This window comes from Gopherus evgoodei, unplaced genomic scaffold (assembly GCF_007399415.2).
Source record: "Gopherus evgoodei ecotype Sinaloan lineage unplaced genomic scaffold, rGopEvg1_v1.p scaffold_34_arrow_ctg1, whole genome shotgun sequence".
Taxonomy (NCBI): domain Eukaryota; kingdom Metazoa; phylum Chordata; order Testudines; family Testudinidae; genus Gopherus; species Gopherus evgoodei.
Window position 1 is genome coordinate 4,764,060 of NW_022060016.1, and position 138,133 is coordinate 4,902,192.

Here is a 138,133-nt window from a genome sequence, read left to right on the forward strand (position 1 = left end):
ACAGTCCCCCTCCACCCAGCCCCTTTCCAATCCCACCTCCCACCTGGCCACCACAGTGCCCCTCCCCCTCCCACCCAGCCCCCGCAGTTCCCCTCCCACTCAGCCCCTTCCCAATCCCCCCCATCCCCCACAGTCCCCCTGCCACCCAGCCTGTTCCCAGTCCCCTGTCCCACCCATCCCCCAATGTTCCCCCTTCCCCTGCTGCCCTTCCCCATCCCACCTCCCATCCCCCATAGTTCCCACCGCCCTACCCTGGGATAAGGAAGTCCGGGGCTGGGCTGGGGCAGGCATCGGCTGGACTATCCTGCGATTTCAGGGGGCAACTGGGGGGTTGGAACAACAGCCCAACCTGTGCTCCCTAACTCAGAGCCCACTCTGTGCCCATGGCAGCTCTCTGCCCCATCCCCCAAGGGCCACATCAGGATGCTGGGGGAGTCCGTGGTACACCAGTAGATGCATTTCTAGCTGGTTGGATTACAGAAGACACATGGGCTGCATCTGTGACATCTTAGGTGGGTTAAATGCTTGGTCAGTGGGATCCCCAACAGAAGGCTGCTTGTGCATTTGATGGAGCTACAAACTTCTCTGGAAGACATGGTGGAGGACAAGCTTTGCACAGAGCAAGGTTAACCCTCGTCTCTCCTCCACACACTGCAGAGGCCATCGACTCCAGCTGGCACTAGTACGAGCTGCAGACGCTTCAAAAGACATTAAAACGCCATACGTGCGATGGCTTTGTTAGACTCTTTTTCCAACAAGAGTCCAGAAGGACTGAACGTCTTGCGGGGGGGAGAACATACAGCAGAAATGAAGTTCAAATGAATCCAACCTGGGCAATGCCGCTGGCTTTCTCATGAGTGATCCTTGGCTGGTGTCTTAAAATTACTGCAGCCATTACTACATGCAGGGGCTGAGGGATGGACCCACGGGCCCCTAACTGCGGGGTGCTGCCTGCAGGTTTGTGCGCGGGCTCGAGGGCCTGATCCTGCCCGTGTAGCATGTGAGGGCTCAATCCTGCCTATGCAGTGTGCTGGGCTGGAGGGGCCAATCCTGCCTGTGCAGTGCCTGGGTGGGGGGGTCCGATCCTGTCTGGGCGGTGGCGGGGTGGGGGATCCTGCCTGTGCAGTGTCTGGGTGGGGAGCCCGATCCTGTCTGGGCGGTGGCAGGATCATGTCTGTGCAGTGTCTGGGCGGTGGGGGAAGGCAAGACTTTCTGTGCAGTGTCTGTGCAGGGGGCCCAATCCTGCCTGTGCAGTGTCTGGGTGGGGGGGCCGATCCTGCCTGTGCAGTGTCTGGGGGGTGGGGGCGAGCCTGTCTGTGTGGTGTCTGGGCGGGGAGCCCAATCCTGCCTGTGCAGTGTCTGGGGGGGGGGGGGCTGATCCTGCCCGTGCAGCATGTTGATGGTGGAATGTGTGAGGCTGGATGGGTCTGTGCCTACGGCACAGGCTGAGCTGGCACCGTTGGGTGGATGGTCAGGGCATACAGTAGCACCTCGTGAGGCAGCTCGTGGTCCAGCACCCCCCTCGTCCCCAGCTGTTTCTTTTTATACCCCTGGCAAGGCCAGTGCCCGTCATATGAGCATAACAGGAGACTGTGGGGACGGATGGACGGACACGTATGCTATGGGGCAGCCCAGACCCCACCGAGCTCTGGCTCTGAGACCTACTGCTTCAAGGCTGCCACCAAGCTCTAGCTGGGTGTGGGGCTAGGAGCAGTGCCCATTCTGGGGCTCTCACCTCATGCAATTTTGCAGTTGGGCCAGGTGACTGTCGCACGGGCCCTGCAGGACCCCAGCCCATTGGGCCCAGCTGATCATGTCTCAGGCTGGAGTTGGGCAGGTGTCTCATTCTGGCCACAGTTATACCACAGCACTGTGTCTACATGCTGGGCACAACCTCCTGGAGGCTGGCTGGGTTCAGGGCACTGGGTTTCCTAACATAGGCATTGCACCGCCTGAGAAGAGTGTGCAGTGTGCTGAGCAATATATAGCATGCAGAGTGTGGCATGCAGTATGCCATGTGCAGTGTGCTGTGCAATATGTGGCATGTAGTGTGTCATGTGCAGTGTGTGCAGTGCAGTATGAAGTGCAATATGTGGCACAGAGTGTGCCATGTGGTGCGCAACATATGGCATGCAGTGTGTGGCATGTAGTGTGCCGTGTGCAGTGTGCGCAGTGCAGTATGCTGTGCAATATGTGGCATGCAGTGTGCCATGTGGTGTTCAACATCTGGCATGCATGGTGCCATGTGCAGTGTGTGCAGTGACGTATGCCTTGTGCAGCATCCTGTTTGTAGTATGTGGCATTAAGTGTGCAGTGTGCCATGCAGTGTGTGCCATGCTGATTACATGAAGCATACCATCTGCAGTGTGTTGCATGCAGTGTGCAGCATGCCATGTGCAAAGTGCAGCATCCATGTGCTGAACTCCATTTCCCATGTAGAAGGTAACAACTTCGGCCCCATGATCCTGGCTGCTCCAAGTGGCACTGGTCCCCTGTCCTCATTCCCCCCTCCAGCCCTGAGCACTGGGATGTGGTGTGCTGGCTGTGCCTCCTGCCCTGCCCCACCCCAGAAGTGGCTGTATTCTGGTGAAGCAACACCGAGCATCCAGTGCTGGTCTGTGTGGTGCCCGCTCAGCCCCAGACTCTAGAGATCTTAGGGCACAGCTGGAAAGTGGCTTCTTCTCAAGCCAGGGAAATAGAAGATCCCAGGTCCAATTCTGAGTCACACTCAGCCCCCTCTGTGCTGCCCCAGGCTGCTGTGGTGTGCACGGGGGGCCGGGCATGGCATGGCTTCAGCAAAGGGGGGCTAAAGCTATTTGGGCACCCCTCCCCCTGCCCCAGTGCCAGGAGCAAGGGGGAGATGCCCAGCTCTTCAGTCAGCTCGCACTAGCTCTCATCTGAGCAAGCAGAGTGCAAAGAGCAGCGTAGCTCGGGCAGCGGCCAGAGGCCGAGGTACCCGCCTGAACCCTGTGGGTAGGTACCTGGGCAGCTAACCTGGGCACTCTCCATAGTGCAAACTCACCTGAGCGCCAGCATGGGCATCACACCCCAGCTCCAAGGCAGACATATTCCCCAAGCTGCTAGGGCTGGGGATTAACCCCTGTGACTCAGGCAAAGAAAGAGAGAACAGTTAATCAACCAGCTGCCCCATGGCAGGGAGACAACTGAGGCAAAGCACCTCCAACCCAGCCCACACCCCGCTCCCTGCAGCACAGCACCCCCTGCAGAGACCCCACCCCACTCCCTGCAGCCAAGCGCCCCCTGCTGAGCCCCAACCCAGCTCCCTGCAGCCCAGAGTCCCCTGCTGAGCCCCCACCCTACTCCCTGCAGCCCCGCCCCTGCTGAGCCTCTGCCCTGCTCCATGCAGCCCAGCACCCCCTGCAGAGACCCCACCCAGCTCCCTGCAGCCCAGCGCCCCCTGCTGAGCCCCCACCCAGCTCCCTGCAGCCCAGCGCCCCCTGCTGAGCCCCCACCCAGCTCCCTGCAGCCCAGTGCCCCCTGCTGAGCCCCTGCCCCACTCCCTGCAGCCCAGCGCCCCCTGCTGAGCCCCAACCCAGCTCCATGCAGCACAGCGCCCTCTACTGAGCCCCAACCCAGCTCCCTGCAGCACAGTGCCCCCTGCTGAGCCTCCGTCCCGCTCCCTGCAGCCCAGAACCCCCACTGAGCCCCCGCTCTGCTCCCTGCAGCCCAGAGCCCCCTGCTGAGCGCCCACCCTGCTCTCTGCAGCCCAACCCTCCCACTGAGCCTCTGCCCTGCTCCATGCAGCCCAGCACCGCTGCTGAGCCCCTGCCCCACTCCCTGCAGCCCAGCGCCCCCTGCTGAGCCCCAACCCAGCTCCATGCAGCACAGCGCCCTCTACTGAGCCCCAACCCAGCTCCCTGCAGCACAGTGCCCCCTGCTGAGCCTCCGTCCCGCTCCCTGCAGCCCAGAACCCCCACTGAGCCCCCGCTCTGCTCCCTGCAGCCCAGAGCCCCCTGCTGAGCGCCCACCCTGCTCTCTGCAGCCCAACCCTCCCACTGAGCCTCTGCCCTGCTCCATGCAGCCCAACACCCCTGCTGAGCCCCCACCCCGCTCCATGCAGCCCAGCGCCCCCTGCTGAGCCCCTGCCCTGCTCCCTGCAGCCCAGAGCCCCCTGCAGAGACCCCAACCAGCTCCATGCAGCCCCCTGCTGAGCGCCCCGCCCTGCAACCCAGTGCCCCCTGCTGAGCCCCAACCCAGCTCCCTGCGGCCCAGCACCCCCTGCTGAGCCCCCCCAACTCCCTGCAGCCCAGGGACCTGTCGAGCGAAGTGGTGGGGGTACAGGGATTGCACTACAGATATTAGGGGGCATGTACCAGACCCTCCTGCTGGGTGATGGGGAGATTCACAGGGTGTCACCTCTATGCGGATCTGCTGGCTCACGGAAATTAGATCCCGGAACGCCAGGCGCCCGGGCACAAGGGCTATTTATAGAGTCCTAGTGAGGCAGAGCTGCTTAGATGTCCCATCCGGCTGGGAAGTTTGACTTATCAACCTGCAACGGGGAGACCCCAGGGCTAGGCAATGAGCAAATGACCCCTGCCCTCCCATACCCAACCCCTGGCTGCCTCCTCGCCCCCTAGCATGCTCACCCAGCCCACCCCCCACATGGGACCCTCCCCACACTCCTGCAACCCATCCCCCACCTGGGATGCTCCCCACACTCACACAGCCCATCCCCCACCTGGGACCCTCCCCACACTCACACAGCCCATCCCCCACCTAGGGCCCTTCCCCCCACTCACATAGCCCATCCCTCTGGCTGCCCCCTTCCCTAGGGTGACCAGACAGCAAGTGTGAAAAATCAGGACAGGATGGTGAGTTGGGGTGGGGTAGGGGGGTAGGTAATAAGAGCCTATATAAGAAAAAGCCCCAAATATCGAGACTGTCCCTATAAAATCGGGACTTCTGGTCACCCTACCCCTCCCTGCCCTTGCAGATCCCATACCTCAGCTGGGAGCCCCGCAGCCTCCCCCCTCACGCTCACACAGCCCATCTCCCAGCCAGAACCACCTCCTGCCACCCTCCTCCATGTTCCTGGGCAGCAGACCCCATTTGTAAATCATAAGAGTTAACATGCCTTCCCGAAGCACCCCCTACTGCCAGCACCCCTGCTCAGACCCTGTGGGGAGCACCCCTCTGCCAGTGCCCTGCCCCACTCCCCACAGCGCCCCCTGCTGGGAGAGGCCAGGACTGGCGTAGCAGGGGTGCCCCCTGGCCAGTGCCCTGCCCCACTCCCCACAGTGCCCCCTGCTGGGAGAGGCAGCCAGCAGTTTCTGGTTTCGTGTCTCCAAACCGGGTCCCAGGACAGGAGCTCTTTGCTGTGAGCCCTGACCGGGTCACCCCTGCTGCCAGCACCTGTCGCTTTGCTCTGATTCACTCTGGAGTGCTGGCCACCTGGACACTGACAGGACGGCTTGGCTGCCAGTCAATGGCCCTGCTGAGACACCGCTGGCATTCCCGGGCCATCCGGGGGCTCCAGCCAGGACCAGCCAGGCTGAAGCCAGCAAATGAGCCCACGAGGGTGGCACAGGGCTAACTAATGTCACCAGCATGACCCTGATGTCACCTTCTCCTACAGTGCTCGGGATGCCTGGCTGTGACTCGGTGCTGTGAGCCTGTGCCCAAGCGCAGATGCCAGGCAAGGCAGGGCAGGGACACAGCATCTTACCAGGGTATGGGGGGCAGTCCCTGAATGGCCAGTAAGTTCCCTGCCGGGGTGAATGTCTCACAAGCCAGTGGGTACACTCCTGGGCCATGCAGCTGGCATAGGACAGCCCTGGCTGAGTGTCCCTGAGCAGCCTCCGGACGCCACCCCAAGGTCAGGCACTCACAGCCATCCACAGCAGTCTACTGGAGTGTCCTGCGGATAGCAGATGGGGCAGGGAGCCAGGACTCCTGGGTTCTCTTCCCAGCTCTGAGAGGGGAGTGGGGCTGGGAGCCAGGACTCCTGGGTTCTGTCCCAGCTAGGGGAGAGGAGTGGGGCTGGAAGCCAGGACTCCTGGGTTCTGTCTCAGATCAGGTAAGGGAGTGGGGCGAGTGATTAGAATGGGGAGGGGGGGCTGGGAGCCAGGACTCTTGGGTTCTGTCCTAGCTAGGGGAAGGGAGTGGGGCTGGAAGCCAGGATTCCTGGGTTCTGTTTCAGCTCAGGGAGGGGAATGGGGCTAGTGATTAGAATGGGGGGGCTGGGAGCCAGGACTCCTGGGTTCTGTCCCAGCTCTGTGTGTAACGCTGACCTGGTCCCTTCCCCTCTCTGTGCCTCAGGTCCTCTGCCTGTATCAAGTTGGGGCAAATGCCAGTGAGCAGCTCTCAGGCCTAGAGGTGTCATGCCAAGGACCCGCTCTCAGGGATCCTCCAGCATGCGGCATTCCTGGGATCCCCAACCCCACTCAAGCTGTGGGTGCTGAGCCCTCCTGGAGAGTCAGGCCCTGGAGCCTCCCACAGGGCACAGGGTGACTCCCTCTCTGCCGCACAGACCCCACATCCCGCCAGTGCAGGAGCCGCAGGGCCCAGCACCGCCCCCCAAGCCGCGGGCAGCTCAGCTGCTGGTAGGGTTACCCACACACCAGGCTTCACAGGCTAAGCATCTCCAGGAATGAGAGATTGTTTCATGTGATGAACACGTCCAACCAAAACTGGCAACCCTGAGCCTGCTGGCTGGACCCCTCCCCCCTACCTCTGCCCCCTGCCTCCAAACTCTGCCAGCCCACACACTGCCCCTGCCCCTGCCCCAACTCTGTCAGTCCAAGCACAACCCCTGACCCCCCCCCCGGCTCCAAACTCTGCCAGCCCAAGCACTGCCCCCTGACACTGGCCCTGCCCCCCACTCCCCCCCAAGTATGTGGGCACCAAAGCATGGGGTGGGGTGAGTGAAATGCTGCCCAGCAGCAGGGCCCAGCTGTGCCCCCTGCAGAGAGGAGCAGGAGCTGAGCACTAATTACCTCGGTGCCTGTTATTGACACCACAGGCTGTAATCACCACTGGGTCCCTTCCTTCCCCAGCACCAGCCCTGACGCACTTTCCGCTTCGTTAGCCTAGACCCCCGAAGAGCCGTGCCCGCTGCCTGCTGCTCCAAAGCGTGAGGGGGCTGCAGGCTCTCAGCTCTGCTGCTCCAGCACGCAGCTCTGAGCCACCATCCCGACGCCCCAGACCTGCCCATGGTGAGCAGCGGGCAAGGCCCGGTGCTCAGGGCAGGACTCCCCCAGCCCCACTTCAGAGAGGCCCCGGGTGTGTCTCCAGCTAAGGCCAGAAAGGGCAGAATGAGCTGCAAGCCGCCGAGATACGGCCAGGTGTGTGTGTGGTGCTGGCACCAGCCTGGGGCACGGTGTCGGGAAAGGACACTGAGGGCAGCACCCCACACACCCACCATCTGCCCCATCCTCAGCTGCTTGGATCTGATCTGTGGTCATGGCCCTGGCAAGGATCCAGCACTGGGGTCGGGGGTGGGACTGAGGTTGTCTCACTCCTGGGGTCATTCTGCCTTTCCTGGTGGGATCTCCACCATCCCTGCCTCACGTGGCTCCTTAGCAGCCAGGAGTGCATTGAGGCAGCCCCAGCCCACCTAATGCCCCCCCATATCCCTCCCTCAGGGCCCAATCCACATCCCCCTCCATACAGCTTCTGCCCGCACCCACCCAGATCCTGTGCTGGCCCGATGTCCCCATGAGGGAAGGGGCATCCCTGGGGCCCTGGGCCTAGGCGAGGCGGGATTTTAGGGACTAACTCATTGTAAAGACCGTTTGTCTGTGGAAAGCAGCCCTGGCTTGCCCATGGCCTGCACCTGCAGCTGGGCACCCAACCCCGCCTGACCCAGGAAGTTCCCTGTCCTGTGATGCCAGCAGAGACACCTGGGCTTGGCCCTTACCAGCCCTCAGAGGGCCCGGCTGAGAGCTGCAGCACCTCATAAATCAGCTGGTGCTCAGAGGCCAGGCGGGCTGCGCTCAGACAGGTGACTTCTCCAGGAGACCTGGGACCTGCCCTCCCTGCCAGCTCCACACTGCTACCCCGTGCCCCCAAGGAGCTGCTTCCTGGATGGGGGGAAGGGGGGTGACAGGCTGGGCTCCTCCCAGCTCCCTGAGCTCTGTAGAAGCACTCCCTACTTTTCGGCCCCCCCCCCAGCACACCCAGGCTCAGCTCCGGGCCCCTTGAATCCCCAGGGGCTTGGAGGGCGCCACCCGCCAGCCTGGGACCCCACAGAGGTAGCCTGCAGAGTATGGGGTGTGGCCCGGGGACAGCGTGGGCAGAACACCAATGTGCTCACGCCATTCCCAGCTGCTGAGTGGCTCTCTGGGGTCACAGGCAGCCAGGCTCAACTTCCAGCTCGCATCAGGGGCCAAACAGCCCCGGCCAGCACCAGGACTGGGGAAGCACTGAGGCTCAAGGCACAAGTTCTGTGCCCCAGCTGGGCTCAACACCGGGGCTGTGAACTGAGGTTTCCCAAAACATGTTCCTGCAGCTAGGGAGCTGTGAGCCAGACGCCCCCACCTGCCCGTCCGACTGGGACCCAAGAGCCCACAGGGCTGGCAACTGGGCAGCAGCCCTCTAGGGTCCATCGTGGCATTTGACGGTTCTGAAGCCACCAGAACCAGGCAGAGCAGCCATGCGTGGAGCTGGGCCTGGCCCGCCGGGTGTTGTGAGTCCCCACGGTTATTCAGAGCCCGCTGCGCCCCAAGGGTCCTTGATCCAACACAAAACCACTGGTCGATGGCCTGAGCTTGTGAACTCACAATGGAGGACGGCACTAGGACCTCTGCCAGACATTTCCCTAAGCAGTTCATCTCCCCCTGGGGAGAGCAGCCTGAGCTGTAGCTAATACTGTCACCTATCCTTGTTCTGTCCTTTTTTTACAAAACTTCTGCTTGGTCCACCTAAGGGCTTTTGCAGCAGCATCTGCCCTCAACCTATTCAGTTTCCCCCTAATATTAGTTAAATTGTTGTTGCTTTTTGAGCCCGTGTTTTTATGAACATCTTGTAACTTTTTCATCTCTTGTTCTCGTTGTTTTTTTCTTGTGCTCTTTCTTTTTCCAGTGGCGAGGCTCTGCTCATCAAAAACCAGCAGGGAACATCCTTCCACACAGACTCTGTGTCTCCTAGGTCTCAGCTGGAAATGATTTTCAAGAGGGGGATTGGAACTATAAAAAGGAGAGGCAAACACCCCTTCCTGCCTGGCACATTCACTGCACTGCAGAGACAAAGGAAGCAGCCCTTGGACTCTGAGGGAAGGGTCCTAACCCGAGGGTTTGGTCCATCAGACTGCTGGAAGATTGCAGTGAGAAAACCCTGCTTTGCCTCGAAAGCAGTTGGTTCACTTAGGCACCAGGAAGTGTTTTATCTTTATTTTTCTTGTAACCATTTCTGGCTTTTACACCTCATTTCTTGGACTCACGTCAAATCTCTCTTTTTGCTGGGAACAAACCCATTTTATTGTTTTCTCTAATCCAGTGCCATCAGGTTGAAGTGTCTGGGAAACTCCATTAGGGGTCACAAGTCCTGTGCATATTATTCTCTTAACGGAGTAAGAGACTCGATGTAGTTGCACTGGCCAGCACAGGGCCGGGCAGAACAGGACCTACGTTTCTGAGGGAAAACCCAGGGCTGGGAGTGTGTTGGGGTCACCTCACAGTATAATAAAGGCTAGTAGGAGCCAGGGTGTGGCTGGCCAGCTGCAGTGCACACACTTAGAGGTGCGTGACTTCAATGCTGGAAGCTTTTTGGGAGCAGTCCTGGTGGAGGCTACAGCAGCTAGGCATTGCAAAGGGCTCCCCAGGTTAGAGAGCAGAGGTGACAGCTGCACGTTCATGTGGCTTGTGCCTGGGTAGGTCACAGGGTATCATTTATTGGAAGGTGTCGAACACCCTGTTTAATTGCTGTGACCCAGTCTTTGTCATGGAGAAGCAAGCGGGTCATTTTCTAAAGACGTGATCTTTGGGGCCCACCCCAGCTACATTACTTCCACAGTGCATGCTGACCTGCCTTCTAAATCCAACCTACCCTCACCCTTTGGCAATCCACTCTGACCTCACACCAACCTCTCTGGTCCCCTCTTCACCCCTGTCATGGATTCACAGGACTCATGCTCTCTCTTGGTGCTGTATGATCCCTGGGAGGAACCCCCTTCAGTGTGACAGCCCTTCTTGGGGGTCCACTGTCTCTCGTGGGTTAAGCTCCTTCACCTCCTGGAACTGCACCTCTCTGAGCCTTCAGCATACCTGTCTCTTGCTGTGGACCCCCTCAGGGAGTCATTCGCTCTGGATCCCTGGGTCCTTCTTCCTGTTAGGAATAATGCAACCCTGATCTCTAGACCGAAGTGAGACTCAGCCAGTGTAAAACAGAAAGAATATTGAGCGACTGAACCCAGCACAGGAAGCTCTCAGGGCCTCAGGCCTGGCCTCCCTCAGAACAACAACTCTAGGTCTCTCCAGGGTTCAGGTGGGTTCTGGTTGCTCTCCCCTGCCCAGCCCAGAATCCCCCTCCTTCCAGCTGGGCATCTGATATCACCGGCCCCCAAGTCCTGCCTCTGTCTTTTGTCTTCTGTCCCAGGTAAACAGGCTGCCTGGGCCTCCGCTCCTCCCAGCCTCTCCTCTCATCCATCCTTTGTTTCCCCTCTGGCTGGAAACAGCTGGTCAGGTCATCGGGGTCCTTTGTCCACAGCCCATTGCCCTCCCACTGGGCAGAACCGGCTGTGACTCCCAAGCTGGGCCTGCTGGTCACCAATCACTGGGGTATCCATTCTCTAGGCCTTTTGCTGGCCCTCTGTAACAACAAATTCCCTCTCCCACCACCTCATTAAACCAATAACATTCAGGGAAACTGAGTCCCACCCCCTCTGCATGAAAACCACTGAAAACAACAAGAAACCCCCCTGCTTCGTCACAACCCCCCGATCCTCCCCTGTCCTCCCTGATCCCCCTCAGTCGCATGTGGGGAAATGGTGGGGGGGTTCTCCCTCTCTCAGTCTCTCCATGTCCTTCACACTGCCCCCACCCGGACCATGTGCAGTGGGGAGGGAAGACCCCACAGCTGCATTGAGCTGGATGTGGCATTCATTGTCTGCACCTGGCACCACAGCCTCTGGGATGGGGGTGAGCTGGGATCTGCTTGCCCTGTGCATTGGGGTGCTGCACTGTCAGACACCCTCTGGTGGCACTGGGGTCCCCAAACCAGACCTCCCAGACCTGGAGCAGCGCTGTGCCCCGTGCAGGGTGCCCCGGCCCTGCAGGCTAAGTCCTGGCTCTCCTATGGGCAGATTGGCTGAGCCGGGCTGGTAGGGCAGCGCGTGATGTGCTGGCATGGGGCATTGCCCGCCACTCCCCCGCCTTTTCGTCAGCACAAAACCCCACACTGGGGCTTTGAAAAAACAAAGCTGATGGTTATATGCAAATATGCAAATCATCCTATTAAATAATTTGCATGGCATGTTCACGCAGCAGCGACGACGTGCCCTAATTAGTGTGACACACACACACACACACACACACACACACACACACGGAATTTTACATCATTGCCTGGCAGGTGCTGGTCCTCTGATAAACAGCGCCGCCTTCTGGCTTGTTGGGGAACTACACACGTCTCAAGCACCCAGCTCTATGTCCTGACCTGCGCGTGTGCGTGAGAGTCCGGGGGACAGGGGAGGTGCGGGACAGTGGACAAGGATCTTCCAAAAGGCTGGGAGGGCACAATAGCAGGATGAGCAGCTTCAATGGGTGGGGGATGCAGGTGGCACTGGGAGTGCAGGGAGGGGCTCTGAGCTAAGACACCCGCCCCACTCCCACGGTATCACCCAGATGTGGGGAGCTGATGTTGCTAGAGCTGACTGGTGCCAGCCCACAGCACAGGATCCCAGAGCCATTCCAGAACCAGCAGCCTGATGGGCCCTGAGCCTCAGCTGAGTTGAGCAGCTGGCCAGCAGCATGGGCACAGCAGGGCCTGGCACAGGGGCAGGCTGGGGCATGGCACCCGCCAGGCCAGAAGAGGGGGAATTCCCCACTGGCTTATGATCCAATGGTGTCTGGATTTTCCATGCTGCACCCCACTTGCCCCGCAGAGCTCACAGCCCCGGGTTCGCTGGGGCCGAGCATGGGTGGCATTCAGAAATGGGTCAGACGATTGCATTGAACCCAGACAAAGCTCCCCGGAGCTGCTATCCTGACACTGGTGATGGAGGGAACACTAGGCATCCTGGGGGAGAACGGTCTCCCTACAGCCTGCCCCTGGGGTTCAGCACAGAGAGGCCTCCAAACTACCTGGGGGGCAGGGAATGCCAAAGCCAGAACCATGACCAGAGAAAGCAGCCCCCAGTCAGAATCATCCAGCCAGGCCCCAGTGCCTGGATTACCTTTAAACAGGGTCCTGGAAAACCCCTTGTAGGTGCCAGGCCCAAGGGCCAGCAACCTCTGTGCCAAACAATTCCAAGTTTGCCCCACTACCCCCACCCCAGACCCTCAGGGGGCCCAATCTGAGTCAACAGAAGGATTTTAGGGCATTTGGGAAAAAAATACCTTTTAAATGTCAAGCTTATCTTAACCTTAACTCTGGAGGCGCCATCACCATGGCCACTGGGCACCTCACAATCATCAGTGGCTGTTATGTTCACAGCGGAAAGTAAAGCGCGCCCTTCATTTGGGATGATGGGGAAACTGAGGCAGGGGAGAGCTAAAGAGTGTTACCCAGAGGTCTCTGGGTGAGCTAGGAAGTGAACCCAGCTCCCTGGAAGTGGTGGTCAGTGCCAGCCCCACTGGCCCATTCCTCTGTGCTCAGCTCTGGGGCAGTTTATTTCTAATGTTAACATGAGAGCCCTTTTCCATCATGAAGCTCCATTTTAGCAGCCAACAGCTTTGGCCTAAGGCAGAGTGTAGAGGAGCAGACTCACCCCTCCAGCTGGTCTGTTCTGGGAATTAGCTTGTTCCAGCTCCACAGCACCCTCTGCAGGCTGGTGATCCACCTGTCCTCTGGCCCCCATGACCCTCCCTGGATCCCAGTGTCCCTTTAACTGGGTACTGCCCTCTGGCAGTACTCCTACAGTTCTGGGTCTCCCCCTCCTAGGGGAACCCCCAACCCACTATCCCTGCCTCACCTCGGTATCAGGCTACTACCAGTCATCATCTAGCCTCTGCGCCCTGGGGCAGACTGCAGTATCAGCCTACTCAGCACTGGCAAGGAGGGTTTGGACCTGCTGCCTTGGCCTACCCCTGGGCTGCCCTCTGCAACCCCAATACCTGTTAGCCCAATGCTAGGCCACAGCCTAGGGCTTTCCAGGCTGGAGCTCCCCAGCTCCTCAGCCTTTCCCCAGCCCTGCTCCACTCCAGTCCTCTGTCTCTAGCTCCCTGCAGCCAGGCCCTTCTCCCTCTACAAACAGAGAGAGACTGCGGTTTCTGGCTTCCCTGGCCTTCTTATAAGGCTCAGTTTGGGGCATGGCCACGGCTGCAGCCACTTCCCTCAATCAGCTAGGGTTTTACCTTGCCCTCTGCAGGGTTTTTCCAACCCCTTCCAGGCTGGAGCAGGTGGTCACCCTGCTACACAGGGGTTAGGGCTGGAAACGGGCAGCTTTCCCCTGAGGGTGACAGAGAATATTTCTGCCAAGTCTGAAGAAATTCCATCCCCTAGTTTCTGAGTTACAGGTTGCTGGAGAATGAGCCTGTCAGGCGGGGAAGGGGTGCTGCTGCCTAGTGCTGCCCCCCAGCCCTTAAACAGTGTCCCTCTCTGACTGCCCAGGGACCTGCATCTCTGCAGAAGCTCCGGAAGTGGTGGCAGTGAAGGAAAAGGGGCTGTAATTAAGCAACAGAAGCAAAGCGCAATGAGCTGTGCTGGGCCCCGGTCCCACTCCCACAGATTTCAGGGGGCAGGGCTGGATTAAGACCTTTAGAGGCCCCGAGCACTGAAAAGATTATGGTCCCCCCCCCACCATATAAGTCAAAATAAAAACAATACTATACTGTAAAATAACATTTTATTTTTCGAAATGACACCAAACTTACATGTGTGCTGAAATTAAAATAGCTTCTTTCTAGATTTTCTGATTGCAAAATTCTGGATAAGTTCATCGAAGCTGACTCGACGAAGCACGTCCGCTTCCATACACAATAGGGAAAGTGAATCGAGTCTGTCCTGACACATTGTTATTCTCTGAGGGTTTTTTATTCTTTTCAGCTGAGAAAAAGAGCGTTCTGCGCAGCAGTTAGTAATCATCAATGTTAGAAAAATACGTAGTGCGATCTCTACATTTGGAAATACGCATTGTATTCCGTCTTCCAGTACTGTGTCGTGAAGATCAATGTGACTGAATTTCATTTTTCCTGTTTCATTAAACTTTGCGCGCATATCACAGTGGAACTGCTGTACTTCTCCACAGAGATTCATGGTCAAGTCAACAGGGTATGGGTCAACTAGCTTTTGGGAACCTTGTGAATATTGTTCATCAGATAAGTCCATATCATTTCGAAAAGAAAATCTACTTGATACTTCTTTGTACACTTCACCTCTCCTCTTCATATGAGCTTCAAGTGTATCAATTATAGCGTAGTAAGTAGATATGTGAAATTTGTCTCTAGGATTCAATGCTGTTTCTGTGGCAAATTTGCTTGTTTTTTCCTGATTTGCTTGCGGGGCTGGGCTTCTTTGTGGTTAGTATCAGGCGAGATATCTTTGGATATGTCTTCAAAACTTTCGAAATCATTCCTCAAAGTGGGTAAGGGGTCTGCTAATGATTGACAGAGGTCTGCACATGTTTTCAAATCCAATTCCTTTTCTTGGAGAGCTTGACTTGTGTGGTAAAAGTGTTGTAAAATTTCATTCCACATGGTCAGCATGAATACAAACTCTAGTTCTCGCATCTTGTTTGCAATGTTTTCTGCCTCGCGCATAGTTTCTCCCTTTTGTGACTGGTCTTCAGCTATACTTTCTAATGCATCCACAATCTTTGAGTAGGACTCCAGAATTGCACTTGCTGCCACTGCATGCGCCTCCCAGCGAGTATTAGAAAGAGATTTCAACACACGATCATTACCCAAATATGTTTTAAGAACTGCCCATCGGTGTGTTGAGGCAGAGAAAAATGTATAAAGTAACTGGATTGTTGAGAAAACCCTTACTGCCACCGGACAACAATCAACAGTTGTTGAAGGTTTAGATGCAAAAAGTTTGCAAACAAAACAGTACAGAGACCCTGTTGATGGTGAATAGAGTAGCCATTCGCGAGTGTATTTTTCACCATTCGCTTTCATGCCGAAAAATATTTTTGGTGGACAATATCTTGTTTGTTTGCCATTGGTAAAAGTCCGGCATGACTTCTCACCAGTGTGGTGTTGACAGTCATTTGGTCCCCGATCTATTCAGTAAGCTACATCGTCGGTACTGAAATCAACCCACATACCAGGATCTTTTCTCCTATTATTTACAGCATGAGCAGGTTCAGTCTCTGACACATCCACACCTTCTAGAACAGAGGTTGGCAATCTTTCAGAAGTGCTGTGCCGAGTCTTCATTTATTCACTCTGATTTAAAGTTTTGCGTGCCAGTAATATATTTTAACATTTTTAATAGGTCTCTTTCTATAAGTCTATAATATATAACTAAACTATTGTTGTATGTAAAGTAAATAAGGTTTTTAAAATGTTTAAGAAGCTTCATTTAAAATTAAATTAAAAATGCAGAGCCCCCCGCTCCCCCCTGCCTGCTGGCCAGGACCCAGCAGTGTGAGTGCCCCTGAAAATCAGCTTGTATGCCACCTTCAGCATGCATGCCATAGGTGGCCTACCCCTGTTCTAGAACAATGTCTGTTTTACCGCCAGGAGTAGGATGATCAGTTACAGTCTCTGACATATCCACATGTTCTGGGATGGTGTTTGTTTCACTACTCTCCTTGGAACCAGCCCTGTTTATGTCAGTGGCAAAACTCCCGGTGACTCCAGTAGGGAAAGGATTCACCCTGACGTGAAAACTGGGCATCCAGCCGCCCCATTGCTGGCAAAGTGCCTGGGAAGATCCGACCCTGGGTGTGCAGGAGGGAGGGGCACCTCGTCGCCCTCTCGATAACAGCCAATAGGGCCCTTCAGCCACTAGCTGGGTGGGTTACCTGAGCTCAGCCAAGGAGGGCTGCAGAAGAAGGGGCCCAGCCCAGGTGTGCCTGGCTGGCCCCTTGGGGAGAGGCTACCAACCCCCATAGCTCAGGCTAAAGGCAGGTCATACCATCCCACACTGGGCCCAGACAGGGATGGAACAAGGGAAACGCGTCCTTGTGCAGGATAGTTCAGGGTTGCACCACGGCCCTTGGTACCTCATGTCTTCTTCTCGCCCATGCACGAGTCTGCTGTGCTCAGCTACATCAGCCAATGAGCCCACGCTTTAGCTGAATGCTTAAAATGGTATGTAACAGTCATAATACATCTCTCTGCATCTTCAACGGGGGGGGGGTTGTGGTCACCCCAAGGGACAGTCCCTTTGTGATGGGTTCCCAGGGTGCTACCTGGAACTGGGGTACCGCTCAGCCCTCTGTCTTATCAACCTGGGCTCCCTCTCGCACTGTGCTGCTGTTGCTAAGCCTCTGTCAGGTCCTGCACTCACACAGGCAGGGACACGCCCAGTTGAGTTACAGGGAGTTTTTCCCAGTTTTCTCACGAACTGACAATAGGGAGGGGGTCCAGCCACTTCCCACCCAGCCCCCCAGCCTAGGACCCCAGAACTGCACCCTCCTGCCCTGGTGCGACGTTATTGACATGAACTGCGACCGTATAGATCATTGTTGCAATCAAGGTCCTGTAGTGACACCAAATCTTGTATAAAGAGGGGTCAAATAAGGTGTCTATGACAAGGATATGGTTTGCTGGTTATGCTTATGCTGTCTGTATGCAAGTATCATTTTTGTATTTAAAGTTATAAGTACTGGCTCTATACTGTCTGGATTTCAAACTTGTGCTATGCTTCTGGGTGACACCCCAGACAATCTGGCGTCAGCAGTACCTAGCCTGCTTGGTGGCCCATTAAGGACCATCAGCTGTACAACTGACCCACTGAGAGAAGGCAGATACACCTTGTGACTCAGCAAGACATGCACGGACATGCCTAGGGACAGAACTCGAAGGCTTTTCCATGCCATGTGCTGGGCAGCTTGTCTTTGAAACAAAGAAAGCAGAGGCCACATGACAAGAGACTATAAAAGGCTGCTGCATCTCCTCCATCTTGTCTTTAATCCTGCTTCTTGCTTCTAAGTGTGTCCGCGAACTGGCCAGCAGACGAGAATCAGCCAAAACGTCACCGACAAGCTGCGTCATCCAGAGGCATGACCGCCCAAATGCTGCCGATTTTTGGTGGTATATTGGCGGTGATGCCTATTGATGTTGCTGCTTGTCGGCGGAATTTCGGCGGATGCTTGTCCGCCGCCACGGTCCTCCGTGGCTCGTTGTCTGGCGGACGCCAGATGAAAAAAGTTGGGGACCACTAGTTTAGACTGTGTGCTTATAATTTTATTTTATTTTGGTAATCACTCTGACTTGTTATGCTTTGACTTATAATCACTTAAAATCTATCTTTATAGTTAATAAATCTGTTTATTCTACCTGAAGCAGCGCATTTGATTTGAAGCGTGTCAGAGACTCCCCTGGGGATAATAAGCCTGGCACATATGAATTTATTTGTTAAATTGATGAACTTCTATAAGCTTTCAGCATCCAGTGGGCATAACTGGACACTGCAAGATGGAGGTTCCTAGGGTTGTGTCTGGGACTGGCGATATTGGCTAGTGTCATTCGGTTGCACAATCCAAGGAGCAGCTGCCATGCCAGACGCTGTGCGTGAACAGCGCAGGAGTGGGGGTTCTCACAGCAGAGCAGGGTAAGGCTGGCTCCTAGAGTCGAGGACTGGAGTGACGTACCACATCACCGGTCCAGATAACACCAGGGGTACGTCACAACCTCCCCCCCAACACCCAACCCTGCAGCTGGGCTCCCCAACCCAACCTAGGGTGACCAGATGTCCCGATTTTAGGGTCTTTCTCTTATATAGGTGCCTATTACCCCCCAACCCCAGTCCTGATTTTTCACACTTGCTGTCTGGTCACCCTAAGCTAATCACACCAGGTCCCATCAACGCCCCCCCAGCTGGGGCTCCCCACCACGCTCTCTCAGGCACTGTAGAAGGTGCCTGCTGAGCAGATTTGCCCCAGTGCCAGCTCCACCCTGTGTGGGCCAGAGGGGGTGGTGGTTTTGAGCCAGTGAAGAAGGGGACCCTGACGCCTGTGGCAGACTAAGCCAGCCTGACCCAGGGAGCAGGGGCTGCAGCCAATATCCCCGATCCACCTCAGCCTGCAGGGCGTGAGCACAGCCTCTGGGAGGGCCCTGCTGATGTCAGGCCAGGGTGGAAGCCCGGCTGGTTTATGGGGCAGCTCTCCGGGGAGCGGGGTGGAGCTGCTGCCCCGGGACTGGGAGAGCCTGGCACAGGGCATGGTGTGATGTCAGCACGGCAAGCCATGGCAGAGGCAACTCCCCCTGAACAGCCTGTGGGCCCCTCCCGCAGAAGAAGCTCATGCCATGGCCTGCACTCTATGCCCTGCTCCCGCCCCAGGCATCAGGCCAAGTCCTCTGTCTCTCCACCTCTGCAGCTTGGCACTTCTGTCTCGTTCTGCTCTTCACCACCCAGCTGCCCAGCTCCTGCCTTGTGAGGCAGGCAAGTCACACAGTCACACACAAGGGGTTCGCTTGCAGCCCTGCCACATACCCCCAAGCTGCTCCGGAGCCGTGGGGGAGAAGCTCTGTCCTAAAGGGGGCAGTTTAAAGGATGCACGGCTGACACCGCAGGCCCATGGGCCTCAGGCCCTGGGCACTGCAATGCAGCTTGGATTGGCCTAAGCCAGGGGACCTGGTCTGATCGACATGGGACCCCCAACCCTCACTGCTGGGACCCCATGTACTTGTGGGGAGCAAGGAGCTCTGGGCAAGGCAGAGCCTTGCGCCCAGCCAGGGGGCTGTGTGACTCCCCCATCCCAGCACAGGGCCTTTCTCCTGCAGACAAGCCCTGGCCCTTAGCCCATGATGAAGTCCACGGTGCCTGGACCCAGGCAGGGCACTAGGCAGGAGGGGACGGGACAGGCAGGAGTTCTGGGGTACAGCAGAGACAGCAGCTCTGGGGACGACGGGGCCCTTCTGCTACCAGAGCTCCTTGTTCCGTGTCAGAAGAAAGCGACTCTTGGTGGGTCAGTCTCACTGTCACATCCACACTCCTCCCTCCTGGCCAAACCACGCTGGGACCCCAGGCGAGCTTAGGTGTGACCAGGCCAGGGTGCAGGAGCTCAAGGCCAGAGCAGGAGCCCCCAGGACCTGGAGTCCTGCAGGTGACATGGAGGCTTTGTTGGTTCTCCATTCAACATGAACACGACTCAGGGCTGGAGTGGTGTAACGATGCTGGCTTTGGTGGGACCCAACTGTGAGTACCAATTCAGGAAAAACTGCTTAGAGCAGGGCAGTCACGGCCCAAAGCGGGGTGTCCTTTATTATGAAGGCACCAAACCAGCCAGAGAGAGAGGACTTTGGTCTCACCCCACTGGCTAAACAGAAGTCACACAAGCAATTCCCTCAGACATTCCAGTTTCCCAGTATCACCACCAGTGCCACTCGTTATGGGGATGAAGGGTTATGAAAACCAATACCCCAGTAAAAGGAAAACGGTTCTCCCGATCACAAAGGACCAAGCCCCAGACCCAGGTCAATATACAAGTCAGATCTTACCCAAAAATCATGCTGTAGCCAGTCCTTTAGAATCTAAAATCTAAAGGCTTATTCATAAAAAGAAAGAAATATGGATGAGAGCTAGAATTGGTTAAATGGAACCAATTACATACAGTAATGGCAAAGTTCTTCAGGCTTGTAGCAGTGATGGAATAAACTGCAGGTTCAAATCAAGTCTCTGGAGTACATCCCCAGCTGGGATGGGTCATTCAGTCCTTTGTTCAGAGCTTCAGTTTGTAGCAAGGTTCCTCCAGAGGTTAGAAGCAGGACTGAAGACAAGATGGAGGAGATGCAGCAGCCTTTTATAGTCTCTTGCCATGTGGCCTCTGCTTTCTTTGTTCCAAACAGGGCCGGCTCCAGGCACCAGCTGAGCAAGCTGGTGCTTGGGGTGGCATATTCCATGGGGCGGCATTCTGCTCAATCCTAGGGCAGCACGGCTGGTTTTTTGTTTTTGTTTTGTTTTACCACTCCGGCTGCCCTGTAGGGGGTGGCAGTGCAGAGGAGGGGAGCGCCCTGCGGCAAACTGGGCAGGGCAGCCCCTGTTCTTCCCACTCCACCGACTGGAGCGGCACGGAGCCCTCCCGTCAGGTGGCACAGTGGTCGGGACCTTGCTGAAGCCCTGGCCGCCCCCCTGCTCTCTCTCTCTCCTGCTCCCTCCCCTTCCTCCCCGCTAGACAGGGCGCGCACTCCGCTGCACGTCTGCAGCACAGGGAGTCCCCCCGCACCCTGGCTCCGGCTGCCCGGCAGGGGTTTGATTGTTGTTTTTTTCCCCTGCTTTGCCGCTCCGGCCATGCCCCAGGTTTTTTGTTTTGTTTTGGTTTTTTCCCCTCCTGCTTTGCCGCTCCACTCCCTCCGCCTTTTTTTTTTTTTTTTTTTTTTTTTTTGCTTGGGACGGCAAAAAAGCCAGAGCCGGCCCTGGTTCCAAAGACAAGCTATCCAGCACATGACATGGAAAAACCTCAGAGTTCTGCCCATAGGCATGTCCCCATCCGCCTTGGACAGCCACAAGGTGTATCCGCCTTCTCTCAATGAGGCAGTTGCACAGCTGATGGTCCTTAATGGGCCACCAAGCAGGCTAGGCAGAGCTAACACCAACTTGTCTGGGGTGTCACCCAGAAGCATAGCATAAGTTTGAAATACAGACATTATAGAGCCAACATGTATAACTTTAAATACATTGATACTTGCATACAGACAGCATAATCATAACCAGCAAACCATAAGCTTGTCATAGACACCTTATTTGACCTCCTTTGTACCAGATTTGGTGCCACTATATGATCTTAGTTGCAACAAAGATCTATATGGTCGCAGTTCATGTCAATAACATCACAAGAGGACAGGGAGGAACTAGCCTGAGTCCCTGGGTCACGAGACAAACGGCTTGTGGCTGGGTCCCAGTGGGGTTTGGGGGCTAAGAGCCTGTGTGCCCTGGAACAACTTCCAGCCCCTGGGAGGGGGAGACGCACTCATGGCCAAGTCCCATCAGGGTTTGGGGACACAGAGCCTGTGTGCCCTGGAACAACCCCCTGACCCTGAGAGAGGGAGACACATTTGCTGTCTTGGTAGGACTCGGTCTCTCTCATCGTTAAGGGCAAGGCGACTTGGTGCCCTTCTCTGCCCACAGGAAGTGCCCAACCTGGGAGGGCGGGAGAGGCTTTTCTGTCTGGCTATGCAATAGCTCTGCAGCACGCTGTGTCTCATATAATCATAGAATATCAGGGTTGGAAGGACCTCAGGATGTCATCTAGTCCAACCCTCTGCTCAAAGCAGGACCAAAACCCAACTAAATCATCCCAGCCAGGGCTTTGTCAAGCCTGACCTTGAAAACTTCTAAGGAAGGAGATTCCACCACCTCCCTAGGGAACCCATTCCAGTGCGTCACCACCCTCCTAGTGAAATAGTGTTTCCTAATATCCAACCTAAATCTCCCCCACTGCAACTTGAGACCATTGCTTCTTGTTCTGTCATCGGCTGTCAAGAGGGCTGGCAGCTCTCTGGGACTGGCACTGCCATGCAATTCAATCCCAGCCCTGGGAGCAGAGCCTCTCTCTCCAAGCCTAATGTCCAACCTAAACTGCCCTTGCTGCAGTTAAACCCAGTGCTTCTTGTCCTAGCCTCAGAAGTTAAGAACAACAATTTTTCTCCCTCCTTCTTGTAACAACATTTTATGTATTTGAAAACTGTGATGTCCCCACTCAGTCTTTTTTCCACACTAAACAAACCCAATTTTTTCAGTCTTCCCTTACAGGTCATGTTTTCTAGACCTTTAATCATTTTTGTTGCTCTTCTCTGGACTTTCTCCAATTTGCCCACATCTTTCCTGAAATATGGTGCCCAGAACTGGACACAATACTCCAGCTGAGGCCTGATCAGTGCGGAGTAGAGTGTAAGAATTACTTCTTGTGTCTTGCTTACAATATTACTAATACAGCCCAGAATGACGTTTGCTTTTTTTGCAAGTGTTACATTGTTGACTCATATTTAGCTTGTGATCCACTATGACCCCCAGATCCCTTTTCCGCAGTGCTCCTACCTAGGCAGCCATTTCCCGTTTTGTACGTGTGCAACTGACTGTTCCTTCCCAAGTGGAGCACTTTGCATTTGTCCTTATTGAATTTCATCCTATTTCCTTCAGACCACTTCCCTAGTTTGTCCAGATCATTTTGAATTTTAATCCTCTCCTCCAAAGCCCTTGCAACCCCTCCCAGCTTGGTATCGGCTGCAAACTTTATAAGTGGACTCTCTATGCCATGATCTAAATTGTCAATGAAGATATTGAACAAAACCGGACCCAGAACCAAGCCCTGTGAGACCCCACTCGTTATGCCCTTCCAGCCAGACTGTGAACCACTCATAACTACGCTCTGGGAACGATTTTCCAACCAGTTATTCACCCACCTTATAGTAGCTCCATCTAGGCTGTATTTCCCTTGTTTGTTTATGAGATGGTCATGTAAGACAGTACTGTAGCAGAGTGGATCTCTGCTCCTGCCCTGAAAGGGGTTTAAAACAGCCCCAGGGAAAGGGCTGGGGCTGGAGAAAGCAGCCTTTAATCTGTGCTGATTGGGAAAGTGGCTGAAGCTGGGGCCACGCCCCAAACTGAGCCCCAGGGCCTAATAAGGCGGCCAGGGAGCCAGAAGCAGAACGTGGAGTCTCTCTCTGACAGGGAGAGAGAGACAGGCCTGGGAACCTAAAGGAAGGCAGGGCTGGGGGAAAAAGCCTTAGGAGCTGGGAAGCCCTAGGCCAGCAACTCCCCAGGCTGCAGGGCCTAATTCTAGGCCTGCAAGTTACTGGGCTTGCAGAGGGGCAGCCAGAGGGTGGGCAAAGGCAGCCAGGCCAAAACCCCTTTGCCTATGATGAGTGGCTGATACTGCAGTCTGCCCCAGGGCGTGGGGCTAGACAATGACTGGGCAGTAACCAATACTGAGGCAAAGTGGGGATAGAGGGGTGGGGTCCCCTGGGAGAGGGGGGAGACCCAGTTAAAGGGGCACCGAGGTCCAGGGAGGGGCCCGGGGCCAGCAGAAGACAGGTGGATCACCGGCCTGCAGAGGGCGCTCCATGGCTGGAAGTGAGCTAATTCCCCGAAGCAACCAGCAGGAGGCGCCGCGGGGGTGAGTCCACACGTTTACAAGTACCAAAAGCCTTACTAAAGTAAAGATATGCCACATCTACTGCTTCCCCCTGTGGCAGAGCTCTGACCTTGCTCCCATGGGTCCTGCGCTTCTAGGCGGTTTTTGCTGGTCTCAGTGGCTCACTGTGACCCTCCACGTAGCCCTTCTCTCTCTAGGGCCAGGGTTACAGTCCACTGAGCCCTTTTCATCATAGGCCAGCAAGGAGGTTGATGAAAGCACTACCACAGTCTCTGTTGTCCCTGGGGCTTGTTTCAGAACAGTTTAGCCTCCTGTCCTGACAGGGGCCTGACTTCCCCTCCCAGAAGATTTCCTATAGTGGTAGATTGGGGGGAACCCGGGCCCGCCCTCTACTCCGGGTTCCAGCTCAGGGACCCTAATGGTAGCAGCTGTTGGCAGCCAACCTTTCACTGCCAGAGTTGTTATATTTCCCTGGGCCACTTCCCCACAGCTCTCCTGCTTCTCCCTTCTTCACCCTTACCTTAGGGCTCCTTTACCGATGGTTTGAGGGTGTCTTCATTAGCCAGCCCTTCAGCCACACTTCCTCTCCTCTGGCTCCCTGGTTCTCCTCTGTCTGACTGGAGTGAGCCCTTTTTATAGTATCAGCGGGGCCTTAATTAGAGTCAGGTGGTCACATTAGCTTAATGGCCTCACCTGACTCTTTGCAGGTTAATTAGAGTCAGGTGTTCTCATTAGCCTCGAGCAGCCCCTGCTCTGGTCACTCAGGGAGCAGAAAACTGTTAATCCAGTGGCCAGTATATCTGCTTTCTGCTGTACCCAACTGGCCTGGGTCTATCACACACCCCATCCACAAGGCTTGATACCCTGTCAAAGAAAGCTATCAGGTTGTTTTGACACAATTTGTTCTTGACAAATCCATGCTGACTGTTACTTATCACATTATTAGCTTCTAGGTGTTTGCACAGAGAATGCTTAATTATTTGCTCCATTATCTTTCTGGGTACAGAAGTTAAGCTGACTGGTCTGTAATTCCCCAGGTTGTCCATATTTCCCTTTTTATAGATGGGCACTAGATTTTCCCTTTTCCAGTCTTCTGGAATCTCTCCCGTGTTCCATGACTTCTCAAAGATAATTGCTAATGGCTCAGATATCTCCTCAGTCAGCTCCTTGAGTATTCTGGGATTCATTTCATCAGGCCCTGGTGATTTGAAGACATGTAACTTGTCTAAGTAATTTTTGACTTGTTCTGTCCCTATTTTAGACTCTGATCACTGGCATTCACTAGGGTTAGACGTCCAATCGCCACTGACCTTCTTGGTGAAAACCGAAACAAAGACGTCATTAAGCACCCTCTGCCATTTCCACATTGTCTGCTATCGTCTTACCCCCTCATTGAGTAACGGGCCTACTCTGTCCTTGGCCTTTCTCTTACTTCTAGTGCATTTGTAGGGTGTTTTCTTGTTTCCTTTTATGTCCCTAGCTAGTTTGATCTCATTTTGTGCCTTGGCTTTTCTAACCTGTGTTATTTGTTTATATTCATCACATGGTGGGAAGTATTAAAAAAATCATTATTTTCCAAAAAGTAGATGTTTATTGTGTACCAAATCCACTGCAAAAACCCAGCGTGTGACACAAGAGAAATATAATCAAAACTTCTGAAATGAATTAACAGAACAGAAGTTCCCTGTCCGGTTTGGCTACACACCCAGTACCGTGGCTCTCACAGCCAGTGGTTCTCCTTCCTCTCCCCGCTGTGGTATGGATGCAGCCACTGATACCACATGGGGTGGGATGTAGGGAGCTGTTTTCCCATGGCCCTGCCCATGCTCTGCCCTCACTCCTTCTCTCCCCTGAAGCCAGGGGCTCAGCTCAGGCTGGCAACCTGGAGCTCAGGGCTTGGCCAGCAGGCAGCCCGGGGCAGCTAAGGTGGGTGGGCAGGTGCTCAAAGCATTCCAGCCAGGGGTCCTTTGGCTGTGGAGGGGGTCTCAGGGCTCTGGTGGGCTGGGGGGCAGAAGGGGTGGGCTAGGGGCAGAGCCTGGGGTGGAAGAGACGGGGCCAGGGGCTAACCTCCCCGAAGGAAGGATTCATGTTCCACCCATGAGTTCTCCTTTGGCAGCAAAAGCAGGTGAGCCCAGAATTGTTGAACATCGAGGTCAATAAGAGCCTGCAGCATTTGCGTTCGCTGCCGGAGAAGCCCCATTATGTCCTGGTACATTACCCGCTCCTTTTCCTGCTGGGACTCCTGGCCGCTCCTTCCCTCACCTGAAATATTCATCCTCTGGGCCCTCTGCGCATGGGTCAGTGCAGTGCTGGCTTGCAGGATCTCGCTGAACATTTCCTCCACGTCCTCTTCTTTCTCCTCCTCCTCAGGTCCAGGCGCACCTTCCACAGGTGCAGAGGGGGCAGCCCCAGGCCATAATGGCAGCAGCTACAGATCAAATGCCCAGACGTACCATTGGATGGACAACAAACTCCCTTCCCTGCTCCCTAGTGTTGTAAACAAGACATGCTTATTGGCACTTCTGCCTTGTAGCTCCTGGGCCCAGGCGAGGACAGGCCAGCGGGGGGAATGAGGAGGGAACTGGTCAGTTGCATGAACCAGTAACGGCCCTCAGGCCTACAGCTACCTCCTTCTTGGTTTCTTTTTGTCATTTTGCACAGCTCTGTTAATGAACTTCTCGAATGCCGTGAGTTCATCTTTGGTGGCTTCTCGTGTGTCTGGTACTTCCAGTGCTTCATGAAATGCTCATGCTCAGGGAAGAAGGCAACTTGTTTGAGAACACAAATTTCTCTTCAATGAGGAAAAAGAACGCTCAACTGTAACTGTTGTGACTGGGAGTATGATGAATTCCTACTTCTTTCATCCCGGGAAACGTAGCACAAAGATTGGTTCGAACCATTAGTGATGATAAAGAAGAAGTTGAAATCAAATCATAGAATCATAGGACTGGAAGGGACCTTGAGAGGTCATCTAGTCCTGTCCCCTGCACTCATAGCAGGACTAATCTAGACCAGTGGTTCCCAAACTTTAACAACCTGTGAATCCCTTTCACTAAAATGTCAAGTCTCACGACCCCCCTCGTAAAAATGAATATTTCCAGGGATTTTCTCCTTCACCGGAGTATAAATAGAAAATTTGTTTTTATGACATGCTTATTACATACTATTTATTATTATTATGTATCATGACAGTATTTGTATTACATTATGAAAATGGCAACACTCTTTTGTAGCTTGTATCACTTTGAATAAGCCTGTTCTAACACAAGGCTCCTATGTTTCATCAAGGGGTATCAGATGTGAAACAGCAGGACGGGATTTAAGAAGCCAACCTAGAGTTCCTCCTACACAAGCATTCAGGTTTTGAGCAGTCCAGGCTAACAACGCATGTTACAACAAAGCTTCAACCTGTTCTTGATAATAATTTTAAAAACAATCCTAGCTATTTAATTTTAAAAATAACAAAAAATATCCCCCTCCCTTTTCATTTCTTATGAGTCTTGAAGTTTCAATCTCCTCAGTGTGATAGAGATGCTTGCTTTGATCTGCTTTGCTCTTGGAAGTCCAGGGGCTCCGTGCTGCTGGCCCCGTGCTGCCCAGGGTCCTGAGGGACAACTCTGTTTGCCATTAGGAATTTTTTTCCTGAGAACTCCTTGTAACATTTTGTGAACCTCCAGGAGTTCACAAACCCCAGTTTGGGAACCACTGATCTAGACCATTCCTGACAGGTGTTTGTCTAACCTGCTCTTAAAATGATGGAGATACCACAATCTCCCTAGGCAATTTATTCCAGTGCTTAACCACCCTGACAGGAAGTTTTTTCTAATGACCAGCCTAAATCCCGTTGCTGCAATTGAAGCCCATTGCTTCTTGTCCTATCCTCAGAGGTTAATACAACGTCGTTCATTGTATGATATTCCACTCTCTGTTCAAATTCTCTATTCTGTCCTGATCACATGGCAGTCCCATTGCTGGCAGCACCTCACTCCAGTCAAGTGTTGATATTTTATAAGACGGGGATCTGTAAAAGCTAGTTGGAGGTTGAGTAGAATCCAGAAGTTGCTGTTGTAGATTTGTAAGAATCAAGTCTACGTACTTTTTCAGCTGGCTTAACAAACACTTCTTGTCTTCTTCACTTAAGGATTCAATATAAATGCCGTCACTAGTCAACTTCTGGAGTGAAGTCTGTGCTTCTTCCAGTACTTTTTCAATGGATAATGCTCTGATTGATCCAAACGTAGCTTCTATTGCTGGACAATGACCTACTAGTGTTAGAGGAGATGCCTCGATGGCATTGTTTAATGACCCAAGTGGTTTTAACAGTAGATCTACAAGAGAGAGAGAATGGCGATAGTCTTCTCTGAATGTAGTAGCAAAAGTAGCCCACCAGCCTCACTACTTAGAACCGTCCCACCTCGGTAGATGCTTTCCAAAGCCAGTAATAACAGTTGCCGTAATTTTAAGACACCAGCCAAGGATCACTCATGAGAAAGCCAGTGGCATTTCCCAGGTTGGATTCATCTGAACTTCAGTCCCAACGTATGTTCTTTTTTTCCCAAGACGTTCAGTCCTTTTGGACTCTTGCTGAAAAAAAGAATATAACGAGGACATTAAATTTAGGGCTTTTTAAATGTCTTTTGAAGATTCTGCAGCTCATACTAGTACTAGTTGGAATCGATGACCTCTGCAGTGTGTATAGGAGAGATTGGAGTTACACTTTTCTCTGCGCAAAGCTTATCCTCCACCATGTCTTCCGGAGAAGTTTTCAGCTTCATCAGATGCACAAGCAGCCATACGTTTGGGGTTTAATTTACAAGCATTTAACTCTCCTAAGATGTGGATTGTCACAGATGGAGCTGATGTGTCTTCTATAACCCGAACAGCTAGAAATGCATCTGTTGGCCTACCACTGACATCAAGATAACACACGCAATGACTTAATCCTTGAGTGGCCAGTGTCAGGCGTTGGGGGACAGTGGCTGTGAGGGTCAATATAGGTCGCGTGGTGTCTACAGTCGCACTGTGTTGACCTCCGTAGACAGCCCACGGTTCACCACCGCTCGGGGCACTGGTGTGACTCTGGCACCATGGCAGGCGCTTATGGCAGTGGGAAACGAATTTGAACGTAGACAGGTGAGAACCAGGGCGCAAGGGCAGACCAGGCCTCAGCGTGTTCAACTCACAGGCCTGAGGCAGCAGCTCACAGGAAACGCTTCGTGGGCTGAGAGCTCCCATGCAGCGCCAGGGGGCACCCGGAAGGGCAAGGGTTAAAAACCCAACCGCAGACACTGGCTTTTTAGTTGTGTGGAAAAATCCTTCTGAGCCCATTCTCCATCTGACAACCCAAGAGGCACAAGTGCTTGGTCTCCCCCATTGCCCAGGGCAAGCGGAGAGAGGCAGCAGGTCTGGGGACTAGTCACCCAGCCGGGAACCTTGCACTGTAATCCCAGCTCTGTCCCTGTCCTGCCGGGGGACCCTGCGCAGCCACGGCCCCACCCTGAGCTCAGGCTTTGTTCTTGCCTTTGTCTTGTCACCCTACACTGGAAGCTATTCAGGGCAGGACTGTCCTCACTAGGTGTCCTGTGGCGCCCACAAGATGGGGGCCTGGTCTCGACTAGGGTCTGTGCAGCGCCTGGCACAATGGGGCCCTGATCTCGACTGGGGTCTGTGCAGAGCCTGGCACAATGGGGCCCTGATCTCGACTGGGGTCTGTGCAGCACCTGGCACAATGGGGCCCTGATCTCAGCCAGGGTATGTGCAGCGCCTGGCACAATGGGGCCCTGCTCTCAGTCTGGGTCTGGGCAGCGCCTGGCACAATGGGGCCCTGATCTTGGCCAGGGTCTGTGTGGCACCTAGCACAATGGGGACCTGATCTCGGCCTGGGTCTGGGCAGTGCCTGCTACAATGGGGGCCCTGATCTCAGCGTGGGTCTGGGCAGTGCCTGGCACAATGGGGCCCTGATCTTGGCCAGGGTCTGTGTGGCGCCTGGCACAATGGGGCCCTGATCTCATGGGGTTAGCATGAAAACCTCCAAGCTTAGTTACCAGCTTGGAGTTGGTACTGCTGCCACCACCCAAAAAATTAGAGTGTTTTGGGGCACTCTGGTCCCCCTGAAAAACCTTCCCTGGGGACCCCAAGACCCAAATCCCTTGAGTCTCACAACAAAGGGAAATAATCCTTTTCCCCTTCCCCCCTCCAGGTGTTCCTGGAGAGATGCACCGACACAAGCTCTGTGAATCTAAACAGAGGGAGTCCACCCTCTGTAATTCCAATCCTGGAAACAAAAGCACTTTCCTCTTCACCCAGAGGGAATGCAAAATCAGACTAGTAAATCTAACACACACAGATCTCCCTCTGACTTCTTCCTCCCACCAATTCCTTGGTGAGTACAGACTCAATTTCCCTGAAGTTTTCCAGTAAAGAAAAAACTCCAACAGGTCTCAAAAAGAAAGCTTTATATAAAAAAAAAGAAAAATACATACAAATGGTCTCTCTGTATTAAGGTGACAAATACAGGGTCAATTGCTTAAAAGAATATTGAATAAACAGCCTTATTCAAAAAGAATACAAATCAAAGCACTCCAGCAACTATAGATATGTAAATACATGATCTCTGTACTCACAACTTGAAAACAGAAGATTAGAGAGCAGGAAATAGAAATCACTCCTCATAGCTGAGAGAAAAGCAGGCAGACAGACAAAGACTCAGCCACAAACTTCCCTCCACCCAGAGTTGAAAAAAAAAATCCTGTTTCCTGATTGGTCCTCTGGTCAGGTGCTTCAGGTGAAAGAGACATTAACCCTTAGCTATCTGTTTATGACAGGCCCTGATCTCGGCCAGGGTCTGTGTGGCGCCTGGCACAATGGGGCCCTGATCTCGGCCTGGGTCTGGGCAGTGCCTGCTACAATGAGGGCCCTGATCTCGGCCAGGGTCTGGGCGGCACCTGGCACAATGGGGACCTGATCTTGGCCTGGGTCTGGGCAGCGCCTGGCACAATGGGGCCCTGATCTCAACCTGGGTCTGGGTGGCGCCTGGCACAATGGGGCCCTGATCTCGGCCAGGGTCTGGGCAGCACCTGGCACAATGGGGCCCTGATCTCAGCTAGGGTCTGGGCAGCACCTGACATAATGGGGCCCTGATTTTGACTGGGGTCTGTGCAGTGTCGGGCACAATGGAGCCCTGATCTCGACTGGGTCTGGGCAGTGCCGGGCACAATGGGGCCCTGATCTCAGCCAGGGCATGTGCAGCACAGGGCACAATGGGGCCCTGATCTTGACTGGGGTCTGTGCAGCGCCTGACACAATGGGGCCCTGATCTCGGCCTGGGTCTGGGCAGTGCCTGCTACAATGAGGGCCCTGATCTTGGCCTGGGTCTGGGCAGCGCCTGGCACAATGGGGCCCTGATCTTGGCCTGGGTCTGGGCAGTGCCTGGCACAATGGGGCCCTGATCTTGGCCTGGGTCTGGGCAGTGCCTGGCACAATGGGGCCCTGATCTTGGCCTGGGTCTGGGCAGCGCCTGACACAATGGGGCCCTGATCTCAGCCAGGGTCTGGGTTGTACCCAGCACAATGGGGCCCTGATCTCAGCTGGGGCGTGTGCAGCACCCAGCACAATGGGGCCCTGATCTTTTCTGGGACTCCTGGGTGGTGCCCGGCTACAAGCAGCAACAACAACAGGACCCAGAAACCTAGTCCTTGTCTATGGGCCCTTCTGCTTTCGGTATCTATGACTCCTCCAGCTGCATGACGCTAGCATAGTGGAATGCAGCCCCAGCAGAGGTGAGGGCAGGCTGTCGAGGTAGCAGCAGCTGGTCTGGATCCTCCCACTTGCGGCCCCAGAGGGGTTTCCTTGGATCCTGCTCCTATCATGATCCCCGGCCTGCAGTCTGTTTGGCTTGAGGTATCTTCAGCACGTGAGTTTGCCCGAAGTCTCACGGCTGCTTGGGGCCAGGCGCGTTCAGCTCAGGATCCTGCTGCTCTGAGCTGGCCAGGGATCTGCCCCCGGTTTCCACGCATGTCCAAGGGCAGCAGATTTGCCTGACGTCATCTTCCCAGGTGCAGCCAGCACTCCTGCCCCTCGAGCGAGGGCGTGCTGCTGGCTGGCGCTGGCCGAGGCTTCGCTCCCGTCTCCTCCTCCCAGACCAGGGAGGCCAGTGGATTCTCCTGGGTTTGCCTGTGCCCTGGGACAGGGGACACGTGACATCAGGCAGTGGCACTGACTCTGAGCGAACGAGGCAGGTCCCCTTCTCAGTCAGGCCACCAAGCAGCCTCTGCTCTTCAGGGGAGTCCTGGAACAGCAGGTCCCGTGGCCGGAGGCCCCAGTGATGGGCACAGTCTGAACGTGCAGAGTGAGCTGCCTCACCAGGAGGTGATTGGCCAGAGAGTGATTAGGGTATGTGGGTCCAGGTCTGTTACACTCGAGCCCCTCTAGGTCCCTCTGCAAGTGTAAAGCGGCCTTAAATGGAGCAGAAGACAGAGACCCGTCAGCCAGGGTGGAGCTGGCACATGGGCCCTGCTCCCAGGCCCGACCACAAGGGGCAGATGGTCGTGTGGCCGGACTGCACTGCAGCTATTCTCTGCCCCAGGGCCTATGGGGGAGGTGGATTGGGGGTGTGGCCGGAGCACACTGCGCTGTGGCTATACACTGCCTCCCAGGGCCCATGGGGGGAAGATCGGGCATGTGGCTGGAGCGCACTGCGCTGTGGCTATTCCCTGCCCCACAGGGCCCGTGGGGGGCGGATAAGGGGTGTGACTGGAGCACACTGCCCCGTGGCTATTCCCTGCCCCACAGGGGGCGGATAGAGGGTGTAGCCGGAGCACACTGCCTTGTGCTATTCTCTGCCCCAGGGCCTGTGGGGGGCAGATCAGGGGCATGGCTGGAGCACACCGCACTGTAGCTATTCCCTGCCCCACAGGGCCCACGGGGGGCAGATCGGGGGCATGGCCGGAGCACACTATGCTGTGGCTATTCTCTGCCCCAGGGCCCTAGGGGGCTGATCGGGGGAGTGGCCAGAGCGCACTGCCCTGTGGCTATTCCCTGCCCCACAGGGCCCGTGGGGGGCGGATAAGGGGTGTGGCTGGAGCACACTGCCCCGTGGCTATTCCCTGCCCCACAGGGCCCGTGGGGGGCGGATAAGGGGTGTGGCTGGAGCGCACTGCCCTGTGGCTATTCTCTGCCCCCAGAGCCTGCGAGGTGCAGAAGGCAGCGCCACCCTGGGGCTGCTCTAACTTACAGCAGCTCCTGGCAGACCCCAGATCACCGCAGGGAGTGCAAAGGGCTCTGGGCTGGGGACGCCGCTGGGGTCAGGCCCGGCCCCGGGAAAGCGGGACACGCGCTGCAACCCACCCGGTGCCCCGCTCCCCTCTGCCGTGATGGGGGGGGCCGCCCCGCCCAAGATGGCCCAGGGAGGGGGGTGGAGCCCGATGCATTGTGGGTGCCGCCCATGGCAGCAGCAGGTGAGCGAGGAGCCGGGGGAGGGCAGCGGCTCCGGGCGCGGCGCAGGCGGCGGATGCTCCGGCCCGGCTGCCAGGTGGGTCCCGGCGGGGCTGGGGGCTCTGCGGCGCTGGGCGCCAGACAGGTCGTGGCCGGCCGGGGCGGGACGCGGTGCGGAGGCAGCCCCGGGAACCGGCCGCGCAGGTCGGAGCCCCCGCGGCTGCCCGAGCGCAGGAGGGGAGGGGGCCGTGTGCGCCACGCGTGTCCGTGCTTCCAGCGTGCAGCCGTGCGGGGCGGGCATGCAGCCAACGCGTGTCTGTGCCCTGCTGGGACTGGTGCGTGAGTGTGCGCAGGAACCTCCCCTGTGGGTGTGTCTGTGCACGGCCCGTGTGTGTGCGTGCACGGCCCCCGTGCATCTGTGCAAGCACCCTGTGTGTGCACGGAGTCTGTGTGTGCGGGCGTGCCCTGTGGCTGGGGCATGTGGTGCTTCTTGTACTTCTATACGTGTGTGTACAACACCCAGCAGGGGGACGCAGTGCGTGTCACCTTGGCACTCACCTGTGCCAGGGCTGAACCGGGGGTGTGTGTGACACGGGCACGTGCCAGGCTGTGGCTGGGCATGCGTGTGCCGTGCTTGTGTGCACAGTGGCTGGCGTGTGGGGTGCCTCTTGTGTTTGTGCTTGTGGGGTGTTGCTGCTCACCCGTGTGCCCTGCCTGTGCATGTTGCTTGGTGACTGTGCCGCGCCCGCTGTGCTGCAGGCCAGGCCGGTTAGTGCAGGCTGGCGGGACCAGTTCTTGGGGCGGGGAGCAATGCGGCACCTAAGGTGCACCCCTCCCTCCCCAAGCTGTGAGCAAGTTGGGGCCCTTCCACCCCTTTACAGCTCTGGGCCCCGCCCCTGTTTGGGTTCGCCCCACGTCACCCCAAGCCTTTGGGCATCGGTGGTGGCGAGTCGTGGTCCCTATGGCCACAAGCCAAGGCTGAGAGTCAGGAACGGGTCTGCTCCTCTGTAGCTTGGACTCCTCCCTCGTGCTCCCCTGTCTGGCCTTCCGTGCTGCCCCCAGTGCCACTGTGTCAACCCCCCCGGGTAGCCTTCTTGGAGACATGGGTCACCCTGGAGGTGCCTGTCCCTGCACAGCCAGGTCAGCCCCAGGTCCACTCTTGGAAGGACAAGGGCTCACTCCCTGTCCCAGCCATGGGTGCCCCCCTTTGGGCAGGTCGCCCACCCGCAGCGGGGCTGCCAGCTCCAGGGCTGAGGGGTGTGTGAGAGATGGGCTCAGGAGCCAACTGGGCTGGGGGCAGAGGATGCCAGCGCTCAGGGTGCCCTCTCCCTGCAGGCTCAGCTGTGCCATGTCCCTGATGGTGGAGGTCGGCGAGAACCAGCCAGGGAGGATGACGGCAGATGACATCATTGCTGGCACGCGGCAGGTGGTGAAGGGGCTGGAGGCTCTGCGGAGCGAAAACAGGGGCATCTCACAGCGGCTGCAGGAGGCCCTGATCCAGGGCCACGGGCAGGAGGAGCCCCTGGGGAGCCAGGCCCTGCAGCTGCTGGAGGAGAAGTACGACCTCGTCCGCAAGTCCCTGGAGGGGATTGAGCTGGGGCTTGGCGAGGCAAAGGTACCGGCTGTGCTGTGCCAGCGCCCCAGTGCGGCAGAGGGGCTGCGAACAAGGGAAGGGCATCTGGCAACAGGAGCGCTGACTCTGGGGGGCTGCTTCAGCCCCACCTTTCCCAGCAGAGGGTGCTGGAGGGGGCAGGGTAGTGGGTGCTAGCTGTGGTGGGAGCTCCCAGCTACTCCAGTCCCAGCTTCTCCCAGCAGGGGGTGCTGTGGGGGGGTGGAGCAGGGCGGTGGCTATATGGGCTTCTCCCAGCAGGGGGCGCTGGGGGGGGGCTGGAGCAGGGCTGGAGCAGGGTGGTGGCTATATAGACCTCTCCCAGCAGGGGGCGCTGTGGGGGTGGAGCAGGGCGGTGGCTATATGGGCCTCTCCCAGCAGGGGGCGCTGTGGGGGGTGGGGGTGGGGGTGGAGCAGGGCGGTGGCTATATGGGCTTCTCCCAGCAGGGGGCGCTGGGGGGGGGTGGAGCAGGGCGGTGGCTATATGGGCTTCTCCCAGCAGGGGGCGCTGGGGGGGGGTGGAGCAGGGCGGTGGCTATATAGACCTCTTCCAGCAGGGGGTGCTGTGGGAGGCAGGGCAGAGGCGCTGGCTGTGTCGGGAGCTCCCAGCCATCCCAGTCTCTCCCAGCAGTGGGCGCTCTGGGCTGTGGGGCAGGAGGGTGGCTGTGGGGAGCTCCTGGCCATCCCAGCCTCTCCTGGGGGGTGGGGCTGCGCTGTGCGGTGGCCAGCACGGCAGGCAGGGGGGTTCGCTGCTGAGCTGTGCCGTGCCGTGCCCTGCCCAGATGATGATCGCGCTGTCGTCCCACATCGGGGCGCTGGAGGCTGAGAAGCAGAAGCTGCGGGCGCAGGTGAAGAGGCTTTGCCAGGAGAACCTGTGGCTGCGGGAGGAGCTGGCGGGGACCCAGCTGCGGCTGCAGCAGAGTGAGGAGATGGTGGCACAGCTGGAGGAGGAGAAGAAACACCTGGAGTTCATGAACCAGCTGAAGCAGTATGACACCAAGGAGGAGCAGGTGCGGCCCAGACTCCCCTGGTTGTGGGGGGGGGGAGGGAGAGGAGCAGGTGGGCCCAGACCCCCTCCCTGGCTGCACAGTATCTAAGTTCCCACCTTTGCTGGCTGAAGCCTCGGGAAGGGAGGAGCCTGGGCCTGGCCAAGCGGCAGTGGGGGGCTGAGATCTCAGGGGCATGTGGGTGTAATTTGGGGAGCCCAGGCATGGGGGGTGCTGGGCTGTGAGGTGGGAGTGCTCAGCCCCAGCTGCCTTCCCCCTGTACCCTCAGCCGGAAAAGGACGACGCCCAGAGGCGGAAGGATAGCCTGGCCTCCCTGTTTGCCAGCGACGAGGATGAGCAGCGGCAGGGTATGTGCCGGGGGGAGCCCCAGGCAGGGGGGCTGTGGGGTGTGGGCTGTAGGCTGTTGGTTCGGGCCTGGCTCCCTGCCCCTCAGCTCTGTGAGTGCACCCCAGGATCCCTGCTGTCCGCCCGGGCGCTGACCCACTGGGTCCAATGAGCTCAGCCCCGCGGTTCTGCCAGCGCGAGGGCAGCGACCCGGTGCCTGCTCCCACCAGCGAGGTTTAATGGTAACAGTGGTAACAAAGTGCTGAGAGAAGGTTTGAACCTGCCTATCCTGCACTGCCTGTCTGCCCACTCTCCTGTGCACCCACCCTGCCTGTCCTGCTGCCCCATGCTGCCCTCCTGTGCACCAGCCCTGCCTGCCCTCCTGTCTGCCCCCCCTCGTGTGCACCCGCCCTGCATGTCCTTCTGCTCCATGCTGCCCTCCTGTGCACCCGCCCTGCCTGCCCTCCTGTCTGGCCCCCCTCCTGTGCATCCGCCCTGCATGTCCTTCTGCCCCATGCTGCCCTCCTGTGCACCCGCCCCACCTGTCCTTCTGCCCTGCGCTGCCTGTCTGCCTGCCCTCCTGTCTGCTCACCCTCCTGTGCACCCGCCCCACCTGTCCTGCTGTCCTGTGCTGCCTGTCTGCCTGCCCGTCCACCCTCCTGTGCACCCGCCCTGCCTGTCCTCCTGCCCCATACTGCCCGCCCACCTGTCTGCCCACCCTGCATGTCCTCCTGCCTCGTACTGCCTGCCCACCTGTCTACCTGCCCTCCTGTGCACCCGCCCTGCATGTCCTCCTGCCCCATGCTGCCCTCCTGTGCATCCGCCCTGCCTGTCCTCCTGCCCCATACAGCCCGCCCACCTGTCTGCCCACCCTGCATGTCCTCCTGCCCTGTACTGCCTGCTCACCTGTCTACCTGCCCTCCTGTGCACCCGCCCTGCATGTCCTCCTGCCCCATGCTGCCCTCCTGTGCACCTGCCCCACCTGTCCTCCTGCCCTGTGCTACCCTCCTGTCTGCCCGCTGTCCTATGCGCCCGCCCCACCTGTCCTCCTGCCCCATACTGTGCACCTGCCTGGCCTAGCCATCCACCTGCCTGCCTGCTCGCCGTCCTATGCACCCACCACACCTGTCCTCCTGCCCCGCAGGTGCGCAGTGCAGGGCAGGACAGGTGTGTACCCACACCTGTCCTCCTGCCTGCACTGCGCACCTGCATGGCCTAGCCATCAACTTGTCTGCGCACCCTCCTGTGCACCTGCCCCACCTGTCCTGCTGCCCCACGCTGCCTGCCCATCTGTGTACCCGCCACACCTGTCTTCCTGCCCTGCGCTGCCCACCCTCCTGTGCACCCGCCTCAGCCCATCCTGCACTCCTGTGCTCTGGCCCACTCTGCCCATGCTGTCCCCCTGCTCCGCCTTGCCCCGCCTCCTGTGCACCCTCCCACCCCATCCCAGCCTGGGCAGGCCCAGCTTCTCTGCACAGCCAACGGATGCCTGCTCCAGCAGCCCTGGAGAGTCCCCTCTACCCAGCCATTCCCAGGCCGTCCCCAGCCACCCGCCGGCTCTTAGCAGCCCCCCAGCGTTTGCAGTGGGGTGACTCCCACCCCCAGGCCACCTTCCGGACGGTTTTCTTACAGCCCCCTATGATCTGAGCCAACCCATCTGTGCAGTGATGACCCGCAGCTGTCCCTGCCACCTGTCACCGAACAGCCCCACGTCTGCCTCAAACTCTGGGGGCTCCCAGCCAGCCGGACTCCTAGGCAGGGGCGGATGGGCTCCAGATGGGCTCCTCTGCATGTTCCCCGTGGCACCCCTCGCCTGCCCACACCCCTAGAGACAGCTGCTTCCTGGCACCAAGGGGGTTAACACTTTTACTGCCTCCCCCTGTGGGGTTTTACAGAGCCCCTGCCCCCGGAGCCCAGCCTAGCCCGAGACTGGAGCATCCACCCAGCTCCTGGTTTCAGAGTGGGAGCCGTGTTAGTCTATATCACCAAAAACAGCGAGGAGTCCTTGTGGCAACTTAGAGACTAATAAATGTACCTCAGCATAAGCTTTCGTGGGCTAAAACCACTTCGTCGGATGCATGGAGAGAAAAATACAGAAAAGCTTGTGCCCAAATACATTTGTTAGTCTCCAAGGTGCCACAAGACTCCTCGTTGTTTCAGCCAGCTCCAGCTGCTGAGTCCAGGACCCTGGGGCAGTGAGCCAGGGATGAGAGGAGGGCTGGAGGGAGGAGGCGGCCCGGGGGCAAGAGGAGTGTGGGGATAGGTGTGTGGGAGGGGAAGGGGACCCGAGGGGAGAGGAGAAGGGAGAGGAGGGTCAGTGAGGGTGGGAGAAGTTGGGTCGGTGCGGGGGTGTAGGAGGGGAAGGGGGCCTGGGGTGAGAGGAGTGTCGGGATAGTGGGGAGAGGTGGATCTGGGGGGGTGGCCCTGTGGGGAGAGGAGGGAGCCCTGAGGCGTGGAGGCTTCTGCCGACTTAGCCCCATCAGTTGGGGAGCTGGGTGAGGGGCACCCTGCCGGGGGGTCTTTGCCCCGACTCCCCCAGCTGTGCTAGGCCCTGGGGGTTGGGGGGCGCTGACCCTGGCTCTGTCCTGGTGGGTCGTCCCTGAACTGGGCGCAGGACGGCTGCCGGGGCCTGGGGCTCGCGGGCGCCTCCCTTCACTGCTGCTCTCCGCAGGGAGCCAGCCGACCAGCACAGCCATGGCAGCAGCACAGCAGGGTGGCTACGAGATCCCGGCGCGGCTGCGAACGCTGCACAACCTGGTGATCCAATACGCCTCACAGGGGCGCTACGAGGTGGCCGTGCCACTCTGCAAGCAGGCGCTGGAGGACCTGGAGAAGAGCTCTGGGCACAGCCACCCTGACGTGGCCACCATGCTCAACATCCTGGCGCTAGTGTACAGGTGAGGGCCGCAGCCAGTGGGGCAGGGCCAGCCCTCGCATCTCCTCCCCCATGGGCTCCTGGCTGATGCACGGTGCAGCCCCCCGGGGCTCAGAGACACCCCCAGCCAGGCATGTGGCAGAGCTGCCTCCAGCACTGAAGGACACTGGCAACGCCATGTGCAGAGAGAGGCTGGCAGAGGCCTTGGGGCTTGTCCCGTGTGGCTAGCGGCACGTGGCCTGGGCGGGGAGGGGTCCCAGGCCTGGCTGGTATCTGGGCAGGGACCGGGGATCCAGGTGAAGTGAGGGTGGGGCAAGCTCCTGGGTGACACCGCTGCTTTCTGCCCTGCTGCAGGGACCAAAACAAGTACAAGGAGGCCACGGACCTGCTGAACGATGCCCTGGACATCCGGGAGCAGGCTCTGGGCGTGGAGCACCCAGCGGTGAGTGCCAAGGGGGCGGGGGGGGTCTCCCTGGATCAGATATCCTGGGACAGTGGGTCCCCCAAATGCAGCTGGAAAAGGGGAGGGGCCTCCCCATCCCAGTGACTCTTGGGTCCAGCACGGTTTCCAGGCACGGGCCCTGAATCCTTCTCTGGAGAGATGGGTCCATCGCCAGCCACTGCCCACAGAGTGCAGCAGGAGAGCCCCTCGTCAGCCTGCTCCGCTCCCCACAACGCCACTGCTGGGGGGGGCTAGAATAGCCAGGAGCTCCGCCCGCCTAGCGCCCCCTGCTGGGAGAGGTGGAGCTAGAGTCCTCTGGAGCTTCCCCCAATAGCACCCTTGCCCCCCTCCCCACAGCGCCCCCTGCCGGAGTAGCCAGGAGCTCCCCACACAGCCAGCGCCTTGCCCCCTCCAGCACCCCCTGCTGGGAGAGGTGGGGCTGGAGTAGCCGGAAGCTCCTCCCACAGCCAGTGCCCTGCCCCACCCCCTAGCGCCCCCTGCTGGGAGAGGTGGGGCTGGAGTAGCTGGGAGCTCCTCCCATCAGCCAGTGCCTTGCCCCCCCCCCAGCGCCCCCTGCTGGGAGAGGTGGGGCTAGAGTAGCTGGAAGCTCCTCCCATCAGCCAGTGCCCTGCCCCCCCCCAGCGCCCCCTGCTGGGAGAGGTGGGGCTGGAGTAGCTGGAAGCTCCTCACACAGCCAGTGCCTTGCCCCACCCCCTAGCGCCCCTGCTGGGAGAGGTGGGGCTGGAGTAGCTGGAAGCTCCTCACACAGCCAGTGCCTTGCCCCCCCCCCCGCGCCCCCTGCTGGGAGAGGTGGGGCTGGAGTAGCCGGAAGCTCCTCACACAGCCAGTGCCCTGCCCCCCCCAGCGCCCCCTGCTGGGAGAGGTGGGGCTGGAGTAGCCGGAAGCTCCTCACACAGCCAGTGCCTTGCCCCCCCCCCCAGCGCCCCCTGCTGGGAGAGGTGGGGCTGGAGCTGCCTGGAGCTTCCCCCATCAGCCAGCTCCTGCCCCCTGCCCACAGCGCCCCCTCCCAGGAGTGGAAGGGTGTCTGTGGCATGTCTGTGGTTGGGGTGCTCCCTGCGGGAAGGAGACGCGTGTCCGTGCTGGTGCATCTGGGCCCTAATGCTGCCCCCTCCCCTGGCAGGTGGCCGCCACCCTGAACAACCTGGCCGTGCTGTATGGCAAGCGGGGCAAGTACAAGGAAGCGGAGCCGCTGTGCAAGCGGGCGCTGGAGATCCGCGAGAAGGTAAGGCCGCCCTGGCGGGTGCAGCCAACCACAGCCCCTTGGCCTGGCCCCATCCCTGACGCTCTCCCTCCCCTCCCGGGCAGGTCCTGGGCCCCACGCACCCCGACGTGGCCAAGCAGCTCAACAATCTGGCGCTGCTGTGCCAGAACCAGGGCAAGTTTGAGGAAGTGGAGCGGTACTACGAGCGGGCGCTGCGCATCTACCAGAGCCAGCTGGGCCCCCACGACCCCAACGTGGCCAAGACCAAGAACAACCTGGTGAGGGGGGGGATCTACAGGTGGGGGAGGAAGGGCCCATGACTGCCCCGGGGGGAGGGTCTGGGAGAGGAAGGGCCCATGACTGCCCCTGGGGGAAGGGGAGGGTCTGGGGTGGGTGAGGGGTTGGAGTACTGGGGGAAGAAGGCCCATTGCTGCCCCTGGGGGGAGGGGGAGGGTCTGGGGGGCTCCTTGGTGGCTGGCTGCAGGGTTTCTGCAATTGTAGCATGCGTGGGTGGTGCTGCACAGGAAGGACTAAACTGCCCCTGCTCCCTGGTCTGGCCTTTGAGGGGGGAAATCCGGCCCCGGGGGTGGGGGGCGGCGGCACGCTGGCAGCGCCACCTGCAGCGGCGCTGGGTGAATGAGGGCTCCTCTTCCCGCCAGGCCTCCTCCTACCTGAAGCAGGGCAAGTACCAGCAGGCCGAGGAGCTGTACAAGGAGATCCTCACCTCACATGACCAGGAGCGGGCAGCTGCCCACCACGGTGAGGCCACCCAGCAACGGGGCTGAGCTATGCACCGGAATGGGGTTCGGGGGCAGGTTTATTGCCGGGGGAGGGGGGCAGGGTCTCGGTGTGGGTTCTCTTAATCTCCTCTCTCGTCCAGGTGACCCCGCAGCAGGCCAGAGCAGTGCAGACCCCCTGAGCCAGGTAAGCACCAGGGCCTGTGCAGGGGCCAGGCCCAGTCAGCAAAGGAGGGGCACTATAACCGGCCTGGGGGGCTGCAGCTCCTCCCTGCTGGGAGCTTTGCACACCCCAGCTCGCCCCTGTCTCCCCCAGGATGCCATGGGCAGTGTGCGCCGGAGCAGCTCCTTCTGCAAACTGCGGGAGTCCATCCGGCGTGGCAGCGAGAAGCTCGTCTCCCGGCTGAAAGGCGAGAGCGTCCAGACCATTGACCCCAACCCTGGGTAAGGGGCTCCTGCACCCAGCGCTCTAACAGGCTCGGATGTCCTTGCCAGGGTCACTGGTGCCCACTGGCACCGCTGTCTTTGGCCACTGAAGTGCTCCTTGGCCCAAGGCAGCTGCCCCTGCCAGCCCATGGCTCTGTAGAGCTGCCCCGACCCGTCGCTTGTTACTGCACTTGTGTGCCACCCAGGGAGGGGCCAAGAGCAGAGCCCCACAGGACCCCCATGCCTGAGGGGGTGACCACTCCCCCTTCCCAGCTATGATCTAGTGTCTAATCCAGTCCACGGGGTGACCCTGGGTTGGCAGAGTGCAAATGCTTTCCTGGGAGGGTGGGGGGCACCTGTCAAACCCTGGGTCTGTTCTGCCTGGGGTTACCCTCAGCAGCCAGCTCCACTGCTTTAACACCTGGCACCGCCAGTGCCCCGCTGCGAAGGCTCTAGCCCTTGTGCTGGGTTGGCCTGTCCCAGGGTGGAGGGCAGGCTGACTACCCGCATGCAGCGATGCCAGCTGCTCACCTCACGCTCTCCCCTGCAGGATGAAACGCGCCAGCTCCCTGAACGTCCTGCATGTGGGTGAGAGGCCACCGGTGCCAGCGGCTTCCCCCGCGGTGAGAACTGGGCCCAGGGCCCCAGCAGCTGCCAGGCCAGCAGCAGGGTTCCTGGCCCAGGACCCCATAACTCCCTGCTCCCCTTTATTCCCTCTCCACAGGTGCCCAGCAGGAACCTGAGCGCCAGCAGCAGCTCCCTCTCCAGTGCAGGCTGAGGCACTGGCATGACCAGGCCAGCTGGAGTCTCAGCTCTGCTTGCTACCGGCCCCCCTGCAGCCTGCCCATTAAGCCTCCAGGGAGCAGAGTGCACAGAGCAAGGGGCACTGCTGGCTGCACCCCAGCCAGCCCCCACACTGGCTGCAGTGAATGTGCCCCCCTCAGCTAGGAGAGACCAAGCCGGTGCCTGCCCCCTACTGGGCTGCTCTGGCTCCATAGCACAAGCTGCTCCTTCTCAGGTTGCCCAGGGGCTCGGCCTGGCCCTGCTCCAGCTGCCTTAACTCCCCCCCGATTGCAGGGGCCAGGCTCGCTATTTATTCTATTTATAGGACATGGCAGGTGAGAGCAGAACAAGCACAACGTGAATAAAGGTGTTTAGCGACTGCTGGCTCTGGGTCTGTGTCAGGCCTCAACCCCGGGAAGAGGAAAAGCTCCCTGGCCCCTCTGGGAGGCAGCAGGCCGGTACTGTTGCCACCCAGGCCAGGGACCCCCTCACCAGAGGTGTAGCGCAGGGCCCTAGCCCCCCCCGTTAAAATCCTGCAGGTTGGGGGAATAGCACCCCCACCCCTCAGCAGCAGGGAGACGCCCAGCACCCTTCTGTAGTATTCCTGGTTTGCAGTGGCTGGGGGAGGGTGATCACACAGCACACGTGCTCTGTCCTGGTCTTTATTGCTGAGTCCCAGACAGTCACTTTCAGTATAAAAGCCAGTAGCAACCAAAGCCCTGGCGGCAGGGCCAACCCAGCTGCCACTGGAGCCTCCAGCCCTTTGCTGGTGTGTCTGCTGCTGCTCCGGCTCACACCTGGTGCGCGATCTGCTCGACCTTGCGGAGCATCTCCTCCGACTGCAGCTGCTCCAGTGTGAGCAGGGACAGGCCCAGCTGGTCCTCCTGTCAAAACCACACAGCCTGTGAGAGCAGGGCTGAGCTTACAGCCAGTTCCCCACCTCCCACTGCCCCAGGACAGCGCTCACCTTGTGGAAGGGCTGGGCCATCTGCCGCAGGAAGTACTTGGCCACCTGCACGGCCTCGTCCACCGTGAGGTTGAGGTTGGCATCCGTGATGTGCTCCTGGATCCAGCGTGGCAGCTTCCCCCGCTTGTCTGCCCGGGCAAAGCGCTACCAACCAAAGAGACCCAGATGGCCAGACAGCCCTGAGCTGTGGGGCCACTGCCCCCCAGAGCGTGCCATCTCCCCCTCAGGTTAGCATGCTGGAGCCCCAGGGTGAAGCCTGCTCAGCAGCCACTTCCTGCAGTGCTCACCGCCCTGCCCCCTCTGCCCACACACCTTGTCTGCAAAGATCATGAGCCCGTAGTCTGTCTTGCCCCGGATGGCCCGGCCCACGCACTGCGCCGCGTGCCGCATGGCGTCGAACGTCAGGAAGTCGTTCTCCCGAATCTGGAACTGATCCCGCAGGTACTCCAGCCGTGCCTGAGGGGGCAAGAGCAGGGTTGTGGCACACACCATGCGGCCTTGGGCCACAAGGCTCCTGCTATAGACCTCAACTTCAGGGGGCAGCAGGGCGAGGACCCCCTGTGCCGATCCTGCATTTGCACCCCATCTCCCCGCCCGCAGGGCCCTGTAGGCTGATCCCCATTGTGCTCTCAGAAGGATAATCTCTGCACCCCTCCCCCCCAGTGCACTGGGTCCCGGCTCACCTTGAGGATGCGGCTCTGGGTGTAGACGTAGGGTACGCCGAACATGATCACAGCTCGCCCGTAGTGGTGCACTGCAGGGGCAGATCAGAAGTCAGGCTGCCACCCTGCCTCACGCCACCCCCAGCAGGTGCCACGCGAGGGGCCTGTGGTCAGAAACCGAGCCCAAGCTATTGCCAGCAAGGACAGGCCCGAGGGCACCTTGCCCACTGTGCTCTGCCCTGGCACCCAGAGCGAGCCCTGCGGGGACATGTCATACCGGCTGGGAGCAGGAAGAGCTGTGCTCAGGTCAGCATTACCCACCCCACAGAGGGCGCTGAGAAAGTCCTGCACCCCCAAACAGCAGCAGGCCAAGCAGGGGAGCCGAGGCAGGGCCACACTGGCACTCCCTGGCACACAAACTCACCGAAGTCAATGCCTTCGGACACCTTTCCCCTGGCCACGGACAGCAGGATGGCTCCCCGCCCGTTCTCGCAGGCCTGTGTGCAAACAGGGGTCACACCAAATTGGGACCATCCCTCCACCCTGGCCCAGCCAGTACTGCACAGGGGAGAGCTAGGGCTGAGTCCAGGAGCAGGCACGGCCAGTTTCAACCCAGGAATCTCCATCCGCCCCCGCTGGGACACGGTGCAGTCCAGCTGCTGTGTTCCAGCCCAGCACCAGCACAAGGGGTTCAGGCGCTCGGGAGATAAGGGAGAACTGTCACAGTGGGAGCACCCTGGCCCTCCCTAGGCAGCTGGGCAGGGCTCAGCCAGCACGGGTGCTGCAGCAGAGCCGCACTGCCGTAACTGGCCTGGCACAAAGAGTCGGCTCCCTAGCACCAGGCAGCTCCGCTCCATCCCAACCTGCAGCCTCATGCCCTTTGCCTAGCCTGCAGGGGCCAGCCCCTCCCTTCCCCAGCACCGGGACTGGGCGGGTGCTGGCACAGTGCCCACCTCCTGGTACTTCTCCAGCGCCATGCTGGTCTCGGCCCCATCCTGCGTCTCAATGAAGATGAGCTTGTTGCGCTGGATGTTCTCCAAGATGCCCTGTGGGGAAAGCAGCCTGGGTCAGACACCGGGGCTCAGCACACCAGCTGCCCAGGGAGCCCCCGGCTCAGCTGGGACCCACAGCAGGGCCAGATCAGGTTCCAGTCCCACTCACGGCTTTGTGGGGGAGAGCAGCACATTCCCCTTCGTCAGGGGCTGCAGCATCTGGCCACGGGAGGCTCTGCTGCGTCACAGGCTGGAGACCAAACCCGACAGGAGCTGGCAGGCGCTGCTGTGGGACCCTGCACTCCTCCCTACCCAGGGGTCCCACACTGCCAGAAGGGTCAATGGGGAGCAGGAGGGGTGACCCCTTTCCTTCCCTCTCGGGGGTGGAGTCGAGTCCCATGGGGGACCTGACTGAGGGAGGGGGATGCAGCCGGGCACCCTGATGCCAGTGCACCATGCCAGGAAGGTGCGGCATGCAGCTGCCTCACCCAGGAGCCTGGCAGAGAGTCCCAGGAGAACTGCGGCTGGAGATGAGCCGGGAGAGAAATTTCCTCCCCAGAGACTCGCTGTGGCTCAGTGTCCGGCCAGGCAGCTACGGCTGTGAGCAGGCAGGACTGGAAGTCAGGACAAACCCACCGGCTCCTGCCCCGCCAGCAGTGGGCACTGCCGAGGGGAGCCAGCTAACACAGCCAGGGCCCTTCCCAGCCTTTTCCTGCTGCTGTGACATTCATCCATCCGCCCGCTCAGGCTGGCAGGGTCCTGGTGTCACACTGTGATCTCTCCTCTCCTGGGATGGCAAGGGGCCGGTCTGGATCCCAGATGCCCAAGTGCCCATTAGGCACCAGAGTTCATGGCGTTAACAGAACTCAGCCTAGGAATCCCCCAACATGGTGCTTGCTCAGCCAGCGTGACCACAGCTCACACCCTGCCCATGGGCTCTGTGCCGCTGGCTGCCCTGCCACATTGTCTCCATACCAGCTGGGGTTCTTTGGCAGGGCAGTGGCTGTGGCAGCAGCTGCATGGGCAGGGAATGGGCAGAGCCAGCAGCGAGCACCCTCTCTGCAGACAACTCTGGGATTTCTGGCAGTGAAGTGGAGCAGGGAAATCCCTTGCAACTGCCTCCCAGGCCACCCTTCCCGCCAGCCACTCCAGCAGCACTGGCCAGACCCAAGGCCACCTCTGCGTCCAGCCCCCCACTGGCCCCCCCTGTACACACCTGCTCGTACCATGAGGCCACGATGTTTTCCATGTACTGGTAGCTGGTGAAGAAGGCCACAATGCCATCGGGTACAATCGCAGACATCTCCAGCAGCAGGTTGCCATAGTTCCGGATCACAGCTGCGAACAGGTAGGGAGGGTGTCATGGGTCCAGAGCCAGATGGGTCGTGGTCAGGGGTGAACCCCCACATGGCGGTGGGGCAGGGACTGAAGCTGAGATCTGGCCCACCATTGGCCTATACTAGGGGCAGTCCCAGCCAGTGCTCGCGGGGGTGGGGGGGACATGTTCAACTCCCCAGTGGTAGAAGGCGGCCATGGAGGAAGGGCCACAGGCCTGGAACTGCAGTCGGTCCCATGGCCAGGAAGACCGACAGCTGTCACACCACATGGGGCAGGTGGGGGCTGGTCCATTGGTGCTGAGTGACAGCTCACTCCCGGGGGGGGGCATATGGCACAGATCACCCCTGCAGAGCAGACATCCCCCCACAATTCTGGCACAGCAGCACCTGGCAGAACAAGGGAAGCTGGCTGCTGCAACAGCCCCCACAAACCAAGCTATCACTGGGGGACCCTAACTCTGCCACAGGGCCAAGGCAGAGGGGAGCCGGGTGGGGAGCCCCTGGCAGGGCAGCCTATCACCACAGCTGGGAAGAGGAGAGGTGATTCCAGGGTGAGCCCATGCCCCAGGGTGGCGCCCACATCCTCCCCCTAGGTTAACGCCCTGTAGCAGCCCTACCAATGTCCTCGCGGGTCTCAAACTTGGAGCTAATGGCCACCTGGTCGTTTCCTCGCCCCACAATCTGAAAGGAAAACAGGACGCTGGCAAGTGGGCCCCGGCCCAGAGTCAAGCTGGGCCCAGCTGCTCAGGAGCTGCCCTCAGGAGAGCTGGGGCTCAGAGGTGCCCAGCAACTGCCAGACACTGGGAGCACGGGGCTTTTGGCAGCCCCCCACCCAGCCCAGCCCCCTGCAGCTACCCCCGCCCAGCCCAGCCACCCACTCACCATGGGGCAGAGACAGGTCCTGGCCAGAGTCATGGTGAAGGTGGCCATGGTAACAGGATGGAAATCCAGGATCTTGGGGTATATATCCAGCGGGGACAGTGTCTACATGGGGAGATGGGGTGAAGCATGAGCTGGGTGGCTGCTGTTCACCAGACACTCAGCCCATGGGACCTTCGTTCCAAAAGCCTGGATATGAGGAGGTGGCTGAGCAGAGATGCCAGCTACAGATGGCTCGAGTGTCTCTGCTGTGCCAGGGCAGGGCTCTGCTCTCAGGATGACCCACATGCAGTGCCAAGGTTCGGGGGGTCCCCACACACACACGTGGGAGCCAAGCTGGACTCACAGGACTGGGTCACCAGCCCAGCCCATGGGCCCTTGGCAAGCCAGGGCAGCAGAGGGCTCCAGCCAGGCACCCTCAGAATTCCCACCCATGCCCAGGCCAGGCCAGGCCGGCTCTGCAGGGGACGGAGAAGCTGGGCTGGCCCAAGTCGTGGCACACACCAGAGATGCAGCCCTGAATGCATCAGATGGGGGGAGGCAGAAGCACCCGGTGAGCGGGAAGGGCTGTTTCTAGCAGAGTTGCCATGCAGAGCAACAGCCAATCACCGGTGCCTGCATCGGCCACAGCTGCAAGATGTCCCGGGCCCAGCTCCACACCAGCTCCCCCCAGGCCCAGGAGCCACGCGCCAGGCTGCCACTTACCCCCGAGGTGATGATGACCGACTGGAACCTCTCAAAGACTGGCTTGATGGCGATGGAGGCGTCCATGCAGCTGGAAGGACAGGACGAGTGTTTTGGGGGGTGGGCAGCAAACAGTGGCTCCTGTGCAAGCCTGCCCACCCCCCGCCGCTCACCAGAGCCAATGGCCTTTCCAGGCCTGTTCCCCCGCCCACTCACCTGAAATGCAGGATGGGGTTGGCGATGGTGGGGGTCCTGTCGTCGAAGGGCTCTATGATGATGGTGAAGCCTGCAGAGGGGTCAGAGCTCTGGAGTCTGTCGGGATCTCCCTTCGTGCCTCATCCCACTGGGCTCCCACCTCCCCTCACCACTGAGATGCGGCCCCCCCCCCAGGTGGCATGGACCTGATGATTACCAGCACCACCCGCAGTGGCTCAAAATCTCACCCCCCCTCGTGCCAGGCTGGGGCTCACCCCTGTACTCAATCCCCCACCCCCTGCTGCTCTGCTGGGGTCTCCACACACACACTGACCAGCTGCACCCCTGTATTCACTCCCTGCACCCCGCTGTACGGAGCTTTGTACCAAACATGCTTTGTGAGGTGTCTGGAGACTGGTAACTCGCTGGACACAAACGTGGGGAAACGTGTAGCAACGTTGCATGTAAAGCTATGAACAGAGGCTGAAATCAGGACTGAAGCGTTTCCCAGACATGCCTGGGCAATGGGTAAACCCATTTCTCAAGGACGAAGGAGAAGCTAATGCCTGTAGCCGGGTGTCATCCCCTGCCCAGTGGCCATCTTTGGCAAGGCGGTGGACAGTAGCAAATAGATCTGCATCTTAGCGAACAGGAGCAAGGAACCTCTGTCACCACCATGCTCCTGGTCTCCGTCATCGCGCTGGGAATGACCTTTGCCAGGGGTAACCCTGAGGAAAATGCTTTTCAACAGCAGCCTGAACTATGAAAGGGAGGGGCAAAGGCAGCGCTCCGTCCACCGCTCCCACTTCCCCTGAAGACAACCGAAGGAAGAGCCGTTGAACTTGGGCAGCAGATCCTGGCCTGGGAATCTGTCCAGCAGTTACACTGGGAGCATGTGGTAAGGGAGCCCACCTCGACCCCCAGGCTAGGTTGTTACGCTGCAGTGCTAGGAAAAGGTCTATCTGTCGTTCTCTTATAACCAATTCTGACTTCAATGCCCTGGACGTGTGCTCCCTTAAAACCTGCCTCTGTGTAGCTAAATAAACATGTTAATCAGAACGAATCCAGGGCTGGGAGCTGGGCAGGGACCACCATGTGAGGCAGCAGACTGCTGTACATTGATCCCCTTAGAGCAGGGGTGGGCAAACTGTTTGGCCCAAGGGCCACATCTGGGCCAGGAATGCTCACAAAATTGGGGTTAGGGTGCAGGAGTGGGTGAGGGCTCTGGCTGGGGTGCTCCAGACAGGGACTGAGGGGTTCAGAGTGTGGGAGGGGGCTTCAGGCTGGGGCAGGAGATTGGGGTGTGGGAGGGGGTCGGGGGTGCAGGCTCCAGGAGGCGCTTACCTCAAGCAGCTCCCGGAAGCAGCAGCATGTCCCTTCTCTGGCTCCAACGTGGAGGCAGGGCCAGTGGCCGCCCGTGCAGCTCCCATTGGCTGGAGTTCCTGGCCAATGGGAGCTGCGGGGGCATCGTGCAGAGCCCCCTGGCTGCTCCTATGCATAGGAGGAGTAGGGGGGACATGATGCTGCTTCTGGGAGCCTCACAGAGCCACGGCATGCACGCATGGAGCAGCCCCCAACCCTGCTCCCTGGCTGGAGCATGGGAGCAGGGCACACCCCAGACCCCACTCCCCTGCGGGAGCTCAAGGGCCAGATTAAATCGGCTGGAGGGCTGGATATGACCCGCGGCCCATAGTTTGCCCACCCCTGCCTTAGAGCGGCAACAGACCTAACACATCTGAACTGGCCAGGAGAGGGCTGGACTGTGCAGAACATGTTTGGAGGGAACATCCAGGACTGGGATTGAATGACGGTCACCCTGCAATGGTAACCCAGGCCGGTGGAAGTCAGCGTGGGAGTGAGCGAGGGTCACCCTGCAATGGTAACCCAGGCCGGTGGAAGTCAGCGTGGCTGGCGTTTGCCGACAGCCTGCTGGGGCGAGAGCTGCCAGAGCAGACACCTGAGGTGCAACCGGCAGGCTGGCTGTGAGCAGCCCAGGCAGAAACCACAGCAGCATAGCATCAGGGGGCAACCGAGTCTGCAGGGCAGGGGTGACCCAGCCCCTCTCTGGTCTGCATTGCCCCAGGAATGCCCTAGCCCCTGTGTAGCTGGAGACCCGCCCAGGGACCAGTGAGGGCAGCCTGGCTGCAGGCCAGCCCTCCAACGGCTCAGGGCAGGGAGCGCCCACCTCGCCTGCTCTGCCGTCTGCCTCAGCTCTCCCTGAAACAGTGGGGGGGGGGCGTTTCCTTGTGGGCAGCAGAGACGTATCTGGGCTCGAGCCCTGCACTGCCTGTGAGTGCTGCACACAGGAGCTGGGGCCCCTCTGCTTGGCTTCTCCCATTAGCCATCCGGTCTCACCCAGCTTGCCTGCCGGGGGCACCATGGAGATGGGAGAGCAAGTGACGACGGCTGCTGTCCCAGATTTGCAGTCCCCTGCTGTCTGCAATCCCCCGCTGAACTCACACAGCCACCGAGCTCCTGGGAGCCCGGCCCTGGTGTGACAGGCAAAGATACAAACGAACAGGAAAGCCAAGCCCTGCGCGCCCCCTGCACTCAGGCCCCATCCTCCAGGCCAATCCATCCCCTGCACTCAGGTCCCGCTCACCCCCTCCAGGCCCCATCCATCCCCCAGCATCCAGGTCCCGCTCACCCCCTCCAGGCCCCATCCATCCCCCAGCATCCAGGTCCTGCTCACCCCCTCCAAGCCCCATCCATCCCCCAGCATCCAGGTCCTGCTCACCCCCTCCAGCCCAATCCATCCCCTGCACTCAGGCCCCGCTCACCCCCTCCAGGCCCCATCCATCCCCCAGCATCCAGGTCCCGCTCACCCCCTCCAGGCCCCATCCATCCCCCAGCATCCAGGTCCTGCTCACCCCCTCCAGCCCAATCCATCCCCTGCACTCAGGTCCCGCTCACTCCCTCCAGGCCCCATCCATCCCCCAGCATCCAGGTCCCGCTCACCCCCTCCAGGCCCCATCCATCCCCCAGCATCCAGGTCCCGCTCACCCCCTCCAGGCCCCATCCATCCCCCAGCATCCAGGTCCCGCTCACCCCCTCCAGGCCCCATCCATCCCCCAGCATCCAGGTCCTGCTCACCCCCTCCAGCCCAATCCATCCCCTGCACTCAGGCCCCGCTCACCCCCTCCAGGCCCCATCCATCCCCCAGCATCCAGGTCCTGCTCACCCCCTCCAGCCCAATCCATCCCCCAGCATCCAGGTCCCGCTCACCCCCTCCAGGCCCCATCCATCCCCCAGCATCCAGGTCCCGCTCACCCCCTCCAGGCCCCATCCATCCCCCAGCATCCAGGTCCCGCTCACCCCCTCCAGGCCCCATCCATCCCCCAGCATCCAGGTCCCGCTCACCCCCTCCAGGCCCCATCCATCCCCCAGCATCCAGGTCCCGCTCACCCCCTCCAGGCCCCATCCATCCCCCAGCATCCAGGTCCCGCTCACCCCCTCCAGGCCCCATCCATCCCCCAGCATCCAGGTCCCGCTCACCCCCTCCAGGCCCCATCCATCCCCCAGCATCCAGGTCCCGCTCACCCCCTCCAGCCCAATCCATCCCCTGCACTCAGGCCCCGCTCACCCCCTCCAGGCCTCATCCATCCCCCAGCATCCAGGTCCTGCTCACCCCCTCCAGCCCAATCCATCCCCTGCACTCAGGCCCCGCTCACCCCTTCCAGGTCCCATCCATCCCCTGCACTCAGGCCCCGCTCACCCCCTCCAGCCCAATCCATCCCCTGCACTCAGGCCCCGCTCGCCCCCTCCAGGCCCCATCCATCCCCTGCACTCAGGTCCCGCTCACCCCCTCCAGGCCCCATCCGTCCCCTACACTCAGGTCCCGCTCACCCCCTCCAGGCCCCACTCGTCCCCTGCACCCAGGCCCCGCTCACCCCCTCCAGCCCCACTTGCCCCCTCCCACTCCTGGCTCCACTCACCCCCTCCACCTGGGCTCTGCTTGCCCCCTCCTACCCTGCCACATGCTCACCCCTGGCCCCTGCTCACCCTACACACCCACTGCCCAGGCTCCACTCCCAGCACTAGGAGAGGAGCAGGTGCCCACCAAGCCCGGCTTAGTGCTGCTCTGGGAGGAGTGCTGGAGGACGGCAAGCGTCTGTGCCAGCCAGGCCCACAGGGCCGTCACACTGAAGGGAAGGCCCCAGTCCATGTGCTGGGAGGGGAGCAAGCTGCTTAGCACTAAGAGGATTGAAACTGCTGCATCCCCAAGGCTGAACGCTTAAGAAATTTATGTGGTATTTATATTCCACTGCCACATCAGCACGCTGGCCCAGAGAGACGCCTCTCGGTGGCGGGGCACCTTACCCTTGGCGTAGGTGCTGACGAGCGTGGCGAAGTTGGCGATGAGGGTGATGGGAGAGAAGTCAGCGATGTCCACGATCTCCAGTGTGCGGAGCAGAGAGCGCAGCCGCTCGGCACAGAACCTACGGCAGGCATGAGAGGTCGAGGGGGTTACCACAGTGGGGGGGATGTTACCTCCAGGGGAGGAGACGCCCCTTTATCTGCCCTCCAGCCCCACACACTGTGGCTGCAGGGGGGTTGCTGATCCCACTCCCAGCATGGTGTGGCTGCAGAGCCAGCTGGGCTGAGCAGGGCACAGGGCATCCAGTGGCCTTGGGCAGCACCAAGCACAGGCACCTCCATGGCACCCCACAGGGGCAGTATGGAAGCAGCTCAGCCAAGAGGGGGCCGAGATTCAACAAGTCAAACACTGTACAAGGGGCGCTGCAAGATCTGTCTGCCCATATCGGAGGAGTGCCAGTGCCTCCAGGGGGAAGACATGGCAGAGGGGAGGGTGGGCAATGCCCAAGTGGGGAGGGTATGGGGAGAAAGCAGACGGCAGACCAGGTGAGGGAGGGGTGCTGAGACCAGAGGGGCTGGCCAGGCCAGGCAGTGGCACAGAGCAGAGGGGCAGGCCAGAGAAGTCCAGGCCAGGCAGGGGTGCAGGCCAGGCCGGGCAGGGGTGCAGAGCAGAGGGGCAGGCCAGGCCGGGCAGGGGTGCAGAGCAGAGGGGCAGGCCAGGAATGTCCAGCCCAGGCTGGGCAGGGGCGCAGAGCAGGGGGGCAGGGCAGGGAAGACCAGGCCAGGCCGGGCAGGGGTGCAGAGCAGAGGGGCAGGCCAGGGAAGACCAGGCCAGGCCGGGCAGGGGTGCAGAGCAGAGGGGCAGGCCAGGCCGGGCAGGGGTGCAGAGCAGAGGGGCAGGCCAGGAATGTCCAGCCCAGGCTGGGCAGGGGCGCAGAGCAGGGGGGCAGGGCAGGGAAGACCAGGCCAGGCCGAGCAGGGGTGCAGGGCAGGGATGCAGCCCAGAAATGTCCAGGCCAGGCCGGGCAGCGGCACAGAGCAGGGGGGCAGGCCAGAGAAGGCAGAGGGGCAGGCCAGGAATGTCCAGGCCAGGCCGGGCAGCGGCGCAGAGCAGGGGGGCAGGCCAGAGAAGGCAGAGAGGCAGGCCAGAAATGTCCAGGCCAGGCCGGGCAGCGGCGCAGAGCAGGGGGGCGGGGCAGGGAAGACCAGGCCAGGCCGAGCAGGGGTGCAGGGCAGGGGTGCAGGGCAGGGAAGGCAGAGGGGCAGGCCAGGAATGTCCAGGCCAGGCCGGGCAGCGGCGCAGAGCAGGGGGGCAGGGCAGGGAAGGCAGAGGGGCAGGCCGGGAATGTCCAGGCCAGGCCGGGCAGCGGCGCAGAGCAGGGGGGCAGGGCAGAGAAGGCAGAGGGGCAGGCCGGGAATGTCCAGGCCAGGCCGGGCAGCGGCACAGAGCAGGGGGGCAGGCCAGAGAAGGCAGAGGGGCAGGCCGGGAATGTCCAGGCCAGGCTGGGCAGCGGCGCAGAGCAGGGGGGCAGGCCAGAGAAGGCAGAGGGGCAGGCCGGCTGTGCTGGCTGGGTCCAGGCCAGCTGCTTACCGCAGTGGCTTGCGTTCGATGCACACCTTCTCAAAGACGTCCTTGAGGAAGGAGGGGGGGCTTTCCTGCACCATGTGATGGACCCGCAGCCGCGACTTCAGATACTCCAGGAAGCGCTTCATGAAGCCCACAAAGTGCTCGGCTGTCCGGATGTTCCCAGGCACGGCCTCTGCACGGGACAGAGGCTCATCCTGAGTCACAGCCTGCCCCTGCCCACACCCCAGCCACATGGGGGCACGACCAGGGTGAGCATGCCACTGCTGCAGCCCACCCCTCCTCAGGCCCCGTCCAAAGGGGCACGGATGCCCACCATGCCCTTGACTGCAGGGCCTGCGCCAGTGGCCGGCAATCAGGGCTCAGGCTCCATGGTTCCAAGGAGATCAGGGAGAGGGCTGAGAAACACCAGCTCATCTCATGTACAGCACCAAGGGGCCTGGCAGAACAGTTGCTGAGTCAACAGCAGCCCAGGCTGCGGTGGAACTGATGCCGTTGGGGGAAGGCCCTGTGTCCCACTCCCCACCCGCCCCCAGTGCCCTCAAGGTGTCAGTCCCCCTGCCCTGGGGCTGGACTGGAGCCTGCACCCCTTGGAGGGGAAAGGGCCTGCATCCATTCCCTGCCTACACCCACCAGTGCCAGCCAGTCCCTTGCCCTGGGGCTGGATTGGATCCAGCTACACCAGTATCCCATACCCCAGCCAGCCAGTTCCGTTTGTCCTGGCTGCACTGGGAGGCGCTGGTCCCCAGCAATGCCACCCTCCCCACACCAGCTAGCAGGACCCACCTTGGAGAATCTCGTCGGGCAACACTGGATTGGCCAGGTAGACGTCTGTTTCCCGGGCAACATTGGCCTCTCTCAGCCCCTCTACCAGCCGCCTGTATTCCTCCTTCAGCTTCTGGGCGTCCGTCTCCTTAATCCTGAAAGGGGAGCAGCGCCCGTGAGCCTGGGTGGGCGTGGGGAGGGCATGGAGGGGGTGTGGGGAGGGCACTCACTTCTGGATGGTGGCCTGTAGTGTGGTCACGTTGGCCTGGCAGCGATCCAGAGTCCGGCGCGTGATGTTCACCCCCATGGAGTCGATGCACACGTTATCTGCAGGAACAAGGCACCTGGTCTCCAGGGGAACCCAGCAGTCGGGTGGGCAGGGGGCCTTGTAGAGGGACTAAACCCCAGGTGGGAGTGGGGCACAGACTCTGACTCCCCTGACAGGGAGCAGGCTGGGCAGACGCCCCACAAGCGGAGTGAAAGGACAGGTCAGTTCTGCCAGTGGGGGCCAGTAACAAGCAAGGACGGGGGGGGCAGGGGGACAGGGACTGGCCTTTACATACACACTCCCCTGACCCACAGCAGACAGTAGTTGAGGACAACAGCCAGCCCAGGGACACCCTGGCACGGGGCCTGGGGCAGTCCCAATGGCTCGGACAAGAGCAGCGTCCTGTCCCAAGTGACAGCCGCAGGGCGAGAGCCAAGAGACACAACAGGACACGAGGGACTTGGCAGAGGAGGCAGCGATGCCCTGAACCAGGAAACGTTCAGACGCCAGATAGCGAACACCAGGGCACTGGATCCAACCGGACCAACACAGGCATCGGGCTGCATGGCCCCGAGCAGGAAGGGGGCAGCCAGAAGCAACTGGGCACCTCGTTAGCACAGAGGGCTTGATGAAGTCGAGGTAGACGGGAAGGGATCCGAGCTCTCCCACTCCCCTGGGAGCCCAAGGGGCGTGACAGGGAATGGGAGCAATACCACACTCAGGCATCAGGAGACATGTCCATACCCGGATCAGGCGAGGAGTCGTTCCCCAGGGGGCTGGTGCAGGGATTGTCTGCCCAGCACATTCATAACCAGCTGGGACAGTGTGCCAGCCAGCCGGGCACGGAGCAGCCCCACAGCACCAACAAAAGGCTCAGCCGCCCCCACCAGGGGCCCTTAGTACTGAATGGCAGGCAGGGACCTGGCACATATGGCAGGCAGGCCCCCCCAGGATCCTGTCCACCCCCTGTGAAGGCTCACCCATCCCCCATTACCAATGTTATGAGCTTCGTCAAATACGACGACGGATTTCCTGGCCAGCTCCTTGGACACCAGGTCTGCGATCTTGGGGTCCAGCAGGTAGTGGTAACTGTACACGACAATGTTGGCGTGGAGGATCTGACCAAAGGAAGGAAAGGGTTAATGCCCAGAACGCACACACACACACGCACACACACACACACATAGACCTCCACCGCTGGGGGCCCAGAGACAGGCAGCCCCCGGGTTGGCATACTACCTCCCTAGCAAGCCCTGGAGGGCCACAGGCTAGCAGCCCCCGGGTTGGCATACTGCCTCTCTGGCGAGCCCTGGAGGGCAATAGGCTAGCAGCCCCTGGGCTGGCATACCTCCTCTCTGGCAAGCCCTGGAGGGCCACAGGCCAGCAGCCCCTGGGTTGGCATACCACCTCCCTGGCGAGCCCTGGAGGGCCACAGGCCAGCAGCCCCCAGGCGAGAGGGAGGCTCCGTGTCTGGCAGCAGGGCTGTGCACGGCAGCAGCTGGGATGGGCTGGCCTCAGCAGAGTGGGCAGCCGCAAGGCAAGCAGCTCTGGGTGGGATGGGCTGAGGCTGCTCTAGCTGCCTAGGCCACTGAGCAAATGAAAATACGGAGCCCCTGGGGGGAAGCTCAGGGGGGAGGCTGTCGACCCCACCACCTGTTTTGCCCTGGGGGCTCACTCAGCCCAGGCCTGGACCCACTCAGACTCCTCAGGAACACATGGCCCTGGGGGACCAGTGCCTCAGCTTCAGCCTCTGCCCAACCCAAGTGCCCATGGGTAGCCTCCCAGCGCGGGAGTACCCAGCCTGGGTCACAGCCAGTGGGGCTGAGGAGGCCAGAGCCACCGGGGCCAGAGGACAGGCTGGCATTGTACTCAGCAGGGGGGAGTCACCCAGCCCAGGAGCACAACCGCACCCAGCATCACAGCTCCTTCCCCTCACCAGGCAGTGCTGGACTGGGCTCCCTGCTGCCCGCCCGGGGAGGAGGGTCAGTGAGCTCCCAGCCCCCCATCATTGGGGCCAGCAGGGCCCGATGGCCCGCCACGTACCGAGTAGCGGGCGAGGAAGTAGGGGCACCAGCCCTTCTGCCGACAGTACCCTTTGAGGTCATCCAGGTTGTAGATGCCAAAGGGGATGGGCACCTGCCGCCCATGGGCATCGAACTCCTGCAGGGGGGCACAGCACGCTGCACATCAGGGCCGAGCACCACCCAGGCTCATGTCCCTCCCTCCCTCTGCTGCGCCAGGCCTTGGGCCAGCCCATCCCCAGCTCAGTCCCTTCATGCTATCATCCCCGCTGCCCAGCTCCCTGCCCATTAACCCTTCCGAGCGGGCCACGGGGAAGCCTCCCATCAGTGTGAATGGCAACAGCCAGCAGCCAGGTAGCAGAGCGGCTCTCCTCTTCGGCCAGCCCAGGACACTGGCGATGGGGCTAGGAGCTTCCCCCGGGGAAGGCAGACCGCTTGGTGCCACCTGGCAGAGGGGTTTACAGGGATCCCTGGGTCTGATGTCTACATCATTCTGCGCCAACGGGTGGCACGTGCGGTCTCTAGTGAGAGCCCCTAGCTGGCTGGTCACAGGACAGTGTCTGAGGTGGTGCCTGTCAGTGTCGTACTAAGGCCTGTGAGTAAGGACCAGAAGGCGATGCTCTGGTTCAGCTCCGGCAGGGGATACTGGCCGGGGCTCTCCTGGGTCTCGTGTGTCTTACAGTAAGAGTCCACTGGCATAAGAAGCCACCAGCTAACCAAGACTGCAAAGCTGCCATGACACCACACGAGCTCCGGAACGCAGCAGGCGGCGCCCTGCTTACGCCCAAGATCAAAGACCAAGGCCGGTGTGCCTGGGGAACACAGAGACACACCTGGGATCCTCCCCACCGGGGCCCAGCTGCCAACGGTTTGTCTTATGAATGCAGGGTCACGGCCGGCCTGGCTGGGAAACGCTGGGAGAAAACCCAGGCGCGAGACCCCCTCAGACAGGCAGGTGGCTGGTGAGTTACATCTGGGATCTGGAAGGCGAGTTAGGATTTTGTTTGACTCGTAACCATGTTTCCAGTACTTCTCCCTCGAACCTTTACTTTGTCCCATGAACTTCACCTGGTTCTCAGTACAAACGAACGGAAGGGCTGCAAGCCGGGCTGGGACTGGGGAGACAGGCTGGACGCTTTGGGCCAGCGGATCTGTGAAAGCTGCATGCGGGCACTGGGAGGCTGGTGTGTGCCTATTGCTAACCCGCAGGGGGACGGCGGAGCTGAGCCCGGCTGGCACAGACAAGGCTCCCGCCTGCTCCGGCAGATGGCAGCAAGGTGCCACACAGCCCGGGGTACCCCGGGAAGCATCCCAGTAGCCCTTTGGTTCTAGTGACAGTGCTCAGCTGGCCTGTCAAACCCCTGCCCCGCTATCTCCCTGGAGGGGAAGGCTGGCCCCATGGGCTGGGAGGGGCTGACCCTCACCCAGGAACCCTGCTACCTCAAAGAAGTGGCATGAGGGGATGGCGCTGTCCCACTGCTGCTGCGCCCGCACGTACGACGCCGTCAGGCTCAGACACTTGCTGTCCACCTCCTTCCCGAACCGCAGCGAGCTGACCTACAACGAGCAGCCGTCAGGCCGAGCAAAGAGCCAAGGGTGCCTGGCCACGGGGCCCTCAGTTCTGGAGAGCACCATGTGTAACGCACGGGGGGGCTGTCTACCCTAACCTGCCTCATCTGCCAATGCCCCTCACTCCCGACCTGCAGCCCTCCTGCTAGCCCAGCTCTAGGCTCCACCCCCACAGCTCTGTCTGTGCCCCTCACTCCTGACCTGCAGCCCCCTGCTATCCCCGCCCCGGGCACCATCCCCACAGCTCTGTCTGTGCCTCTCACTCCCAACCTGCAGCCCCCTGCTAGCCCAGCTCTGGGCTCCACCCCTACAGCTCTGCCTGTGCCCCATACTCCCGACCTGTAGTCCCCTGCTATCCCCACCCCGGGCACCATCCCCACGGCTCTGTCTGTGCCCCTCACTCCCAACCTGCAGCCCCCTGCTAGCCCAGCTCTGGGCTCCACCCCTACAGCTCTGCCTGTGCCCCATACTCCCGACCTGTAGTCCCCTGCTATCCCCACCCCGGGCACCATCCCCACGGCTCTGTCTGTGCCCCTCACTCCCAACCTGCAGCCCCCTGCTAGCCCAGCTCTGGGCTCCACCCCCACAGCTCTGTCTGTGCCCCTCACTCCCGACCTGCAGCCCCCTGCTAGCCCAGCTCTGGGCTCCACCCCCACAGCTCTGTCTGTGCCCCTCACTCCCGACCTGCAGCCCCCTGCTAGCCCAGCTCTGGGCTCCACCCCCACAGCTCTGTCTGTGCCCCTCACTCCCGACCTGCAGTTCCCTGTTATCCCCGCCCTGGGCACCATCCCCACAGCTCTGTCTGTGTCCCTCACTCCCGACCTGCAGCCCCCTGCTATCCCCACCCCAGGCACCATCCCCACAGCTCTGTCTGTGCCTCTCACTCCCGACCTGCAGCCCCCTGCTAGCCCAGCTCTGGGCTCCACCCCTACAGCTCTGTCTGTGCCCCATACTCCTGACCTGCAGTCCCCTGCTATCCCCACCCCGGGCACCATCCCCACGGCTCTGTCTGTGCCTCTCACTCCCGACCTGCAGCCCCCTGCTAGCCCAGTTCTGGGCCACCCCCACAGCTCTGTCTGTGCTCCTCACTCCTGACCAGCAGCCCCCTGCTAGCCCAGCCTTGGGCTCCCCCAAGCTCTGCCACTGCCCCTCAATCTCAACCCACAGCCCCCTGCTAGCCCAGCCCTGGGCTCCACCCTAGCTGCTTTTTCTGTGCCTCTCACTCCTGACTTGCAACTCCCTGCTAGCCCAGCCCTAGGCTCCCCTAGCTCTGCCGGTGCCCCTCGCTCCTGAGCCGCCGCCCTGCTATCCAGCCAGAGTGGCGATCACTGGCACATGTCAGACAACCACACATGCTCACACAAAGGGGCAGCTGCTGGGGCACACAGGGCAGTGGAGTCACCATGCACAGGAAGGGGCAGGGCAGGAGGATCTGGCTCCGGAGGAGGGGAGGGCAGGGGGCAGCAGTTCCACAGTCACTCCATGGAGCAGCCTCAGCCTCTGCCCAGGGCTGGGCGTGGGGCGGCAGGCACAGAGGGCAGACCAGCCCTGGGCTCCTCCCCTGGCCTGCCAGGCAGCTGAGTCCTGGCTGTGCCCCAGAACCAGGGACCCAAGGGTGGGGAGCCAGGAACTGACTCACCTCAGGGTGGATGCAGAGGTTCTTCCTGGAGCTCAGAGCCAGGCCGAGGAAGGGGAGCTTCTCCCTTGTTTGTTTCTCATAGAAATCCAGGAGCTTCCGTAGTTCCTCAATGACCTGTCGGAGCAGGGGCAGTGAGAGGCCCACCATGATCCCCCACACCCTCTTCTCCCTGCAGGGCAGCAAAGGGCCCTGCTGCGATCCCCCACCCCCTCCCCCTCCTCCTCCCAGGGCAGTGAGGTGCCCTGTCACCATCCCTCACACCCTTCCCCCAGGCATTCCTCCCCTTGGGGCAGCAAGGATTCCGTCACCATCCTCCACACACTCTCCTTCCCCCCTCTTGGTTCCCCTACAATCTCCCCACTCCCCACCACAGGGCAGCAAGGGCCCCCCCCTCCATGATCTCCACGCACCCCCCAACATAGGGTCACGAGGGGCCCCACCGCATACAGGTCCCTCCCCCCCCCCACTCCGGTCACCTTCTCAATCTCAGGCACGGTTCTGGAGCAGTAGATCAGCTTGGTCAACTCCAGTGGATGGGCCTAGGGAGAGAGGCCAGGCACCTGCATTACTGGGCAGGGTGGGGGCTTCGCTAGCCCCAGAGGCCGCCAATGCCGAGCCTGGAGCAGTCAGGGCACCAAACTCCCCAGGCTGCTTTCCCCTCCCCACTACCGTCACAGCTACAGCCCAAGGGATGAGGGGATGGTGTGAGCACTCCCACCTGGCTATGGGGCGTAGCCTGCCCAGAAGGCACCCTGACCCCCAGCCCCAAGAGTCCCCAGATCAGGGCTGCCAGTGGAGCAAGCAGAGGCAGCTCCAGCCCCTGCCCAGACCCACCCACGAGGTCTGCGGAATAGCGCCAGTGCTGGGCCAGCACCTGCCATGCTGGCCTCGGGGGAAAGTGCCTCTCCCAGTGGACCCCCCCAGACACACGCTTGGCAGCCCCTGCCCCCAGCTCTTGCCTGGCACTCACCTGCTGGTAGGCCACAATGAGCGACAGGAGGGAAATGGTCTTCCCAGTCCCCGAGGGCATTTCCAGCACGCCATGGCCCTGGGAGAGAGGAAAAGCCGTCACACAGGGAGCCCCGAGGGTGTGGGCAGGGGGCTAGCAGGGAAGACTGAGCCAGGGCCTACGGAGCCCCGATGCCTGCCTCTGCAGGGACCCAGAAGAGCCAGAGAAGAGAGAGGAGACAGTAAGAGTCCTGCGAGGAAAGGCCCTGGGAGCAGAAGTCACCAAGCCCAAGACAGAGGCAGGGCTGGGAGGAACGGAGACTGCAGAGGGACCCCGCTAGCTGAGCCAGGCCACGTTGGTCCCTCCTAGCAGAGTGGCCTGGGCAGCACAGGGGCAGTGTCACAGTGGGGGCGGGGAGGAGAGAGACAGGGATAGGACATATCACAGCCAATGACCCTTGCACCCAAACCAGATCTCAGGCTCCAGGGGCAGCAAACATCACCCATTCCACCCCCATGGCTGTCCAGCCAGGGGATCTCTGGGGCATCTCTCCATCTTCTGGAGCAGGGTTCTGACCGTAGTGGAGGGAGGGCTGAGATAGTCCGGCAATCTGGCCTGGTGGCATGCAGCCCCCACAGCGTATCATTGCCCCTAGGACACAGAGATTCACCCTGCTAATTTCTGAGTGGGCACCACATCTGCCATCCAGCGCAGGCTGCCCAAGCCAGGTGACGGGCTGCATGCCAGGAGCCCCACTTGGGCAGGGCTCTGGGGCTCCGAAGGGTACATGGGTGAATACAAGCGCCGGTATTTAGCCATGCACAGTGAGATGTGCCACCCCCCACCCCGGTGCTCCCCACCACCACGCAAACCCCCCATCCCCAGGAGGGACCTTGGCATCCAACGTCCTCTTGAGCTCCAGCATATAGGAGTACTGCTCCGGGTAAATGTAGTCATAGGGGAAATACACCAGCAGCCCATCGATGTTCAGCCTGACAAGGAGATCAAGTCATGGGCTCAGAGAGGCAGCCGAACCGTGGCTACGAGGGGCACCCTGGCACAGTGGGGCACAGGAGGCTGGCCCAGCAATGAGCAAGTGAAGTCAGTGTACAGCACGTCCGGGTTTTCCCAGACACAGCGTCTTTTTTAAGCCTCCTTTCTCTGGCCAGCTCCCCTCCCTGCTGTCCTCACCTCCTCCATCTCCCAGAACACCCCTACCTTCCCCATCCCCCACAACACCATCCATCACCCCTTTCCCCTCCATCCCTCACAGCACCCCCCCGCACCCTTCCTTCCCCATCCCCCACAACACCCCCGAGCACCCCTTCCTCCTCCATCGCCCACAGCACCGCCCACCACCCCTTTCCCCTCCATCCCCCCACAGCTCCCCTCCCTGCTGTCCCCGCCTCCTCCTCCCCAACACATCCAGCACCTCCATCCTCCATCCCCTACAACACCGCCCACCAGCTTTCACTCCATCCCCCCACCCCACAGCTCCCCTCCCTGCTGTCTCCACGTCCTCCATCCCCCACAGCACCCCCCAGCACCCCTACCTTCCCCATCCCCCACAGCACCATCCATCACCCCTTTCCCCTCCATCCCCCACTGCACCCCCCACCCGTTCCCTCCATTCTCCATCCCCCATGCCCCCTCCCTGCTGTCCCCGCCTCCTCCATCCCCCACAACACCCCCCAGCACCCCTTTCCCCTCCATCCCTCACAGCACCCCCCCCGCACCCTTCCTTCCCCATCCCCCACAACACCCCCGAGCACCCCTTCCTCCTCCATCCCCTACACCGCCCACCAGCTTTCACTCCATCCCCCCACCCCACAGCTCCCCTCCCTGCTGTCCCCGCCTCCCCCTCCCCCACACAGCGCAGCACCCTTCCTTCCCCATCCCCCACAGCACCCCCCGCAGCCCTTAACCTCCCCCCCCCCGCGCGCCCCTCACTCACTTCATGGCTCCGAGCCCCGCCCCTTCCCTCTTCTCAGCCCCTCACACGCCTCATCCCAGACCTGCCCCGCCCTCTGCCGGTTCCCACCTCGGTCCGCTATACCCGCCCTCTCCGCCTACTGGCTGGAGCGCCGTCCTGTTGGGCAGAGTCCAACTGCCATTGGGTGAAGCCCTTGCCAGTCAGGCCGGAGAGGCGGGACTTGCCGCCTGAGCGGCAGGATAGGCCGACAGCCCGTAGCGCGCGGTGGGTTCGGTTGCACTGCGCAGGCATGAGCAGCGCAGGGGAGGTCCATGGATGGGCAGCCCTGAGCAATCGAGCCGAGAGCTGCAGGAGCAGCTCAGCTGGGATCTGGGGGCTAGGGTGACTCTGGGTTGGGGTGGATGGGGCTAAGGGAGGGGTCAGGGGGAGAATGACCCTATGGCAAGAGAGATGCTGCCAGTTCTCAGGGGTTTATGGCCAGTCTCACATGGTTTGTTGCCCCAGCTCCAGAGTCATGGATTTTGGGGGGAGCCACTGCTCAGTTTAATAGGTTCTAGATTCATACATTTCAAGGCCAGAAGGAACCACTGTGGTCATCCAGTCTGGCCCCCTGTAGAGCACAGGCCGGAGGACTGCCCCAAAACAATTCCTAGGGCAGAGGTTTTAGGAAAACATCCAATCTTGCCAGTGATGGAGTATCTACTGCAGGGGTAGGCAACCTATGGCATGCGTGCCAAAGGTGGCACGCAAGCTGATTTTTAGTGGCATTCACACTGCCTGGGTCTGGCCACCAGTCGGAGGGGCTCTGCATTTTCATTTAATTTTAAATGAAGCTTCTTAAACGTTTTTAAAACCTTATTTACTTTACATACAACAATAATTTAGTTATGTAACCCTTCTGCCCCTCTGAGTTGGCAGCAACAAGGGCCAGGTTCAGTATCCAGGGGTTCCGTTTCAGTAACACAATGCATAACCGGCTCGAGCCCCCACCCAGTGACCTGGGACACTCACATACCACACCCCCCTGGGCGCCTCTAGGAGGCAATACTTCCCCTCTCGCAAGCATGGAGTCTGAGTGTAGCAAAATCTTTTAATAAAGGAAGGAATTAATGCGGCATCCCATTGGAGAAACACCACAAACAGGGTTATAACACAAACCATAAACAAAAACCCACCTCCAAGTACTTTTGGCACTGTCCTTTTTCCCCTTAGGGTTTTAAGTCCAATCACCCCAAAGTCCAACAACCCAAAAGTCTCTGGTCAATGCCATCCCAGAGTTCGAGAGTTTATCTGTAGAGGTCTCTCCCCCCAGCCTGGATAGAAAGGGGCACCTTACGTGGTCCTGGGCCAACTGCCCTGCCTCTCCATGGGTTCTGCTTCTGCCTTCTCCACAAAATGCTCCGCTTTACCAGCCGCTGCACGCTGCTCCTCCAGCCGTCCTCAGAAACTGCTCCGCTCCACCAGCTGCTCTGCTCCATGAGCTGCTCCGGTTCTCTCTGCAAACTGCTCGGTTCCACTCGCTCTGTGGGCCGCTCCACCCGTCCCACAGCTACTCCGCTCTGCCAGCCACTCTGCTGCCACCAGCTGTCCCGTGATCCGCTCCAGCCATCCCCACAAACTGCTCCACTCCACTCCACCAGCTGCTCTGTTCCACAGTATAGCTTTGGGCTCCCCACTAGTTAGCACAGTACTCAGTGCTCTCAGCTTAGTGATTTTCAGCTCTTAGTGATTCCAGCTCATAGTGGGGGAGCCCCAGTGCTAGTGCACCATTAGCCCAAAGTGAGTTCAGCTCAGTAACCTGTATTTAGATTCTTGAGGGAATAAAAATCAACTCTGACATTCCACAGTGGAAAGAGGAGGAGGAGGTGGTGGTGGAACTGGTGCTTCTGGCTCCACAAGGAGACTGCACCACCAAGCACAGATACCTGTCCCCAGCCTCTCTCAATTCTCTGGGTTTTGGAACCCATGTCCCATGTCTAGCCAGTACCACCCAACTGAGGGTGAGCAATTTGTCACCAAGCAGTCCCACAGCTTGGGAGTCTGGGATAGGGTAGGCGTGCCTATGCAAATACACTCTCTGAAATTCTTTCCACCAGATGTCAGTGTAGAGCTTATCCTGACTCTGCTTACAGTTATATATTATAGACATAGAAAGAGACCTTCTTAAAATGTTAAAATGTATGACTGGCACCTGAAACCTTAAATCAGAGTTTTCCCCCTGCTGCCACGTGGGCTCCATAATATGGCTGGACACCGTTGCTGTGGCACAAGGGTGTCACTGGGGGACACGGGTCAGCCCTAGGGAACCCTCCTCCCACAGTCCCACCCACACCCCCACGATGCAGGCAGAGGGCCAGGGAGTGAGGCCCCATTCTGGGAAATGCCAGTGTCCCTGAAGTGCGCTTTGCTGTCCAGGCGTCACTCCTGAGCCCAGAGGCGAGCCTGCTGCTGGCCCAGGGTTTGTGTCCAGGGCTGCAGAGCCGCAGGCAGCTGCATGGGACTCAGGCACTGTGCAAGGACAGATGCAGCTCAGGTCGTCCGCTCCCCAATTCTGCATGTGCCTCTCCTGGTGGCTTGGCATATGGGCCTTCTCTCTCTCAGGCCGGCCTCATGGGAGCTCCTACCCCGCTTGCCCCAGGGACAGCTGATTTTACTGGCCCCACCCAGACACTATGAGCTTTGCTTTGGGCACCGTGGGGCTTGGGGAGGCTGCAGGCTGGGTGGCTGGGATCTCCGCAGCTGCTTCTGTGATGATAACAAGCTCTGCGGGCACCATTCCCCAGTCAGAGCCAGGAGCTAGTGGGACGGGCTGGTTCTGATGGCGTTACATGCAGTCAGGGTCAGCTCCAGCTCTTCTAGTGACAACCCCCCCCCCAATGCAGGGGCTGCAGGGAGCTGACCCAGCAATGCTTCCTGAGTGTTCAACAAGCCCCCTGCCCTATCCACTGCCCACTGCTTCCCTCCGCCTGCCCCATCCACTGTTCCCCGCCCCACCCACTGCCCGCTGCTCACTGCCACCTGCCCCATCCACTCCCCACTGCTCACCTCGGCATATCCCATCCACTGCCCCCTGCGCCCCTCCGCCTGTCCTGTTCACTGCCCACTGCTCCCCTCTGCCTGCCCTGTCCACTGCTCCCTGCTCCCCTACGCCTGCCCCATCCACTGCTCCCCTCCACCTGTCCCACCCACTGCTCTTCGCCCCATGCCCCATCCACCGCTCCTTGCCCCATGCCCCATCCACTGCTCCCTGCCCTATCCACTGCCCCTTGCTCCCCTCCCACTGCTCCATCCACTGCTCCCTGCCCCCTGCCCTATCCACTGCCCCTTGCTCCCCTCCCACTGCTCCGTCCACTGCTCCCTGCCCCCTGCCCCATCCACTGCCCCTGCTCCCCACCCCTGCCCCATCCACTGCCCGCTGCTCCCCACCCCTGCCCCATCCACTGCCCCCTGCGCCCCTCCACCTGTCCTGTCTGCTGCCCACTGCTCCCCTCTGCCTGCCCTGTCCACTGCCCCCTGCTCCCCTCCACCTGCCCCATCCACTGCTCCCCTCCACCCGTGCCACCAACTGCTCTCCGCCCCCTGCCCCATTCACTGCTCTCTGCCCCATCCACTGCCTCTTGCTCCCTGCACCCTTCCCCATCCACTGCTCCCTGCTCCCCTATGCCTGCCCCATCCACTGCTCCCCTCCATCCATCCCACCAACCCCCATCCACTGCCCCATCCACTGCCCCTTGCCTCCCTCTCCGCCTGCCCCATCCACTGCTCCCTGCCCCCTGCCCCATCCACTGCCTCTGCTCCCCATCCCCTGCCTCATCCACTGCTCCCTGCCCCATCCACTGCCTGCTGCTCCCCTCCGCCTGTGACAACTGGGGCCCAGACACCTCAGGGGGGTGGGGCTGTGACAATTGGGGCCCAGATGCCCTTGGGGAGGAAAGATGTGGTGGGTCTGAAACAAGCAAACACGCATTTGACTCGATGGAGTCACACAGAAGGAATGTGTCTGGCAATATGTGGCATACAGCAGTGGTTCTCAGTCAGGGTCCAGGGCCCTCTGGGAGGCTGTGAGCAGGTTTCGGGGGGGGGCCACCAAGCAGGGCCAGCATTAGACTCGCTGGGGGCCGGGGCTGAAGCCAAAGCCTGAGCAACATCACTTCACAGTTCCCTCTGTGGTGTGGGACCCTGGACAATTGCCCTGCTTTACCCACTAACGCCGGCCCTGGGTTTTCTATGCAGAAAACCACTCGCTGTGACACAGCTGGGCCGTGGAGATTTTCTAGCATGTTGCAGGGTCTCCGAGGGGAAAAGGTTGAGAACTCCTGGCGTACAGTCCCTCCTGAGCCCCAGGCCTGTTCTGACCATGCTGGTCACTACGCGCTGCAGATCTGGGGGTGGGGCTGCGAGTGTATCTCTGCCTGTGCAGCTGGGCTCATCCCTGGGGCTTGCACCATTCAGCCACCCCGCCTTCTGCACCTCCCCGCAGGGCGGTGGGCAGCCAAGGGCTGCCTCCTCCCTCCATGGGACTCGTGCCAAGCACCAAGCACTGGACAGCCCAGGAAAGACACAGGATGGGCCATTAGGGTGAAAGGAATGGTCGTGCTTTGAGCAGGGGGTTGGACTAGATGACCTCCTGAGGTCCCTTCCAACCCTGATATTCTATGATTCTATGAAAGCACAGTGTCCTCCCAAATATCCCTGAGGCACCGTGCAGGCAGGGGTGGGGGGGCAGCCTTTTATATAGGGGCTTGAAACTGAGGTGATTTTCATCCACAGGCGCCATGTGGGAAGCTGGCCATGGCCCGTGGGTGCCCTTGATGGCACAGCCCACGCTGGGAACCCCGTCAGCTGCAGAAGGACAAGGACCGGCCCCTCACACAGCCTTGCGGCTTCAGAACTTTTGTTTGGTTTTCCAGACTATTCTAGCTGCTCATGAGCTGGGCACCGGTATGAGAGCCCAAGCCATGGCAACGTACCACGAGGGCCCCCCTGGGCACAGGACATCCTGCCCCCCCACTGGGTGACCCCCAAAGGTCTCGGTTTGCAGCCTCGCTGCTGTGGCTCCTTGCTCAGTGCCCTGGTGCTGGTGCACACGCTCCTCGGCAGCTCTTCTGACTCCAGTCCAGCCTGTCCTAATGGCATGGCACCTTCACTGGGGCTCATTTCATACAGGGGCGTATTCTGTGGACTGAACTTGGACAAGCACAGCCACCGTCACCCCCCCCACACACACCCCACCATCGACCCCCAGCCAGTGAGCCAGGCCCAGCCCTCAAAGGAGGGTTTGGAGGTATTTGTACAGCCCTGGGGCTGTGCATTGCAGACCAGTGGGTCTCTCCCACCCCCTCATTGTCTCCCCCCCCAGCCAGGGAGGGGCTCACAGGAGTTTGGCCCATCAAAGCAGAAGCACATTGGTCCAATTGATGCAGCTTTAATGGCCTCTGGCTCACTCCCCTGGGTGGCCCTGCCCCAGCTCAGCCAGGCCCCAAGTCTAGGGGGTGGAGTGAGGTCAGTACTGGGCATGCCGTATTGTGCCAGGCCTCGGGGATGGTAGGAGGGAGCATGCACATAGAACTGCTATGTGGGTCTTTCCATCAGCTTCAGAGCCATGTGCACAAACTCCATTGACACCCGCTCCCCCCACACACACACACCTGATTGGGCCGTGTTCTGACCCATGGGTTCCTGGGCTGGAAGGGCCCCCAGACGCTGCCTCACCTAGGAGCAGCAAGTGGCCCCAGCACACCTAACCCTAGCCCTTCATGCCGTAGGGTGGCAGCTCTTGGAGCTCCATCCATTTGGGAATCAGGGCAACCATGGGCATGTGCAGGAATTTAAATTTGACCCTTTTTGTGCCCCCTCCAGGAGCTTCCTCTCCCCCCTCCCCACCAGGCCCCAGGAGGAGCTCGATCTTCCCTCCCTCAGCTGTTCCAGGGCCAGAGAAGTTCTGTGCCCCTGATGATTATGGTGGGGGCATGCCCCTGAGGGCAATAGGTCTCCCCAACCCACGTGTGACTGGGAAAACTCTGCTCACTGCCCCAAGGCCCTGCCGGAGCAGGGGGGATGCATGGGGACCAACAGCCCCAGGGAGAATGGCCCCAGATGCTTCGGGCAGAGGGGGTGGGTCACAGGTGAATGGAGAACCCCTGTGGGTCCTGCCCAGGCACCCCCTCAGAGCCTCATACCCACAGCGGCTCCCTAGGGCAAGGCCTGGCTCCAGGGTGGTGGGATTCCCAGGGGTGCTTGCCTGGGCCTGGCCTCACACTGTTCCCATTGGCATCAACGTGGCTGGGAGATGGAGCCTCTGGGTGGCCAAGGGAGTCATAGGGCAGTGGAGACCCGCGAGGGCTGGAGCAGCAGGGAGTGTGGACAGCAGAGGTGGGAGTCGGGGCAGTGGAATAAATGAGGGGGTTTCAAGCGGGTTCTGCAGGGAGCAGTGCTAACCCTGACACGTTTGGACATTGTCAGCAATGAGCCAGAACTAAACATACTACAGCTTGGTGGAGCAGTGAACAGTGAGCACAAGGCCGTCAGCCAGCGCGAGCTGGGCCCATTCGAACACGTCTAACCCAGCCAAATGCGGTTCTATGTGTGGGAACAAGGGATGCCAGCCTCCCCTACTGCACAGGGGGCTGTGTCCTGGCAAGCAGGGACTCTGAATGGGATTGAGGAGTCACAGTGGGCAAGCAACTCAATATGAACTCCCATGGTGATGCTGGTGCCAAGAATGTGAGAATGGCCAGACTGGGTCAGACCCATGGTCCTGCTAGCCCAGCATCCTCTCTGACCATGGCTGGTGTCAGATGCTTCATACAGAACAGGGCAATTATGGAGTGATCCCTCCCTGTCATCCATTTCCAGCTTCTGGCAGTCAGAGACAAGGGATATCTAGAGTATGGGGTTGCATCCCCGATGATCTTGGCTAACAGCCATTGATGGACCTGTCCTCCAGAAACTTAGCTCATGTTTTTTGAACCCAGTTATACTTTTGGCCTTCACACCATCTCCTGGCAATGAGTTCCACGGGTTGACTCTGCCTTGTGTGAAGAAGTATTTTGTTTTAAACCTGCTGCCTTAGTTTCAGCAGGTGATCTCAGGTTCCTGTCTTATGTGAAGGGACAAATACTTCCTTATTCACCTCCTTCACCCCAGTCCTGATTTTATAGACTTCTATCATATCCCCCCTTTGTCGTCTCTTTTCCAATGTGAACAGTCTCAATCTTTTTAATCTCTCCTCATAGGGAAGCTGTTCTATACCCTTAATCATTTTGGTTGCCCTTCTTTGTACCTTCTCCAATTCTAATATATCTTGAGATGGGAAGACCAGAACCACCCGCAGTATTCAAGGTGAGGGCGTACCATGGAGTTACATAGAGGCAATATGATATTTACTGTCTTATTATCCATCTCCTTCCTGAAGATTCTCAACATTGTTTGCTTTTTTGACTCCCGTTGCATACCGAGTGGATGATTTCAGAAGACTAGCCACAATGACTCCAAGGTCTCTTTCTTGGGCGGTAACATCTAACTTAGACCCCATCATTTTTTATGTATAGTTGGAATTGTGTTTTCCGATGTGCATTACTTTGCATTTATCAACATTGAGTTTCAGCTGCCATTTTGTTGCCCAGTCACCTAGTTTTGTGAGATCCCTTTTTAATTCTTCACAGTCAGCTTTGGACTTAAGCATCCTGAGTAATTTTGTAATGTCTGCGAACTTTGCTACCTCCCTGTTCATGCCTTTTTTCAGATCATTTATGAATATATTGAACAGCGTTGGTCCCAGTACAGATCCTGGGGTGACCGCCCTATTTACCTCTCTTCACTATGAAAATTATTTATTCCTACCCTTCGTTTCCTGTCTTTTAACCAGTTACTGATCCATGAGAGGACCTTCCCTCTTATCCCTTGACTGCTTATTTGGGCCTTTGGTGAGGGACCTTGTCAAAGGCTTTATGAAAGTCCAAGTAAACTATATCCAGTGGATCACCCTTATCCATCTTTGTTGACTCCCTCAAAGAATTCTAGTAGACTGGTGAAGCGTGATTTCCCTTTACAAAAGCCATGTTAACTCTTCCCCAACAAATCGTGTTTATCTATATGCCTGATCATTCTGTTCTTTACTATAGTTTCAATGAATTTGCTTAGTACTCAAGTTAGGCTCACTGGCCTGGCATTGCCAGGATCACCTCTGGAGCCTTTTTAAAAAAAAATCAGTGTTACATTAGCTCTTTTCCTGTCATCTGGTACAGAGGCTGATTTAAATGGTAGGTTACATACCGCAGATAGTAATTCTGCAATTTCACATCTGAGTTCCTTCAGAACTCTTGGGTGATACCATCTGGCCCTGGTGACTTATTACCGTTTAATTTATCAATTTGTTCCCAAACCTCCTCTAGTGACACCTCAATCTGGGACAGTTCCTCAGATCTGTCACCTAAAATAGAATAGTATCAGAGGGTAGCCGTGTTACTCTGGATCTGTAAAAGCAGCAAAGAATCCTGTGGCACCTTATAGACTAACAGACGTTTTGGAGCATGAGCTTTCGTGGGTGAATACCCACTTCCTCAGATGCATGTAATGGAAATATCCAGGGGCAGGTATATATATGTGTGCTAGCAAGCAAGCTAGAGATAACGAGGTCAGTTCAATCAGGGAGGATGAGGCCCTGTTCTAGCAGTTGAGGTGTGAAAACCAAGAGAGGAGAAACTGGTTCTGTAATTGGCAAGCCATTCACAGTCTTTGTTCAATTCTGAGCTGACACCAACTGCTAGAACAGGGCCTCATCCTCCCTGATTGAACTGACCTCATTATCTCTAGCTTGCTTGCTAGCACACATATATATACCTGCCCCTGGATATTTCCATTACATGCATCTGAGGAAGTGGGTATTCACCTACGAAAGCTCATGCTCCAAAACGTCTGTTAGTCTATAAGGTGCCACGGGATTCTTTGCTGCTAAAATAGAATGACTCAGATTTGGCAATCTCTCTCACCTCCTCTGCAACAAAGACCAATTCAAAGAATTCATGTAGCTTCTCCACAACAGCTGTGCCTTCCTTGAGTGCTCCTTTAGCACCTTGATCATCCAGTGGCCCCACTGGGAGCTTGCCTGGCTTCCTGCTTCTGATGTACTTAATTTTTTTTTTTTTTGCTGTTAGCTTGTCCGCTTTTTGCTAGTTGCTCTTCAAATTCTTCCTGGGCTGCCGAATTCACTTCCTACTTGTCAGCCTTTGTGCTCCTTTCTGTTTTTCTTAGGATCTAACTTCCAATTTTTAAAAGATGTCTTTTTGTCTCTAACCACCTTGTTTAGCCATGGCAGTATTTTTCCCCATTTGGGATATACATTTAGCCTGAACCTCTATTAGGGTGCTTTAAAGTTCTCAGTGCCAAGCACAGTCTGTTTAGCTGATCCCAGAGAAGACTGAGAAGCGACTTGATCACAACGTCTAAGCAACTTCACAGCAGCCAAACTGGGTACTAAAGGGCACTTTAATCTAATGGAGAAAAGCAGAACAAGAACCAATGGCTGCAAGTTGGAGCCCGACACATTCCAGTTAGAAATTAGGCACAAATATTTAACAGTGGAACAAACTCTCCAGGGCAGTGGTGGATTCTCCACCTCCTGATCTCTTCCAGTCCAACCTGGCTGCCTTTTGGGAAGACGTTTCAGCCAAGCACAAGCGATTGGGTCCCTACAGGGGTAACCCTGGGGCAGTTCCCTGGCCTGTGACGGAGCAGGTCAGACTAGATGATCTAACAGGCACGTCTGGCCTTGGAATCGGAGAGAAATACAGGTTCTACCGCTGGAGTAACAGCCTCTCCCGTGTGCACAGCAGCCAGCCGCACAGGGGCACAGGCCCCGGCAGCCGGCTTCATGCAAAGGGCTGCAGGACAGCACAGCTGCATCCCCAGCGCACTGGGGTTCCCTGACTCAGCTCCACACCTCCAAGTTGCCCCATTGATTGGAGAGCTTTCCCCCCCACTTCAGCATCACGCCAACATAACAAACAGCCAGAGTGGCAGAGAACCAGGGTCTGTGTGGGGAGCTGAGCTGAGGCTGGCAGGTAGTGGGGGGGTCAGAGGGACATCTTTGAGGAGAGGCCTGTGAGTGAAGGGCACAGAGTGGGGCTCAGCTCAGCCTCATTCCCCACTCCCTGGCTGAATGGGGGCTGGGCTCCAAGCCCCACGGGTAAGGAGGACAGCAGCACCCTAGGGCCCATTGTACTGGCACCAGGAGTGCTGCCAGACTCTGGAGGAAGCTGGGCCCTGCGCCTTTTTGGCCTGGGCCTCTGTGGAAGTGCCCAGGCTCCAGTGAGGGTGAAGCCCCCAGAACCTCACCGCTGGGGGTCACCAAGCTGACTGTCCCCAATGCATGCTGGGACCCAGAGTCTCCATGGGCTGCATGTCCATCTCTCGAAGGATTCTCCCCCTGTATGCCCATTAGCTGCGACTGGCAAGGGCTGGCAAGCAGATGCACCTGGGCCCAGTGATTCCCACAGCTGCTCTGAGACTGGGCCAGGAAACGACCACTCCCTGCACCTTCCCCCAGCCATGGCACTGGGACAGGCTGGAGCCCACAGGGTTGGGGAGGGGCAGAGTGGCACCTGGTCTGGCACAGGAGGCTGCCACCGCCACACTCACCCGCCCTCGGGTTTTCCCAAGGCACAGACTGTTTAGTTTCATTAGAGACCAACTTGAATTTGTTCCCCACCCCCTGCAGTCACATATACAAGTCTCTGATGCAGATGAGCCACGGACGGGGCCAGACCGAAGCCAAGGTGAGACCCAGGCCCCACCAACGCTCTCACCCCCCACAGTGCACACCAAAGCCATGACCCCACCCCCCATCCCACCTCTCTGCCAGCAGGACATCTGCCCAGCCCACCTGGCTCCCTGGCAGCCCTGCCCCCCATCCATACAGCCCCCAGGGGCCAATTGACCAAATCCTTGGGAGAGGGGCGCACTTCCCAGCAGGGGAGAATCCCAGCAGCAGAGCCCCATGTTCTCCCCAGACCCTAAGTTCATTGGGTGCCAGCTGCATTCCCAGGTCTGCAGCAGCAGCAGCAGACGGGCCGTGTGCTGGCGCATTAGACCTTCTTCCGCTGAGGCCTCACCCTGGGGAACAGCTAAGGGAGGAGAGAGAGAGAAAAACAGTGTGAGCTTCCCCACAGCAGTGCCCTGCCAGGGGTCACGACGCCGCGAGCTTCCCCACAGCAGTGCCCTCCCAGGGACCGCAGCGCCGCAAGCTTCCCACACAGCAGTGCCCTCCCAGGGACCGCAGCGCCGCAAGCTTCCCACGCAGCAGTGGCTATTGGTCAGTCGTGGTCAGAAGCCTGCCAGTGTTCAAGGGTCCACAGCTCAACCAGTGAGCCTGCCCGTCCCCCAGATCCTGGCTGGAACTAGGGCTCAAGGGACTGGCCGGCTCCCAGCCATGGAACTGAAGTGAAATTGCCATTCTTCTCTGTCTCGTGGCTGCAATTTATTGAACAGCTCAGAACTCTTGTCAATTTCACAGCTCCATTTCGGGAGCACCATAGTCTGGTCTTTCTGAAACCAATTTTTCAGGGCTCTCTGGTACACCAGGGAATTTTGGTAAAATGTATTTTCTGAATCTGATCCAAAGCAAATTAGAAAATATCAAAGCTTCAGGCGAACTGAAATCCCCAGGCCTTGGGCCAAATGCACACCAGCACAGCTAGGTCCATCGGGGGGGCGTGTAAAACCACCCTGGCCAGTGACCCAGCTCCGCCGGCAATGCCCCGTGTGCAGACAGCATTGTTGCCGGAGGCTGGGAAGGTTCAGATTCTAGGGCTCGGGGAGATGGTGTTCCTAAGGCAGCAGGACTCGTCCTATTGTCAGCATAAGCTGCGTCTGCACTAGGGGCTCTGCTGCCATAGCACAGGTCCCCAAAGTGTGGGACACCCCCCCCCGGGGGGAGGCATGAATGAACATCCAGGGGGTGCAGCGGGGTCCAGGCCAGCCCCCCTTTCAGGGGGGGTAGTGCTACCCAACCCTGCTCCACTCCCAGCTCTGATCCAGCCCTGCCTCCAGCCACGTCCCTCGCTCCGACCCGGCCCTCTGCCCCATGGCAGCCCCCAGCCTTGACGGCTGCTCCATTCCCTGCCAGGCTCCCACCGTAGCCTGGCTGCAGGTGCACTTCTACTCCCAGCCTCGGCCCCACTCCAGGCTCCAGCCCCCAGACCCACCCCCAGCCCTGCCCGCTTAACCGGGGCCGCGTCCCCCCCTCCCCAAGCCACAGCCCCGGCCCCAGCTCTGGGAGATTGGAGGCACGGACGGGGCAAGGGGGGTTGCGTTTGGGGACCCGTGCGCTATAGGCTTTGCACTGAAGACATAGCCTACGTCAGGTCTGCTCCCAGGGGGTTCCTCCTCCAGCCCCGGTTCAGTGCCCAGCCCTTCCCCACCCCGGTGAGCTCAAGGCAGGGCTCACCCCAAAGTAGTTCTTGGGCACGTAGCCCTCCTGGCCGTAGAGCGAGGCCCACCACCAGTCCAGTTCCTCCTGGCTGTCGCGCCGCAGCACGGTGACCGGCTCCCCCTCGCGGAATGACAGCTCGTCGCGGAATTCGGCGCTGTAGTCCCACAGCGCGTAGACCACCCCGTTGTTCAGCAGCCCCATGTTCTGCTCCACATCTGCAATGACAGCCCGACCGGGCCAGGGGACGTGAGCCAGACAACCACGGGGATGGGGGGAGGCGCACGAGCGAACCAGCTGCCACGGGCTTGGGAGGCAATAGCCAGCACCCTTCGGGGGAGGACCAAATCCCTCCATGGAATAACTCACCCTCCTGGCCCCACCCCTCCTACCAGCCACCGGGCTCCCCATAGCAGTGTCCTGCCCCTTCCCCCAGGGGCGGGGGCAAACCCTGGCCCCTCCAACAGCTGCCCCCACCCACCCCTATGAAGTTGGCCCCCCTCACCGGCCAGGTAGTTGAAGCACTCGCTGTAGCCCTCGCGGTAGGGGTCGCACTTCTCCAGGGCCATGCTGCCGTCACTGAAGGTGGTGGTGAAGATGGCGGCTCCGTGCCGGATGAGGGCCATGCAGATGGCCGTGTCGTTGCAGGAGGCAGCGCAGTGCAGGGGAGTCCTGGGGGCAGGAGGGACAAGCTGACAGGCACCCAGGGCAGTGGAGGACTCTGCTGGAACCGTCAGCATGTGTCTGCACCAGTGGGCATGACGGAGACCTCGGGCAGGCAGCACTGGAGATAGGGACGGATCAGCACCCTGGGAAAGCTCTGCCTCCCCAACCATGCACACAGCACCCACCCACCCACCTCAACTCTGCCCGTGAGTCTGAGGTGCTGAGGGCACAAGGCTAGGCCTGGCATGCTGCAAGCGAGAGGCAGGGTGCCGGGCTGGGCATCAGGCACTGGGTGATGGGGGGACATGGGGACTAGAGCAGTGCTCTGAGGTGCCAGGGCTGTGCAGCAGGACCTCAGGAGAGCAGGGATGGCGCTGCACATAGGGTGAGGGCACTGGGATGCTGGGGCAATGCTGGCAGGCACAGGGCTGCATGACGGGGGGCCACAGGGCAGCGCTGGCAGGCACACGGCTAGGCACTGGGACATAGGGCAGCAGGCTGCATGGCAGGCGTGGGACCAGGCACTGGGAACAGGGTGCGAGGGCAGCACTGGCAGGTGCGGGGCTTGGCACTGGGATGCAGGGTGACAGGGCAGGGGTGGCAGGTGCAGGGCAAGGCACTGGGACCAGGATGCCAGGGCTGCATGGCAGGCATAGGGTGCCAGGGCACAGCTGGCATGCACAGGGCTTGGCACTGGGATGCAGGGTGCCAGGGCTGCATGGTAGGTGAGGGGCTAGGCACTGGGGCCTGGGTGCTAGGGCAGGGCTGGCAGGCGCAAGGCTTGGCACTTGGATGCAGGATGCCAAAGCAAGGCTGGCAGGCACGGGGGTTGGCACTGGGATGCAGGGTGCCAAAGCAAGGCTGGCAGGCGCAGGGGTTGGCACTGAGATGCAGGGTGTCAGGGCAGGGCTGGCAGGCACGGGGCTTGGCACTGAGATGCAGGGTGCCAGGGCTGCATGGCAGGTGCGGGGTTAAGCACTGGGACCAGGGTGCCAGGGCAGCGCTGGCAGGCACCAGTGGGCACAAGACTGCACCATGGGTGCTGGCAGGCACAAGAGTGCAGGTTGGGTGCTGTGCGGGCAGGCGCTCACCATCCGTGGCTGTCCATAGAGTTGACGTTGGCGCCCACGGCGATGAGGAAGTCGACGATGTTGTGGTTGGCCCCGCAGATCGCGTTGTGCAGAGCCGTGATGCCCTCGTCGTTGGGCTGGCTCGGGTCGTTGAGCTGCGGGCCAGAGCTGGTGAACTCCGAAAACACTGCCAACCCCCCACCCCAGGGCTGTGCCCCCTGCTCCCCCCCGCACACCGGGCCCGTCCCAGGGACTGCGTCCATCCCAATCCACCAGAGCAGAGCAGGACACTCGCCATCTCCCCGTCCACTGCTGACAAAGGAGCCAGAGCAACCGCCCAGGGACCTGCCGGCAATGGGGTACAGGATGTGCTGGGCCTGCCCATGACAGCCCCTCTTTGGGGGGCCCCTTGGCTGATTCCTGTGGAGATCGTGGGCTGATGGGGGAGCAGCTTTGGCTCACCAGCCGCGGGCTGGAGTCTGTGTCTAGCTGCCCAGGCCCCAGCCAGACGAAGGGGAGCGGAGCAGCCACGTCCCCAAGCCCCGGCACCGGCCCCCAGCCATTGCCTCCTGCCCAGCCCGTGCTCAGCAGGCTGGGAGCCGCCTGGGGATTCTGGGGTGGATTTCAGTGGTCCCTGGCAGGCCATGTGGCTGCAGGGGAGTTGGCAGCTCTGGTGGTCCCTCCCAGAGGGGCGGGGCGGGGCAGGGCAGCAGCCTCACCTCATTCACTGCCTGCTGCACCACGTCCAGCTCGCCCGTCAGGGCCGCGTCCAGCAGCAGCACCAGGGGGTTGAGCTGCACCCGTTTCCCCAGCCGCCGCCTCGGGGACGAGAGCTTGCGCAGCGCCGAGCGCTTCTCCTGCAGGCATGCAAGGGGCAAGGTCACGGTGTGGGCAGGAGGGGCCGGAGCTCAGGCTGCGCCAGCGAGTGGGGGGAGAGAGCTAGCTGACAGCTCCGTGGTGCACTGACAGTGTTGGGTGTCGGGGTGCCAGGGCTTGGGGGTGTGTCTCTCTGACAGCTCCGTGGTGCACTGACAGTGCTGGGTGTCGGGGTGCCGGGGTTTGGGAGTGTGTCTGGCTGACAGCTCCGTGGTGCACTGACAGGGCTGGGTGTCGGGGTGCCGGGGCTTGGGGACGTGTCTGGCTGACAGCTCCATGGTGCACTTACAGGGCTGGGTGTCGGGGTGCCGGGGCTTGGGGACGTGTCTGGCTGACAGCTCCATGGTGCACTGACAGGGCTGGGTGTTGGGGTGCCGGGCTTGGTGGTGTGTCTGGCTGACAGCTCCATGGTGCACTTACAGGGCTGGGTGTCGGGGTGCCGGGGCTTGGGGACATGTCTGGCTGACAGCTCCGTGGTGCACTGACAGGGCTGGGTGTCGGGGTGCCGGGGCTTGGGGACGTGTCTGGCTGACAGCTCCATGGTGCACTGACAGTGTTGGGTGTCGGGGTGCCAGGGCTTGGGGGTGTGTCTCTCTGACAGCTCCGTGGTGCACTGACAGTGCTGGGTGTCGGGGTTTGGGGGTGTGTCTGGCTGACAGCTCCGTGGTGCACTGACAGGGCTGGGTGTCGGGGTGCCGGGGTTTGGGGGTGTGTCTGGCTGACAGCTCCGTGGTGCACTGACAGGGCTGGGTGTCGGGGTGCCGGGGCTTGGGGACGTGTCTGGCTGACAGCTCCATGGTGCACTTACAGGGCTGGGTGTCGGGGTGCCGGGGCTTGGGGACGTGTCTGGCTGACAGCTCCATGGTGCACTGACAGGGCTGGGTGTCGGGGTGCCGGGGCTTGGGGACGTGTCTGGCTGACAGCTCCATGGTGCACTGACAGGGCTGGGTGTTGGGGTGCCGGGCTTGGGGGTGTGTCTGGCTGACAGCTCCATGGTGCACTTACAGGGCTGGGTGTCGGGGTGCCGGGGCTTGGGGACGTGTCTGGCTGACAGCTCCGTGGTGCACTGACAGGGCTGGGTGTCGGGGTGCCGGGGCTTGGGGACGTGTCTGGCTGACAGCTCCATGGTGCACTGACAGGGCTGGGTGTCGGGGTGCCGGGCTTGGGGGTGTGTCTGGCTGACAGCTCCGTGGTGCACTGACAGGGCTGGGTGTCGGGGTGCCGGGGCTGGGGACGTGTCTGGCTGACAGCTCCGTGGTGCACTGACAGGGCTGGGTGTCGGGGTGCCGGGGTTTGGGGGTGTGTCTGGCTGACAGCTCCATGGTGCACTGACAGGGCTGGGTGTCGGGGTGCCAGGGCTTGGGGACGTGTCTGGCTGACAGCTGCATGGTGCACTTACAGGGCTGGGTGTCGGGGTGCCGGGGTTTGGGGGTGTGTCTGGCTGACAGCTCCATGGTGCACTTACAGGGCTGGGCACCGGAGTGTCGGGGCTTGGGGGTGTGTCTGGCTGACAGCTCCATGGTGCACTGACAGGGCTGGGTGTCGGGGTGCCGGGGCTTGGGGACGTGTCTGGCTGACAGCTCCGTGGTGCACTTACAGGGCTGGGCACCGGAGTGTCGGGGCTGGGCGTCGAGGTGCCGGGGCTCTCCGTAACAGCCAGCTGAGGTGACGCTGTGGGTGCTGGTGGGCTCTGGGGCACGGGCGCCGGGGCAGGGCTGACTGGGGTTGCTGCCTTCAGCTCAGCTGTCTCAGTGATGAGTGGCAGGTCGTCTCCCGCCGACACTGCGTCCTCCTTGCGGCCCCGGTGATGGAAAAGGCGGCTGATGAGCTGCTGATATTGCTTCTTGTGAGCGGGCGGCAGCACAGGGCCGGGGCTCTGCTCCATGGAGCCGCGGCGCTTCAGAGGCCGGGGAATCTCTGCCAGCACCCGGGCCACCTCCTCGAACTCGGGCACCTTCTGAGCCTCGGGGGGCAGGACAGGCTGCAGGCGGGTGGGGCTCAAGGGGCGAGCCACCTCCTCCGCCTCTGCCGCCTCGCTGCCCCGCAGGATGCTCTCCAGCTCGGGCTCCGTGTCGCCCCCCGCTGGGGCCCCTCGCACGGGCTCCACTGGTGCTTCAAGGGCTGAGGCCCTTCCTGTTGCTGCCAAGAGACACGCCAGGTCAGCACTCCCAAACCCCCAACGCCAGTCAGCACCCTCAGACATGGGACAGCACCCCCCAGACTCAGACCCAGCACAGCACCCCTAACCCAGGGCAGCACCCTGAGACCCAGACCCCAGTCAGCACCCCCAGACTCAGACCCAGCATAGCACCCCCTAACCCAGGGCAGCCCCCTCAGACCTGGATCCCAGTCAGCACCCTCAGACCCATGACAGCACCCCTAGACCCATGACAGCACTTCCTTCCCCAGATCTGCAGGGGCAACCAGGGCAGCACCCATTCCCCAGCCCAGCACCCCAGGCTCAGACCCCAGTCAGCTCCTCTAGACCCAAAAGAGCCAAGGCAGCACCCCCATCCCAGATCCACAGGGGGAACCAGGGCAGCACCCCCAGACCCTCACACCAGTCAGCACCCCCAGACCCAGGGGAACCAGGGCAGTACCCCTTCCCCAGACCCCAGGAAGCACCCCCAGACCCAAGGGAGATCCCCAAAACCTGCTCAGTTCCACACTTATCCGAACAGCTCGGGGGAGTCCCAGATCCACTACCAGCCCCCCGGCCCTTGCACATACTCAGCGCCCCCTCAGGGCACCCCATTGCTGAGTGTAGAGCAATTCCCCATTTCCCCACACGCTGGCCGGTGCTAGGGGTCTGACCTCACTCCCACCCTGGGGGGACCAGGAGACCATCAGGCCCTGCAGCAGCTGCCCTGGGTCTCTCACCTTCAGTCCCCGATGGGGCCTGTCGCAGCGGCGCCTGGGCCGGAGAAGACGGCTGCTGGAGCTGGGTCTGCTTCTGCGGGGAGCGGAGGAAGATGGGGGAGCCTGGGGCCCCCTGGGGTTGGCCCTTGGCACTGGAGGCCCCGGATGCCCAGAAGGCGTTTTGCAGCTTGAAGATCATGGAGAGGGGCAGGGGCTTGTGGCGCGTCGCCCGCGTGCCATGTGGGCTGGGGGGCGGCATAGCGATGCGCGAGACGGGCTGCTGGGAGAACTGCCAGTTGCGGGGCAGGGTGCCCGTCTGGGTGGCGGGCAGCAGCCTGCGGAAGGAGCTGTCTGGTCTGCGCTCGCCGGGCAGCAGGGACACTTTGTAGTTGCGGGGCAGCGTGGCGCTGTGGATGGCGTAAGGCTGGGGGCGCTCGTCCTGGAGGGGAGAGAGGGGGCGCTGTGAGCCGGCCAGGATCAGATGCAGTGCTGGAAACACCTCCCGCCCAGCAGCACAGGGGGACACCCAGCCATAAATCATTGCAGCTTCCACCCCTAGTCAGTTCCCAGCGCAGGGGCGAACTCACGGGCCCAGCTGGCCCCAGACCCTTCCCCCGTCACCCCAGATCAGGCCCAGCCCTGCACCAGTGGCCCTAGATCAGACCCATGGGCCCAGTTAGCCCAGTATCTGACCTCTGGCTGGGGTCAGCTTGGCCTGATTCAGATGCAGATGAGTTCTCTTCACCCCCCAGAGCACGGTACTAGGACTCCTTCCTCCCCATGTGGTACCATGCTATGGGCCAGCGCTGCCAGCTGGTAGCCCTGGCCAGCACTTACCTTGCCTTGCCCTGCAGCCCCATCCAAGCTTGATTCCCTCCAAGGAGCCAGCTGCAGCCCCGCGGGCGCCTGCCTGAGCCCGGCATGCAGGTCACTTCCTGTGGGAAGGCAGCTGGTGAGGTGGGAGGCTTCGATGTTGCCTCGGGGCCAAGCCACACCCTACTTTCCTGTCCTGCTAGGACAGGGGATTTGAGGGGCTCTGTGTGGAAATGGAGCTGGTGCCCATCATGGAGCAATGCTAGGAGGGACCTCCGGCGCTGCCAGCTCCCCCATGGCGCTGCCAGCTCCCCTCCAGCCACATGGCCGGCCAGGGACCCCAGGTGCTGCCAGCACCCCTGCAGCCACGTGGCCTGCCAGGGACCCCGGGCGCTGCCAGCTCCCCTGCAGCCACGCAGCCGGCCAGGGACCCCCGGGCGCTGCCAGCTCCCCTGCAGCCACGCGGCCGGCCAGGGACCCCGGGCGCTGCCAGCTCCCCTGCAGCCACGCGACCGGCCAGGGACCCCGGACGCTGCCAGCTCCCCTGCAGCCACGTGGCCGGCCAGGGACCCCCGGGCGCTGCCAGCTCCCCTGCTGCCACGCGGCCGGCCAGGGACCCCCGGGCGCTGCCAGCACCCCTGCAGCCACGTGGCCGGCCAGGGATCCTCGGGCGCTGCCAGCTCCCCTGCAGCCACGTGGCCGGCCAGGGACCCCCGGGCGCTGCCAGCACCCCTGCAGCCACATGGACTGCCAGGGACCCCTGGGCACTGCCAGCTCCTCCATAGCCAGGAGCTTCCCAGAGACTGGGAGTGGGAGAGAGAAGTCTGTCCATCCCCCCAGGCCCTCCCCACGGACCCTGGGCACTCACTCTCGTAGCCGGCTGAGTGGGACGATTTCTTCTCGTACGCCACGTCCAGGTCCGACTCGTTCCAGCTCCTCTGGGGCCTTCGCCGGATCACCAGGTCATCTGGGGAGAGAGACTCTGAATGGTCTCACCCGCCCCAGCCCCTGGGTCCTCAGCCCTGCCCTGCCCCCAGCAGGGGCCATTCCAGCCCCAGGATGGGGGATGGGCAGGGGCGACCTCACTAGTGTGACCCAGAGACCTCCACGTCCCCCAGGGGGTAACTGCCCATCTCAGCACCAGCTGGTCCCTGCTCTGAGCCAGGGTCCATGCCCCACCCCACTGTTTACTGGCTGTACGGGTGAGCAATGGGGCGGGGAGGCGCGAGCAGGGGCTTGGGGGAAGAAGGGGTGCAGGAGCAGGGCTTCGGGGGCGGGGACAGCAAGGGAGCAGGGTCGACGCAAGGGCGGGGCCTTGAGGCAATGCGCAGCGTGAGGGCGGAGCCTCAGGGGAAGGGGCGGGGCCACAGTTCAGGCACCCACGTTGGGTGACCAGATGTCCTGATTTTATAGGGACAGTTCCGATATTTGGAGATTTTTTTTTATACGGACTCCTATTATCCCCCCACCCCCACTCCGATTTTTCACACTTGCTGTCTGGTCACTCTATCATGCCTTCCCTCCCCCCACTTTTAGAGAACCCCCATCACTCCTGCTCTGAGCCCCCCATAACGCTGCAGGATGCAGCAAGCACCCCCTACGGGAACAGGCCCAACGGTGCACTCTGCTAGGCCATCTCCTTCCCCCCCCCAGCCACATGGGGAGGGGGCTTGTGTATCAGGCTGGGGCTGACTTACCTTGGGCCCGGAAGGGGGCGAAGGAGCTGGGCCCAGTGGGGAACAGGCTGTGGCTCTCGTAGGGCGGCGGGTGGGGCGGCCGGGGTGACATCGCGCGATCCGGGAAGAACATCTGTGGCGCCGAGGCCTCAGAGGGGGTGGGCACCAGCCTGGGGGAGCCAGCGCGGCCCACCGGCCTGGAGAAGGACAGGCGCTCCGTGGCACCAGCCTGCCACAGGGAGCGCGGGGAGGGCGCACGTCCCTTGGGGCTGGGCAGGGGCAGCGAGTCGTAAGAGACGGGCAGCACCTTGGGCCGAGGTGACTGGGCCCGCTCCAGGGGCTCGCCCTGCAGGTAGAAGGGGGACTGGGGCGAGGCGGGGTGGGCCTTGGCAGGTGGGCTGCAGGCGGCGGTGGGTGAGAAGGTCTCAGCGTAGTAGGAGATGAAGCTGTCGGTGCTCTCCAGGGACAAGTTCTTCCTGGCGTACTGAAGCTGTGGGGACGTGGCCAAGCGAAGCGGCTCTGGGGCGTGCGAGGGGCTGGCGCCGTATCTGTCCACCTGAGAGTGGCAGAGAGAGCAGACAGGCTCAGCACGGGCCTGGCTGCTGAAGCACATGGCCCTGGTGGGGCAGAGAAAGACCCTGCCCCATCCAGGGAAAATCAGACTCTTATTATCGTGCCACTGCACCGGAGGGGCATAGCACTAGGGGGCGCTGTGCTGCAGGGAGCATGGCAAGGACTCGTTGGGGGTGCTGTCCCTTCGGGGTGAGTGCTGACCCCACTGGCCCAGCCTGGCACTAGGGGGCGCTGTGCTGCAGGGAGCAGGGCAAGGACTCGTTGGGGGGGCTGTGGCTTCGGGGTGAGTGCTGACCCCACTGGCCCAGCCTGGCACTAGGGGACGCTGTGCTGCTGGAGGTACCATCTTGGGGATGAGAGACCTGAACTCTTGCCCACTTGATTCCTTCACTAGCCCATTCACAACACTCCCCCTTTCCCAGGGTGTTAGCCCTGGGGTCCTAGTCAAATCTCATTCCTCCTCCCTGAAACATCCCACCCCAGAGATGGCTGCATCTCAGTGGTGAGGCAGTGCTCCCCATGACAAGCCGTCTCCCTTCCCTGCCGTACCTTGGGCTGCCCAGCAGTCTGCCCCGAGCTGTCCGTCCACAGGGTTTCCAGCTGTTTGGACAGCTCATCCACCTTGGCTACGGCCGTGTCCAGTTCCGCCTGCTTCAGGTCAATGTGCTTCATAGCTAGGGCTGGGGGAGATGGCAACATGAGGCCCTGTGCCAGGGCAGGCTCTGCACCCGGCTGGCCCTGGCTATGCAGCCATGGCCCTGCGGGGCCCTTGTCCCGCTCTGAGTGTATTCGGGCAGGCTGGCGATTTCAAGAGAGGCCCATAGATTCAGTGAGTGATGGGTCCCAGGTTCATCCCATCCCCAGCTCATCTCCAGGCCTCTCCCAAGGCGTCAGTGGGTAGCAGAGCGCTCGGGCCTGTTGGTGGGACACCTGGGCTGCTGGATCAGCAACTGCAGCCCAAGAGCTCTGGGAGGCTGAGACCAACTAGCTGAAAATCCACTAGCTACTGCATCCCCCAGAATCCCAACCTACTGCACCCTGAGCCCCTGGCCACCACACACACCCTCTGCACCCCCCAGAATCCCAACCTACTGCATCCCAAACCCCAGGCCACCTCACACACCTGCCAGCCACCATGCACCCTCTGTACCCCCCAAAACTCCAACCTACTGCACCCAAATCCCCACCCCAGGCACCGCACACACCTGCCAGCCACCGCACACCCTCTGCATCTCCCCAGAACCCCAACCTGCCACACCCTGAGCTCCTGGCCACCACACACACCCTCTGCACCCCCTAGAATCCCAACCTACTGCACCCCAAACCCCTGGCCACCTCACACACATGCCAGCCACCATGCACCCTCTGTACCCCCCCAAACCCCAATCTACTGCACCCCCAACCCCCACCCCAGCCACCACACACCACCACCAAATTTCCAACCACCCCACATCCCCCTACCCTTCCTGGCCACCCCACATGCCACCATGCACCCTCTGCTCCCCCCAGAACCCCAACTCCCTGGCACCCCAAATCCATAAAAGCCACCATGCACCCTCCAACCCCTGGCTACCCTGCACCCCTGCCAACCAGCAGGCACTGCTCCCAAGCCCCCGGTCACCAAACATCCACCAGCGCCCGCTCCTGGGCACCCCCCCCAAACACCTCCCCCCAGTCACCACGCAGGCCCCATCTCCCTCAGTCACCCCTACAGACCACTGTGCACAAAGCAGAGGGCCTCCCCACCCTCCAACCCCCAGCCCTTTGCCCTTACACTGGAAGCTGAGGTCCAGCAGGTCCTGTGCACCATGAATCTTCTCACCTGCCATGGTGCAGGGGGCTCTGAGGCCACTGGCCACCAGCTGCAGTGTTGCAGGGATCTGGGGACGAGAAGCACTGCCACTGGAACCCAGAGCCGCCTTCTCAGCCAGGGCCTCCCCCTTGCCCTGCCCAAGTGCCAATGGGCTGAGTAGGCGCCCAGTGCTCAGTATTGCTCCCCTGCCTTACGACGCTGCCCTGGGAGCCAGGGGCGTGGCTGGCTCCTGCCCGGTCCTGGGAATGCAGGCGGAGTGGCTGACTCAGGGCTCTTGGGCAATGGAAGCAGCAGAGACACCTGGCCAGGCCACATGCGCTGCCAGTCCCAGCCCTTGCAAGACAGATTGCCACAGCTGGCATCCAGCACCAAATGGGAGAGGCTCGGGGATGCCCAGGCACCGGGACCCGACACCAGGGCCGGCTTTAGGAACTCTGGGGCCCGATTCAGTGGCGGTCCGGGTGAGTAAATGCCACCGAACACCCGGAGCGAGTGAAGGACCCATTGCCGAAATGCCGCCGAAGACCTGGAGCGCCACCGGGTGAGTGAAAATTAAAAAGTTAGGCGCTCTTCCTTAGGGCGCAGTGTGCTCTTCCTTAGGGCGTGGGGACCGATTCAGGGGAATCGGCCTAAAGCCGGCCCTGCCCAGCACTACCACCGATGCACGGGCTAGGGACACAGCGAGCACCCAGCCCACCTGGCACCACCCCCACCAGGTTGATGATAATCCAGCCCCTGGCACTTCTGCCCCCCTCATGGAGCCTGCCTGGCGCACAGGCTGGGCACAGCTATGCCTGAGGCTGCTGAGCACCATGTAAGGGAGCAAACCCTCCTGCAGCTGGGCCTGCCACCCACAGCCATCCCAGGCAATAAGCGAACACCCACAGCTGACAGCTACGCACTCGGGCCTGCTTGCCAGGCGCACACAGAGCCAGTAGTGCCCTGCTATTTGCCAGGCCAGCAGTACAGCTACTATCAGCTTCACTCTGAGTGGCTGCTCCCGCCCCACCTAGGGACCTGCCCTCCCCCCATCACCCAGACCCCCCAAGGACCTGCCCATTCCATTCCCCTAGGGGACCCACCCTGTTACCCCAAATCCCTTGGGAACTAGACTTGCCCCCCACCCTGTTATCCAGAATCCCTAGGGACCCTGCAGCCCATTCCTGGCTGCATGCTGTGACTGGCTTGAATCACTTTCAATAATAATAATAAAAACAATCCATTGTGAGGCTCTGCACCGGGCATCCTACCCGAGAGCAATCACCACGAGAGCTACCTGCCGTGGGCACCTCTGCCCCGAGTGAGGCATCCCCCCGGACACGTCACGCCTGCGCCAGCGTGTGGCACCAAAATGGAAGTTATGGTGAGAGGCTCCAGCGTACGCAGGTTAAGCCAGGCCAAATCCCAGCTCCCCGAGCCTGAATCAGTCCTCATACCGGGCTAAGGGCCACCACGGCCTGGCCTGGCACAGCACACCCTCCCCCGAGTACCAGCAGTGCCACAGCTCCACAGGAGGGGCTGGCCTCAGCTCCCCGAAACCCCACAACGCAGAGCAGGCCCCCAGAACGGTCTCCTGAGAGCCAGGAACAAGTGGCATTAGGATACATGTGGGCAAACCCACCTGGGCACATGGAGACATAGGCCCACACATGGGACCATGGAGACCCAACTGCATGGACAGGTACAGATACACAGTGACATGGACACACGTACGCTAATCCCATGGGACTCTTACATCCATCCATGGGTCCAGAAAGACTGTGGTGGTCCAATATAAAGCTAAGCCTTTTGCCTCTATCTGGGCCCAGCCAGAACCTGGCCTGTCCTCCACAGCCACAGGGACCCAGAGCCTGGCTGCTCCTGGGTCTGGTTCACATTGGACCCCTTGCTGGAAGGATTTTGAGCTGCAGCCTCAGACCCACTGAACCAAGGCTCTGCACTGTCTCCAGTTACCAACCACAGGCAGAAACCACGCTTGGGGCAAGTCAAGGGGGCAGGGAGGGCACCAGCAAATGAGCTGGGGGACATGCAGCAAGGGGTTCAGAGCTGTGGGGCAGGGGGTCGAGCTAGTTCCCATGGCTGAGGCTGTGTTACCTGGATTTGGACTTTCCAGTGTGGTGCCTCCGGGAGCTGTTACTGTGGGGTCCAGGCCAGATCGCACCATCTCCAGCCCCCGAGCTAGGGGCCATGGCCCAACCCCACACATACCCTATGCTCTGAGCTGTTCTGCCACTTCCCCATCATGCCCCAGCAGCCCCCACACAAACTTCAGGCCAGCTGGGATGCGTCACGTGAGTTCCCCCTGAAGCCAGGCAGGGCAGGTGGGCGGAGAATGCTGGTGCCCACAGCGCAGGAGACACCATCTCCCAGGCACTACAGACCTCTGCCAGGCCAGGAAGGTGTCTGGGGACAATCACTGCAGGGGAAAGGGCAAGGAGGTGGTGGCTCCTGGGGACTAAGCCCCGCCTGCAGCAGGGCAAGGAGACTGGCTAGATGCCCAATGCAGGGGGCCATGTTGCGAGCATGGAGTACAGTGCTGCGCCCTCCCTAGTACCACATCCTGAGCCACGGAGAGCTCTTGGCGTGGTTGGGGGGGCGGGGGAAGCTAAGGCATCGAGAGAGTGAGGCGCAATTGGGGCAGGGTGTGACAAAGTGAGAATGTTCTTGATGTGTTCTTTGAATACTGACTGGGGAGTACTGACCTGGCAAGGTTGCAGGAGAGTTTTGCTGGAACTGTCTGCATTGGGGAAGGGAGCATACCTGAGTGTGTAACATGAGAACCCAGGAAGGGGCGGGATGGAGGCCAGGTGACACCTCCGCCCTGGAAACTGGACAAAGGCTGGGGGGAGGGGGGCGGGGGGAGCCAGGGGGAGGCTGAGTGAGAGGCTGGAAGGAGTTTCAGTTTGGAGCTGGCTGGGAAATGGAGAGGGGTGCCCCAGCGGGGCTTGGGCTTCCCAACAGGGCTGTGGCCTCCCTGGAACCCCCAGATGGACCTAACTAAAGGGGATCCTGTTGTCTGCACCGGCAAGACCTGTTTTGAACTGTGTTCCTGTCATCTAAATAAACTTTCTGTTTTGCTGGCTGGCTGAGAGTCACGGTGAATCACAGGAAGCCGGGGGTGCAGGGCCTTGGCTCCCCCACACTCCGTGACACAGGGATTAAACCTACCAGTGCAACAGGGGAACTGGCCCCAGGGAGTGCGTGGAGCCCATGGGGGGGCAGGACTGGGAGGAACAGGCCGGTGGGTCAGGGGATCGAATTCAATTCTCAGCTGGGATGCCCCATGTGACCTTCATCGCCAGCCCTACCCCGAGCCGCAGCTACCCCTGAGCTACAGCTGATCGCAGGGCCTAGCTAGGCTGGCACCGAGGGCCAGGGAAGGAAGAGCAGGGAGGCCACAGGGGGAGGAAGTGACCAGCTATGGCTGCAGTGGAACGAACAGGTCCTGGGAGGAGCCAGCCGGTAGGCCACGGAGGAAGGGAATTGGAGGGGATTTGCCATGGGGTCTGGGAAGAAGCAGAGTGAGCTAAGGTGGGATCACTATGAGACCCCTGCTCCCAGGGGAAAGGAGGGGCCTGGGGCATAGGTGCCAACTCTGTGGGTGCTCCGGGGCTGGACCACCAAAGGGGGAAAAAACAGTGGGTGCTCAGCACCCACCAGCAGCCCTGCCGGTCAGTTCCTCCCCTTCCTCCCAGCACCTCCTACCCACCAGTGATCAGCTGTTCAGTGGGGAGCTGGAGGCGATGGGGCAGGAGGGGGCGGAGCGAGAGTGGGAAGTGGCAGGGGTGGGAAGAGGTGGGGCAGGGCCTTGGGAGAAGGGGTGCAGGGAGGGCAGGGCCTGGGGTGGAGCAGGGGTCAAGTCCCCCCTGGGAAATTAGAAAGTTGGCGCCTCTGGCCTGGGGCACAGTGCCAGCCCTGCAAAGCTGAGCAGTGTGGGTCAGCCAGGCTGCAAGTCTAGCTTGAGGGGCTTGCCCAGGCTGGGGAACGAGGGGTGTCAGCACACACGCCAGCTAGCCCAGGTTCAGCACCAGAGCCGACCAGCTTGTGGTTTCCCTGCCGCAGGGTGGGGGCAGGCTCAGATCTCATGGAGACAAGGCTCAGGAGGGTTAACCTATGGTAGCCAAGTGAAGCCAGCACTAGCCCCTGACTGGGTATGCTCAGGGCACTGCTGCACAGTCTTGTAAAACCGTCACGGAGACAACAGGAGAGCAAGTGCGGGTTGGAAACATGCGTTTTTATGGGTGGTGAGGGCACAGCCCGAGGGGGGTTTAAAGCCAGGTGAGTTAAATTTGCCCCCTTTAAGCTCTGCCCTGCACTCAGCGCCTGTCGCTGGAGCTGTGCGTGGTCGTACACTACCACCTCTCACGTAGGTGCAGCAATCGGCCTGCTACTCGTATGGCAGTAACTAACGTGCTACTACCCCTCGCACCACCCCGCTAGAACTGCCTCCACACTGCAGGGACACTCGGACCTATGTACAGATGAGGCCCTGAAGCAGGGCCACCCGGGGGGGTGGGCAAGTGGGGCAATTTGCCCCAGGCCCTGCAGGGGCCTCCAAGAGAATATAGTATTCTATAGTATTGCAACTTTTTTTTATGGAAGGGGCCCCCAAAATGGCTTTGCCCCAGGCCCCCTGAATCCTCTGGGCAGCCCTGCCCTGAAGCCAATAGCCAGGCTCCGGGCCGCATGCTTCTGTGACGTGCAAACTCAGATGTTTCCCCGTGTGGCCAAGCCCAACCCACGGCTGGCTCTGGAGACCCAGGGAGGTAACAGAGACTGAGGCTGTATCTACACTGGCACTATTGTCGGTCAGGGGTGTGAAAAAAACACCCCCACCTCCTGGGCCGCTGTAAGGTCTGTAGTGTAGTGCGGACATAACCGGAGATAAGTCAGTATGGGAGCAGCCTTCAAGTACAGACAGGACCCTGATCCTGGTCCCACCCTGGTAAATCCAGGACCAGGGGCCATGGGGAGGGAAGAGTGGATTCCCCATGCAAGAATCGAAGGAGTGCGGAGCCGCACGAGGGCCAGAGTGGCTCTGTCTGTTTTTCGGGACAGAACCTGGTGGGGCCCAGCCAAGGGGAAGGGCTTTGAGCTCCAGCTATCCAATATCCACCAGAAGCAAGGCTGCCTGGGCCTGTCACCTTCCTGCTGGCAGGAGCGCAGGCTGGAGAGGGAGCTGCTTTGCGGGTGGGCTGGGAGTCAGAGCCTCGCTCACGTCACATCAGCCCAAGCCTCAAGAGCGCCACTGCAGACCACGCTAACCAAGGCCAGAGAAACAGGCCAGGGGATGGGCCCAGAGCAACCCAGTTAACCCTCCCCCAGGAGTATCTACAGCCCAGGAGCCGCCTGGCTGGCCAGGAGGGCTGGGGCCTGGCCCTGGGCTTAGTGAGAATCCACAAAGCCTGGCAGGGTGTGAGTCCTGTGGAGGGAGGAGAAGGCAAACACCATAGGGACAGGCCGGGGGCTCTGCCACTTCCTGATGAGGATGGATACAGCCAGGAATCACCCCAAGGGGGAAGGCTGGGGGCCCCATCAGGAGGGATGTATAGACCCAGATTTGGCAAAGGCCCAGGGACAGACTGTAAGGATGCTGCTGCCTGGCTCTCTACAGTCAGCCCAGACAGGGCCTTTCTAGCTTCTGCCCCATCATCCCGTCATCCTCCTGCTCCAGGGTTAGGGCCCCCTGCACTCTGCCATGCCGGTAACCCATGCAGCTCTGCTCTCATGCTGTGCAGTCCCGCCCCTGGACTGAGCTCCCAACTGGGGCAGTCTCCCCTGCAGTTACGCCAGCAGTAGAATGCCTCTGTAGCCCAAGCTGAGCTCCGTCCCTGGACCCCCACTGCCCTGGGAGGGCTCTGCCCTAGGGAAATGACTGCGGCACTCTCTGACCAGGAGCTAGGGCCAGAGACTGCAGCTCCAGAGTGCTGCCGGCTCATGGCGTTGCTGGGACTCTGCCCCAGCATCCACCAGCTGGGTGACCCCCCAAGAACGCCCCTGGCAGAGCAACGTTAGGGTCACCACAGGCAGGGCCTCCCAACCTCATGGGCGAGGCCAGAGACTGCTCCCCGTGCTGCCACCTGGGCAGCACTGGGCTCGGCTGCTACCAAGTGCTGACATGCTGTCTTGGTGGGTAAGCACAACGCACATGCAAACACAATAGGCAGGTGCACACACACCATAGGTGCATGTAGAGGTACCTACACCAGATACACAAAGCGCATGCAGACACGCAGAGCTCCATCCACCCTACATACACACAGCACATACATATACACAGAGGAACATATACCCTTTGCACACAGCACATACACACAGAGGTACATACACTCTACACATACAATACACCTTACACACAATGCATACAGACACACAGTGGAATGTACACCCTACACACACACACAATGCATACAGATACACAGAGGTACATACATCCTACATACACACACAGTGCATACAGACAGGAATGTACACCCTACACACGAACACAACACATACAGACACAGAGAGGTACATACACCCCCCCACACACACATACAGTGGAACATACATCTTACACACAATGCATACAGACACACAGAGGTACATACACCCTACGTACATACACAATGCATACAGACACAGAGGAATGTACACCCTACATACGAACATAACACATACAGACACACAGCGCATACAGATACAGAGGTACGTACACTCTACACACACACACACAGAGCGAGGACGTACTCTACGCATACAGATGCACAGAGGTACATACACCCTACATATGCACACAGTGCGTACAGACACACAGAGGCACTTACCCTACTCCTGGGATAAAAGGAGAGAGAGCAGCTGAGGGAGGCTGGCTGGGGAGCTGGCCACAGGGCCTGTTAAGAGGGCTGTGAGTAAGGAGCCCTGAGAGTCTCACTCCAGCCCTGGAGCGGGAAGGACCCAGCTGCCTGGGAGAGACACGGTACCTTCGGCAGAGCAGTGCTGGGGAGCTCAGACCTGGCAGGAAGGCCTAAGGAGGTACTGGGGCTGCAGAGAGATAGCTGGGGCTAGAAAGGCAGCAGGTCCAACCCCCTTGCCAATGAGGAGTGGCCATTACAGACTGCAGTGTGCCCCAGAGAAAGGGGGCTAGATGACGACTGGCAGTAGCCACTGAGGCAAGGTGGGCATAGGGGGAGAGGGTCCCCTGGGAGGGGAGACCCAGAGTGTGGGGGTGCTGCTGTGGAGCAGCAGCCCAGGATAAAGGGCACTGAGGTCAGGGAGGGATGCGGGGCCTGAAGTCCCTGAAGTACAGTGGTGGAGATAGACGCGGAAGCAGGTACCGGTAGGGAGATACCGGCCAGCAGGAGGCGCTCTGAGGCTGGACTGAACTAATTCCCAGACTGACCAGCAGGAGGTCAGGGGCCATGGCAGTGAGTACCCACCGTGCTACACCACCTTACACATACACCCTACACACACACCGTGCATACAAAGAGCTATGTACACCCTACACACACACTGAGCACATGCAGAGGTATATATACCCTATCTACCTACCTACACACACACAAACACGCAAAGCCCAAGAAGCTGGGGCACACTTGCATGGCTGAACGGCCAGCGGTTTTGCTGAGCGTCTCCCAGGCCCAGCCTGGCGTTGAGCGTTACCGTGATGCGTCCATCAGGCTGGAGAAGGCAGGTTGGGAGACACCGATACAGAGATGTTGCAGCACATGGGGGTTGAGGCTCTGTGGGGCTGAAGCAGCCTGACCTGGTGCTTCCAGAGCGGAGCAGCATCGCCCTGTAGGTCACTCCTGTCCCCCCTTGTGTATCACTGCCGCTGCTCCAGTAGCCCAGCTCTCCAGGCTCTGGTCCTGCCCATCTCTGCTCTAGGATGAAGGTCCAAGGACAGGAGAAAACAGGAAGAGCCATGGAGGATGCCCCAGTCTCTTCCTACCAGCTCCCCAGGCCAGCTTGCAGCTGAACAGACATATCCCCCGAGGGGCTGCAGCTCAGCTGTGACACTCTGCAGGAGAAGGGGATGGTGGGAGCGCCAAGTCCAGGAGTGTCAGGCACCCATGTCACCCCAGTCCCCTCAGAGAACCCAGCCAAGGCACCCAGGGAACGAGCCATGGGCAGCACTCCTCTCCAGGAGCTCAGTACGCTGGGGAGACCTGGCCCCAAACACACTTAGGGGGCAGCCCCCACCCCCAAATGCACTTGCAAACCCCCGTAAGATCCCACTCCAGGAAAGCCCCTTGGCATGCACTTGACTTCTAGCTTCAGTGGGGAATCCAGCAGCTTCAATGGGACTTCACAAGCTCTCAACAGGAAGCAACTGTTGGACATGTGCGTGTGACCTCGAGAAGCTCCAGAGGGGTTCAGATCATGGGAAAAGCACATCCCTCCAACCCCAATTCTGTACTTAACCATTTTTGCATAAACTTTCTAAGTAGGTGAGGGGCGCCGGGCGTCCCCGTGGCCAGAAAGGAAATGGGGCGCCAGGGATCAGCGCAGCCCTTCAGGTGAAACAGGCCCCAGGCCAATTGCTGCTGGCCAGTCAGTCAGGGCTTGAGATTCCTACAGGAAATGGAAGGAGTGGCACGTCACCAAGAAGCGTACACAAAAACAGCGCGAACATGTAGGGACAAAATCAGGAAAGCCAAAGCAAAGAATGAGCTACAGCTGGCAGGGATGTTAGAGACAATAACAAGGGGTTCTACAAATACGTCGGACAGAGAAGAAAAATCAGGGATGGTGTGGGGCCTCTGCTCGATGGAGAAGGTGACCCAGTAACTGCTCAAGGCCTATTTTGCTTCAGTCATCACACAAATAATAACATGTGACCGGACGACCAGCGAAGTTACCACTGACAATAAAGTGGACGGGATAAGTAGAGAACATGTCAGAGATCTTCTGCCCAACCGGAATGAATTCAAATCAGCAAGGCCGGGAGTTCCAAAGAGGATGGATCTAGACTGTTCTCAGTGGTACCTGATGACAGAACAAGGAGTAATGGTCTCAAGTTGCAGTGAGGGAGGTTTAGGTTGGATATTAGGAAAAACTTTTTCACTAGGAGGGTGGTAAAACACTGGAATGGGTTACCTAGGGAGGTGCTGGAATCTCCTTCCTTAGAGGTTTTTAAGGTCAGGCTTGACAAAGCCCTGGCTGGGACGATTTAATTGGGAATTGGTCGTGCTTTGAGCAGGGGGCTGGACTAGATGACCTCTTGAGATCCCTTCCAACCCTGATATTCTATGATTCTGTTCACCCCAAGATGCTGAAGGAATTAGCTGACAAAATCTCAGAGCCACTGGTTATAATATTTACAAACTCAGGGATGACAGGAGAGGTCCCAGAAGACAGGAGAAGGGCCAACGTGGTGCCCATCTTTAAAAGTGGGGGAAAGGAGGAGCTGGAGAACTACAGAGCACTCAGCCTGACCTTGATACTTGGGATCTACTAGAGAAATGTATAAAACATCCCATTTGCAAATACCCGGAGGCTAAAGGGATGATGACTAGCAACCAGCCTGGATTTACTAAGAACAAATCATGTCAAACCAGCTTGATTTCCTTCTTTGCCAGGGTAGCTGGTTTGGTGGATGGGGGGGAAAGCAGTGGACATCATAACCTGGACTTTGGCCAGGCTTTTGACACAGTCCCACATGACAGTCTCATAAGTAAGCTGGAGAAACGTGGGCTATGGGGAACCACTGAGTGATACATAACTGGTTAAACCACCACAAACAAAGAGTAACTATAAATGGAACGATGTCAGATTGGAGGGAGGTCTCCAGTGGGGTTCCACAGGGATCTCTTCTGGGTCTGATGTTGTTTAACATGTTTATTAATGACCTGGATGTAGGTATAGAGAGCACACTGGTCAAACCTGCAGATGACACAAAGCTGGGGATGGGAAGTTGCCAACACTTTGGAGGATAGAGCTAGAATCCAAAAGGATCTTGATAAATTGGAGAATTGGGGTATAGACGACAAAATGAAATTCAACAAAGACAACTGTGAGGTGTGAAAGCAGCAAAGAGTCCTGTGGCACCTTATAGACTAAGGGCTTGTCTACATCAGAAAGTTGCAGCGCTGGTGAGGGAGTTACAGCGCTGCAACTTTGAAGGTGTACACATCTGCAGGGCACCACCAGCGCTGCAACTCCCTGTTTGCAGCGCTGGCCGTACTCCCGTTTTGTCTCGGGTGTAGAGGATCCAGCGCTGGTGATCCAGCGCTGGTAATCCAATGTGGACAGTTACCAGCGCTTTTCTTGACCTCCGTGGAAGGAGGAAGCCTCTGGTAATCAAGCTGGTCTCCTTTCCCGGTTTGCTCTCTCGTTCCCGGAACCCCGAGCAAGCAGGTCTCCTTCCCTGCGGTTTGCAGGGTGGCTCCGGGAACGCGAGAGCAAACCGCGGGGAAGCTGGTCTCCTTTCCCGGTTTGCTCTCTCGTTCCCCGAACCGCCGAGCAAGCGGTTCTCCTTCCCTGCGGTTTGCAGGGTGGCTCCGGGAACGCGAGAGCAAACCGGGAAAGGAGACCAGCTTTGCCGCGGTTTGCTCTCGCGTTCCCGGAGCCACCCTGCAAACCGCAGGGAAGGAGAACCGCTTGCTCGGCGGTTCGGGGAACGAGAGAGCAAACCGGGAAAGGAGACCAGCTTCGCCGCGGTTTGCTCTCTCGTTCCCGGATCCACCCTGCAAACCGCAGGGAAGGAGAACCGCTTGCTCGGCGGTTCCGGGAACGAGAGAGCAAACCGGGAAAGGAGACCAGCTTCGCCGCAGTTTGCTCTCGCGTTCCCGGAGCCACCCTGCAAACCGCAGGGAAGGAGACCTGCTTGCTCGGGGTTCCGGGAACGAGAGAGCAAACCGCGGTGAAGCTGGTCTCCTTCCCCGGCTTGCTCTCTCGTTCCCGGAACCCCGAGCAAGCAGGTCTCCTTCCGTGCGGTTTGCAGGGTGGCTCCGGGAACGCGAGAGCAAACCGCGGCGAAGCTGGTCTCCTTCCCCGGTTTGCTCTCGCGTTCCCCGAACCCCTGTGCAAGCAGGTCTCCTTCCCTGCGGTTTGCTGGGTGGCTCCGGGAACGCGAGAGCAAACCGCGGCGAAGCTGGTCTCCTTTCCCGGTTTGCGCTCTTGTTCCCCGAACCGCCGAGCAAGCAGGTCTCCTTCCCTGCGGTTTGCAGGGTGGCTCCGGGAACGCGAGAGCAAACCGCGGCGAAGCTGGTCTCCTTCCCCGGCTTGCTCTCTCGTTCCCGGAACCCCGAGCAAGCAGGTCTCCTTCCCTGCGGTTTGCAGGGTGGCTCCGGGAACGCGAGAGCAAACCGCGGCGAAGCTGGTCTCCTTCCCCAGTTTGCTCTCGCGTTCCCGGAACCCCCCCTGAAGCCGCCCAACAGCGCTGCAGTGTGGCCACATCTAACACCACTTGCAGCGCTGGTTGCTGTAAGTGTGGCCACTCTGCAGCGCTGGCCCTATACAGCTGTATTAATACAGCTGTAACAACCAGCGCTGCAAAATTTTAGATGTAGACATGGCCTAACTGTGAGGTGCTACACTTGGGGAGGCGGGAACAAATACAGAATAGGAGATAACTTGCTTGGCTGAGAAGGATCTGGGAGTTGTGGTTGATCCCATCCTCAACCTGAGTCAACAATGTGATGCTGTTGCAAAAAAGCAAATGCAATTTTAGATTGTATCAGCAGAAGCATAGCCTGCAAGTCACAGGAGGTGACAGTACCGCTCTACTTGGCATTGGCTAGGCCTCAGCGGAATACTGTGTCCAGTTTTGGTCACCAATGTATAGAAAGAGTGTGGAGAAACTGGAAAGTCTCCAGAGTGGAGTGACAAAGATGATCAGAGGGATGAAACGCAAGCCATATGAGCAAAGGCTGAAGGAACGGCGTATGTTTAGTCTGGAAAAGAGGAGATTAAGGGGGGACATGATAGTGGTTTTCAAATACTTGAAAAGGCTGCCATAAGAAAGATGGAGATAAGTTGTTCTCTCTTGCCACCGAGGGTAGGACAAGGGGCAGTAGGTTCAAACTACAGTACAGCAGATTTTCAGGAAAAACTTCCTAACTGCCTAGTGCTGTGTAAGGAGTGTTAGCCTGGGAAGGTTGCGGGGGAGTTTAGCTGGGACTGTCTGCATTGAGGATGGACGACTTGCCTTGAGGGGGATACCTGAGCATGTAACATGAGAACCCAGGAGGGGGGTGGAGGCCAGGTGACACCTCTGCTTGGGAAACTGGACAAAGGCTGGGGGAGGGGGCGGGGGAGAGGCTGAGTGAGATGGCTGGAGGGAGTTTCACTCTGGAGCTGGCTGGGAAAATGGAGGGGAGCCCCCTCCCACAGCTCTGAACAGAACCCAGGAGTCCTGGCTCCCAGCCCCCTCTCCGCTCTGACCACTAGACCCCATCCCCTCTCCCAGAGCTGGGAACAGAACCCAGGAGTCCTGGCTCCCAGCCCCTTGCTTTTTTCCACTAAACCCCACTCTCCTCCCAGAGCCATGGACAGAAACCAGGAATCCTCCTTCCAACCCCTGCTGTCTCCATAGCTCCCGAGAGAGCTGCACGTGGGATCTGTCCACTCAGAACTCCTGCTCACCCCCGGCCTAACGAGTGGAGCAGTGGGCACACACGGCCGAGAGTCCCAGGCAGTTATGGGTACCAAACCCAACAGGTGCAAGCACACCAGTGGGCACCCAAGAGACGGCTTTTGGGAGTGTGCAGCTGTCCAAGCCTCCTGGCCCAGGTGAAGGGCTGGTTCCAGCCACCAGCCTCTGCAGAACTAGGGCAAACGGCCCCGACGTTGTCACTTTCCCCAGAGCAAATGCAAACTGAATGGAAGATGGGCCTGGCCATGCAGTTGGCTACCTTGGTGCTGGCAGCAGACACTGAGGATCAGGGAGCCAGGACCCTCAGCACAGGGTTCAGCTTTCCACTGGCAGCCATGGACCTGCCCTGTCCCCAGCTTCTCCTAACTCTCTGACGGATCTGACTGGATCTGCCAGGTCAAAAGGGCTTTTCCAGGGAGGGATGGCAGGAGCTACCTGCCTGCCTGTGAAGGGGGTGGGGTGTGTCTCCTGCCAGACACCCTGTGAGCTTCTCCTCATATGCTGCCCATGGCTGGGCCTTGGGAGGGCTCTTCTGGGGCCTAGTCCTGGCGCTGACCCGTTGGGGCCGCATAGAGGAGGGAAAGGGGTGAAGGAGGAGGACTTTGACAGGAGGTGCTGTAGTACCGTCTCCAGCACAGCTCTGCACCCAGCACTGAACCCCTGGCTTCCCACACCTGCCTTGAGGGAGCGGCGAGTCCAGGGGTGAGCCGGCAGTGGGCTGTAACCGTCCCCAGGGTAGCGAGCTGGCGCTAGCCAGGTGCCACCTCTCTCCATCCCTCAGGCCAGCCCAACTCCGAGCCAGCTGCAGCACCGGTGGCTTTGGTGCCCTCCAGCCGGCAGAACATCCCATACATCCTTGCGTGGCTGGCACGCAGGTCCCTGCATGGCCCTGTCTCCCAGGCGGCGCTGGCGGGTGGGTGAGTAACACGCAGCGCTGTTCATGTCCCAGACACTCACTCTTCCACCGCCCACTAGGGAAACCTGCTCCCTAGCCAGCCACACCCAATTCCAGAGAGCCAGGTAACGCGCAGCTGGAGCCACCCAGCCCGCAGGATGCACCAGGCAGACAGACCTGCCCAACACCTCCCAGCAAACTAGCCCTCGCTGGTCCAGGGGCAGGGCCCCAGCCCTGAATGTCACCATCAGGAGACACCATCATGGACCAAACTGCCCTGGACCCAGGATGCCACCCGCTACTGCCAGCTCGGCAGGGAGTCTGTGGGGGTCAGTGTGCTCCTCCCCTGCAGGGCCTGGGAGTCTGGGGCTGGGTCCCTCTCACTGTACTACACCCCTTCCCTGGCTCAACCCAGAAGCAAAGTGGCACTGGCCTCACAGCCCCAGATTCTGGCAGGTGGGGGCCTCTGAGCACAGACTGCCCTGCATGGAGGGCTACCCATCAGCAGATGCCCCCCAGGGTGGGATGGGGCCCCGTGACCAGGGCCTCAGGTGGCTGGAGCTCTGGGTCCAGCCCCCCGCCCCCCCCCAGCAGTGTCACAGCTGCAGCACAGGAAAGGTTTTGCAAATCTGACCTTGTGACCTGATGGCAGCCAGACGTGACCCAAGCTGACACTCCCCCAACACCCCATTCCAGAGGGACCCAGGGCTCCACACAGACCTTCTCTAATCATAGAAGATCAGGGTTGGAAGGGACCTCAGGAGGTCATCTAGTCCAACCCCTGCTCAAAGCAGGACCAATCCCCAACTAAATTATCTCAGTCAGGGCTTTGTCCTTCTCCCTGCTTAGCCCTCATGTGTCCCACGTGCAATCCCTCTGATTATTCCTAGATCCTCTGCATCCATTTAACCCCCTGACATCCCCTGGCTTGTGTCTTACAAGTCAGACTGGACGGTCACAGTGGTTCCTCAGGGCCTTGCCTCCCAGCCCATCCAGGCTGGTGGAGCGGGAGCAAAGCGTTCAAGGAGATACAGCCAGTTTGGAGTTAAACCCTCCAGTAGATTGGGGGCCTTCCCGTGGCTGGTTAACACCCCTCACGGCTACACCCTCTGGTTGCTCTGGATCTATCTCAGCTTCCAGCCACTGACCGTGCTCTGCCTTTGTCTGCTGGGCTGCAGAGCCCTCTGCTCCCAGAACCCTCCTGCCCAGGGTGTTGCAGACAGATTCAGTCGCCTCGGCCCTTCTCTGGGGCAGGGAGAGAGACTGAAGAAATTCTAATGCAGGTTTCCAGCCCTTGTACGGCTCTCATGGCTCTTTTCTGAGCTCCTTCCAGTTCATCGGTCCCCTTTCTGACGACCCCTGAACTGGGCACAGGGTCCGTGAGGGTCTCATTAGTGTCATATATCCAGGTGATCCTCCTTCCTGCTCCTGCTCGGCATCCCTTGTTCACGCACCCAGGGATCACATTCGCCCTCTTAGCCACACTGCCCCAGTGGTGGCTCAGCTGATGTCCACTGTAACCCCAAGTCCCTTTCAGTCTCTGCTCCTCGTCCCACCAGCGTGAGCACTGTCCTTGGTTCCTAGACACAGAGCCTTGCCTTTAGCTGTATTAAAGTGCACATCACTCTGGGAGCCCAAGTCCCTCCCACAGGACACGACCCTGAGCCACTCCCTCTTCTTAGGTGCCCGGGGTCTCTGGGGCAGAGTGCAGTTCAGAGCCTCCTAGTCAGGGGAGGATGTGAACCTGGGCACGGCTGAGCCGCAGAGGAACCCAGTTACTCAGGGACAGCAGCCACCTCACACACCTGGAACAGGAGTCAGCAACCCCCAGCCCAAGGGGCCTTTAGGGTGGGCACTGCAAGAAATGCTGGTGCTGACACAGCCAAGGTTCAGTGAGTGCCCCTGAAGGCCACAGAAATAAACTTGGGGGGGAAGAGGGGGCTATGAAGCACCAGGAAGGTGCTGGGAGGGATGAGTTGGGGAGGATGTGATGTGCCAAGCTGGGGGAGGGGAACTCATCCCAAGGACTTTGCTTCCTAAACAAAATGTGTTTAAATTCCAGCTGGCCCAAGTCTCCCTGACTATGGGGTTCCACGCCAGTGCCCCCCGCTGGCTCAGCAGCCCCTCAACACGCCAGGGCAGGAGCATCTCACTCTTGAGCCTGGGGAGTTTGGGGCACCCTAGCCCCACTGAATTCCATAGGCACCCCTGTCCTCTTGGCTTCTTTGAGAGCTCAGCTCTGGGCCATGCAATGGCGACAGAGCCAGAGACACGTCCCCTCCAAAGCTCAGCAGAACGGGTGCACATACACTGGCAGGCATGGCCATTAGGATGCCCAGCCTAGAGCTCCCCAGAGACGGCATCGCACCAGCATAGCGACCTCCAGGCTCTGCTTAGCATTGGCCATGCTGCCCACACCCATGGTGATGCCACAGTGCAGATAGGCAGGGAACACCCTGCTCTGGGGCATGATGGGAGTTAAGGGGAATCTAGCCAGTGAGCGTGGGGCCGGGTAAGCACTGTCCTGCTCAAGTACACGGGGCGCAGCGAGACCCCGCCACTCCCGGAGTCAGAATCCTATAGGAATTAGGGAAAATGCCTATTTGGTGCTGACTTGCCACAGACACTGCCAGGAGCTGCACGTCCACAGTGCCACAATGTCCAGGATCGGCGCCAGCCTCGCTTGCGCTGGAGTCACTGGGGGGCACTGCACAGGACCCCTGCTCCTGGATACTACAACCACAGGGTGACTACCATGAGTTACCCACACCCCTCACCTCCAGTCCCCACCAGCGCAGTACCTGGGCGCCTGGCAGCCCCAGCAGTCTCCCCACAGTACGGCTGGGACTCGAGGCCCAGGGAGGCTGAGTGACTCATCCCACAGGCAGCCTGCAGCAGAGCAGGGACTGGACCCCGGGGCAGAAGAACGGCTGCTGGAACCGCAAACAGATATACCCCTCCACTGTCAGCAGCGGGGCGGGGGAGACCCCAGTGTGTCTGCGCCCAAGGCAACGAGGGCAGTTCTGGGATAAGCCAGCACCAAGGGGGGGTGGGGGAAGCCAAGGGGCCAACTAGAGCCCCCAAGGACACAGAGCTCTGCAGACAGTGGCCCCAGCTCCCCAGGGCAGGCTGGAGCCCTGGGGTCAGCGCTGCCAGTGGGGTAGTGTAAGAACAGAAGTGGACAAATCAACCCACGCTTGGGTCCATGTTCCCCAGATGAGAAGAGGGTGAATGCCATTCCCTGGGTGTAACTATGCTACCGAGTCCTGCCCCGGGTCCAGGAGGGCTGGCTAGGCTTGATGGTACCTGTCTCCACACCCAGAGCTCCCCCCCGCATGGGACCTGGGGCTAAGACCCTTTCCGGAGCCAGCGGATAATGCCAGCTCAAAAGCCAGACGCCGGACTGGTCCTGTCCCGCAGGAACTGCACTCCGAGCCCCAGACACAAGGCTCCAGCCCAGCCGGGATCCCCATTCCCTAGGGATCAAGTGGGCCTGGCTGACCATGGTCCATTCAGCCCCGAGCCTCTCTGCTGAGGTTGTATGGAAGGGGTCAGTTAGTGCCACTGGCCACAGCAAGGTTGGCGATGGGACCCTACCCTAAGGGCTGGGCCTCATCAAACCCCCTTCACCTCAGCCACGGAGCAGCAGAGAGGGGAGACGGTGCAATCACTCGCAAGCAACACGGGCTGGTACCCTAGAGCGGAAAGGACTCAAGTCCCATTCCCTGCCCCTTGAGCCAGCCCATCGTGTCCCATTCCCTGGCCCCCGAAACCAGCCCATCCCATTGCCCAGAGGCCAGACTGGTGCTATCGCCCTCTAGAGGGGAAAGGCCCCATGCCCCATTCCCTGTCCCCTGAGCCAGCAAGGCCCCTGCACAGGGGCCAGATCAAAGCAGACGCTCTCTGTTTGGGGTGGGGCTGTTGGTACCCTCCAGGCACTTTGCCATGGGAGCATGCCTGGTGCAGAACAAAGCTGACAGAGCTCAGGGTCTGCCAAGGAAGCTATGCAGAGGCAGGAGCTGCCATTCTGCACGGAGGAGGTCCTCGCCGGCGCCACCACAGAGCTGGGGGGAGCAGGCAAACAGGAAGGAGACCCCCCAGCAGGAGGTGGAGAGAGAAGGAACAGTGATTGCCTCATGCGAATGGCGTGTACTCGTGCTGCCAGGCAGGCGTGGCTCTGCATCTGTACAAGCACCATCTAGCTGCAGTCAGTGCTGGGAGCCGGCCAGAAGATCAAACAGCCACTTCCAGTCAGGCTGAGCCAATGCACCAAAGCCCTTAATAGCAGGGCAGGCTCTGCGGCAGTGCCCGGCGTCTGGGAGTGACTCTCATAAAGCACATCCTGCTGCCCAGCCCAGGCGCCTCACTCCCCTGCCTGACACAAACACCAAGAGCTGCACTCACACCTTGGACCTGCCCTGCCCCTGCCCGGCACCCACAGTGGGGAGCATGAGGCCAGGTGTAAATGGCAGCCAGAGGACACGGCCCTGGAGAACCAGGCCCAGGGGGTGCACACAGGAATCATTTCACTCACTGCTGAGGTGCAGCCAGATGGAACAGGGCAGTTTGTTAAACAGCCACACAAGCAACACTTGAGTGCAGTTTGGGACAGGAAGTGAGGAAGGTTCCCACAGCAAACTACCGGGGCCTCGAGAGATACACAATGGGCACCACAACCCGTCATCCATGCTGCACGGCACGGTAGGCGGAGCACGGGCTGACGAAGCCCCCACAGCCTAGCAGAGCAGGGACGTCAGGGGAACTAGCCAAACAGCCAGTGGGAACGTGGTCCCTCTCTGTGACTAACGCGCTGCCCTCTTGCAAAAAGTCCCTGGGATCTTTAGCAACCAGCATCTCTTTTGAAAGATGGCATCTCTATGAGCATAGCGACGCCCGACACCACACTGGAGTCAGCACTGACGGCAAGAAGACAGCACCCCCTGCTGAGCCCCCGCCCGGCTGCCTGCAGCACAATGCTCATTAGCACTGTACTGGGGCATTGGGGTTGGCACTGCCTACAAGGGGAGAGCGCCCCCAGCTAAGCCCCAAGTGCCACTTCCTGAAGCACAGTGCCCAATTTACTGTGCCCAGCACCATCTGAAGTAATTGGCACCAGCGCAAACTGGGTGTTTAACATGCAGGTTTTGGCCCTCACTTTTCCCTGGCAGCAGTGGCTCTGCAAAGGGTCACTGATGAACCATTCCCCCAACGAACTGGGCCCCACGAAATGTGCAAAATTAGCAGCCTCAGGGGTTCGGCTGCCAGTGCCTGCCCTGTGCTGCTATCTAGCTGGTCTGCCCACACTCTCTGTGTGATGTCCCTGCTCCCAGGCCTCTGAGCAGGAGGAGCAATTAGCCAGCAGCCACTTCACTTAACCCAGAGAGGGGTTTGGCAGCAGCTGGGCTCGGGCTGGCTGCTCAATCCCAGCCTGGTTGGCAGGGCCCCTTGAGGAGTGGAGACAAGCCAGTTTCTGCAGCATGAGCTCCTTGCCGATATTTACCCGGTAAATCTGGGAACAGAGGCCCACTGTGAACAATGAGCACAGCCTAGTGCATCCCAGCAGCAGGTTTCCCGGTCCCTGCAATCCCAGCCCCCCACCCCAGCAGCTTTGCACCACGAGCCGGGGGCTCTGGATTCAGGGCCAGTCTGTGCTCAAACCTCCCAGCAGCACCTCAGAAAGGCAAATGCAATCCAACCCCACCCAAGTGGAGCCGAGAAACAGCATTGGGGCACGAAGTCAGACACGGGGCGGGGGAGGCGAGTAGGGTGACCCGACGTCCCGATAAAATTGGGACCGTCCCAACTTTGAGGAGTTTGTCTCATGTCCCAACCAGAGTATGGTCGGGACACTATCTGACCCAATATTTTGTTTCTTGGTCTTCAGCAGAGAGTCCTTCAGTTGCGGACGGACTTCGGCAGTATTTCGGCAGCAGGCGCTTCCGTCTTTGGCGGCAAGGTTTATTACCCTCTGCCGAAATACCGCCGAAGACCGTCCACAACTGAAGGGCTCTCCGCCGAATTGCCGCCGAACTCCTGGACGGGTGAGTGTAAAAACAAAACAACAAAAAACGCCCCCCCTGCGACGGTCCTGATATTTTCCCCTTAACATCTGGTCACCCCGGAGGCGAGTGGGAGCCAGTCTCCCTTGCCGCCCTCTATGGAACAAGGGGAGAGATGCCCCCTACCATTCTGGCAGGGAGGAGCTCTGAGGGGACAGGCCACAGACCATCCCCACAGTGCTGATAAGGGGTGTGCCTCTCCCTGCTGGGATATCTATCCCCGCTGCTCTGGCTACTTTTTGATGCTGCTCAGTCTCCCCATATCCTCTCCTATCCCACATGGGCTCTTGGCCTGATTCTCCCCCACTGAGAGCCCTGATCTGGAGCACTTCACGCCCACTCTGCACAGGGGTACATGCCCCACAGGGCACCAAGTCTTCTTGGCTGGAGGCCTTTCCCTGCCTGGCACTGCAGCCCCCCACCCAGCTCTGATCTCCCGCCTCCGTGCTCCAAGGCCTGGAAGAACCTGTACCTTCCGCAAGTGAAAGCCAAATGTGCCTTCCTCACCCACCCCCGGTCCTTTGGCAAAGGACCTGCCAGGGGAGCCAGATGTGTCAGGGCCACTCAGCTGGAGGGAGCAACACCACAAAAACATATTGCATAGCACCACCTATCCTGGCACAGGACACCACATATTCAGCCCCTCTTCACTCCATCCCAATGCACTCATCACCACTATATCTAGGCACCAAGCAATGTTTCCTAGTGCTGTGGAACCAGCAGCAGCCAGGACTGCACTGGGAGGTTCCTGGGGAAGCCGAGAGCACAGAGAACGACCCATTACATAGAGGGTGCCCATCTGCTTGCCTGCTCACAGAAATACATTTGTTTTCACATTCCAAACCTGCCACTGGGCACAGCGCTGGATAACACATTGCCCAAGCTTCTGCTAACATGATCAGCAGCCAGAGAGCTAATGACCATCCATCAGCATTAGGGTCCAGAGTCAACACTCTGCAAGAGTTGCTCACACCTCTCCACATGGCTATCTCCAGCTCTTTCTCAGCAGATTCAGCCCAGTCATTCAAATGGGCAATTGCCTGCCCCCATGCTGCACGGTGGGCAGAGCATGGGCCCACCAAGCTCCCACAGCCTGGCAGAGCAAGGACACCCAGGGAACGAACCATAGAGCCAGGAGCATCACATACCACCCAGGTTGCAGGAGTCTGAACCAAGGGCCGGGGTGGTAGGAAGGCCCAACCGCAGCCAGCCCAGGGATGCTGTTAAATTTCCACCAGCCCAGCAGTGCCTTTCGGGGCTGATAGCAAATGCCATTCTCTGCAGGCAGTCTGCCGGCATGCCGCACAGCAGCTCCCAGAGCCCCTGGCATGGGACACTGACAAGCCGGTATCAGCTAATGATAAGAATGTGAGAGGCCAGAATGCAGCCAGCCACTAGGAGCCTTTTATGGTTGGCTGGTATGTGGACTTATCTCAGGCTGCTCACTCCAGACTGGAGGCGAATCCCAGTGACTCATGTGCAGGCTGGGCTGGAGCCTGCACAAGCCCAGGGGGTCTCTGAGGCTGCTCCGGGCCTGGTCCCCTGGGTAAATGGGGAGTTAAGTTACACTGGGATGAACGAGGCCAGAATCTGTCCCGAGGCTGGTGCTGTTTCACATCCCCATCCACAATGCAGGGGAAGTGGGACTGGGAAGCTCAGCGGAGTCCCAACCAGAGGATGCATGGCCGGTCTGTGTCCACGGAGGCTGGACCTACCGAGACAAAGCCAAGGCATTTCCTGGGGCTGGCAGCACCCCTCCCCAGCTCCTCTGGGGCCTGCCTGGGCATGGTTGGAGCAAGGGTTAGGGTCCCAGTGTGCAGGGTCTCTCAACAGTCCAACGCCAAATGCCAGCAAGGAGCAAACCCTGAGCCAGACCAGATCAGCACCATGCTGTATCCCCCTACAGACCGGAGCACCGGGCCTGGCGTCGTGCTGCAGCCGGCTGACCCCGGGGATGGCTTAACCCTGGCCAAGAGACAGCAGCGCCAGAGGGAAGCACAAGGCCAGCCTGGGTAACACCAATGACCAGATCCCCCCAGCCACACTCCTCCCACCAGCTCTGTGTCCAGCTCTCTCCCTCTGCAGCAAAGCCCAGCCCGACCGGTCCCACATCCCGTGCCCCGAACAAGCTCAGACACGTGTCAGGGCGGCCGGCGCAGCCCGCGCTAGGAGGGTCTCAGCGCCCCCCAGCAAGCCCCCCGAATCGTACCCCGGGAAGGGGGAGCGCCCCTTTCCCGCCCCGCAGCTGGAGCATTTCCCACCATACCACGCCGGCCGGGCGGGAGCCCCCTCCCTGCAGCCGGGTCCGCTCCAGGCGCGCCGGGCGCTCTCCCCCCGCCCCCAGCCGCTGGGTGCCCCGGGCAGGCGACAGACCCCAGCCCGCCCCCGCGGCAGCGCCCCTGGGACGGGCCAGTCCCCCCGCACAGCGGGCGCAGGTGCTGGGGCTGCGCGACCCCCCGGCCGGTCCGGAGCGCGCGGGGCTGGCACTGACCTGGCGCCGGGCGCTGCCTACGCGCTCCGAGCTCCCTCCGGCCGCGCCGCGCCGCGCCGCGCTGCACTGCGAGCAGGTTCGGGCAGCTGCACAGGTGGGACAGGGAACAGGCGCGCCCCGGTGCACGCTGGGAGCTGTAGTTCTCCCACGGATCCAGCTGGGACAGCGGTTCCGGAGCCCCGAGGCTCTAGTGGCCACGGCGGGGCGGCCTCTGTCCTGCGTCTCATCCAGAACAGGGTGAGATCTGGGGACAAGGACCGGCTCTGCTCTGGTTTGTGCAGCACCCAGCGCTCGCTCGGGGCTCCGAGTGACTGGTCTGTACGGGGAGTTCCCAGGGGCAGGGACAGGCTCTGGCTTATGCAGCACCTAGCATAGCAGGGGTCTGGGTGACTGATCTGTCCAGGGAGTTCCCAGGGGCAGGGACCGTCTTTGCTCTGGTTTGTGCAACACCTAGCACTCAGGGTTCCAGGTGACTGGTCTGTACGGGGAGTTCCCAGGGGCAGGGACAGGCTCTGCTCTGGTTTGTGCAGCACCTAGCACTCAGGGTTCCAGGTGACTGGTCTGTACGGGGAGTTCCCAGGGGCAAGGATAGGCTCTGGTTTGTGCAGCACCTAGCACAGCAGGGGTCTGGGTGACTTGTCTGTACAGGGGGGTTCCCAGGGGCAGGGACTGGCTCTGCTCTGGTCTGTGCAGCACCTAGCACAGCCGGGGTCTGGGTGACTGGTCTGTGCAGGAGGTTCCCAGGGGCAGGGACCAGCTCCGCTCTGGTTTGTGCAGGACCTAGCATGCTGGAGCCCAGGCGACTGTTCTGTCTGCAGAACATCTATAATCCAAGACCACTGCTCTAGCCCCCTGAGCTATGGAGCCCCTGCCCAGGTCCCTTTGGTAGAGGGAGGTTAATGCTGAGGAGAGATGAGCTATCAAGGAATGAGTGACAAGCCAGCAGTGAGGAGATTCCAAATCTGAGACAGCTACCTAGGGCCCGGCAAGATTAGAGACAGTGACCCATGCAGTCCAAGGCCACTGCTCCAACCCTCTGAGCTACAGCTGGTCTAAGGGTCTAGCAATTTTCAACTCACAACCTCACACTTAAAATAGCAGCATTGTAACCACTTAGCAAAAAGTTTAACAAGTGACAATGTTTCAATAGAGGAGATTGCCTGCTTGGCCAAGCACTGGGGAGTCTTACCCTTGAATCAACAGTGTTTCTCTGTTAGTCTGTCTGCATTGGGGCAGGGGCAATAACGTGTGCGGATGGATTCCTGATGCCAAGGGGGAGTTTATGATTTTCATTCTCAAACACAATGCACAAAACAGGAATCAAACCTTGGTGAGTGAACTAAACCAGGGCCGGCTCCAGGCACTAGCGCAGCAAGCAGTGCTTGGGGCAGCCAAACGGACCGGCTCTTTGGCAGCAATTCGGCAGCGGGTCCCTCAGTCCCTCTCAGAAGGAAGGACCTGCCACCGAATTGCCCCCGAAGAATGAAGTGGCAGCGTTAGAGCTGCCCCCAATTGCGGCTTTTTTTTCCGCCCTCTTGGGGCGGCAAAAACACTGGAGCCGGCCCTGAACTAAACAGCCACTCCCAAGTTCTTTGAATCAGAAGGGGCCATTTGTACCTTTCATAGAGTAACGAGGCCATTTGATATCTTTCACAGAGTGACTGGGTGGCCTGTGACAATGTTACCCAGAGTTTTAGAACCCAAAGCAGGGATAATTGAACTGTTTCTCTCCAGGTGGTGCCAGGAATAAACCAGTGGGGACACAGCTCTTGCCATCTGGTGAATGATTGATACAAACCAGAGTGCTTTCACCTAAAAGTACTTTTATTAGCTCTCAAGCGTGTGTACACCCCCCCCCCCCACCCCCCAGGTTCAGAGCATCTCAGACATAGTTCCTCAAAGTCTGAGATGGTTTGGCGTGATCCCTAGCTGGGCTACTGGGGGGGGGGCTTCCTTCTGTCTAGCTGATGGAGAGTTTAGATGTCCTCTCCTTGCCCAAAGAAAAGCTCCCGAAGTGTTTAATTTACTTCATCTTTTGTAGCTAACACTTACAAAACACATATTCCACAGTAACCACTACTCGTCAGCAATTCTAACTTCAACAAATTGCTCATTGTCTCTGATCACCAAAGCATTTCTAATATTACTAGTCATAACAACAATAAAATGTGTCTGTCAGGGGCTCTTAACAGCAAGGTCGCTATCCACTTACTCCCGTCCATTCTCATGGTCTGTTAACTTTTCTATCCCATCTTTCTGTTCTGATTAGCAAAACTGTGATCATGCAGCTGCTTGGCCTTGCTGCCTCTCAGAGTCCTAACAATCATTCCTAGCTATGTGGGGTTTGGTTTTCAGCTCACAATGGCTGGACGCACAAAATAGCTGCAGTTCAATCTGATCAGGTTCTGGAGTTATAACAAGGCTGGGACATTGACCCACCAACTTTTAACTCCTTTGCTTTCAGCAGCTTTACTATTAGTGCCTGCCACTGTAGTTTAAATGATCCAGCCTTTGACTCCCGGCCAACCTCCACCGGATTCTGTAAAGCAGCGGGGCAGGGATCCAGCAGGTGCCTCTGATTCCTTGATAAGCATTTTCTTGCACCATGTGTGTATGAATTGTTGTGTGTATGGAAGCGATGAATATGGGACTGACCCTGAACTGAAGGAGGGAAATGGTTGTTTATGAAAGATGGGGGGAGAATAAAAGTGGCCCACAAGGATGAGGAAAGATTAGCAAACTGTTGCTGTAACTACTTGGTCACTTAGTCTGATGGGTTTATTGTTATTTAATTGTTTTTAAAGTCTCTGCTGCCTGTAATCTTTTCCCCAGCTGGTAGGGTTGCCAACTTTCTAGTTGCACAAACCCAGACACCCTATCCCTATCCCTACCACGAGGCCCCACCCCTTCCATGAGGCCCTGTCCCCACTGACTACATTCCCCCTCCCTTGGTGGCTCACTGTCCCCCACCCTCACTCACTTTCATTGGGCTAGGGCAGGGGGTTGGGGTGTGGGAGGGGGCGAGAGCTCCAACTAGGGGTGCAGGCTCCAGGGTGGGGCAGAAATGAGGGATTCAGGGTGCAGGAGGGGGCTCCAGGCTGCGGGGTGGGGCTGAGGGATTCAGAGTGCAGGAGGGGGCCGCGGGTTGAGCCAAGGGGTTTGGGTGTGGTGGGGGGAGGGGTTCAGGGTGTGGGAGGGGGCTCTGGGCAAGGGGTTGGAGTGCAGGGGGGGCGAGGGCTCTGGGGTGGGGCCACGGATGAGGGCATTGAGGTGCAAGAGGGTGCTGCCGGCTTGGGGGGGCTCAGGGATGGGACAGGGGGTTGGCGCGTGGTCTTACTTCAGGCGGCTCCAGTCAGTGGCGCAGCAGGGGGGCTAAAGCAGGCTGCTTTCACCCACAGGCACTGCCCCACCCCATCTCCCATTGGCTGGTGCAGCATGCAGAGCCCCGTGTGCCCCGCACCCCCACGCCTAGGAACTGGACCTGCTGGCCACTTCCGGGGTGCAACGCGGTGCCAGGACAAGTAGAGGCTAGCCTGCCTCAGTGCCGCAGCACCGCCAAATGGACTTTTAACATCCCAGTTGGCAGTGCTGACAAGAGCCACCAGGGTCCCTTTTCAACTGGGTGTTCTGGCTGAAAACCAGACAGCTGGTCACCCCACCAACTGGCCATAGGTGGGGGTGGTGGGGAGAGGTTTGGGCTACTGAAAAAACACTCTGTGGTATTGTACAAGACTACGGCCACTGCACTGCGGCGGTGTTCTCGTCGAAAAGGCATTTCACTGAATGATCATTTCCAATTGTTTGCTCACACCAGCTTCCCCAACACACTCACTGCTGTGCAGTTGTGTAAGTGTGGCCAGGGCTGAATCACAACATTCCCTGCCAATTTCCCTTCTCTCTGCCGCATAATTGGAGTGTGTTTGTGGTTAATGACATGGTTGTAGAGAGTTGTTCATTCCCCATCCTGACAATTGAGACAAGTCTTTTCTCACTCATGTCTCCTGCAGCTCAGGGATTCCAATAGCAGGGGTCAGGTTTTCCCTGGGAACCTGAGCTTGGTGGCTCGTTTCTTTCCTCCCCCTGGAGGGAACTCAGCCTTTCATTCCATCCCTGGCACTCCCAGAAATAACCCCAGCCACAGAAAGAAAGAGGAGAGGGAACATCTCACGGTCAGAGATGAAGGTGTTCACGTCCCCTCTGTTTAACCACACATCTCTGTTGCAGGGGAGAAGGTTTCGATGGAGTTGAACACCTTGGCTCAGAGAAGAGATAGAAAAAGATTGTGCTGCTCATGTAAAGGAAATTGTGTCTGTGCGTGAAATTGAGGAGGGAAATGAAATGCCCACGGGATGGTGCAATGCCCTCAGGAATGTGGCTGAAAAGGATGCAGGCTGAGAACTGAATTAACTCCACTCCCTGGGAACTAAAATGACAATGGATTCCTAGATACTCAGGAATGAGAGGTTAATTCAGACATAAAGGAAGGGTGTGGGGGAGGCTTCTTTAACTGTTGGTAAATATATGAACTTGATTTCCAGGAAGGGAGAGAGGAAAAATCCAGAGATGCCTTTAATCCCAGGCTGGGGTCTCCTGGGCAATGGGAAACATCCCTTATTTGCTGCTGAGTTGCATCCTGAGTTGATGGGATCCTTCTGCTCCTAAGTGGGGATGGGGTCACTGGACAATCTGAAATGGAAGGAATGATCCTGGAAGAGAAAAAGGAACAGAAAATGGAGAGGAAATAAATAGAGAGAAAACACCTATTCTCTCTCCCCTACCCCTCCCAGCAAGACATTTTATAAAGGCCATGTTGCTAACTCTCTGGTGTCCTTGTTTGCAGTGCGGCAGCTGCAGCCCAGGTAGGGGCCGGAGCGAGCGGGGGCCAGGAGGAGGAAGCAGGAAAAACAAGGATCAGAGACAGTGGGTAGTAGCTCCCGGGGCGGAGCTGGGAGCGGGGCGGAGCAGCGGCTCCTTCCCCAGCTGGGCCTGAGCTGCTGTACCGCGCCCTGCGGGACTTACTCCGGCTGGACCCGGCCCCGGGCTCTGTCGCCCCCGCCCGGAGCCGCAGGCACCAGGTGCCGGCGCGAGCTGGGCGCGGCGCTGCACAAAGGGACCGCGCGCTGCAGGTCTGGCAGCCCCTGGGGACGCGCCCGGGCTGGAGCGATGGGGCTGCTGCACCGGCTCGGGCAGGCAATGCGGGCGCGGGTGGGGACAGAGGGGGTGGGGCCCGGGGGTTCCCCGGGGGGGGGGGTCAGACGGGATGTGCTGGAGATGTGGGGTTGGACCATCCCTGCAGCCAGGAGCCCCCGGGGCGGTCAGGCTGGTGACAGGGGGAGGGGGGCTAATGAAACCCCCTTTGATTTGGCCTCCTAGCTCTCCAACAGGGCTACAAATCTCCCTTCTTGTCACTGACGGGTGTAAAATCCAGGCAGGTGTCTCCCCTTTCTAATCACTGACCCTGTCTCTAGTCTCCGCCTCAGATTTTACCCCATTTTCTCTTATAGGCTCCCATGTCCATTTAAAATCTCCTGAGATGTGGGATAGTTTCCCACCCGTTTGACCTGCTGCAAATTGTCCGTTGTTAGGTGGGAAACTGAGTCATTCCCCAGATGGGAAGGGGGCTAGTGGGAGCAGCTTGCAGAGCCAGTTCTCTGCCAGCAGCAAGGCCTGGGATGGTCCAGTAAGGAGAAATGGCAGCAAATGGAGACCTCCCAGCCCCAGGTTACCCATTCCTGGCTGCTGTCCCCCTCAATTGCCCTGTGCAGCTGCCCTAAGTCACCTGCACACCCCTCCCCCACTGCTGGGGAGTTTTCCTGCTCCATTTCCCCTCACCTGCCCTCTTAACATAGCTCCCCAAATGGCTCCTTGCTGCCCGTGTAGACTGGTGGTGGGCGGGAATTCTTACTTTCGATTTATTAATTGAACTTTCGTATACAGTCCTTGCAGATTTCCCCACATTTCTCACTTATTTAATATCAGCTCTTGCTGTTTTTCTCAGCTGTTATCTAATATTTAGTTTTTGCCCTCTTTCCTCTCCAGTTCTCAGACATTGATAGCACATATCCTTACATTTGGCCCTGTTTTCTCTCTGCTTCTCTATTCCTAATTTAATATGTCCTGAGATTTTCCCCTAATTAGAAAATATTAGCATAAAATCTGCTCAGATTTTGCCCGTTTCTCAAATTCTTGACTATTGATAGGAATCTTTGCACGTTGGCTCTTTTTATCTCTATTTATTAAATAAATAATCTGAAATTCACTCCCGATTTTATTACTTTAGCTATTTTCCGACACAGGAAGTAATTCTCCTGCTCTGCTGTGAGCTGATTAGGCCTCAGCTGCAGTATTGTGTCCTGTTCTGGGCACCCACGCTTCAGGAAAGATGTGGACAAATCGGAGAAAGTCCAGAGAAAAGTAACAAAAATGATTGAAGGTCTAAAAAGCATCACCTAGGAGGGAAGATTTAAAAACTTGGGTTTGTTTCAGCTGGAGAAGAGAACACTGAGAGGAGACATGAGAACAGTTTTCAAGTATATAGAAATTTGTTACAAGGAGGAGGGAGAAAAATTATCCTCTAAAAATAGGACAAGGGTGGTTTAGGTTGGTCGTTAGGAAAAACTTCCTAACTGTTGAGGTAATTAAGCACTGGAATAAATTGCCTAGGGAGGTTGTGGAATCTCCATCATTGCTGATTCTTAAAAGCAGGTTAGACAAACACCTGTCAGGGATGGTCTAGATCAGGGGGTTCTCAAACTGGGGGTCGCAAGTTAGTTGCATGAGGCTTGCTGTGTGAAAGGGGTCACCAATACAAAATGTTTGAAAACCATTGGTCTAGATCAGTGGTTTTCAAACTTTTTTCCTGGTGACCCAGTTGAAGAAAACTGCTGATGCCCATGACCCAGCGGAGCTGGGGATGAGGGATTTGGGGTGTGTGAGGGGCTCAGGGCTGGGACAGAGGGTTGGGTGCAGGGCTGAGGGCTGTGGGGTGGGGCTGGGAATGAGGGGTTTGGGATGCAGGAGGGGGCTCCAGGTTTGGGGGGGCTCAGGGAAGGGGGTTGGGGTGTGGGAGGGGGCCAGGGCTCTGGGGTGGGGTTGGGGCAAGGGATTGGGGTGCAGGAAGGGGGCTGGGGCATGGGGTTGAGGCGCAGGCTTATCTCTGGCAGCTCCCGGTCAGCAGTGCAGCAGGAGTGCTAAGGCAGGCTTCCTGCCTGTCCTGGCACCGCGGACTGCACTGCACCCTGGAAGTGGCCGGCAGCTAGTCTGGCTCCTAGGGGGAGGCACACAAGCAGCTCCACACAGCTCTCACCCGCAGGCACAGCCCCCTGCAGCTCCCATTGGTTGGTTCCCAGCCAATGGGAATGCAGAGCCAGTGCTCAGGCTGGGGGCAGCGTGCAGAGCCCCCTGTCCCACCCACCTAGGAGCCGGACCTGGTAGGAACTAGCCTGCCTTAGCCAATGGGACTTTTAACGGCCAGTGCCTTACATTCAGCGATCCAGTTGACATAACCTTATTCCCAGATTCTGGACCTTAGCGTCCAAAATTTGGGGGTTAGCATGAAAACCTCCAAGCTTAGTTACCAGCTTGGACCTGGTACTGCTGCCACCACCCAAAAAATTAGAGTGTTTTGGGGCACTCTGGTCCCCCTGAAAAACCTTCCCTGGGGACCACAAGACCCAAATCCCTTGAGTCTCACAACAAAGGGAAATAATCCTGATTCCCTTCCCCCCTCCAGGTGCTCCTGGAGAGATACACAGACACAAGCTCTGTGAAACTACGCAGAGTGAGTCCCCCTCTCCGTTCCCAATCCTGGAACAAAAGCACTTTCCTCTTCACCCAGAGGAAATGCAAAATCAGGCTAGCAATCCAACCCACAGCTTTCCCCTGATTTCTTCCTCCCACCAATTCCCTGGTGAGTACAGACTTAATTTCCCTGAAGTAAAGAAAAACTCCAACAGGTCTTAAAAGAAAACTTTATATAAAAAAGAAAGAAAAAATACAAATGTTCTCTCTGTATTAAGATGATACAACACAGGGTCAATTGCTTAAAAGAATATTGAATAAACAGCCTTATTCAAAAAGAATACAAATCAAATCACTCCAGCACTTACATTCATGCAAATACCAAAGAAAAGAAACCATAGAACTTACTATCTGATCTCTTTGTCCTTACACTTAGAAACAGAAGACTAGAAAATAGAACTACTTCTCCAAAGCTCAGAGGAAAGCTGGCAGACAGACAAAAGACTCAGAGACACACTTCCCTCCACCCAAAGTTGAAAAAATGCAGTTTCCTGATTGGTTCTCTGGTCAGGTGTTTCAGGTGAAAGAGACATTAACCCTTAGCTATCTGTTTATGACACGCCCCCCAAATTGCAGACAGTGGGGAAGCTCACTGGCGGCAATTTCCTTCTAGAACTTGAAAATAAACAGATTAATACAACACATGCACCTTTACATATACTACTAAGTATATAACTAACAGACTTTTACATTTTAAGAACACTTTTTAACTACTGGATTCTGGGAAACTCTCACGGGAGAGTGCATCAGCAACTTTGTTAGAAGCTCCTGTGATGTGTTGAATTTCAAAATCAAAATCTTGGAGAGCTAAACTCCAACGAAGAAGTTTCTTGTTGTTCCCCTTGGCAGTATGAAGCCACTTTAGTGCAGCATGGTCAGTTTGTAGTTTGAACCGCCGTCCCCAAACATATGGGCGTAGCTTTTCCAGGGCGTACACAATGGCATAGCATTCCTTTTCACTGACTGACCAGTGACTTTTCCTCTCAGACAGTTTTTTGCTGAGAAACACGACAGGATGGAAGTTGTGATCTGTTGCTTCCTGCATGAGTACTGCTCCTATACCACGCTCAGATGCATCCGTGGTTACTAGGAATGGCTTGTCAAAGTCCGGGGCCCTGAGCACAGGGTCCGACATGAGCGTTGCCTTAAGCTGGGTAAAGGCTTTTTGACACTCATCAGTCCACTTAACGGCATTTGGCTGGGTCTTTTTGGTTAGGTCGGTCAATGGGGCAGCGATTTGGCTGTAGTGTGGTACAAATCGCCTGTAGTATCCGGCCAAGCCTAAGAAGGATTGGACCTGTTTCTTTGACCTTGGGACAGGCCACTTTTGGATAGCATCCACCTTGGCCTGTAGGGGGTTTATGGTTCCTCGACCCACCTGGTGCCCCAGGTAAGTCACTCTGTTTTGGCCTATTTGACACTTTTTGGCCTTAACAGTTAGTCCTGCCTGCCTGATGCGCTCAAAGACCTTTTCCAGGTGGAGTAGGTGTTCGGGCCAGGAGTCTGAAAAAATGGCCACATCATCGAGGTAGGCAACTGCAAATTCTCCCAGTCCAGCTAGTAGACCGTCTACCAGCCTCTGGAAGGTGGCGGGTGCATTTCGAAGGCCGAAAGGAAGGACATTGAATTCATACACCCCCGCATGGGTGACGAATGCTGACCTCTCCTTGGCAGGTTCATGTAGCGGTACTTGCCAGTACCCCTTGGTTAAGTCTATTGTAGAGATGAACTGGGCACGTCCCAACTTTTCCAATAGCTCATCAGTACGTGGCATTGGATAGTTGTCCGGACGAGTTACAGCATTTAGCTTACGGTAGTCCACGCAGAAGCGTATTTCCCCATCTGGTTTGGGTACCAGAACCACTGGAGATGCCCATGCACTGGTAGATGGGCGGATTATACCCATCTGTAGCATGTTCTGGATCTCCCGTTCTATAGCAGCTTGGGCATGAGGAGACACCCGGTAGGGTGGGGTTCTGATTGGGTGAGCATTACCTGTATCAATGGAGTGGTATGCCCGTTCAGTCCGTCCTGGGGTGGCTGAGAACAATGGGGCGAAGCTAGTGCACAGCTCCTTGATTTGTTGCCGCTGCAGACGTTCCAGGGTGGTTGAGAGGTTCACCTCTTCCACGCCACCGTCTTTTTTCCCGTCGTAGTAGACACCGTCAGGCCACTCAGCATCATCTCCCTGGACTGTAAACTGACAAACCTGTAAGTCTCTGGAATAGAAAGGCTTGAGAGAATTAACATGGTACACTTTAGGCTTTAGTGAGGAATTGGGAAATGCTATGAGGTAGTTTACAGCTCCCAGGCGCTCTTGGACCGTGAATGGCCCTTCCCATGATGCTTCCATCTTATGGGCCTGTTGCGCCTTCAAGACCATAACCTGGTCTCCTACCTTGAAGGAACGTTCTCTGGCATGTCTGTCATACCAGGCCTTTTGCTCTTCTTGAGCATCCTTTAGGTTCTCTCTAGCAAGGGCTAAAGAGTGTCGGAGGGTGCTTTGTAGGTTGCTTACAAAGTCCAGAATGTTAGTTCCTGGAGAAGGCGTAAACCCCTCCCATTGCTGCTTCACCAACTGTAATGGCCCCTTAACCTCGTGACCATACACAAGTTCAAATGGTGAAAACCCTAAACTGGGATGTGGTACAGCCCTGTAGGCAAACAGCAACTGCTGCAACACTAGGTCCCAATTATTGGAGAATTCGTTGATGAATTTTCTTATCATGGCCCCCAAAGTTCCATTGAACCTTTCCACCAGGCCATTGGTTTGATGGTGGTACGGGGTGGCAACCAAGTGATTCACCCCATGAGTTTCCCACAGTTTTTCCATGGTCCCTGCCAGGAAATTAGACCCTGAATCTGTAAGGATGTCGGAGGGCCAACCTACCCTGGCAAAGATGTCTGTTAGGGCCAGGCACACAGTGTTAGCCCTGGTGTTGCCTAGAGCTACTGCTTCTGGCCATCGGGTAGCAAAGTCCACTAAAGTCAGTACATACTGCTTTCCTCTGGGCGTCTTTTTTGGGAAAGGGCCCAGAATATCCACAGCTACTCGCTGAAATGGGACCTCAATTATGGGGAGTGGCTGGAGAGGGGCCTTGACCTGGTCTTGAGGCTTACCTACTCTTTGGCATACCTCACAAGACCGGACATACTTGGCAACAGTCCTTGCCCATCCCCTCCCAGTGGAAGGACTTCCCCAACCGGTCCTTGGTTCGGTTACCCCAGCATGGCCACTGGGATGATCATGGGCTAAGCTTAAGAGCTTCTCCCGGTACTTAGTTGGAACCACCAACTGTTTTTGCGGCTGCCATTCTTCCCGGTGTCCACCAGAAAGAATTTCCTTGTATAAAAGTCCTTGGTCTATAACAAACCGGGATCGATTAGAAGAGCTGAGAGGCGGTGGGGTGCTCCGTGCCGCCGCCCAAGCTTTCTGAAGGCTGTCATCTGCTTCCTGCTCAGCCTGGAACTGTTCCCTTGAGGCTGGGGTCACCAGTTCTTCCTCAGACTGGGGACTTGGGCTTGGTCCCTCTGGAAGCGATGTAGGTGATGGGGTTGTTTTCGTTGCTGGTGAACCGCTCTCCGCTGGTGCACCTGAGGGTATTTCAGGCTCTGGCTGAGCCTTTTGGGTATGGCTGTCTTTTGCTTCTGCCAGTTCTGGCTTGCTGGCGCCCTCTGGCGTTGAGTTTGAAGATGTGGTTGCACTTGCTGGTGCTGGTTGCTGTTCCAGTTCCGGGCCTGGGACTGGAGATGCTGTGGCTGTTTCAGTGGTAGGCATGGAATCCGGGTCCACTGCCTCTGTCTGGGTCTCTGGTAACACAGACGGGGCTTCTGTGGACGGCTCAGGAACAGGAATGGGTCTGGAAGCTTGCCTAGTTTGGCTACGGGTAACCATTCCCACTCTCTTGGCCCGCCTCACCTGGTTGGCCAAGTCTTCCCCCAGTAGCATGGGGATAGGATAATTGTCATAGACTGCAAAAGTCCACATTCCTGACCAGCCTTTGTACTGGACAGGCAGTTGAGCTGTAGGCAAGTCTACAGCTTGTGACATGAAGGGGTAAATTGTAACTTTGGCCTTTGGGTTGATGAATTTGGGGTCAACGAAGGATTGGTGGATAGCTGACACTTGGGCCCCCGTGTCTCTCCACGCAGTAACCTTCTTTCCGCCCACTCTCAAATTTTCCCTTCGCTCCAAGGGTATTTGAGAGGCATCCGGGCCTGGGGATCTTTGGTGTGATGGTGGTGTAATGAATTGCACTCGCATGGTGTTCTTGGGACAGTTGGCCTTGATATGTCCCGGTTCATTACACTTAAAGCATCTTCCATCTGATGGGTCACTGGGCCGAGGTGAGTTACTGGAGACTGGTGAGGTTGAAGAGTAGGGTATCTGTGGCTTTACTTGGGTGGTATGTAGGGTCTTTGGCTGTCCTCGGTTGTAGGGTTTATGGTCTGTGTGCCCCCTGGGGTAATCGTTCCCCTTGACAGTAGCTTTTTTGCTTTCTGCCAGTTCCATCCATTTGGCTCCAATCTCCCCCGCCTCAGCGATAGTTTTGGGATTTCTATCTTGTATGTACCGTGTGATGTCTTCAGGAACACCATCCAAGAACTGCTCCATTTGTATGAGGAGGTTCACTTCTTCCAAGGTTTGAATGTTGTTTCCTGTTAACCAGGCCTCATAGTTTTTTGCAATGTAGTAGGCGTGTTTGGGAAATGACACCTCTGGTTTCCACTTTTGGGTTCTGAAGCGCCGACGGGCATGATCTGGGGTTATCCCCATCCTGTATCTGGCCTTGGTTTGAAAAAGTTTATAGTCATTCATTTGCGGCTTGGGCATTTCAGCTGCCACCTCTGCTAAAGGTCCACTGAGTTGTGGCCTTAATTCCACCATGTACTGGTCTTCGGGGATGTTGTACCCAAGACAGGCTCTTTCAAAATTTTCCAAGAAGGCCTCGGTGTCATCACCTGCCTTGTAGGTGGGAAATTTCCTGTGCTGTGGAGCAATAATGGGCGATGGGTTGTTAGGATTGGCTGGAGTCTGTTGCTTAGCCTTTTCTAATTCCATGGCCTGTTGGTGGGCTTCCCTCTGGAGTTCTATCTGTCTTCTGTGGGCTGCCTCATCTTCTACTTGTTTCCTTCGGTAGGCCACCTCTTCTGCTTCTAGTTTTCTTTTGTGTGCTGCCTCTTGGGCTGCCTGTTTGATGCTTTCTTCCTTTTCTTTCAGCTCCATCTCTTTTTGTTTTATTTCTAGTTGTCGCCTGTGTTCAGCTTCTTTGAATTGGTCTTCGGCCTTAATTTTTGCCTTAGAAGTCATGATTCCTGTTTTCTTGTGTTGGGGTGCCCTCCGGTGTTTATCCTCTGAACTGCAGGTTCTCTGTTGCCTCCTGAAGTCTGCCTAGCAACAGTGCTTTTTTCCTTTTCTCTCTAGCTAATGTTCAATGAAGGGAAACCAGAAAAACCACTTTATTTGCATGCATATAGAGTGCTGGTATGACTCTCAATGGGAGTGCTATTGTATGACAAAAGACCCTCAACAGTCTTCTCGCTTAACATGCAAACCACAAACTGCTAGAGAGAGCAGAAAAAAAAATTCTCTCTGGTTCCCTTTTAAAACCAAACTGTTTCTCTCTGCTAAAAAGCCCTTAGCAGAGAAAAGAAAAATATAATATTCCTACTGGCTTCTGGATTCTGTCTATATCCCGCCGCTGCCACTCATGACATAACCTTATTCCCAGATTCTGGACCTTAGCGTCCAAAATTTGGGGGTTAGCATGAAAACCTCCAAGCTTAGTTACCAGCTTGGACCTGGTACTGCTGCCACCACCCAAAAAATTAGAGTGTTTTGGGGCACTCTGGTCCCCCTGAAAAACCTTCCCTGGGGACCACAAGACCCAAATCCCTTGAGTCTCACAACAAAGGGAAATAATCCTGATTCCCTTCCCCCCTCCAGGTGCTCCTGGAGAGATACACAGACACAAGCTCTGTGAAACTACGCAGAGTGAGTCCCCCTCTCCGTTCCCAATCCTGGAACAAAAGCACTTTCCTCTTCACCCAGAGGAAATGCAAAATCAGGCTAGCAATCCAACACACAGCTTTCCCCTGATTTCTTCCTCCCACCAATTCCCTGGTGAGTACAGACTTAATTTCCCTGAAGTAAAGAAAAACTCCAACAGGTCTTAAAAGAAAACTTTATATAAAAAAGAAAGAAAAAATACAAATGTTCTCTCTGTATTAAGATGATACAACACAGGGTCAATTGCTTAAAAGAATATTGAATAAACAGACTTATTCAAAAAGAATACAAATCAAATCACTCCAGCACTTACATTCATGCAAATACCAAAGAAAAGAAACCATAGAACTTACTATCTGATCTCTTTGTCCTTACACTTAGAAACAGAAGACTAGAAAATAGAACTACTTCTCCAAAGCTCAGAGGAAAGCTGGCAGACAGACAAAAGACTCAGAGACACACTTCCCTCCACCCAAAGTTGAAAAAATGCAGTTTCCTGATTGGTTCTCTGGTCAGGTGTTTCAGGTGAAAGAGACATTAACCCTTAGCTATCTGTTTATGACACCAGTACTGGGTCATGACCCACAATTTTAAAACCACTGCCCTAGTTTGTAAAAATTGATCTAAAATTCTTCAGATTTCCACACTTTTCTCTTTAATTACTGAACATTGGTATCAGCTCTCAGATTTTGCCTTTTTTCATGTAGGAATCCTCTCAGGTTTTGGGATATTTCCCCTGTTTTTTAGCTGCAGCTGCTTCCCCTGTGCTGGAGGGAATAGTTGCTTTGAGTCATTTTCCATTCTGGTTGCTGCAGAGGGTTAAATGATAAACTTTCCCCCTCTCATGATGGTTATTACTTTTCATCTTACTATCCTCTAGGTGCTTACAAATTAATGTTTTAATAATTTGTTCCAGGATCTTTCCAGGTATTGAAGTAACACTTGATTGGTCTTTCATGTGGCAGGTGGTCCTTGTTCCCCTTTTAAACGATAGGTACTATAGTTACTCTTCTGGGACCTCACCATGCTCCAGAAGTTCTCAAAGATTATTGCTAATGTTTCCAAAAGTGCTTCAGCTACTTCCACAGCTACCCTAGGATGAATTTCATCAGGACCTGATGACTTTAACACATCTAATTTAGCTAAATATTCTTTAATCTGTTCTTTCTGTATTGTGGGTTTCTGCTCCTTCCCCCTCATTGTTCGTAATTACTGTTTTACGTATGTGGTCACAATTAAACTTTTTTGTGCGTGAATATTGAAGCAGAGTGGCATTAAACACCTGAGTCTTCCTGATGTCATCTGTTGCTAGCTCTCCTTCCCTGCTAAGTAGAGGCCCTACACATTCCATCTCCTTTCTCTTGCTACTAATATAGTTATAGAATCTTATTGCCTTGTATGTCTCTTGCTAGGTGTAAATCATTTTGTGCTTTTGTGATTTTTGTCCCCGCAGGTTAGTGCTACTCTTTTGTATCCATCTTTAGTCATTTGTTCATTTTTCCCTTTTATTTTCCAGTCATTAAAGAGCTCTGGATGGAGCCATAGTGGCCTCTTCCTATCTTTTCTTGACATTTTGATAGTTTGCTCCTTTAATATTTTCTTAGAGAAACTGCCAGGTCTCCTGAATTATTTTTTCCCTTAGATCAGGGGTGGGCAAACTTTTTGGCCCGAGGGCCACCTCTGAGTGGGGAAATTGTATGCAGAGCCATGAATGTAGGGCTGGGGCAGGAGTTGGGGTGCGTGAGGGAGTGCGGTGTATGGGATGGGGTGCAGTATGCAGGAAGGGGCTCAGGGCAGGGGGCTGTAGAGTGCAGGAGGAGTTTGGGATTCAGGCTCCGACCCAGCACCGCTTACTTTGAGTGGTGCCGGGGGGGGGGCAGCAGCGTGCAGTGGGGCTAAGGCAGGTTCCCTTGCCTGTGGCTCCTGGGGGTGGCAGCCTGCTCCACTACGCACTGCCCTTGCCTATGGGCACCACCCCCAAAGCTCCCATTGGCCATGGTTCCCTGTTCCCAGCCAATGGGAGCTGCAGGGGTGGTGCCTGCAGGCGAGAGCAGTGCCCGGAGCCCTCTGCCCCCTCCGCCCCCGCCCCAGGGGTTGCAGGGATGTGGTGCTGGTTGCTTCTTGGAGCAGCATGGGGCCTGCCTTAGCCCTGCTGCGCCATGAGGCTGGCAATCCCACGGGCTGGATTGAAAGCCCTGATGGGCCAGATCCGGCCCATGGGCCATAGTTTGCCCTCCCCTGCCTTAGATTTTATTCCAATGGGCCTCTACCAACCATTTCTCTGAGGTTTTTTTTTTTTTATACAAAGTCTTGTGTCAAAAGCTGACTTTCAATAGATTGCAGCAAGGTAGCTGCTCTGACCCAGAATCAGGCAGTCTACGAATGATTTAGCACAAAGTTCCCCATGAATATGTGTTGTGCCATGAGTGAGAGGCAGCTCCCTTCTGTCCGCACTCCAGTCCCGACACGAATGGCTCTCCTCACCGAGCCTTGCCCCCCAGAAGGGGGAGGGGCAGCTATCCGGAGCCCACCGACGCTCCACGGCACTGCCGTATCATTACGTTTAGGGGGGATTCTGATTTAGAGGCATTCAGTCATAATCCCACAGATGGTAGTTTCGCCCCATTGGCTCCTCAGCCAAGAACATACACCAAATGTCTGAACCTGCGCTTCCTTTCCTACTGAGCAGGATTACTACTGCAACATGCAAGTCTGTTTATTCCAATTCCATAGTCCTTATTTTACTGCTCTCGTTCCTTCCTTTCTTCAGAGTCATGAAATCTATCATTTTGTGATCACTTCCACCAAGATTGCTTTGCACCTTGTGTTTCATAACCAATCCTCCCCTTTAGTAAGAATGAAGTGTAAAATGGCTGTCCCCCGGTTACTGCTTCCATCTTCTGAAACAGCCATTCCATGAACATATTGGACATTGTTTGGTCAGAGAACTTTCCCAGCAGATGTCTGGGTAGTTAATTATGTTTTGAATATTTCTCTTATTTGCATGACAGCGTCTAGAACATCAGTCTGCAGGGAAAGAGGCTGCAGGGAATTGTGATGTGAAATTACTCAGACCTGTTCTGAAATCTCTCCAATTGCCCTTCTTTCCTTGACAGGCTGCAGCGTGACATCCGTGTTTTGCTCCGGATCGACCCATCCTTCTGTGGGACATGGAAGGGAAATGGCTGCAACGGAGGCAGTTCAGGTAGGGATTACTGCGGGGTGGCTGGTGGGTTCCTCCTAGAAGGAGAGGGGCAATAAATAGATAAGAGGTGGGGGCTTCTGGGTGGTTGGTCTGGAGGTGGAGGAAATATACAGAGGGGAGAAGGGGAGGGGAATAGGGTGACAAAGGTCCTGGAATTTGTTTGCTTGGGCCCTAGATTCTAGAAACAGACCCAGGGGGGTTGTGGGTGGAAAGTCGTTAATTTATGGAAAAGGAAACAAACCCCCTGGACTGGGCTGGGAAAAAGTGACCAGACTCCAGGTGCTGGAGCCTGAACCTACTAGCCAGAGTCTTGTATGAAATATGAAGGAAATACCCACCAGCGATGATTTGGGGAGACGCCCCATCCCCTCCCATTCAGCTGCTGGCAATAGGGAGGGTGTTGGGATTCCTACCGGGGGCTGTTCCTGGACAGCACTGGATCCCCATCTCCTGTATCAGCCTCAGGCTAGAATTTGTGTGATGAATGTGAAGACTCCTGTTGACTGTGTCTACTGTATAGAAAGCTCATGCTCCAGTACATCTGTTAGTCTATAAGGTGCCACAGGACTTTGCTGCTAATATAGGAGAGGGGCTGTCTGTCTCCTTTCACCCTGATGCCTCCTGGCTTTGCAGGGCAAGTTTGGTGTAACACTTTGTCTACTTCCCTGAGCTGCCATGTGGTTGTCCCTCCTCTCCCGTGAGCAGTGGGGTTGTCATTAGGCAGTGGGTACTGAATGGGGGGGAGGATTCTTGCTCTTTCAGGCACCAGTGACCTTCGAGGAGGTGGCCGTGTATGTCACCAGGGAAGAGTGGGCTTTGCTGGACCCTACTCAGAGAGCCCTCTACAGAGACGTTATGCAGGAGAACTATGAGAATGTGATCTCGCTGGGTAAGGATTCCTGTCCTCTCAGTTCTTAGAAAGGGAAGTTAAGATTTAAAGTTCACAACACTAACAATACAACCTTAACTCTGCCCTGGTTCAGCAACACCTTGACAGGCCAAAGACCTGTGCGAGCGCTCTACCCTCTCCTGCTACAGAATACTTTGGGAACAGAGCACAGGAGCAGCATAGCACAACATCTAACGCCGTCTCTGCTAAGGCAAAACTTGGGTTTAGGTCTGGTGTGGCGAACAGAAGCTTCATGCACGTGGGCTGAACTCAAATACTGAGCCTACTCCACGCAGACCAGGTCAGACTTCTAAAATGTTACCACCCCTTTTCTGCTAAGTCATGGCCTTCACTTACCTCTCACTGGGCCCTGGAGACTTCTAGCATGCGTGCCACCAGAGTGCTGACAAACTCCATGGCAAGGACACACCCTGGTGCACCGTTACTGACACAACCTCCAGTGTTCAGCACTTACATGAGGCACACCTGTTCCATCAAGGTTCACGCGCACCTGCCTTTATATCACAGTCACAGCTTTGCCAAGCAGCACCCGCTCATCCCACCACTGTTCCATTAACATACAGCTGACACAGTGCACACAGCTGGAGTACACGCATGGAAATGCTGGTATTCAAATACGTAGAACACAACACACACAACGGCAAGTTCTCTTAGTCTTGCCTCATATCGATTATAAATTAATACTTTTTAAGGCCAGGAGGGACAATTAGGTGATCTAGTCTGATCTCCTGTATTATACAGGCTGTGGAATTTTATCCACTTACTGTTGTATTGAGCTTAATACCTTGTGTTTGACTAAAACATCTTCCAGAAGGGCATGAAGACTTCAGGAGATGGAAAATCTGTCACTTGGTAGTTTAACTTATGCATTATCCTTACTGACCTAAGCTCCAGGGTTAGGGGGCAGGGGCAGAGTTAAGGTTGCATTGCAGGGGTGGCGTGGGGTTGAGTTCTTCAGTTCTTGGTTTTCAGAGGTTTTAAATGTAGCTGCCGTCCACATGCTGGAAGGGCATAGGGCAGCACTGGGCAACCTGAACTCTGCATTTATCTAGTTTATGGATATTTAATTTTCTTGAGTTTTTAAATGGACTTTTTTGCCACTGATAACTGTCACTAGAGTTTTTGCCAGCAAAACTGTGTTGGATAGGGATGTGAAAGTGATTTGCAGGCGAAACATTTATGTGGTCACCAGGCCAAAGTCTCCATGTGGATTTTAGAGCACCTTAAGAATATTGTCCTGATACCAAGATTTCTGGGTTAAGAACAACATTTCTAAGAGAAGCTCCTTCGGAATGTCAGAAAAATCCACCCCACCCATTTCTCTGAAAGCTGTCGGTGATGGGGCTCAGATTCAAATGCACTGGTGGAGTTCAGGTTCCGTGGGCACAGCATGTCTTCTTGAGCCTACCAGTTAGCATGAGAGCCGATTGCTCTGGCTGTTTGGAGTCAGTCTTGCTACACACGTGCGTTTCAATCTCTTTCACCAGGGTTCTCAAACTGGGGGTCAGGACCCCTCAGGGTAATTGCGAGCTTATTACATGGGGCGTTGTGAGCTGTCAGCCTCCACCCCAAGCCCTGCTTTGCCTCCAGCATTTATAATGGTGTTACCTATATACAAAGTGTGTTTAATTTATAAGGGGGGGGTCACACTCAGAGGCTTGCTGTGTGAAAGGGGTCACCAGTCCAAACGTTTGAGAGCCACTGTCTTTGACTCATCAGTTTGGCTTGTGCCAATCTTTGTTTCAAACTCTGCAATATTTAACTTTTTCAGTGCTGCTTCCTCTAAGAGGCAGTGGGGGCCATGGATTAACTGAGATAAATACCAAGTGACCGAGATTAGTCAGGGGACCATTAGAACTACGGTTTGAGCAGGGCTTTGGAGCAGAGCCCGGAGCTGGAGCCCAGAGCAGTGGAGCTGCAGGTTTTTGCCTGGAGCTGGAGCAGAACCGGAGCACAGCTCCAAAGCCCTGCGGTTTGAATCCAAGTTCTGCAAGGAAGTGTTTGTAGGAGCAAAGGGATTTTTGTAAAAAAAAGCTGCTTTTGTGGGGGCTGTCTCTCAGATACTTCTTGATCAAATAACCCCATCTTTGGGGCACTAACCCAGCCTTGCACCCCAAGGATGAGCAGTGTATTTCAAGACAATATGAGTACGAATGTAAATTTTAGGAAGATTAGAGTAGCTGACCTTTAAACAGAAAGTAATGCTGAGCTTAACTCTGCTGTAAAAACTTGCAAATGCATGGCAGGGGTTAGGTGCTTCCCTCTGTAGACAGGAGACAGTGTGAGGTTCTTAAAGAGGAGCCCTTGAGTCAAGTGAAAGCAGAGAGCAAGGAACAGTGGGAGAAGAGATGATAGGGGTGGGGAGGGTTGATGGTGCTGAGGTACCACAAGGCAGGGAGGGCTGAGAGCCAAGGGCATGAAGGGGAAGGGTTTGTGGCACATTGGGATGAGAGGGAATCAGGGATGGTTGGGTACAGTGGAAGGAGGGAGTCGGGGTGGGAGGCACTCTTGGGAACGGTGTGAACTGGGGGAGTGGGAACGGGGGAAAGGGGGTGGAGGGCCCAGCAGCAGTGATGTTCTAGAGGAGGGTTGGGTAGAAGATCCATTTTACATGGGAGTGGGGAACGCTGGGAGTAGAAACATGGGAGAAGGGAGGGGTTGGGGAGTGGTTGCTCTAGGGAGTGTGGAGGGTCTGGTGGAGCTGGGAAGGGAAGGTTTCAGGGGGTGAGAGGGAGATTTGGGGCACTCCACTGAGACTGCTTTTGCCAAGGTCACTAATAACTGTTAGCTAGGCAAATCTCAGAGCCAGTACTCCATCCTCATCCTCTTTGACCTGTCAGCCACCTGTAACACCACTGACCATGGTCCTTTTCTTGAAATCTGATCTTCAGTAAGCCGCTCCTGATTCTCCTCCTACCTCTCTAATCTCTCCTCCAGTGGGGCCTTAGGAGAACTCTCCTCATCCCCTCCCCAGCATCTGAGGGGGGTTCACAGGGTTACCAGGCAAGGTTGTGGAATCCCTATAATTTGAGAATGCGTGAAATAAACCCCTCTCAGGGATGGTCTAGGGATACTTCTTCCTGCTTTAGGGCTGAAGGATGCACTAGATGGCCGCTTGAGATGCTTTCTACCCCTACAAGTCCAAGATTTTATGATTCTTTATCCTGCCCCTTTGCTATATCTTTATCTCCCTCTGGAGAATGTGAGGATTCAATTAGTTTTTTGTTTTTAAATGAAAAATATGCATGAGTCCGCTTCTCTTCCCACTTTGCCTTTTTACCCACTGGCTGTGAATGAGTTTATTCCTCTTATGGGACAGGGGAACAGTGGCTGTTGAAGTAACATGGGCTTCTCTATATTGGCATGGATACACTATCAATAAGCACCTTGGAGAAACAATGGAAGACCCAGGGGCTGGCTACTAACTTGTAGTGACTGTGATAAGGGTAGCAGAACATGGGAACACAATGGGACTGCAAGTTAGGGCTTAGGTTACAAACAGACAAAAAGCTTGCTGCTGCCCAGGGCAAAAAGATCAAGAGAGGGAGACAGAGAGCAAGGTGAAATGGAGGAGGCTTGGGGAAAGCCAGGCAGATGACTCTTGCAAAATAAACTTTTGAGTTCAGTTTTGTTTTACCAGTTGTAGATGTGTGGACTCACCCCTGCAGCACCTCCTGATGGTCTCTCAGGAAATTAGCCCAATTTCCACTCCAGAGCACCCTCTGCAGGCTGGTGATCAACCTGTTCTCCAGCCCCCATGTCCCTCTCTGGACTCTGGTGTCCTGTTAGCTGGGGGTCTGCCCCCTGGCAGTAACCCCTTTCAGCCTCATGGTCTCCTCCTCCCAGGGGAACCTCCATCCAACCTCAGTATATGGCTACTTCACCCACGCCCTGGGGCAGACTGCAGTATCAGCCTACCCATCACTGGCAAGGTTGGGTTTAGAACTGCTGCCTTGGGCTTCCCTCTGCAACCCCCAGTACCTGTTGGCCTTCTGCTAGGCCACAGCCTGGGGCTTTCCAGGCTGGAGCTCCCCAGCCCTGCTCTACTCAGATACCCTGTCCCTAGCCCCCCACCTACAGCCAAGCCCTTCTCTCTCTACAGCCAGAGACAGACTGACTGGGCCTCTGGCTCACAGCCTTTTATAGGGGTCAGCTGGGCCTGATTGGGGCATGGCCCCAGCTGAGCCTACTTTCCTCCAATCAGTCCAGGCTTTTAGAGCTGCAGCCCTCTGCAGGGCTGCTTTTAAACTCCTCAGGGCTACACAGACTAACCTATGGATCTTCAAATGCTGTATTTCAGTTGCCTAATCAATGTCTAATCTTGTTTTGAAAAGGCTGTATTGCATTGCTGCAAATACCTACTAGTTGCAGCACCCGACAGAGAGAGTGTTTAGCAGGAGTCTGAAATCATTTGCACTTTCTGGAAAAAGGTCTGTCTCGGAGCTGTGGGGATCTCCCGTGTGAAAAGCTACACCTAGGGTGTAGCACCCTATGGGTATGTCTACACTGCCTCCCAGCCTGGGTCCATAGACCTGCACCGGTGGGCTAAACACACCTGTATAGATGTTGTTGATTGGGCTGGAGCTCAATCAGTCAAGCCAAGGGTGGGCTTGACAGCCTGAGCTACAGCCTGAGCCACTGTGTCAAAGAAATGTCTGTACGGATGTTTTTTTAATGTGCTAAGATTAGCATCACTGTGGATCCAGGCTGATCGGCTCGCTCCCTGATGCAGTGTAAATATAATGGGGCCAAAGACTGCGTAAAAACTGAGGCATATAAGACCTTGTAAAACCATAACTTCCTATCTTCCCTGTCAAAGCCCTTCATGGCCTATCCCTTCCTTGCGAATCATCTCTCATTTGGTACTGAGGTGCTAATTCCCACCTCTGATTAGCCCATGGTGCCAGCCTTCATCACTCATTTATGAAATCTTAAAACATGCTCCTTCATGGACATGGAAAATTATAATTGGGTGATAGGAACAACAAGAGGGAAATCAGTGGGGGAACCTGCTCAATGTCTAGATGTCTATATACAAATACAAAGAGTGTGGGTGTAACCCTTCTGCCCCTCTGAATTGGCAGCAACAAGGGCCGGGTTCAGTATCCAGGGGTTCCGTTTCAATAACACCATGCATAACCAGCTCGAGCCCCCACCCAGTGACCTGGGACACTTATATACCACACCTCTCTGGGTGCCTCTAGGAGGTAATACTTCCCCTCTCGCAAGCACGGAGTCTGAGTGTAGCAAAATCTTTTTAATAAAGGAAGGAAACAATGCGGCATCCCACTGGAGAAACACCACAAACAGGATTATCACACAAACCATAAACAAACAAAAAAAAAACCCACCCCCAGGTACGTTTGACAATGTCCTTTTCCCCTTAGGGTCTTAAGTCCAATCACCCCAAAAGTCTCCGGTCAGTGCCACCCCAGAATTTGAGAGTTTATCTGCAGAGTTTTACCCCCCGCAGCCTGGGTGGAAAGGGGGGGAAGTCCACACAGGGTGTTAAGGGGAACCTTACGTGGGCCAGGGCCAACTGCTCCACCTCTCCATGGAGTTCTGCAGCCTTCACCACGACCAGCTCCACCACACCAGCTGTGCTGCTCCTCCAGCTGTCCCTGCAAACCGCTTCACTCCGCTCACTGTTCCATGGGCTGCTCCAACACGCTGCAAACTGCTCTGCTCTGCTAGCCACTTAACGATAGGTCTTCAGGCTCCCCCACTAGTTAGCACAGCACTCCATGATCTCAGTTCAGCTCTTAGTAGGGGAGCCCTGATGCTGGTGCACCATTGGCCCAACATGAATTCAGCTCAGCAATCTCTAGATAGACTCCTAATAGAATTAAAAATTAGCTCTACTCTTTAACATTGGAGAGAGGAGGATGTACGATTGTGTTCCAGGCTCTCAAAAGGGACCCATACCATCAGGTACACATACCAGTCCCCAACCTCTCTCCATTCATGGGGTTTTGGAACCCATGTCCCATGTTTAGCAAGTACCACCCAACTGAGGTTGAGTCATTTCTGTCACAAAGCAGTCCCATCCCAAGCTGCTGTGGGGTTATGCTAAGGGGGGGCGGGTGCATGCCAATGCAAATTCTTAAAATTCTTTCCACACTCTCTACAATTCACCACCAGATGTCAGGGTAGCGCTCATCCTGACTCTGCTTACATGGGTAAGAAAGAAGAAGATTTGGAAGTATTAGTACATAAGCTAAATGATGACTTAATTAGCATCACAGTGACTTGGTGGGATAAGTGTCATGACACAAATATTGGTATAGGGGTGTGCAGCTTGTTCAGGAAGGACAGGCGGGGTAAAAAGAGAGGGGGGGTTGCATTCTAAATCAAGACTGTACACACTTGTTCTGAGCTGCAAAAGCAGGGGAGAGCCAGACCAGTTGATAGTCTCTGGGCAAAGATAAAAGTGGTTAAAAAGTAGGGGTAACCTCATGGTAGAGGTCTACTATAGTCCAACGGATCAGGAAGAGGAGGTGCAGGAGGCATTTCTGAACAAATCACAGGAATATCCAAAACAAATAAGGACAAGGGACTTCAAAAAAGCAGACTTGAACAAACTCAGAACTGGTAGGTATGGGAAGAAAATCTAAGGGAAAAAGGAGTTCTGGAGAGCTGGCAGTTTCTTATGGAGACAATATTAATATGCAGCTGCAAACTATCCTAATGTGAAGGTGAGACAGAGTCACATTGATCTGTTACTATACTGCCTATCAGGAGTGCTTTACTGAGCTGAAAATCAAAAAAGAATCTCAAAAAGTTGAAACGTGGACCAGTTGATAAAGATGAGTACAAAGGATAGCCCAAGCATGCAGAAACACATTTAGAAAATCTAAGGCACAAAATGAGTGATACCTAGTGTTGTCAGTAGCTACCGGTGTGGTGCTCTGCTCTTGTTTGATGATGATAACAGTCAGCTGCGTGCGTGTTCCCTCTGTGTGCTGCCCCGGCTCTGCACACAGCAAACCCCGAGAGAACCCCCAAAGACTGCAGACTCTAGTAAGGTACGAAGGAACCCGAGCCAAGTTTATGGTCAAACAAAGCACAGTAATAGTTTCCCATAGACTCTACAGGACATACTACGAATATGTGCCCCCTGGCAATGGACACAGCTCAATCAATCAAGAAGCAATGGGCTTAAACTGCAGCAAGGGAGATTTAGGTTGGACATTAGGAAAAAGTTCCTAACTGTCAGGGTAGTTAAACACTGGAATAGATTGCCTAGGGAGGTTGTGGAATCTCCATCTCTGGAGATATTTAAGAGTAGGTTAGATAAATGTCTATTAGGGATGGTCTAGACAGTATTTGGTCCTGCCATGAGGGCAGGGGACTGGACTCGATGACCTCTCGAGGTCCCTTCCAGTTCTAGAGTCTATGAGTCTATGAGTGGTGGGACACTCCACTGACCCCTGGGCTGCCCAAAGACGCGCACTCTGGGACCTACTTTTATACAGTTATAGGACAGACTACTCATCCCTACTGATGTATTGAGGTACAGCCCTTTGGCTCATTAGGGTGCTGTCTCCCCTTTGATCGTGTTGTTCCAGACATAGAGATCTATCCATCACGCTGTCCTGTCTTTAAGATACACATGCCTGTTCCTTGTTATGTCTATGGAGTGTCCTGACATCATCTTGGCACAAGTTCATCTTCTAGCTACTTCTGTGAGTGAGGCCTGCCTCTGGCTCACAGCCCAGCTTTTGCTTAGCAATGCCTGGAAGTACTTTGGTTCAGGCTTCAGGCTTTTAGGCCTCAGACTAGGCCTCTGACACAACAGTTTATGTTTCAGGGCCTCATCTTACTACACCTAGAAAGGGACATAAAAAGCAATAAGAAGATATTTGTTCAAAACTTTGGGAGCAAGAGAAAGATGAAGGAAAGTGTAGGTCCTCTACTTTGCAGGGAAGAAGAGCTATTAATTGATAACATCAAAAAAGCTGAGGTGTTTAATGCCTATTTTACCTCAGTCTTTATTAGAAATGTTAATGGTGACCAAATACGCATCACAATTAATACTAACAACAAGTTGGCAGGAATGCAAACCAAAATAGGGAACAAACAGGTTAAAGAATACTTAAGGCTATGTCTACACTACACAGCTTTTAGTGACACGGCTGTGTTGCTACAGCCATGCCGCTAAAAGGCGCACAGTGTTGTCACTGTTTGTCAGCTCTCCTGCCGACAAAAAACTTCCATCCCCGACAAAGCATTGTTCACATCAGCACTTTTCATTGGCAAAACTTTTGTCTTTCGTGTGTGTGTGTGTGTGTGTGTGTGTGTGTGTGTGTGTGTGTGTGTGTGTGTGTGTGTGTGTTAACACCTCGGAAAGACAAAAGTTTTGTCCTTCAGTTGTCACTGTAGACATGGCCTTAGATAAGTTTGATGGATTCAAGTTGGCAGGGTCTGATGAAATTCACACTAGGGTACGTAAGGAACTAGCTAAATAAATCATGGAACCCTTAGCAATTATCACTGAGAACTTCTGGAGGATGAGTGAGGGCAAACATAACACTTGTATTCTTTAAAAAGGGGAACAAAAAGGACTCAGAGAATTATAGACTAGTAGGCAGCCTAACTTTGGTACCTGGAAAGATACTGGAACAGATTATTAAACAATCAACTTGTAAGTACCTAGAGGATAGTAATTTGATAAGTTATAGCCAGCACAGATTTGTCAAGAATAAATTTTAGCAAACCAACCTTATTTCCTTTGACAAGGTTACTGGCCTAGTGGATGAAGGGAAGCAGTAGATCTCGATAATTGTTACCCAGAAAGACCACAGTCTTGGTTCGGTGGTGAAGGTGCTCGGCCAGTTTTACTGCCCTCAAGACACAATGCTAGCTTCTCGGATCAGTATCTACAGGTACACTAACACATGAGTGCCCAGTGGCAAGGACTCAGCTCGGTCAGAGGTGGGATTTTCCAGTGTCCTCTAGGCTGGACAAAGGGTTAAGGCAAGGTACCCCTACATTTATAGGCTGAGACATACAACTGGAATAAACAACTTACATACCCCCTTACATGTTTCATGACATCTGTTTTGTTACCTCCCTTTGTTACTGATATCTCAGACAAAACATCCCTATTTGTTATTCTGTCAAACCATCTAATCTTGTACTAGATTGGGACGTAGCAGTACTAGCTGGAATATATTTACATAAATATCTAGTGCACTAGTAACAACATCGCCAAATTCATTTACTGGACAGTGAACTTGTAAGCATCTGCTTTACTACATGGGCTGACTTTGGTTCACAGCCTCTGGTTCAGGCCTCAGATTTTGCACCATGCCCAGTGATCCAGGCTCTCTCTCTCTCTCTCTTACACAAGGGAGGTTGCGGGTTGCCCATCGCTGAAGATTTCTAAAAACAGGTTGGACAAACACGGATGCCGAATGGTGTAGGTTGACTTGGTCCTGTCACATCTCAGGGGACTGGACTTGATGACTTCTTGGGGTTCGAAGACTGGTCCTGCTTTGAGTAGGGGGTTGGACTAGATGACCTCCTGAGATCCCTTCCAACCCTAATATTCTATGATTCTGATCCTACATTTAAATGGTTCTGTGCTTTCTCCCATGTTGCCCCTTCCTCTTCAGAGGACCTCCCCATAAACATCCATAATTACCTCGTTATCCTCCTTCCTATCCCTCTGCACAACTCCTCTTTTCCATAAAGCCTTCAGACACATGAGAACTGTTGGGGTGCTTGTGTGCTGATACCACTGCCTCTCCTGGTGACCAATGTTGTCTCACTGGTTCCTTGTGCTGCCCCATCTCTATTCAGGATAACTGCACCTGTATTCCCCCTTTATGGACAAGGACACCCACTCTCAGGCTCCCCTGCCATCACCTTCCTTGGGCAGAGACGCACATCTCTCTCCCTCCTGACTGGGGTATTTCCAGGCTGCTTAACTCTCTGCCTACAATGTAAATTCCCCAGCAAGGTAAACTTCTTCAGCAGGCCTTCTTTGCCTTCCTTCCTCAGAGGCTATGAACTGTCCTCGGTGAAGGTACCACACAGCCCTTTCCAAGCACGCATTTATTCTTAAGGTAAAGCATTACAGAGAAAACATCCTGAAAACAAAAGAACTGGCACACAGGCCAATAAGCTTACCAGAGATCACCCAATTCCACCAAAGGTTCTGGCATTTGAACAGACCTTCAAATGCCTCAGAGGGTCTTTTATTGTGGTCACAAACTCATGAGAGCTGTTAGCTCAGGACAAGCACCACCGGGCCTCTGCGTGTCACCTTTTGTCCAGTTTGGGCCTGTGAACTTGGTTTCATGGAACAGGTGATCAGCAGGCAATGGGTTTCTCCTCAGCGTGCAGCTTGAAAAGGTTTAGTCTGAAGATGAGAAGTTGCCTTCCCCACCCCCCAAGTGTTTTCTAGGAATCCCACTTAACTTTTCTTGCCTAGCACAGTGGTTCTCAACCAGGGATACACATATCCCTGGGGGTACACAGAGGTCTTCTGGGGGTACATCAACTCATCTAGATATTTGCCTAGTTTTACAACAGGCTACATAAAAAGCACTAGCAAAGTCAGTACAGACTAAAATTTCATACAGACAATGACTTGTTTATATTGCTCTATATACTATACACTGAAATGTAAGGACAATATTTATATTCCAATTGATGTATTTTATAATTATATGGTAAAAATGAGAAGTAAGCCATTTTTCAGTAACAATGTGCTGTGGCCCTTTGCATTTTTATGTCTGATTTTGTAAGCAAGTAGTTTTTAAGTGAGGTGAAACCTGGGTACACAAGACAAATCAGACTCCTGAAAGGGGCACAGGTGTCTGGAAAGGTTGAGAGCCACAGGCCTAGCACATTGATTCAAAGAGTCCCCAGAGATGTTACAGCCAATCCCACAGTAACACATACACACTCATATTTCTAATACTCCTTAGATACTGAAATTTAGCATAATAGAAGATTAGGGTAGGAAGAGCCCTCAGGTCATCTGGTCCACCCCCCTGCTCAAAGCAGGACCATCCCCAATTAAGGCATCCTTACTCAAGCCAGGCTTTAAAAATCTCTAAGGATGGAGATTCCACCACCTCCCTAGGTAACCCATTCCAGTGCTTCACCATCCTCCTAGTGAAATAGTGTTTCCTAATATCCAACCTAAACCTCCCCCAATTAATGTAATCAGGATAGTCCAGGATATTGAAGGAAATTTCCATCTCTGTCACACCCTTGTCTGTATCCAGGTGTTCCTTGTCATCTTGTCATTCTTTGGGGGCAGAACTGTTTTTGTTCTGTTTGGAGAATGTCGAGCTCAGTGGGATCCTGCTCCAAAACGTGGTTCTAGGCTCTATGATAAAAATGGGGCAGTCTGGGCAGTGGGAGGGAGGGTGTTGGAGAACCAGAGAGAGGAAGGTTTGGGACAAAGAGCTCCTGTGAGTCAGGAGGGCTGGGGGCAGTGGGATGGGGTGGGGATGCAATGGAGCAGCCGTTGTAGGGGGTTGAGACATGCAGAGGGCTGGAAGAAATGGAGCTTAAGGAGTTGGAAGGGTTGGTGCTGGATGGAGTAAAGGGAGTGTAGGTGCCAAAGAGTGGATGCACCAGCAACAGGAGGAAGGGAAGGGACACTTTGTTTGGCAGGAGCCCTGTGGAGTCAGAAGCAAGGAACATTTGGACAGTGGGACTGGGGGTCAGGGGTGGAAAATGGGTGGGGGCAGAAAATTTGGGAGACCTGGTAGTGAGGAGGGCAGCACTCAATGGGAGGAAAGGAGAGCAAAAAAAGGAGTGGGTGCTGCTTGGGCCCAACGTGGAGTGGAGGGCTAGAGAGTGGGTGTCATAGTGAGTTACAGGGCTAGCTGCACCGCTGTCCCCTGCCTGATGTCTCTGACTGCCCCCACTCAGCTGTCAGGCCTCGTGTCTTTCCCTCTCCTGCAGTGCATCTGGGCCTCTCTGTGTCAGTAAGAAGTAGTTCCAGGGGGACTTCCCCTCTGGCTGGAGTCTTCCCTTCCTGGGAAATGGAGTTACCTTCTCTGGGTTTCAGGAGCCTTTTTGGTGCTGAATATCTGGCTGTGTGTGTCCCTCCCCCCAGTGGAGGTGGAGATAGTTAAATCCCTCATAAGCAGAGTGTGCTGGGATTTTACTCTGTTAAAATGGGCTGGAGTTAAAATAATGGAACTTTTTTTGGTGACAAATGTCACATGAATTCACGTGAATTCATTTCTCTTTCCATTGAGCAGGGTTTGCAGCTTCCAAACCTGATGTGATCAGCCATCTAGAACGAGGGGAAGAGCCATGGCTTCTAGAACTCCAGGGCTCTGAGGAAAGAGAGATCCTGGGAGCCACCAGCCGAAGTGAGGAGTCATTAAACCAACTGAAAACCTGTCAGAGCCAGCAAGGAACAGCTGGGCTTCCCTGCAAAGCCCTTGTGAATTCTCTGAGTAAATCAGGATTGTCCCCAGCAGGCATCATATC

The 138,133-nt window shown here is 57.5% G+C and overlaps 3 protein-coding genes across 14 annotated transcripts; 1 reads left to right on the forward strand and 2 right to left on the reverse strand.

The window, feature by feature from the left end:
- The first annotated feature begins 31,654 nt into the window (after window positions 1-31,654).
- On the forward strand, window positions 31,655-42,561 carry KLC3 (kinesin light chain 3). 4 transcript variants are annotated; one of them, XM_030544627.1, is made up of 13 exons: window positions 32,778-32,855; window positions 34,094-34,373; window positions 35,150-35,377; window positions 35,643-35,721; window positions 38,370-38,595; window positions 38,928-39,015; window positions 40,157-40,258; window positions 40,342-40,515; window positions 40,897-40,996; window positions 41,118-41,161; window positions 41,291-41,418; window positions 41,951-42,023; window positions 42,125-42,561. In XM_030544627.1, the coding sequence occupies exons 2-13, from the start codon at window positions 34,107-34,109 to the stop codon at window positions 42,176-42,178; spliced, it is 1,563 nt and encodes a 520-aa protein (XP_030400487.1). In that variant the 5' UTR covers window positions 32,778-32,855; window positions 34,094-34,106; the 3' UTR covers window positions 42,179-42,561. The 4 variants fall into 4 exon arrangements, with proteins under 4 accessions (XP_030400485.1, XP_030400487.1, XP_030400484.1 ...); XM_030544625.1 differs by lacking the exon at window positions 32,778-32,855 and adding an exon at window positions 31,655-31,717 and having other exon boundaries at window positions 41,951-42,561; XM_030544624.1 differs by having other exon boundaries at window positions 41,951-42,561.
- A 270-nt stretch (window positions 42,562-42,831) lies between these two features.
- ERCC2 (ERCC excision repair 2, TFIIH core complex helicase subunit) lies at window positions 42,832-63,048 on the reverse strand. 6 transcript variants are annotated; one of them, XM_030544614.1, is made up of 23 exons: window positions 62,967-63,048; window positions 61,905-62,004; window positions 61,034-61,111; window positions 60,540-60,602; window positions 60,064-60,177; window positions 58,296-58,412; window positions 56,878-56,994; window positions 55,829-55,952; window positions 54,797-54,893; window positions 54,588-54,721; window positions 53,808-53,976; window positions 52,220-52,338; window positions 47,921-47,990; window positions 47,726-47,795; window positions 47,024-47,125; window positions 46,759-46,822; window positions 46,021-46,142; window positions 44,766-44,858; window positions 44,237-44,309; window positions 43,834-43,904; window positions 43,463-43,606; window positions 43,151-43,294; window positions 42,832-43,067 (listed from the first exon to the last, which is right to left on the reverse strand). In XM_030544614.1, the coding sequence occupies exons 1-23, from the start codon at window positions 62,969-62,971 to the stop codon at window positions 42,975-42,977; spliced, it is 2,283 nt and encodes a 760-aa protein (XP_030400474.1). In that variant the 5' UTR covers window positions 62,972-63,048; the 3' UTR covers window positions 42,832-42,974. The 6 variants fall into 6 exon arrangements, with proteins under 6 accessions (XP_030400474.1, XP_030400477.1, XP_030400478.1 ...); XM_030544617.1 differs by lacking the exon at window positions 47,024-47,125; XM_030544618.1 differs by lacking the exons at window positions 42,832-43,067; window positions 43,151-43,294; window positions 43,463-43,606; ... (2 more) ...; window positions 44,766-44,858; window positions 46,759-46,822 and having other exon boundaries at window positions 46,050-46,142.
- A 9,377-nt stretch (window positions 63,049-72,425) lies between these two features.
- Window positions 72,426-107,831, reverse strand: PPP1R13L (protein phosphatase 1 regulatory subunit 13 like). Of its 4 annotated transcripts, none has more exons than XM_030544607.1 (13): window positions 107,744-107,831; window positions 85,728-85,785; window positions 84,455-84,585; window positions 83,354-83,888; window positions 82,525-82,623; window positions 81,681-81,778; window positions 80,865-81,282; window positions 79,450-80,123; window positions 77,828-77,965; window positions 77,130-77,263; window positions 75,878-76,044; window positions 75,391-75,590; window positions 72,426-74,068 (listed from the first exon to the last, which is right to left on the reverse strand). In XM_030544607.1, exons 2-13 carry the CDS (start codon window positions 85,732-85,734, stop codon window positions 74,030-74,032), a joined length of 2,640 nt encoding a protein of 879 aa, XP_030400467.1. In that variant the 5' UTR covers window positions 85,735-85,785; window positions 107,744-107,831; the 3' UTR covers window positions 72,426-74,029. The 4 variants fall into 4 exon arrangements, with proteins under 4 accessions (XP_030400467.1, XP_030400466.1, XP_030400468.1 ...); XM_030544606.1 differs by having other exon boundaries at window positions 79,450-80,117; window positions 85,680-85,785; XM_030544608.1 differs by having other exon boundaries at window positions 79,582-80,123; window positions 85,680-85,785.
- Window positions 107,832-138,133: the final 30,302 nt, after the last annotated feature.

What these genes read in the sequence shown, in the direction of transcription:
- KLC3 (XM_030544625.1), top strand. Translation starts at nt 34,107, where the DNA reads ATGTCCCTGATGGTGGAGGTCGGCGAGAACCAGCCAGGGAGGATGACG. An exon ending in CGCTGGAGATCCGCGAGAAG is followed by an intron (nt 40,259 to 40,341) that starts GTAAGGCCGCCC and finishes CCTCCCGGGCAG; the next exon opens with GTCCTGGGCCCCACGCACCC. An exon ending in GCGGGCAGCTGCCCACCACG is followed by an intron (nt 40,997 to 41,117) that starts GTGAGGCCACCC and finishes TCTCTCGTCCAG; the next exon opens with GTGACCCCGCAGCAGGCCAG.
- PPP1R13L (XM_030544604.1), bottom strand. Translation starts at nt 85,734, where the DNA reads ATGGCAGGTGAGAAGATTCATGGTGCACAGGACCTGCTGGACCTCAGC. An exon ending in GGCCCCATCGGGGACTGAAG is followed by an intron (nt 80,124 to 80,864) that starts GTGAGAGACCCA and finishes GTCTCTTGGCAG; the next exon opens with CAACAGGAAGGGCCTCAGCC. An exon ending in TGCCCAAGAACTACTTTGGG is followed by an intron (nt 74,069 to 75,390) that starts GTGAGCCCTGCC and finishes CTCCTCCCTTAG; the next exon opens with CTGTTCCCCAGGGTGAGGCC.
- ERCC2 (XM_030544614.1), bottom strand. An exon ending in TCATTGTGGCCTACCAGCAG is followed by an intron (nt 60,603 to 61,033) that starts GTGAGTGCCAGG and finishes CTCTCTCCCTAG; the next exon opens with GCCCATCCACTGGAGTTGAC. An exon ending in TGAGACCCGCGAGGACATTG is followed by an intron (nt 46,143 to 46,758) that starts GTAGGGCTGCTA and finishes ACCTGTTCGCAG; the next exon opens with CTGTGATCCGGAACTATGGC.